Source organism: Cricetulus griseus, chromosome 2 (genome assembly GCF_003668045.3).
Source record: "Cricetulus griseus strain 17A/GY chromosome 2, alternate assembly CriGri-PICRH-1.0, whole genome shotgun sequence".
Taxonomy (NCBI): domain Eukaryota; kingdom Metazoa; phylum Chordata; class Mammalia; order Rodentia; family Cricetidae; genus Cricetulus; species Cricetulus griseus.
Window position 1 is genome coordinate 243,919,029 of NC_048595.1, and position 122,142 is coordinate 244,041,170.

General features: G+C 40.6%; 1 protein-coding gene across 1 annotated transcript; it reads right to left on the reverse strand.

Annotated features, from left to right (window-relative positions):
• Positions 1 to 24,853: 24,853 nt before the first annotated feature.
• Positions 24,854 to 98,031, reverse strand: Enpp3 (ectonucleotide pyrophosphatase/phosphodiesterase 3). Its single transcript, XM_027402912.2, has 25 exons — positions 97,909 to 98,031; positions 93,372 to 93,447; positions 86,487 to 86,609; positions 85,112 to 85,237; positions 81,024 to 81,084; positions 76,181 to 76,278; positions 68,195 to 68,274; positions 65,339 to 65,458; positions 64,736 to 64,845; positions 62,472 to 62,537; positions 60,831 to 60,903; positions 54,590 to 54,698; positions 53,415 to 53,543; positions 52,850 to 52,881; positions 49,038 to 49,165; positions 46,690 to 46,756; positions 44,865 to 44,952; positions 40,986 to 41,164; positions 39,649 to 39,700; positions 38,073 to 38,227; positions 31,564 to 31,699; positions 30,712 to 30,789; positions 29,160 to 29,292; positions 26,643 to 26,799; positions 24,854 to 25,046 (listed from the first exon to the last, which is right to left on the reverse strand). The coding sequence occupies exons 1-25, from the start codon at positions 97,984 to 97,986 to the stop codon at positions 24,876 to 24,878; spliced, it is 2,625 nt and encodes an 874-aa protein (XP_027258713.1). The 5' UTR covers positions 97,987 to 98,031; the 3' UTR covers positions 24,854 to 24,875.
• Between the last annotated feature and the right edge of the window lie 24,111 nt (positions 98,032 to 122,142).

Sequence of the window (122,142 nt, forward strand, 5' to 3'; positions counted from 1 at the left end):
GTGCCTTTAAAAAGCATGCTTACCTTCAAATTAGTTTTGGTTTATAGCAGCCTCAGAAGGCGTGTCCGGGAAGAAAGGAACCCTTTCAGAGAGACACAGAAAATATATGAAAAGATTCTTTGAAAGCTACAGAGTTGGAAACTGCCTTCCAATGAGCTGTTGCTGGCTGTGGCGATTGGTCTGAATGAATTGGATGGCTTAGCTTTATTTTTAGTTTTTTCATAGCTCACTTTTTCCTACTATTATCAAATAAACCAAATATCCTAATCTTTCTGGTGTTCCCTTTACAAGGAAACTAAGAGCATAAGAAGCAGCGTTCTTATTCTCTGGCCACTTTCCCAGCAGATTCTGCGTGTCACACGGGCTGTGGTGAAAGAGAGCCCACAGGCACACATTTAAGAAAATCAACGTCTAAACCATCACCTTCATTAAATGGTAGTGCTGTTAAAACACTGAGCTTTGGGGACAGGGAATGGGAAGGCCTCCTGTTTGCTAAAGAAGGAACTGCCTGCATGACTTGGTTTAGAACGAGATAGAGGAAGAGAATCACACTTTCCTACTCTATGAGAGAGTTTTGGCACCAGAAATATGTGAAAAGGTACAGAAAAAAAAAAAACTGCTGGCATGGTCTCTCCATGGTATGGTTAAAGGGAAGGTTTATATTACAGGTAAAACTGAAAAAATATCCAGAGGCATCTAGAAGGGTCCAGAGCAGAGAGAAAAGAAAGCTGACAGGATACGGCCAGGGCTATCTGAGAAAAGGGAAAATAGCAGGGGCAGGGAAGAAAGCCTTGTCCTATAAAGAGAGCAAGTGGGTATCTGGGAGAAGGGAAATATTGGCATTGGGCCAGGAGGCTGGAATGGGGTTTTATAGTGATGTATTATTATGATTTAGTAAAGCTTCACTGAGGATTCAGAAAGCAAAGTCAGCCACAGGCACACACCTTTAATCCCAGCAGCCAGAAGTTAGGAGGTGGTTGTACACACTTTTAATCCTAGGACTCGGGATTAAGAGACAGAAGGATCTCTGTAAATCCAAGCTCACCAGGATCTACACAAGAGTGAATCAGTCCAAAAGGGAATTATAGCTCACACCTTTCATCCCAACATTAGGGAAATATATATGACAGAAGCAAGGTCTCAGAGAGACCTTTTTGTTCTCCAGTCAGCCACACTGAGGAGAGGCAGCAGTTTGAGACTTGGTGAAAAGCTCATGTAAGGATCAGCCCTTTCAGCCTGAGCTAGAGATGAGAGCTAGTGGCCAGCTGCTTTGCTTTTCTGATATTCCGCTTGAAGTTTGAACCCCATTATGAGTCTCTGGGTCATTTATTTTTTTGTGTGTGTTACATGGTCTTTAAAATATATAACAAATATTTGTGAGTAGGGACTGAGGGAGCCTGGAGGCTGGCATGGGCTTTGATATGCAACCTTGGGTATATGTCAGGGGAACCAAAAGTCGTTTCTGCCAGGGAAGAAATGACTACTAGTGGCAGGTGGGAACTGGATTCACAATTCTGGGAAGAATGCTGGCTTTTGCCTAACTGCCAGAAACCCTCCCATAGTTCAGCGTGAGCGCGTTCTGGGTATTAGGGCTGCCTGAGACCTGACAACAACATGGTGGATTTTAGGCACAAACCATCTGATTCATCCTTCTGCAAGGGTGTTGCTTTGATCCACCACTTTGTCCCACTGAACTTCCACTTTGGGAGAGGAGAAAGTAGGCCCAGAGTCAATGACACAGACTCTGGGACACATGCCAGATGTAGCAAGCTCAGTTTATCGTAGGAAGGGGAAAGCCTTATACACCCCCATCCTTCCAGGGGAAGGAGAAGCTGCATCACTGGCATCAGGGTCTTCTTGTGGTGCCTGGAGACCGGTTCAGGGCATCTTGTCTCATGGCATGGTAGCTGTTGCCAGGGCCTCCCTTGGGACAGTTACTACTGCATGCTCAGAAAGCTGTTTTAGTTCAGTGGAGGCCAGCAAGGGCCTGTTGGCCCCTAGGCTATTTGAGGTTGGGCTAATATCTCCTCACACAAGGTTTCTAACCAGAATCCAGCCAGTTCCTCAATTCTCCAAAGTTTTCCATTGCTGATGTTGACTTCTGATAAGTAAATAAGCATTGTGTGAATACCTTAAGTTCACAAGCAAATTCAGTGCTCCCAGCAACCTCTTGAAATGAGTACCATTTCCCTCTCCTTTCTACAAGGGCAGAGACAGGCCGAGAGTTTCCGCTTAGACAATGACTGGTCAGTGGTGATGTGAGCTGACAGCCTGGCACTGTTATCGCTGCCCATGAGAAAATACAGCTCTCATTTCAAAGGGAGTAAGAGGTCATTCACTTTGGAGCCACATATGAATGACTATGCCCAGGAGCACAGACTCAGATTTTCCCAAATGTCATGTTGCAACACAGTAACATCTTCATAAAATTTTTGTACTAGCAGAATAGCGAAAACTATAAATTAAGGCATTTAAAAAAATACGTTAGTGGAAAGTCAATGCGGCTCCCATAGGCTCATATGCTTGAGTGGTTAGTCCTCAGTTTGTACAACTATTTGGGAAGGATTAGGAGGAGTGTCTTTGTGAGATGAGATGTGCCACTGGGGGTGGACTTTGAGGATTCAAAAGCCTACTCCATTCCTACATTCCCAGAATCCTCTCTTGTCCTCCTGTTTGCAGATCAAGCTGTTCCCACCTTTGCTCTGCCATCATGGACTCTCACCCTCTGAAACAGTAAGCTCAATTAAATGCTTTCATTTATAAGTTGCCTTAGTTGTGGTGTTTTGTCACGGTAATAAAAAAAAGTAGCTAAGATGTCTGGTAGGTGGATTACAGACAAGCCAGGAAGTCTCTGCTGTGGGTCCCAGATGTTACCTTTATGACATTCTTAGCCGTTGAGTTGGGAGAAGCAAAGGGGTCTGTTTGTATATTACATTACAATTTTCCTAATGTTTACAAGGATGTTAGATCATACACACCACCACGATAGGTGGTGGACAATAAGTATGTCAGGGTATAATATCATGGAAAAGGGGGCAGAAAAACTGTAAGAGCTAGAGGATGGGAGGGTATACTGTAAAATACTATCTTCTGGACATGACCTCTGCTCTACACATGAACTCAGCACCAGTGGCTACCCACACAGGATCTGCACAAAACTAGGCCCAACAATATGTCAGGATGGGTGGTGGAGGATCTTACAAGCCCCCACACCTTTCTCTAGAGCCATAGGCAGTAAATTGAAGAGCCCAGGAATATAAAAAAAATTATGCTTATAGCCTATATGCATATTTCTGAGTGTATTACAGCTAATAGCAGCTTTGACCCTTTGTCTTGACTTCTCCCAGATAAGGGAAAGGTAATTTAAAGGAACCCAGGACTATGTAAACATCTTGAATTAACACCCTGTAATCAGAGGTTGTAAATCCCAATTCTTGGAATGTACTCCCCAAGAAGTTGTAAACCCAAGGAGCTGCACTTTCCCAAGGTTATAAATCCCAGCTCCAGGCCCATACTTCCCACCTGTACGTGGTCCTTCTCTATAAAAGGGTGTTCAAGTCCCCTTCTCAGGGTCACAGAACCAAATGATATTTTGTGACCCTAACTAGTTAGAAGCCCCACCCTCACCCCCACCCCCGGGGGATTTTTTTAATGAAGTTGCCTCTGGTTAATAGACTTCGGTGTCTGCTTGCTATTAATTATGCAGTTCTAGGACCCAACATAAATGACTGATGAAAAAGTGGGAATCAAGAAACTTCTTTCAGGTGGTACTAGTAAGTTGCCCTTGCTCAAGTAAATAACCTCCCACTCATGCCTACACAGGCAACCCTTAAATATAATAGATACAATAGCAACAACCAAAGACTCCAAGATACAAACAAGAAGTGGGCTAGTGGGAGAAGGGAAGGGGTGATGGGAAGATAACAGGTGTAGACTCAAATAGTTTTTACATATGAATGTGAAATTGCTAAAAAAAATTTATGATCAAGATAATTTCATAATTAGATAATTTCTAAGCTTGCAACTGTTCTCCACCATTGGTGTTTTGTTTTGTTTTTTATCGCACTTGTAGAATGTTTGTTTTAACCCAGAAACTTCAACTCACTCATCCACATGGTTCTCTCAGCCAAGCGAGGTTCCTGCCTAAAGGAACCAACCGGCTGAAAGTCAGTTTGTGGAATTTTGAAGAAAGAGAAAATCCCCGGTGGGGAATGTGTGATTGGAACCTGGGATGTCTAGCCGCTGGAAATGAAGGGAGACCATGTTGGGAATCATACATAACAAGGCCCAGATGTGACATCGGGAAACCTGGGTGATTCATCGGCTGCCACGGCTGGAACCTCAGCTTGGAAGAACTCAGGCTGTGTCAATTTGTTGAATTGAGGACAGCACCCTTCCTGTTCCTTTTCTCTGGGCTTTGGAAATCTGCCAGAAATGCCAGAGACGAGCCTTAGGAGGCGCATTGGCAGCCGCCCTAGGAATCCTTAGCCAAAGCCTCCAAACTCTTGTGGGAATCACTGCGACTCATTTGTTGTGCCGTCCTCAAAGGTAGTCTTTCCACCAAGATAATTGGTTTAGCACAAAGGAGCTCTTGTGGGTTAGAGCTCACAATTGATTACTAGGTTACGATAAGTGTTGTTCTCTCCTTCTTTCCCCCAGAGGCCCCAGATAGTCCAGTACTTTTGACCTTGTGCAACCGATATCCTCTTTCACACTGAGAACGATAGGAGGAGGAAGGGGGGGGGGGGAAGATGTGAGCCTCCATTGTTCACTTTTCAGCACGTGTTTTCACCCCTCGCCTTCACACAAGCCACAGGCATCTCCCCGTCCCTGGAGAGTTGAGGACAATGTGATGAGCAAAGGCCCTCATAGTAAGTGAAAACTCTGTCCCTCAAAGTATTTGATGACCAAAGCTAGCCCAGCTAACGACATTCCTCTCCAAGCATTTTCTCCTTTCTTGTTCTTACGTATCTATTGATAATTATTACAGAAGATATAGGAAACACCTATAATCAAAATGGGAATGTTGAAATCAGAGACAATTGCTGTTTATAATGTTGTATATCCCTAAAGCTTTTATGTTTTAATTTTATTGAATTTATCATTTTTAATTTTGTACATATATATATATAATTTTGTATATATATAACATATTACGATTCTCTTGTCCCACCAGTCATTTCCAAGCCCTTTCTCACTCCCTCTCAAATTTGTAGCCACTTTTTCTTTAATTATATGTGTGTGTATACAGATATGCATATACCTATAAATATATAAATACAACCTGAAAGGTTCAGGCATTATGCTGGCCTGCCCCTGTTACCTGGTGGAATCCACTCAGGCAATACCCTGGTCAGCCCAAGGTTCCATGGGAAAGAAGTCTGCACACAGGTGCAGAGGACCCTTTAAAAGATAGGCCCCTGCACCTTTACGCTCTCTCTCTCTCTCTCTCTCTCTCTCTCTCTCTCTCTCTCTCTCTCTCTCTCCCTGTCTCTCTCTCTCTCTGTGTGCTCTCCCTTCTCTGTTTCCCCGCTCTGTCTCTCTATGGCGACCGGCCATGGCGGTCAGCCATTACCCTGTTCCTCTTCTTAGTCTCCCCATTCTGCATTATAATAAACTTATAGTCTTAAGTCTCATGTCTCAGCAATTTCTCTTTTCTTCTTTTTAAACAAAACAATAACACAACCCGCTGAGACCATTTACCATTGCTCACATGTGTATGTTTCCAGGGCTGACAACTTGATATTAGATATTCAACTGTTACTGGATAACCAACTAGGGGGCTCATTCCTGGGGGAAACTAACTCTTCTCTCAGTTCAATACCTGGAGCTCTTAATCTACTATTCAAACATAAACATTTAAATACATCTTTTTTTGGGGGAAAAAGGATCAAATTCTGTATGTGGCCCTTACTTAGCAATAGCACATTATGAAGGACTTTTCCATAGGAAAAGTTACACATTTTCTTGGGCTGCTCCCCTATGGCTGGCAGAATCTGGGCACCATCCGATGCCATCGGTTTCCTTGTTACTTTCGGGCACATCTGAACAACTAACATCCACACGGTATTGAGCATCTGCCAATTGTTTCCTCAAGATAAATTGCCAAAGCTCAAAATAAACACTAATTAAGGCTCTAGTGATACCTTTCATGAGAAAGATAGTATTCATCAGTGGTTTCACTAGCAATGCTGAAAGTGCCATGAAGACCTTCCAAAAGAACAGAACAAACTGAAGAGTCGCCACTAACTTCTAAGAGAGCCAGTGAGCCAAGGCTTCCCTGTCTCACTATAACCTGACCCCCAATGTACAGACATTGGAACTCCTAATAATTCCCATCAGATGATGTAAACAATTATCCTTCTGTTATCTCCATCTCCAAGTTATAAGACGAGACAGTGGTAAAGACAGTTATTATGTCAGAATAGTAGTGCCCTCAGGGCTGGTCTGAACAACATTGTTACTGTGTGAAACATAAGAAGAAAGCACAAGAAAAGCCATCGTGTGGGTAAAAGCCGATGCATCTGAGGTACAGACATACATGAATCCAATACTTATAAATCATCTCTTAAATGCCAGCCCCTCTCCAAGTGCTTTATAAATCTCAAACAACTTTCATTCCCATAATAATCTAATGATAAGGAAGATACTGTTTTGATCTTACTTTTCCCAGAAGAGGTTAACAACTTTGTTGGAGTTAGTGGGTCCCTGTGTCCAACCACAAAGCAGCTTTGCCCACTAGATGTCCCTGAACACACTAAAATTATTTTCAACAATGTCCACATCCAGGGATACTGAATAAATACTCCATTCGCCAGTGACCAGGAAGCACCAGCCCAATGGGAGGGCCACAGAAAACATGAAGAAAATAGAACGCTGCCTACAAAAAGCCACTTCATACCTCAAATAACTAACATAACTTTAGATAACAATGTATTCCCTGTATCGGACTTACCCTTGGTTTCATTTGCTATTCATCAACTTTAGTTATTCCATTTCCTGCAAAGATGCATTTTTTCCCCTCAATAAGTAGAATTGGGTGATTTAAAATCTTACAATTACCAAGGCACTTTGATATATGTCATGTCCATTAGTCTGCAAAGCAACCAGTTTGAAGGTCCTGGGTTTCAACAAATAGGTTCCAGGACCTGAGCAAAAATCATTTATATGACATCTCCTCTCTATTTTCAACTCCTTATTCACTTGCCATGGTAAACTTGCAACTGGCATGGAAATCATACAGCAAAAGTTTACAGGAACACACAGATATGGTAAAAGATATAGGTATGTAGGGAGATGGGTTGAACAGATTTGATAGATAATAGACTCACATATAATTAGGGAAAGGTCAGGGAGAGTCAGGAAGGGTCAGGGAGAGTAAGGGTTTTCTCAAAAAAACAAAACAAGGCAAACAAACAAACGAAAAACACCATATCCATGGGTTGGGGAAGGTCAGGTTCAAGGAAACAGCGCAACTCAGATCTCACAATAAATAGAAACTTACTTTTAAAAACACCGCATAATGGCTCCTCCCTTCAAAATGGGGTCAGGCAGGTTCCTCATTTCCCTTGACTGGTGTGTCTCTGGCAAATCTTTGATAGGGGTAATGTCTTAATAATGTCTTTAAGCAGCAATGATTCTATAGTCGTTTATGTGACAGGTGATCAAGTTAGTGACACGTTGGAGGGCACAGGGCCCAATTATGATACTTAGTAGAAATACTATTAGAGGGCCATTGAAGAGGGAGGACCACGTTAGCCATATTGGCCAGTCTAAATTTGTTTGATATTTTGTCTGTTTCTTTACCTAGATTATCAATCTGTTTGTCAATAGTGTGAGAGAAGTCAGAGCTATTAAAATAGCACATTCCAGTAAATTGCTGATAACCAAGATTGTAAGTACTGGGTAATCTGTAGTAGCTCTATTTTGAAAAGCAGTTGTTCTCACTTCTCGAATTCTTGATTAATTTCTGCTGATATTTTTTTGTTGTAATATTTGTGGTTTTTGAAATTACACAGGCTATTTTAAAACCTTTCTTTGTCACCCAGCAAGTCCTTGGCTAGGTAACAGAAAGGCGTCAGGAGCAGCAACTGGAGCAGATCTCATAGATGTAAGGAGTCATTACAATTTTCCGGAAGAGCTCTTGTAATTCTAATAACAGATTGTAAAGATTTATTGAGCAAAATAGTTGCAATGTGTCCTATTCCACATAAACCTTTATATCCCACTGGGAGCACAGAATAAGCATTATTTTCACAGAAAAAAGTCCATCCTAGCCGGGCATAGGTGGCTCACACCTTTAATCCCAGCACTCGGGAGGCAGAGGCAGGCGGATCTCTGTGAGTTCGAGGCCAGCCTGGTCTCCAGAGCGAGTGCCAGGATAGGCTCCAAAGCTACACAGAGAAACCCTGTCTCGAAAAAAAAAAAAAAAAAAAAAAAAGTCCATCCTAAGGGCAATTGTTTACCAAAGGGGAGGGTGTGGTAAGAAGTGGAATTGCAATAAGAAGGGACATTTTTGCAATCAAAACACAAACAGCGGAGGAAAAAGACATTGTCAAAGGGAACACCAGCCACAGCCTTTAAGACATTAGTGGGGGCATGGTGCATTTTGTCCCCCATTATCCTTGCATAATTTTCATAAGAAAGTCCAATTCCATTTAACTTTCTTTTTAAGTGCCCAAGAATAGAGGGATCTCTTCTAACAAGAGTTTTCTCATTGGCTTTTTAGTGCTAAAAGGACCCAGAGATTATATTCCACATTATTAGTTACAATCAGGGTTACTCTGGGTATGTTCAATTCATTAGTTATAATCAGGGTTACTCTGGGTATGTTAAATTCAATTGAAGTGATTAACAAGTCTTCCGTTTCCCTTCCCCTTCTTAATTTAGCACACCTGTAATTTCCATTATCTGTTTAAAGAGTGTTTGATTATGCTGAAGTCTGTGTTATTACATTGGGATTTGTCAGTTGGATGAATCCATCCCCAGTATCCTCCATCGTTTGCCTAAAGACAACGTGTTCCCCTTCTTTTGTACAAACTATGGGCCTTGGTGGATAAAGGCATCTTTTGCATGGCTAGACAATAGCAGGGTGTTTCCTATGATAGGGGAGCCTTTTATTTCTCCTGTCAAGATGCATTTAGGTTCTGTTTGCATAGGTTGGAAATAAAACAGCAAAACTGTTAGCCATAGGACAGTCCTATACAAATTCCAACAGCAAGAACACAGTTATGTTACACAGTGAAACCTTAGGAAGTCTGATTTTTAATAGTCTTTTTTCAGTCACTTTCCACCTCTGAGAGGTGGGCTCCTCTTCCATGGTTCCTTGATGCCTTCTTGAGGTATGAGTTATGAATCCATAGAGAAATACCAGTTACTTTATCAACAATAGTAGTCTGGAGAATCACAATGTAAGGTCCTTTCCATCTAGGTTCAAGCCGGTCAGTTTTGAAGTAGTGAACTAATTTAGTGGCTCTGGGCTGGAACAAGTGATCAGGTGGGTGGCACCCAATAGGTGGAGCAGCCTGGACCTGAGGGAGAATCTTATCCTAATTGTCATCCTTTTAAGGACTCAGCGATTGGAGTGGGGCAATCTGATAACAGTGCATGCAGCATGGGAGGTGGTCACCCATCCACAGACTATTTCACATGGGGTGAACTTTCTCAGTAAGGGGTACATTGGACTCCGAGAAGAGCATACGGCAAGAGGTCAACCTAGTTACTACAAGTTTCAAGAGTATTTTTAGTTAAACTCTCCTTTAAAGTTCTATTTATTCTCTCTTCTTTTCCTGGATTCTAGGGTGATACATATAATGAAGTTTCCAATTTATGTTATGAGCCCTAGAAAGCAACTGAGATAATTGGTCATGAAGGCCAGGACATTGTGAGACACCAGAGACATGGGAAGGCCAAATCTGGGGATAATTTCCATTAGTAATTTCTTAACTACCATTTGGGCCATCTCCATTCAGGATGGAAAAGCTTCTACTCAGCCTGTGACAGTACCAACAAAGATCAGAAGGTATTTGTAGTCATATAGTCCTGGTTTGATTTCAGTGAAGTCCATTTCCCCAAACTCACTGGGTACTGTGCCTTGACTCCGTTAGCATGTGGGAAGTATGTTCTTTGCACTTACCTGGGCATAGGTCAGGCAGTGGTCTGAAATGCTCGGAAATTTTTCCCAGTGTCTAGGTAAGCAGATGTGAGGGGAGATGAGTTCTGAGATCTTAGGTGACAAGTACATGGTGAAATGCAAGGCAGTTAGCTAATTGTAAGATCTTCTTAGGTGACAAGTGCATGGTGTGATGCAAGGCAGTTAGCCACTTCTGGGATCTTAGGTGACAAGTGCATGGGGTGATGCAAAGCAGTTAGCCAGCTTTGGCCCAGGACCTTTGGCATGCAGAGTCTTACGTCAGGCAAGATCCATCATCTGTTGTGGCTCTCCTGAGCCCCCAAGTCAGAATATGGCTTGATCTCTTCTGGGCCATACTCAGGATCATCTTCACCGAGGCAGAATGGGATCTTGGGACAGCAGATAGTTCCAGAACAGTCTGGGGCTTGGGTTCCCCTAGAGCAAACCCTTCAGCAACTTGATCTGCATGATTGTTAACTTGAGTTTGAGGGGGCTTTGTCATTTTGGTGTCCGGGCCAGTGAATAATGGCCAGTTCCATTGGTAGCCAGATGGCCTCTAGCAACTGGACAATTTCAAATTTAGTTGTATGACTCTTTCCCTGTGAGGTGAGTAAGCCCCTCTGTCTGTCCATGAACATAAGCCATGGCAAACACATATCAGCTTGTGTCAAAACAAGTATTTCTGCTGTCTGGGCAGATGTGCCCCTGAGCAAGGCTTGTGCCCAAATGACCTCCTTCTGGCCTGTGACCACAACCTTCCCTGCATACCTGGTTCCTTCTTGAGTGAAGTTGCTGCCATCCATGTAGAGATCAGGTAGTGAGACAGATGCCTGTCAGGGCAGGTGACATACCTTGGATGACGTCCAGCATCCCTAGGCAATCATGGATGGGCTCTTTGGGGTCGTCATCTGGCAGCAGGCTGGCAGGATTAATGGCCAAGGGTTTATCCAAAGTCAGTGGGTCCTTATGTAAAAGAAGGGCTTGAGTTTGGCAGGGGTGTGGGTGGGCTAGGAGGAGGGGTGGGGGTGGCTATCTGTTTCCAGCATGGGCATTCACTGTTCCAATAACCCGTTTCTTTGCAGTGGGCCAGATGGTCCTTTTGTAAAGGTCTCCTCTTTTAATCGCAGTGTGCCTGGGCAGAGCTGAGAGTGACTGGAGCTCGTAGTGCAGCCAAGGTGGCATGCCCCATCTTCTTTATCAGAACATTTTCTTTGCTGTCTCTGCCATCAGACACCTTCTGGACTATCTCTAATATCTCTGACCTTTTCCTTCCTGAAAACCCATCCATCTTTTCTATCATTCTACATCTGTCAGGGACTGGCTGAGTAACAAAGATTAATCACCTTGAGATTTTCCAGGTCCTCTGGATCTATGGGAGTGTATAACCAATAGGTAGGTGTCTAGGAGGCACTCCAGGAAAGCTGAAACTGATTCATCTGTGCCCTGTTTCACATCTGTTAATTAGATAGGTTACTGGACCTTCGGACTTTCATCTCTCCTAGCAGAGCCTGGCGGTACTCACTGAGTGACCTCCTACCTCTCTCTGTTCTGTAGTCCCACTGGGGTCTCCTTCTTGGCAGAGCACAGGCAACCACCTCTGCCCTCTGGTCATCAGCCATTGAAGCTCTTCCAGGGAGTGCTTCGGTTGCTTTCATGAGAATCCATTCCCTTTCTTTGGTAGTGAAGAGGGTATGGAGAATCTGCTGACAGTCATCCCGTGTGGGGAAACGATTGAAAAAGGGGCATACAGGTAACAATTGTCCGGAAATGGCCATGGGGAGTGAGGACAGAAGGAGGTGCCCCGAAAAACAGAATTGGAGAAGTCAGGCAGGTTCTTCAAAGACCCTGGTTTGTTTTTTTTTTCCCTCAATTTTAGTCAGCTTTTTATTCCATGAGCAATAGAATAATATATTATTATATGTCACCATAACCCAAGCTACCTGGCTTCTTGTCTCTCCACAGTTGATAGAGAAATTACACCCATTGTTGTGTTATTTATTTATGTGCCCACTCATATAAGTGAACCTGTGCAGGCTTCTACTCTGGGTACCGAAACAGCCTTGGGCTCTCTCAGCCTAAAAACACACACGTGCACGTGCATGCACACACATACTCCGACCTCCCACACACACCTGTGCACCTACGTACACAGCCACTGCCATCTGCAATCCTACATTCCTCTGGACTACAGATGACAAAACATCACCAGTCCTGCTCTTATTCTTTAGACTCACCGTGTGATTGTGTTTTTAGGATCTGAATGTTGAGTCCTACAAAATTCAGATGTTAAAATCCTAATCTCTGAGGTGATATTTGAAGATGGGGGCCTTTAAATGTGATTAGGAGGTGGGGCCTCACAAATGTGGGGTTAGTCCTCTTTTGGTTTTTCGAGGCAGTTTCTCTGTGTAGCTTTGGAGCCTGTCCTGAAGCTAGCTCTTGTAAACCAGGCTGATCTCGAACTCACAAAGATCCATCTGCCTCTGCCTCTGCCTCTGCCTCTGCCTCCCGAGTACTGGGATTAAAGGCATGTGCCGCCAATGCCCAGGGGTTATTCCTTTTTTATAAGAGAAGCTGAGACCACCTGTAGCTCCTTACACCATGTTTGCATGTACGGGAGAGTGAGAAGGTGTATTAATTAATGCTATTTTATCTTCCATACTCGTAAACCTTTTTCCAATAGCATCATTGTTAAACTTCATTTGTTAAAACTTTTATGGGACAGGTAAGTTAATATGGCCACATCACAGTAGGATGTCCTTGCATGTTCATATTGTTAGTATTTAGGCATTTGTATTGCTTGTCCTTGGGGTTCTGACAGGGCATGCCCTCAGCTGCAGACACTAAGAGCACTACCTGTTTCCTTTTAAAGGGCTCTGCCCACCTCCCATTCCTCTCTCTTCTTTCTCTCCTCTTTGTCTTTCTGTCTCTCTCTCTCTCTCTCTCTCTCTCTCTCTCTCTCTCTCTCTCTCTCTCTCTCTCCCCCGTGGCTCCTGTCCTTAGAGGCCAGTCTTCCCCTTAACCTCCCCCCCTTTACAATCTTTTTACCTAATTAAGAAAAAAAACTCCACTTGAATTCTGTCACATGACATCTTTTTGTCACATTTCATTCATACAGGTGCCCTAATCCTTTCTATTCTATTTATCTCTGTCTTCATTCCTTTCTGGGCCATCATCATTCCAAGTTCAAACCATCACACAGAAGCCCCTCAAAACTCACAGTGTAGGTCAGGCTGGCCTTGACCTAACTCACTGCATGCCTCTGCCTCCTAAGTGCTGGGATTAAAGATGGGTGTCACCGGGCCTGGCCTACAAATTTATCTTTGATGTTATCATCAATGAGAGCAAACAAAACTCCCCTTCCCAGTATGTTAGAAGTTTCCCCATTGGTCACAAGGTCACATTTAAGTTCTTTGTGATGGCATACAAAACCCTCTGGACCTGGCTAGTCTCACTTTTGCAGTCTTCCACATTTGCTGGACTCTAGCTACATAACTGCCGTTGGTCCTAGAGCACTTGGAGCTTATTCTGCCTTGACCTTGCTGGTCCCATCTAATCTGACCACTCTCCCATATGCACGTATGTCTGGCCATCCAACTCTTCATTCCTCAGCATTGACTGTCTCTCCTCTTCTGATAGACCTTCCCTGTGTTTTCTCTATAGGACCCCAGAATCTCTATCTTGTCCCTGTTTCTGCTCTTCATATCACTTCCATAATTTCTTGTACACCTTGCCTATTTGCATAACAGTTTATTACCTAAAGTTCCACTAAAAGGTCTGCTTATCTACTTAGCACCTTAACTGTTTCTGTTAGTGGTTGGTTGTTTTAAAAATGTTAGGACAAAAGAAAAGAAATGAATAAATGCTGGATCAATTGAATAAGCAAAGCCATGAGCAGTTCAGCCTACAGGCATGAATTAGAGCTCTTGCCTCTGCACTTTCTTATCTTGGCTACCACCACAAAACAACACAGACAGAGTAGCAAACTCAGCAGAAATATATTAGCCCCAAGTTCTGGAGGCTTAAAGTGCTATTCCAAGGTGCCAGCATGATCAGTTACTGATGAGGGTTCCCATCAATGTGCCAGAAATGGATCAATTTGTGTAAAGCTATTGAATGCCATCCCAAAGGTCAGGCTCTCAGAACTCCATCTAATTCTAACTATCTTTGAAGGGCCTATCTATAAATTCCATCCCCTGATGGTTGGGGCTTTAGTATAAGTTGGGGAAATTCAGTTATCCCTTTGTGGGCTCAAGAGTGATCATTTCTGTAAGCAGTTTTCAATTAAGTACTCACTTCTTCCTTTGGTCCTTGCTACCATCCTGTGTACTCATAATCTTTTGCAGCCACTAGTTTCTTACATGGATACCTCCACAATCAACACTATGGGGTCCCTGAGGACTGTAACTTCTCTTCATTGTGTTACATCTGGTACCATGACTACAGGTAGAGAGAGTTCAATAACTATACATTGATTGAATAAAAAAATTCTTGGATGAACTCCAGCACCTAAGAAGGCACTAAAATATGACTCCAGAAGCCCAGCAGCTAATATTCATGTTGCAAAGCATATAAGAACTACTCATAGGCAATTCATTCTTGAACTGTCCCACAAAGTCTGTTCACTATCATGCATTAAATTGCCATATGATTTCTAAGATGATTTGTATCAGTTATTTAGGACTATGATATTAAATCATCAAGGACTGAGTTGCCTATCTAATAGAATTTTATTTTCTCACAACTCTAAGAGGCAATTTGAGATAAGCTGTTGGCAGGGTTGATGCTTCCTGTGGCTATAAAACAAGACACTGTTTCAGATTTGGCTCGTCAGATTATACATGGCCAACTGCTGCCTTGCTCATCATTTCCCACTCCCATAACCATCTGTGTCCAACTTCTCCCCATAAGACAGTAGTTAAACTGGTTTGGGACCACCATAATGAGCTCATGGTCACTAATTACTCCTATAAAGATCTTGTAACTAAATATAGTCACCGGCTGGCGTCCTGTAGATAAAGACTTTAACGTAGGAAAATAGATGGGGGTAGTATTCAGCCTACAGCACAATGTTTCTTGTGAAAATGAGAAAAGCAAAAGGCAAGGGATATAAGCAGTCACACAAAAGCAAGGGAAGAAGAAAGATGCAAAAACCAGAAGTCAAAGGCAGAACACATGTGCAGGAGTGAAATATAAAAAAAAAAAAAAAGTATGCACAGGGGAGAAAACAAACAACAAAGTAGAAGGAGACTAAACAAAGGGCAGAATAAACTCATGTTAATGAGCAGGAGCTTTGGTAAATGCTTGGGTGTATTTAAGACAGCCAATTTGAAGGAGCAGGAAAGGCTATAATACATTTTATAGAAAGCAGTCCTTCAATTTTGGCCACGTGGTTTTCAAGATTGCTTCTTAGAAGGCAAGCCTCTAGGCACATGATAAACATTAGCTCCTTAAGAAGACTCAGCTTCCACTGGATGTGATGGTTTCTGAGGGCGTGTATTGCAAAGTGAACTACCTTCCATCCCAGAGCAGAAAACGAACACGATAGCCTGGGGAGTTCGAAAAATTCACAAAGTCACAGTAATTCTTTTTCATTCAACTTTTGCTCTTCCTCTTTGACCCTATCTTCTAGGGTATCCATGTGGCTCTCCAGAAAGAGTGAATCACTACTTACAAGAACCCCAGGGGAAGGGGATGGAGGTGGCTTAGGGGGAGAGTAAGAGGAAAGACTGGCTTCTTTGAAGGTGACTCACATTTCATAGACTGTTGCCAATAACGATTTTCCTTGGCAAAATCTCTCCTTACACTTCCTGAGTATACTGGATGTCTATCGATATTTAAATTAAGTAACTGTATTTTATAACGATAAAGAAGCACATAGTTCCTTAAAGCTGTGAGATTTACATATCAGTGTCCTTGGGTGTTCCTACAGTGAGAGAGCAGGAAGATGTGTGCTGCTGTGCTTTTGTGATATTATGAGTGCTTTTTTTTTAACTTATTTCTTATTTACGGTAATAATTTAAAATAAAAACAATGTTAGCTTTAGAGTTTAACATGATACTTTAAATTCAATCCAGGCCTCTAAATTCATGTCCTTTCAACTCCGATTTTTCCTCCTGGTAGTTGGATTATCCAACACACCCCATTTGTAATGTGTATCGTTTCCTCATAAGAAACTAAATGTGTTTGAAGTTTTGTTGGTGACATGGATTAAAACAGTGTGTGTGATAAAGAATAACTAGCAAAATAATCACCTCCCATTTGTTTTACTCCTAAAAATACAGAGAGGAAGTATGAAGGGCAGATAGCCAGATGATCATAGGACATTTTTAATTAATAAGAATTGGAATTCTGTCTTAACATCTTTGGACCTCCAATGTGCCTGAATTTCCCTGGTCATGAACCCATCCTAAAGTCAAACTCAGCATTTTGCTACATCTCTAAAACAACTCCACCATTCTGTGCATTTGTATGTAATACTAAGAACTCCTAGAGTTCTAGGAGAGAATGCAGGGAGGCAGATAAATCACATCATACAACACCCAGGAAAATTTCAGAAGAGCTAAGCTTCCTGGTCACCCCTAGCCCCTTTCTCTCTTCTGCCCATCACAAAAGAAAGTATCACCTTTGCCTAACTCAGGTCTAACTCAAGTGACTTCAATTCCGTTGCGTGGCTACCAGAAGGAAAGTCAAACAGAGCCAACAGTATCATTCACAAATATCCCCCATCAAAACTGCACCAAAAACAGTCAACCACAACTGATTAGTGACTGTCTTTTTGGTCAATCAAGTCTAACCCTGGAGTCTATGTAAAAATGAATAGGGATGACAACACAATGAAGTAAAAAAATATTTGCCATAAAAATACGTGTGTGTGTGTGTGTGTGTGTGTGTGTGTGTGTGTGTGTTCATGTGAGGACAAGTACACATGCGTTTGTGTGTGTATGTATGTAGTAGCATGTATATGTATGTGGTGTGTGTCTGTCTGTCTGTCTGTGTCTGTATATATGAGTGCGTAATGGTGGTGATGGTGAAATCCTGAAGTTAAAATTATTTTTACCGGCTGGATACAGATGCTCATATACCATGAACACATGTGGACAAAAGCCTAGGAGAGGCAAGACGAGACTCTTTCGGCCTGACCTTAGGCTACCCTTGCCCTGAACTTTAGAGCTGGCAACCCTGGAGCTCCAGGTGATGAGACTGGCAACTTTCTAAGTTAAGCCACTTCGGGGTGAGGATCTTCTGCCCTCCAGCCTCTGAACATTCAGGAATTTTGTAAAGGGGGAGACTTTAGATACTCCTGCCATGAGTGATGATGACCACGCTTTCTTGAAGATTTAACTATTTCTCTGTGTGTACATACATCAAAATATACCACAGAACTTAGTTACACAATGCCTTTAAAAGTAGATTGAAATCATGTTTCTTAGAACACGGGGAACCTTTCCAAACAACTATTTTTTTTTTCAAGAAAATCTGAATACCAAATCCTATACTACTATAAATTCATTCTGTTGATCCAGTTGAATTTTGGTTAGAAAGACAGAGACAGTTTCCTTTCGTCTGTGAACATTCTAGGCCCAAGCAGCATTTAAAACTATGTAGAGCAAAAGGGTAAAAAAGATTTACCTTGATGGCTGTCGTGAATCCAAATTCGAGCTTTTTTCCAACTGTTTACGCCATCACTCAGCAACTGTTTGGTAATTGCCCAGTTACTGTTTCCAAGCTTGTGGGCCATGGCTTGTAAAGTCAGGGTGGCAAAGGAGGAAAACCCAGCCTGCAAAGTTTCCATCAAATACGTCTAAGTGCAGACAGGGCATGAGTCACCCTGATTCTACTTGGTTACTGAAGTTATATGGAAACTTTCTTCTTCACCTTGGCACTGCTACCAGCTCTGACAACTGCTTCCAATTTTTGGGTGCTCCGTGCTGCCTCCCCCAAACTGGTCCCTGAAACATAAGTTAGCTTTACTCTTCTACCTCCATCCTTGCTGTTTTGGAATTTCAAGATATGTGCTTACAGGCTATCATCTCTGTTGTTCTTATTTTAAAATAAAGACATACTTCAGATTTTGATACTTAATGTCATTATTAGCCATTGCTTCTCAAAACCAACTCAGCTATTCAGTGTGAGTTGCCTACTTGGCTGCTTCAGACAGTCTTGATAAATACAACCATCCAGCCATGTTCCCTAAATAACCCTTTCCTGTTCTTCCCCCAAGTGTAACATCTCATCCTCACAGACTTCTCTGTGACTCTCAGGCAACTATCATCCATTCTGACCTGGGGTTTGGGGATAAGAGCTGAAGAAATTTGTTTCTTAAGGATATATGCATTTCCAAAATTAAAATTAATGTAGCAAACTTTATATGGGAACAGTTAAGAGTCCAAGGGAAAAAGCTTTCAGGACAATGGAATTAAGCTACTTGTTTAGACATCCCCACACTCAGCAGAGGGGGCTGCCCACTGAGGTGTGGTCACTTAGGGCAACTGTACTGTCTCTCAGGATTATGTAGAAAAACTAGACTGTATAAATGCTAAACTAGACTGTATAAATGTATAAAGCCTTCTGTGTGCATGTAACAGCCAATGGCATCTGAGCAAGGGTCATGGAACAGTTAACAGTACTGTGTCATTTCCTGGGCTTGATACTTTACTCTAAGCACATAAGATGTGAACAATGGGGAAACTAGGCAAAGGACAACCTGCGTTCTTCTATTTTTTTTTAACTTCTTGTCAATCTACAACAGTTTTAATAGTACATTTTGAAAATTCTAGAAGACATGTAAAAATCTTCCCAGAAGTGTACATCACACTAAAGAAAAAATATTAAAATTTAACTTGCCTCACTCCCAGTATATTTTTATGTCTCTTAAGTACTATGCCCATCATACTTTATTGAAAATAAATGTTTTCATATAATGTATTCTGATCACGGTTTTCCCTCCCCCAACACCTCCCAGGTCCTCCTAGCCTTCCAACTTTGGTCATTTAGATCCCCTATGGCCCAGAATACAAAAGATTAAATAAAGACTAAAAGAAGCAATAAATGCAGTGAACTCTTGACTAGGCTAGACATGGCCTGAGGGACTGAATGAGGCAGGGGCGCCAGACAGGAAGGGCAGAGAGGAAAACATCATAGAGTCTGGGGATGGATTTCCTCATGTCAGATGAAGATGTGAGTCTAAATTGCAGCTCTTGAGTTATGAAAGTCCTGTGTAAACACTATGAGAGACCAAAGGCAGAACCCCAGGGACAGTTGATGGACTCCTTGAAGAACAAGCATGTTTTCTGAGCTGTGGCCAGATCACCTGAAGCACTTACCTAAATTGACTGCAGTGTCCAGTTTGTCTGAGCCACTGTGCCCAATCTAGTGTAAACTTTCTGTTTTGTTTTTCATATGTTTGCGTAACAGGATTAGCCATGCCATGATATTTTCTATCTCTGAATGTGGGAAGATTAAATTATCCTTAGATTTTCAGGATATACCAGGGAGTAGGGATTGTCGTCGACACTGGCCTAAGCTAAAGCTGAAGGCAACCACAAACAGGATGGAGGATGCTTTTAATGTGACTGACTCATCCTGCAGGAAGTAAGGGAGTCAAACTTCCATATCGGAGGCAACAAGCAACAGGCATGGTCCACAGATCTACTAACACTGTGCAGAAGCAATTTCCTAGTTTCTTCCTGGAGCTTCAAAGGCCACCAACAGTACATAATGCTACCTTGTGGCACCTGCTCAGTATTTAGTAACTTATTCCCTGTGAAGTAAACACTAAGCAACCACCTTTCGTGGAAAGGGGAAAGCTTAGTTGTAGAATGTAAGGAGTCTACATGGGGCACACCAGCAGGGAGACAGAATTTAGCCCCATCCTACTGTCTACAACTTAAGGATGAAATCATGGCCTCTACATCACAAGTTCTCAACGTGTGGGTAGCCACCCCTTCACAGGTGTTGTCTAATACTTTTAGAAAGCACATATATTTACATTGCAATTCACAACAGTAGCAAAACTAGAGTTTTGAAGTAACAAGGGAAATAAATTCTATGGTTGGTGGTCTCCACAACACGAGGAACTGTATTACAGGGTGGCAGCAACCACTGCTCTGGACACCTCTGTCTTACCATACTCAAGTGAGTATTCAAGTCTTTAGGTGAATATCAACAACAAATACATCACAGATCATATTAAAGTGACAAATAGAAGAATTTATCGCAATAGTCAATAGGCAAATTTCCTTAACTTAAAAACAAACAAACAAAAAAACTAATTGCTTTAGAGTCCTTCATGGCTTCCACACATTGCTGTTATTGACAGTTCAGCAATGTACTAACTGGCCTCCCAGACCTCTAAACCTATGAACTTTAATTTGCACATTAAGAAATACAAAAATATCAGGATAAAGGAGTTCCTTTAAGTCCACATGCAGTGGCATACCTCACTAGTTGTTATTCCAGCTACGTTCATCCTGTGGGTTTGGGATGAGTCTAAATTGCCCTGATGCTCTGTCATTGAAGGGCTGAGGTTTGTTGCTGTCTGGGTGTTTATCCAAATCTTGGTTCCCTGATTGAGGGAGTGATTGTGGTCCACCAGGGACACAGTGTAAAAAGGAAGTCATTTCCTCCAAGAGCCTTGTTTGTGTTTTTGACAACTGTTTCAGTTTATAACCCACTTCCATTCCCATACCCTGCCCTCCAAAAGTAAACAGACAACAAGTCATGGTGATGGGGGGTGTGGGTGGAAGAGGAGGAAGGAAAGAGATTTCCCCAGAGCAAGAGCAGTTTTTAGTGAACCAAAATTTAATTTGGAAATAAACTCAAGTGCCCAAACCAGATGGAGTTGATGTGAAGATCGGCCCAGTTTCTAAGCATAAACAGCCTCCAGAAACTCCATTTGCTGGTACAAAATGATCAGACATGAATGGGTACTCTTACATTGGATCCCAATAACATTAGTGGCTGAAGATGAACTTTACCATGTGAACAGGCACGCCTCTTTAGTCCACCTGTCCTCATCTGTCTACTCAGCCAACACAGTGGGGAAGGTGGTCTCTACTGGGTCAGAAAATGGCAGTTATTTCTGATTCTTTGTGGGAGAACAGACTCTTTTTTCTTCCCAAACTATGACACTGAAAACCCTTCCTGGAAGCTCTTTGGTTTTGTTTTTCATTTTTGTTTTTTTAGGATACAATTTCACTAAGAAAATACATTTTCAAAACTAGAACTAAATTTGGAAAATAAGCCAACTTTTGGAGTTTCTCTTCCTTCCAACTCTGTTCCCAAGACCTTAGCTGGCCTCTACAGTGATAGTTCATTGTAATTCTTGATTCGCTAAAATAGGAGCTCACAGAAATATCCCTTTTATATATGCCTGTTTATCAAACTACATATAACCCAAACTATCAGTGCCACAAGGTCTTCCCATTCCATTGTAGGCATTTCAGCTGTTATATGTACCTATCTATATTAAAAGGCTCACAACCATCTTTGACTCCAATTCCAAGTGATTTGATGCCTTCTTCTGGCCACCACAGGTACCAGGCATGCAAGTGGTGCACTGATGCATGCACACCCAGGCAAATAAAAAATTGCAAAATAAAAATTTTAAGCCTTTTGAAATTGGTTTAATTACGTATTTTACTGGCAACAGGAAGAAAAAGGAAAGTTGCATTGTCTGAGATGACAGAATTCTATTATATAAAAGTAAAACACCAAAAAAAAAAAAAGTAAAACACCAAGTTTTAAAGACCAATGTATGATCATCCCGGATACTCAAATTATTCTTTCTCACCACACCCATGCCATTTACCATGAGCTATCAATCACACATGTCATTTATTGAAATGTCACACAGCAGTTACTTTGCTTGCTTCAGTAATTTCCATTTTGTGATAGAAAGGTCTTTCTTTTATTTTTCCTTGTTTTAAATGAGCATATATTGATTATATAGCCGACGTTGTTATGGAATTTTGTGCATGTCTACAGTGTATTTTGGGCATATTTTTGCCATTAAGCTCTTTTTCCCACCCTCTCTGGCTGATTTCTTCTTCCTACCAACCAGTCCTTTCTACTTCCATGTCTTTTTGTTGTTGTTGTTAAGAAATTGGTTTCTAAATCTTGAATACACATTTTCCTAAAAATAAGAAATTAATTGGGAAAAAATTGCCTCTGAGTCATAGTAACATGAATGGACATTTCTCCAAATCCCATATTTAAAAACCATGTTTCAAAAGAGAACCATGCCCAGGGTCAATAGGCTTTAATCATTATAAACATTGATTGAGATTACAGATGAGTTTAATGTTTAAACATGTAAATGTATAATTAATTGCTATTGAATATGTAATAGATATGTATATATTGTATGAGTAGTCTTATAATAAATAGATACTACTTGAAAAATAAAAATTTTCATTTTTCAAGGGTTGAAAACCATGCTTCATTGAACTCAGAACCAGAAAAAAAAAGACCTGATGATTAATCTGTAACAATATGCTCTAGTTTTATTTTAAAATGTAGACATACGGGATGGCTCAGTGGTTAAGAGCACTGGCTGTTCTTCCAGACATCCTGAGTTCAATTCCCAGCAACCATACGGTGGCTCAGAACCATCCACATTGAGACCTGGTGCCCTCTTCTGGAATGCAGGCATACATGCAGGCAGAACACTGTATATATAGTAAATAAATAAATCTCTTTAAAAATGTAGACTTACATATTACTCATTTTAAGGAACTTAGCTAGAAAATACACTTTCCCAAACATAAAACTTTATATTTGCAATGTTATTCATTGCTGTATCTTTGTAATTATGTTGGGAACAACCTCAACATAATATGTATAGGATCTCAATAGTCTCCACACATAATGGCATGTATTATAAAGGAAAAATACTGTGTTTACAGAGCAGATGTCTGTAACCGCCAGTTCAACCAAATGAGCCGTGTGGACTCAGTAACAACCACACAAATCAACACCGTGTCTTTCTGCCAAATATAAAGTACTGAGAACAAATGCTACCAGTGTAAGTGGAGAGCAGGAGTCTAATCATGAGGAAGTGTCACACAAATCTCATGGATAGGAGGTCAGGATTCTTCAAAACCATCAATGCTCCTTGTTAAAAGCTGAGAAATGAATGCATGTTCTTTTCCTTTTTTTTTGATACAGGTAACCTCAAACAGAAAAGAATGTTCAGTGCAGTGAATGTGTGTGCTTCAGATCCTGGGCCAAGAAAGAAAATACTATAAAGAACATCATCCAAATGTGAAATTTCATAGGTCAAAAAGTATTTGTCAGTTCAATCTTGACATTAAATTTCCTGGTTGATTGTGTTAGTGCCCTCGATCTTAGGAAAATACACTGAAGGATTGGGAATAAATGGGTCAGATGACTTCAATATACTTTCATAAGCTCTTTTAATGTATTTACATAATATATAATGTATATACATATATAAAATATATATACTTCTCTATAGTGCAGATGGTCACAATTGGTGAGGCTCAAACTCTACACAAGAGTTTTCATGTATTTGTCTTCCTAAATAATAGTTTTATTGGAGCTAACTTTTGTGTTTATATTTTTTAGATTTAAAAGGTAAAATCTTATTGTAGAATAAGGACTAAATATTGAAAAATAATCGTTGAAGTTGCCATTCCCATTAAGTCCATGGTCCTTTAAATGGTGGTATCCATCCTTTCAGAATAGTATTTCTCATATGTTTGCTTTTTCTGTATTTTTCACCTTTTCTATTTTTCTTCTTCTGGCAGTGCTGGAGACTGAACCCAGAACCTGGCATATGCTAGGAAAGCAAGCTCCCATCACAGAGTTACAGCTCAACTTCACATATTTCTGAGGTTTTTCTTTTGTTGCTAATGAGACAGGGTCTTACTATGTAGCCTTGGCAGGCTTCGGAACTTACTATACAGACCAGGACGGCCACAAAGTCACAGTGATTCTCCTGCCTCTGTATCCCAAGTACAGGTTAAAGGTAGGCACCACCATGCTGGCCTACATGTTTCTTTATGACAAATAATGAGGTACAGCTTTACATAATCTCTAGGGGAAACCAAGATTAACTAACTTTTCTCAGACTGGCCTTTTCATTTCTAGGTCAAGAACCCAATAGTTTAGCCATTGCCAGAGACTCTTGTAGGCAAACTGGGTTTCCGGGGATACACATAGTTTAGGGTTGTAAACATCCAGCAATTATCTCTGAATAGAGAGGGATCTCAAGCCCAGAAATTATGTCTATATTGGAGCCATGTTGGAACAATGGAGCATGGAAGGGATTGTATCTACACATAGAATATCATCACGTTGCTGGACGTAAGGAAGGAATTTCCCGTTTGAGCCTTGTCTTTCACTGTATAACACTGTATACTAGGGCAGGAAGACGGCTCAGGGTTTAAGAGCATAGAAGGCTCTTGAAGAAGACCCAGGATCCCTTCCTAGCACCCACACCAACAGCTCACAACCGTGTGTATCTTCAGCTCTAGGGGAGACAACACCCTCTTATGACCCTCTTGGGCTCAAGCACACATGTGTGTATACAGGACAAGAGTGGGGGAATAAATAAAATTATATTCAAAAGGATTTTCTAGTAATTGTTTATAGAAATGAAAAAGATAGATTATAATGAAAAAATGCAATAGGACTCAAAGGATTAAGGAAAATAGAAAATTTTATGATTTTTTTTTGACAGAGAATTTCCTCATTTTGTCAAATTGCTTTATACATTCATTCAAATAACAGTTTCAAATGTGGGTAAATATGTCTTCAGTTGCAAAATTTCCGAGACAGGCTGTGCTTTTTCCTGATAAAAGTCAAGGCCAGTAAGGAGTTCTACATCACGGACCCGGGCAATGTGTGCTTTAAACCTGTCTTCCACCCAAAGGTCTTCTGTTCTGTTTTCCTGAAAAATGAAACACAAAACTGTTTCCACACAATGTAACTTTTCATTATCATGAAGATATTTTATTACTTAGGTGTCCTTTTGTAATTTTTTGTAGCCTTGGTTCTTCACTGATACAACTAAATTTTGTTTAATTGAACTACTAGCCACCATAAACTCATCCACAGTGTACATGCTGCAGTCACACATATATGCTGTGTATATATGTGCATACATGATTATATGTGTGCATGTGTGCACATGCATGTGAAGACCAGATATTGATATTGTATTTCACCATCCGTTGTTGTCCCCATTACTTTTTAGGGTCACTCATTGAACCTGGAACTCACTGGTCTGGTTGTTCTGGCTGGCTAGCAAGCTCCAGGGATCTTCTTGTCCCCACCTTCCAGTGTTGGGATTGCATGTGTGCAACACAACTTCCAGCCTTTTAGGCAGGTGGTGAAGATCTGAACTCAGGTCTTCAAACTTGCCTGGAAAGTGCTTTATCAACTGAGCTATTTCCCTAGCCCCTAGATGCAATATTTTTAAAGAAATGTATTTTAAGTACTATTGTTAGGTTCAGAGCTAACATTACTAACTTACATAAGTCAGTGTGAGTCTAAACAGTTCTTTAACTGTTACTCCATATCATATATGGTACATAGCATTGGTTTGTGTTTTCAAATTTACACCAAGGGCACTGAACATGCTCTCTTCCAGTTATTTTTCATTTATGAAAAGGTTTATGATCTATCCATAATGTGGGATCCAGATCAGGATGGGCCATTTGTTTTAGCTGAAATCTCTGGTATGTCTTCATCATAATTTAATGCAGCTCTTCAAAATTACCAAGCTGATAGGAAAGGGTAATTTCACTATTATAAGTAATACTGTGGTGAATAACTTGGAATGCTCTCCTTGTGTTTTAGAGCATAGATATGAGGATATATATAAATGAAATTGTTAGATTATTGAACACATGTAATTTAACTCTACAAAATATTAAGCATAACATTCCTTAAATGTTTATGCCAAGTGACACTCTTGTAGTCAGTGGAAGATGATCCCCATGACATCATGCCTTTATCCAGTTGTGAGTATGGAACTGCAGTTAATTGGTTCATGGTTTGTTTGTTTTCACCCATCACATCAGTGTCTCATAATTACCATTATAAATATCTCATCTGTATTGCTATATACCAAATTCTAATTTCCTCCCCTTACCACCCTTTGTGCATGTGTGAGCTTAACACTTCATGCTTCAAGGTGCTGGAATTTTTATTTACATATTCACTCAGGGAAACATTAATTTAATGTCATCCACAGTGCAAAACTTCAATGCTTGTGTCCAGAGTAAAAAATTAGTTAAGGTACCCTAGTGAGTATCACAGACACACACAGACACACACACACACACACAGACACACACACACACACACACAGACCTTCATATATACATACTTGTTTATATATACTGATTCATGTTTGATATTAATTCTATAGATCATAAATCTATAGACAAGCAAAACTCTATCCACAGAAACTAAAACAGCCCAAGTGAGATAGAAGTGAGTAATTGTTTTCTGGCCCCCAGGCTCTCCCAGGTGTACTCACGGGACAGCTTTCCATGTTGGTGGGTCGATGAGGGATGATGAAAGGCAGGACATCCAACCACCCAGGGCAGCTGTCGGGTGTGTAGGCTTTGTCTTTACAACTTGTCAGCACCACAAAATAGTGTGTTGGGATAGGAACATCAGTGTTGGCTACATGTCTAAAAACATAAATTGAAATGAATTGACATCATTACGATTTTTTTTATAGCTTTAAGGAAATGCCGAGGGAAAGACCTGCCAAAAGGAGTAAGTGGAAAGCATGGATTGTATGGAAAGTGTAGTTTTATCGTGTGTGTCTCCCACTTCAGTGAGCCAGAAATTCCTAGTCGAATTCTAAGTATGGTCATTCTAGCATTATAGCAAAATCCTAGAATACAAGGAATTTCCCAAGTCTGTTGGCCCCAAGCTTCACAGGGTACCTTCTAAAGGGGTAGGTGCTAAGGAAAAAGGGTCCCAACCCCTGTGGCTGTGCTCTGCCCATCTCTGACTCTCACTTAACAACTTGAACATGGAGGTGTTCACAGGGTTTACCTGGAGGTGAATTCAGATAACTGATGGTGCATGGGTTTCCTCTCCAGTAACAAATATGAATGCATGTTTTAGAGTTTTGAGTGGAAAATAAAGGTAAGGTATTACTTGAGTCCACTAGAAGAAATGTGTGTAGTGGGTTAGACAGCAACATATTCCTGGTTCAGAGTCAGGCTGTCTGGGTTCCCATTCTGCCTTTTTCCGACTTATTGGGTGAAGAATATACTGCACAAGTACTTAATCTCTCTTAGCTCTGGCTTCCTCATTTCTGATGATGTGCTACAGGAACCTAACATCAAGTTGTTTTTGTTGATAAAGCAAAGCTTGTGTGTGTAAATGCTTAGAAAAATACCTCCTCTGTAGTAAAGCGCTCTCAAAATATCTGTTAGACTATTTTGATGAGAATATTTGATGTTAGCAAATGATGAGAACTAGAATCAACCAAACAATGAAACGCAAGTCAGGCACAGGCCCATACCTATAACTCAGCACCCGGGAGACAGAAGCAAGAGGATCAGGAGTTCAAGTACATCTTCAGTGCCATAGTGAGTTCAAGGTACATTTGACCTTGCCTCAAAATCAAACTAATAAAAAATAGTGAAATGAAAGACCAGGAAACAGCGTAAGGGCTGGCTCCATGCTTAGTCTGAGTTTTACTTTATCAGAAGGCATCAGTAGAAGCCGAGCTTTGCATGATCTGGGCTGGGCTGGGATGCTGAAGTCATTCAGTTTTTGTTTTTGTTTTGTTTTGTTTTGAGTTTTTTTTGGGGGGGGAAGTATTTATTTACTTATTTATTTTTGTTTTTTAGAGACAGGGTTTCTCTGTGTAACTGTTCTGGCTTTCCTGTAACTTTCTTTGTAGACCAGGCTGGCCCTGAAATCTCTGAGATCCGCCTGCCTCTGCCTCCCAAGTGCTGGGATTAAAGGTGTGTGCTACTACCACCCAGATGCAGTCCTTTGGTTTTATCTTTACGACATTTTGATGATAAAAGAAGCAATGGATGAGGCTTCTTTCTGAAATGGTCAAGTGGTAAAACACAGATGTTCAGTAGGAGCTCTATTGCAATCAGGGTCAGTATTAAGATGTATAGTTTGGTTCAGCTGCTTTTCTACTGAAATCTATTTACATCCTCTACTGAAAAATACTTTTGTGGACTCCCCACTGTATGTGTGAAATTTATTAAGGTAAACTAGTCATTACTTGATTTTTTCCCAATTATAGTTGGTTTAAATATACATTCATTGATACTACTCTGATTTACATCTGTTTCAGAAACTCTCATCCTGTCTTGGTCTACATGAAAGGTTTAGGCTCTAATGCTGATCGGCAATATCTCTTTAAGAGATAGACCCTGCCCCCTGACAACAGTCAGGGCGTGCACAGGGACGTGCCATCACCACATCACCCACCACGCATGCGCATGCGTGAGGACTCAGTGCGCATGCGCAGTCTTCCCTTTAAAAGTTCCAACTTCCCTGCTCCGCTCTCTACTCTCTCTGCCTCTTCTTCGCTCTCTGTCACCTGCACGTTCTCTCTGCCTCTCCATGGCAACCAGCCATGGCGGTCAGCCATTACCCCTGTTCCTCTTCTCTCTTAGTCTCCCTACTCTACTGGGCCTTATAATAAACGGCTTAATATGTCTAATAATAAACTAGTCTTATGTCTCATCCTCATCTTTTTCTACAAAAGCATTACACTACATTTAATAACTTTTCAAATAACTTTTCAAAAAAATTTATTAATCTTTGCCTGGAACCATTTGCAGTAGCAATTATTTTAAATTTTGGCCATATGTTTTTTTTGCCATATGTTTTTTTATTTTGTTTTTTTTATTTTTATTTTATTTCTTGATAATATTTAGGGAATTTAAGTTGAAAATTGGCAGCAATTATGTATAAAGTATGTAATACAGAGATTATACAGTACCTATAGTATTTTGATTTTTCCTTACAATACTCTAATGCTAAATCAAAAAGTCAGAGTACTTACTGTGTAATTTCATCTGGAGCATCAAAATGGCCATCATAATTATAATCAAATATTGGTCCACTAACCACATTGATTCCATTTCTTTCCACAGCATATTTTATAAGAAGAAACTCATGGAAGTAGTCCCACATTTCTAAAAAATGAAAGAATGAAGTCTTAGTTAGTATCCAGGCTTCTGTACTGGCCTGCCCTTGGGGTTCTGACGGGAGACACCCTCAGCTGCAGCCACTGAGACCACCACCTGTGCATAGTCTAAGTTTCCTTTTAAAAGCCTTGCCCACTTCCCATCCTCCCCTCTCTCCTTCTCTCTGCTACCCTTCTCTCCCACCGCCCTCCCTCTTCTCTCTCTCTCCTCCTCTTTTCTCTCTCTCCTTTCCTGAGGGCGGTCTCCCTCCTTCCCTTTCCCCCTTTTTATGATCCTTTTCCCTATTAAAAAGCCCCTCTGCTTGAACCCTGACACGTGGTGTCTTTCTCTCATGTGCCACTTTTCTTAAATTACAACATAAGGTATTTTAAAATAGCTGCTTCTCCTGAACGTTTGGAAGTATTTTCTCTTGTCGATGCATTTAAATAGCATCACATTCCACCTCAGTAACTGTCAGTGGTGATTGGATGACTCTACAAGGTAGTTCATGCAGCAAAAATAAGCAGCCATGTTGATGATAACTCTTTATTGCTTTAGTTTTAGACTTTAAATCAGAGCAAAATATGTCTTCAAATTCCTTCAACCATGAAACACACATGCTGTCTTATTAATCAATGTCCTGGGGTACATTTACACTACTTGTGTGAATATTAGCAAAATTCAGCTTTATAAACAGGTCTCAATAGTTAAGAGATTAAAAGCAAAATTTTTAAAATTATCAAATTCTATCAGCAAGTTGGGCTGGAGAGATGGCTCAGAAGTTAAGAGCACTGGCTGCCCTTCTAGAGGTCCTGAGTTCAATTCCCAACAACCACATGGTGGCTCACGACCATCCGTAATGAGATCTGGTGTCCTCTTGTGGTGTGCAGGCAGAACACTGTATACTTAATAATAAATAAATAAAATCCTAAAAAAAAAAAAAAGGGCCAGGCGGTGGCGGCGCACACCTTTAATCTATCAGCAAGTCAAAATCTCAGTTAGTTGAAAGGAAACTACATCAAGAGTTTTGCACCTGTATTTAAACTAACAGAATAAAATGATTAAAGATCAATAAGAAATTGTTATAATAAAACATAGGTTCAGTTTGGCAGTCCAAGGAATCACTTTATTAGCTTAAGGTTAATATGCATATACCACTAGGTCTGTAATCCCAGGTACTCTGTGGGATTAGGAAAAAAAAGATAACAAGGTCAAGGCCTGCCTGAACTACAAAGTGAGTTCAAGTGAGTTCAGCCTGGTCAAGTAATCCAGACTCTATTCCAAAATAAAGAATAACAATGGACTGAGCATATAGGTCCAGGTAATAGGTCAGGTAGAGTTATGAGTAAGGATGTCCCATGCTTGTCCAGCATATGTGAGACCCTGAGTTTAAAGGCCAGTGTGGGACTGGGGAGGATTGGCACTTACTTTTGAATTCTTCATACATTGGAACCAAATTACTTGTAATCAAAGCATCATACTGACTCTCAGAAGTTCCTTTGATTGCTGTAAAATAAATGTACATATACTTTACTGTAGGACTTCAGTTGACTCATTTTTTGCTTTCATTAAGCCTCTTTCTACTAGACGTCTCCAAATCTCTAAAGGAAGAATATTAGTCAACTGTCTTTGTTCATGACTTAAAAAACAAACAAAAAGCTAGAGTCACATACCAGGAGCAAACCCATTCCCAGAAACTGAAATAGTTGAAATTCTCATGAAAATATGAAAATGGCATTCCCTGACAAACAGAAAAAAAAAAAAAAAAAAGACTCGAGTTTTAGAAAAATCTCACTGGTTTTCATGTGACCCCAAGAGAGATCCTTTCTTAAAAAAACAAACAAACAAACAAATAAAACAACGGTTTGAGATTCATTTGGCTGCTTACAAAGGCCAAAGCTCTCGGACACAGAGCCAAGCTGACAGGCCAGGTTCCAGGCCCCTCTCTGCAAGGGCCTTAGCTCAGGCGGGATGCCAGAGATAATGTTGTCTTAGATGCTTGTGTCACTTTCCCGATACCCTTCAGTTGTAAAATTAAACTTAAACCTGCTGAACTCTCTAAACATCTGGGCCTGATTAGAGCTAATGTGTGGTTCCCACAGAACAATTTATTAATCTTTAAGGAAGCCGTTATACCACCGCTGGCCAGCCTGCGACTGCCAAAGCCTCTTAGGCAGCCCAAGCAGGTCATTTGGGTGGGGAATATATGTTTAACACACACGCCACATCCAGCTGATTGAGGGCTTTCTAGCTGTTGCTCTAAAAAAGAGTTTCACTAACCAGGAGGATAGAGGAAGCCATGGGTGATATTCTTGTCTGCTAAATAGAAGGAACATTTTTGGCTCTCCAAAGGAGCAACCCTGACATCAGCCCGCAGACAGTCTGAGACAGTGGGAGGAAGGGGTGATGTGTTTCCCTGTTGGAAGAGAGAAAAGGAGAAAAAAAATTACACCCACAGTTGTGGCTCACCCGTTGCCTTATTTGGTTTATGACTTCCCTAGACTGTTTTTCATTTACCCTCTTCCTATTTTCTTAGTGAATCAGGTCTACACCAGCAATGGGAATGGATGTATTCAGCTATGTTTTCTTGTGTGGTTCACCTTCTGGTTAGGGGACACTGGGAGGACAAATCAAATATGCCTTGGAAAAGAGCATTTGCAGAATCAAGCCTGAACTGGGAGCTATTGCTGAAAAACAAAATCTTTTTCAGGGTTGAACTTTTCTGTAGGGATATGTTGCACACGTAAATAAGAAGTGGTGGGAAGTGTTGGGGCAGGAGTTGACAACACTGGCTGTCCTTCCATTCAGTTCCCAGCATTCTCATGGCAGCTTACAACTGTCTGTAACTTCACTTCCAGGGAATTTGACACTCTCTTCTGGCCTTGTGGGTGACAGACAGACAGCTGGTGGACATATATGCATGTAGATAAGAATTAGATACATTGTCTCTAAACTGGGCAAGAAGTTATAATCAGTCTACAAATAGCTATAGTTATCTAAACATACAATATATATTTACATATTATACATACGAAACACACATGTTATAATACATATAATATATATATATATAGAGAGAGAGAGACAGAGAGAGAGAGGGGGGGGGTCTCAAGTATACCTGGTTGACCTTGAACCTGCTATATAGCCAAGGATGACTTTTAATTCTTGATCCACATACCTCCACCTTCCAAGGTATTACGGGCATATTCCACTAAGTCTTATTTATATGGTGGTGGAGAATGAAGCCAGAGTTTAACACCTGCTGTGCAAGCACTCTAACAACTGAACTTCATCCCCAGCCTCCAAACATCCTTATTTTTGACGTAAAAATAGGTATGTAAAAATAAATCATAAAATAGATTTAAAAGATAGCATTTCCTTTTTAATCACATTTAAAGACTAATACTGGGCCTCATGCACAGGATTATCCTGCCAATGTGACTGACGCCTGGGTGCCACATGCATGATGGCGATGTCTTATGTGGTCACCACATTTGATGAACACATACCCATAAATAAGTAAAAAGTATACTATTTGCTTCCATTTTCAGAGGTTTTGGTGTGTTTATTCTGTACTATACTTGATGAATATTTTCCTGAAAAAAAAAACTTGAAATAATGCATTTAAAAAAATATACTAAGCTTGTCCTGTTTCTTAGTGACTGTGCTGTGCTTACAGCAAATGTTAGCTACGGTGTCTTTGTAATACATGAGAGACCAAAGGCAGTGTTCTCTGAAGCAGAAGAGCAGGTGCCAAGGGTCTAGAGCAGGTAACAGTTGAAGGTACGGGAAGTCAGGAAGCCAGGCAGGCACTGGAAATGCTCACATACTACAGTGCTTCAGTAAGAAAGCACTTCCCAGGAGCTCAGTACAGTTCTCTTGAGTAAATATATACTTTTATCTTTGCTTTCTTCTAAAGCTCACGAAGAAACATTAATAATGAAGACACAGAAGATATTACAAGAAATATTCAGAAGTGGGATAAAAACAGGATGGAACTTCCTTTAAAAGGCAAACAACTAAAAACCTTATCTACCATATATGTAACTCTACTCCTAGGTGTTTTTACCTAAAGGCCTCCTAGCCAGCATGTCCCTGAGAGGGTTAAATGCCATGCTTACTGCAGTATGATTTACTAGAGCTGTGCAGAGACATAGAGAAAGAAAACATGCTATATATGCATTCTGCCATAAAGAAGAATAAAGTTATGCTGTTGCAAGAAAAGCAGATGCAACAAGTAAAAATGATCTGTAGAAAAAATAAAAAGTAAAAATAGTATGATCTAGAAGATGATGTTGAAGATGCATCTCAAAAAGTAAAACAAAGACAGATAGGTAGGGAAAAAGTAGGGAACTGCAACATTGGCCCACTAATATTCTATAAATTTAGAGAGGAAAAAATCCTCTAAAATTCAAAAGCCTGCTAAATCACCAACTAAGTATAAAGCCAGAATAAAAACCTTTTGAGATATGTATAGTGTCCAAAATGGATCACCTTGGGCTAGGGATATAATCCACTTAGCTGTGGAGTGTTTGCCTAGTGTGATGAGGCCCTGGGTTCAGTTACCACCATCTCACAAAACTGGATGTGTGAGCACATGCCTGTAATCCCAGCATTCAGGAAGTGAAGACAGACAGGAGGACAAGATGTTCGAGGTAATTCTGGGCTACATGAGACCCACTGTCAAAAGGGGGGGAGGGCTTTTATTCTTCCTTTCTAGGAAAGGAGAAAGAAGCAGACCAAGACGTAGGAAGATGTTTGGCTAAATGCAGTAGATTAACAATACCTTTTTTTTTTTTTTTAACCCTACTTTAAGATACAAGGTCTGGAAAGCTCATTTATTCAATTTGGAAAGCTTTCGTAGTGTTCCAAATGACCAGTTCCTCCACTTGGCAATAAAAAGGCACGTGGCTATGTTGTGAGCTGGGACAACCTTGATGACTGAGCCATTGTGAGATTTTAGATAGGTTACACATTTCATGATTTTATTATAACACCTCCCATGGTTAGTAAATTTTTCTCGAACAAAGCTGTCAGAATGCAATTCCCCACAATTGCAATCATGAAAATGTTAAGGAGGGAAGGCTGTTGTGATACAGAAGGCAACTGTAGCTGCAAATTTGGGCACCAGCGATTCAGTCAGCCCAAGTGTTTACTGTATTATCAAAGTGGGATACACCCTGGACTGAGGGAAATGGACAGGGTAGTCAAGGCTCAAAAGTACTAAAACATTGTCATACACTTGCTAACTGAAAAATTTCAGATTTATTTTTCATATATCAAACTTGAACCTACAAAGGCCCACGCATTAAGACTAGGAATAACAGGACACAGCCTGGTTTCTGAAGGTAGGATGAGGCAAGAGACAGCCCAGTCCTGGAAGGTTACAGAGAGGTTCAGTCATGTCCTCCTCCCTATATCTCATGAGAAGAGAGCCCTTCCTACCACTCACCATCTCCACCCCACCCCCACCCAGCACCCCTGCAAAGCTTCAACCTTACATCTATCAAGAGACTCTGAGATTTATGAACTCCAAAGAGAGGCAGGAAAAACAATAAAGAAAATGCTGTCAGAGACTCGGAGAAAATATGGACTTCCCACCTCTCAAAGTCCTTCAAGAGAAGGGAAAAGAACATGGACAACTAAGAGATGCTTTTCTTTCCACTCTGGTGTGGGGACCAAACAGATCTTGATCAGCAAGTAAAAATAGTTCCATTAAAGGGATAGATGCCCATTAACTGTGGGCTGCTCACAAAAGCCATAGTGTCTAAAGTCAACAACTGTACACAGCTGGTTACCTGACTGTATAATTTCTTTTTCTATGGGAAAAGGAATTGTAGTTCGAAAAGAGTCTGGGGCATGGATTGTTCCTAGTTACTTAAAAACTTAAAAGCATGATTAGGTCATAATTGATAGAACCTGTAGAACCCTAGAGGGCCTTTTACAATAGGTCCCACTCAGAGGCAGGGAGTTGGCTCAGCAGCAGGGACTTGCCCCAAGTGTGACGTCCTGAACGCTGATTCCGAGAACCCAAACAGAACCCAGCACTGTAGTGCATGTCTGCCACCCCGGGGCTCCTGCAGCAAGATGGGGCAGAGGCGGGAGAGACTCTGGAAGCTTGAGCTCCAGCTATCCTCAAAATAGGTCTCAAATAAGGCCAATTCCTGACCTCCACATGTGCTCCCACACTTACATATGGACATACAGACACAGACATGCACATGCACAGGAGAGAGATTTTGAAAGTTCCCAGTGATGTGGGCCATGTGTGTGTACGCTATGTAGTATATAGATATTGTCCATATTATGTATATAAAATATATGCATATTATAGAATAATAGGTATTTTTCAATTTTACTTTTTTAATCAGTAAAAGTTTCAGTTTCATACTAAATTAATGAAGTATCTCCTTTAAGCAACCACCACGATTCTTGTTTTATTCTCATCATTTTGTATCTAGTTAGACAAGAAACTCTGAGCTTACTACTGAGTAGGCCCAGAAGCAATATCCAAGTTAACTCTGACCAGATTTAATGCCCCAGAAATTGTTGTGGGAGGACCATGATTTCAAGTCACAACTCCACCCCCAGAACTCTTCTGAGATAGCAACCAAAATGACAGCATCCACCAAAACCACAGAAAAACAAAAACACCAAAAAACTTAAAGGCCAACCAATTGCACCCATGCTCCAAAAGCGCTTATTTGAAGCCTGATTTCTCAGACACAGAGCTGATCTTGGACATTTTATGTGAAGCTCCAAATGTCCTCCTGTGTAATTTTCTTGAACCACAACACACAGAGAGAGTAATTTCTGAATTAGAAAGCAGAAAATTGCTAGAATTCCATCCTGTCACGTGGAGGGAAAACACACAACCACCTCTGTGGGATGAGAGAATGGACAGGGTCTTTGAGTAACAAAGATTTCAGCTTTAGAATATACCAAAGACCTGCGCTAACCACCTAGCCTGAACCCAGTTACAATCTCTCTGCCTTTGGCATCCTCCACTGCTCTAGTAAATTCAGGAATGCCATATAGCAAGGGGAAGCATTGAAAACAGGAGCATCCCCCTTAACTCCAAGCAAGCCCTGCCTGTCTGGACTTTTCATGGTCACGGAGTGAATAAGGAGACGGACCTTGAACATGCTGGCCTTCTCAAAAGCAAACACAAACTAGAGATTATTTTAAGGAACATTGAAGAAAAACACAAACACCTGGATAGTGTGCCCATTAAGAGAGTAATGGGGACACTAGCCTACGTAGGAACTCGGGTAACAGTATAATATTTGCCACACTGGGAAACAAACATTAGCATCCTGTTAGCAATGGCCACAAATGTATCATTCATTGTTGGTTGTGAATCTGGCTTTCAGGACCCAGACAGCTTTAATTGGTAGTAGAAAAAAAAAATCTTATTTTCTGCAAACTTCCTTACTTGGACTAAAACGAGGAGATAAATTAGATGCAGCCAGTTACTTCCTCTCTATATAGGAAGTAGTACCCTTAGCAAGAGCAGGAATAGATTTTTTTTTCTACACACAGACACACACACAGAGAGAGAGAGAGAGAGAGAGAGAGAGAGAGAGAGAGAGACAGAGACAGAGACAGACAGAGACAGACAGAGACAGACAGAGACAGACAGAGACAGACAGAGACAGAGAGAGACTGCTTGGTGGTATAGCTTTGTCCTTAGAATGTTGAGGCTAATGCACCCAGTACATACCATTCGGAGAGCAGTTCCCAGACAATACTATTGTCCTGTAGACTTGAAACAGAACCCTTCCCTCCCCTGAAGGAGATTATGGATGAATTTGGGGCAGACTTTACTTTCCTCTACAGTTCCCCAATTGCTAATGGGATTGAATGACTGGAATCACTTTTTACAGTGCATTTACTAAGCCGCTCGCCAGTCTCTTGTCTATGTATAGGGGTTGATTATCTGTCTTAGACCCTAATTACTACTCGTGATACTCATAATGCCTTTTTATATCCAATGCAAATGTACTGTCCCATCTATGGTTTTTCCTTTCCACACACATTAGCATGAATATAGCCTAATGAAATTCCCTTATAACTTTGTTAGTATTATTCCCCAAATCCCCAAGCTCATAAAAATATAAATGAAAAGAATATGGATTTGGTATTCATATTTGGGCCTATAAGTCAGTCAGGAAGCTAACTTTGTATATACCCTGAGGCGGGGATCTAATATTTTAATGGGTACCCAACCATCCCAGCACCATCTGGAGTTTGCCAGATAGTGAATAGGGAAGGAGATTTATACAAGCAGGCTCTCAACTTCAGGCTGAAGACACCTGTGACTCAATACTTATGCACTTATAATGTTCTAGAGTTGTAGATCCTTCAAGGGATGGTTAGATAGCATTTACATTGTGCCTTTTACAGCTCACAGCACACAGGAAAATGCTTACTAAATAATTAGATAAGAGCCTTATATAAGTCTCCATCACCTCCAAGGTGCCTCTGGCACCTATTCCAGGAAGGGTGGGCAGATGGTATGACCCTTCTTTTGCTTCTGTTTGAAATGTCCTTCTCCCCCTCCTTACCAGTCAGCAAACTGGCCTAAATTGCTGTTTCTAATTTCTTCAGGCACAGCACAATGTCTTCCTTCTCTGTACCTACACACCACCTTTGGGTCTTTGCATGGTAACTACAGAATTTCCTTATAATCAACAGGGTGTCAGCACTCGCTTCCTAAACTCTTCAGCAAAACAGAATTCAGTCCTTATGGGTTCAGAGTCAGAATCTTTCCACCACACACTGCGTACCGGCTTGGGAAGTGTGTATGAGCTCCACATGGCCATCTTCATAGCTTTGCCGTATCCACTGATGTATTCCCTATGGTAAAGGAGACAGTGCTCTTTGTTCTTCTGTGTCACCCTGGGCCTTCCAAATGGCAAATTCACTTTCACTGTTGCTGAGACTAAAATAAAAATGATATAAAACATTTGTGATATCAACAAAACATCACACAGTCATTGCCACTCTCCAATTGTGGATTATATGTCAAGTAATTGGATTAATATTTTACAGCAACTGTATGAGATAGGTTATCATTTCATTATGCCTATCATAAAAGTAAAGTTCAGACAAGTAACTGGGCAAAGCCAGGGGCTCAGAAAAGAGCTGAAGCCTGTCTTCTTTAGCTCCTTGAGAGGAGCTCACAAGATAAAGCTTAAGAAGAAAAAAAGACTCAAAAACAAAAGGGCATATTTTACAGGGCAGATAATCTACCTCAATAATTGTCATACTCATGTTTGGATCTGAAGCCTTTAGGTGGTGATTCAGGTCACAAAGTGTAACCCTCATAAACAAGATTTGACCCTCAGGGGTGAGACCGTGAAGTGATTTATTACTCATTCCTGCTATGTGAGCTTAGGATGAGGAAGCAGGCTTGGGCTGGCATGGAATCTGCTGGCACCTTCACTTTGAATTTCATTTCCAGACCTTAGTGAAGCAAATTCCTGTTGTTAAGTAACCTTGTTTACAGTTTTTTAACATCCTGAAGAGCTGAAGAAAGTTTATTTTTATTGATTGATTGATTTGTGTTTGTGCTTATGTCCTGTTTTATAACTCAGCCATAACATCTTAACAATATCTAGAAAAATTATATTTGAACTGAACATAGATAAGTTTTTTCTTATCATTTACCCCCAGATAATATAACACAGTAACTATTCTCATAGCATTTTATATCATATTAGATAGTATAAGTCATTCAAAAATGGTTTAAAATTCATACAGGGATATGCAGAAGTCATGTGCACATACTGTACCATTTTCTGTAAGGGCTTCAGCATCCTCATATCCAGGGTACCCGCAAGGGGTCCAAGAACAACCCCCTATAGATATTAGGGATGGGTGTATCCCTATTTTATAAGTGATGTAACTGAGGTGCCATGACTTTAGTACTTACAAATAATACATAATGATGATATGAATGCAAAAGACACTTGTAAATTCTCTTCATGGGCTTTAAAAAATAATCTTTACAACATGAGGTAAGTACAACTACTGTACACAGAGGCACAACAAACATAAACTTGCCCCAGGTTAGACAATAGGAAAGCTACAAAGTTCAGATTCAGACTCAGCATTTTAGCCTGTTCACATCTTTGAAAGGGAATAAAAGGTATGGATGAAGTACAGCCACTTCAAGGATGCTCTTGGGTAACACTGTGGCTCCAGGCTAGCTACCCTATTATTAGAATTCTGTGTTTGTTTGCCTGCTCCTCTTGTACATTGTCCATAAAATCTACATTCAAAAGTCTTTGTGAGTTTATTTTGGAAAACCTTCAAAGAGTGTAGTGTTAGTTGTAAGTATCACAGTTCCCACTAACTTACTGTCTCCTTCGGTGAGATTTAGCATTTGATTGATTTGTTCTAGTTGAGAATTCTGCAAGATGAGAGAGAGATAGGGAGAAATAAGTCAGTGTTTTAAAGAATGACCAAGAATAATTCTTCAGCAATGGTGCAATGCGTCTTACTACTGAATAAAGAAGCCAGACTAACTTGTGATTACATTCCAATTATGTCACCACTCAGAAACACAGAAGTATTTCTGTCCCAGTGTGTGTGTGTGTGTGTGTGTGTGTGTGTGTGTGTGTGTGTGTGTTTGCAAAGATATTGTAAATGGGAAAAGCATCTTGATAACAGCTGAAATTAAGTTGGGACGACAGATGCATGAAGGACTTGTTAAAGTTCAGATTCTGATTCAGCAATCTTGGGGGATGGCCTGAGATCTCTCATGTCCTTCCAACTTAGAACAGATGCATAGGCTAGTTCTGAGGCCACAGTTTGAACAGCAAGAGGCATTCTTTACAGAGAGGGACTCTGAGGTTACAGTAGGATAGACCAGGCTTGCAAGATCTAAGTTCTCTTGGGCCCTGTTAATCTCTAAAATATGGAACAAATTACCCATTTATACTAATGATTTTTCATGGCAGTTCCCCTGAAGCTATCTGGAACGGGAAGTAGGGAATCACCATCTGAAGATATATACACAGAAAAGAAATTCACACATCTACTAGGATCTTTTCCTATGGACTTAATTATTTTGAGAAATTTTATTGGACTTCTATCCTTTAATGTCTTCACCCATAGCAACGAGGAACAAGTCCTACCTGTACCACTTATATTTTAGGTTACTCTTCTGATTCCTTGCCCTTGGGTCTCCGCCTACCAGGAAGCTTTACCTTATCAACAGTGTCCTGGGATCTGAAGCCTAACTTCTGGACTCAGTCCAGAGCCTTATCTATGAAAAAGACCATCTCAGTATATACTGCCAGTTTTCCCAGTGTTCAACTGCCTCCTAATAGATTCTACACCACTGTTCAAAAAATGCAACACCGCACACACCCTGCTGAGTGTGTCTAAAGCAGGATTATAATCCCTGCTCTCTCTGGTCTAAGTGTCTGAGGAGAGATCTGATTCTTAAACTGTAAGAAAATGGTTTGCAAGGGAACTCAAGAGAGTGCCTAGGGTTACTATTTTGGATGTCTAAGGTGAGTTAACATACAGTAAAATGACTCTGTCCAGTTCACAGAGCATACTCACATACCTAACCTTATAGTGCCTCCACTAAGATAAGGGTCAGAGAAACAGCAGACAGTTACCCGGGAAACAGTCAAGCCAGAATGCAAACTCAATGGCTCCTTTACAGTCATGATACTGTTACTTACAGGCTTCAGCACATCGCATACGCAGTCCAGCGTGTCTGTAGGCAATGGAGTAGTAAAGCCACAGGTAGAAGGTGTTGACAATTCTCCTGCATGAGATGGCTCATAAAATGGTGCCTTCAGAAGATGGTTTAGACTACCATGTGTACCATTGTTTGGTGCTGGCTGAATGTGTAGAAGATCTGTTTTTTAAAAGTAACAATAATAAGTTCAAATTACCTTGGACATAGGTAACAACTCCTTTATGGCTTGGGGGGGGCAACTTTGTGGGCTGGTGCACAAAAATTCATGTAGGCTCACATATATATACATAAAGAAAATTAATAAACTTTTTAAAAAAGCTATACTATTAATAAAAACACATTTCTGGAAGTTAATGTAAAATCTTACAGTTTATTTATATAATTACAAAAAATTCTCTAAGGATGAATATTTTTTTTAAAACTTACAAGGCCAGTGAAATGGATCAGTAGGTAAAGGCACTTGCTTCCTGGCCTTATGGCTTGAGTTGGATCCCCAGGACCCACGTGACAACTGTAAATTGTCCCTTAACTTCCACAGGTGCTCTGTGAGACACACACACACACACACACACACACACACACACACACACACACACGTGTGCACACACATACACACACGTACAGGCACACACACCTAGCATAATAAAAATATAAAACCAGCAAATTTTGTTCTTTAGTGAACTTTCTATTTTTCCTGTAAAAAATCGTATCAAATATATATATTGGTTTTTCGAGACAGGGTTTCTCTGTGTAGCTTTGGATCCTATCCTGGCATTCAGTCTGGAGACCAGGCTGGCCTTGAACTCACAGAGATCCGCCTGCCTCTGCCTCCCAAGTGATGGGATTAAAGGCGTGCGCCACCAACGCCTGGCTTCAGATCAAATATTTTATAGGTATCGTCATTTTAGAAGCTGAATGATAACCGGGTCGTTTGAAACTGGGCCTAACTAACCCTTTTTGCTGGCGAGGCTGTTCCTCAGGTCTAGTTAACTAGTTTTGGTGAGACAGATAGATATAGGCAAGCCACTTTTTCTCTTGCTGTCTTCCTGACTGCAGTGAAAGGACGCCTCCTCGCGGATGCTTTTATGCCCATACCAGTTATCCCAAACGCTTCACTGATGCCTTTCTGCCAAAGACGGTAGGGGATGTCCTCTGCTCCTGAGGGCAGAGCCGCAGCCGCGTTTCCAGTCCTTCCTAATGAACTTTGCATTATCACAGTCCACTACGAACTGTAGCTGATCCGGCGGTCATTCCCACCTGGGTCAGACAGAGAGGCACCACTTCTACTTAGCTGTGACTAGCACTACAATTGGTAAGAAACACAAGTCTCGAAAACTGTGATTGGTGCTAGGAGACAACGGTCTGATTGACCCAAACAAATGGCTGTGACTAGTCCAAACCGGTTGCAGTGCACCCAGTGAGTGGGCTGGAAGGTAATCTCCTGCACCGCCTCCCCTGAGGCTGCAGGATCAGCCCCCACAAACCCCCAAGGCTTGTCTTGCGGGGGCTGTCTTTGTGGCCTGTCGTCAGCATTGCAGACTGCGCTTGTAGCACAAGGAAAGCAACCACAGAGACAATGGTGGAGAAAGCAGAATACCAGGGGGCAACAGAGTAACAACGGCAGCCGATTCTGGGAGCAGTCCACAAACTAGACGGTGAAAGCCTCAAGGCAGGGGATTGCTTGAGAGCTGAAGAAGGCTGTGGCAGTGGTGTCCCAGCCTCCTGAGTGACCTGTCTCGATGCCCCAAACAGTCCTGGCAGAGGCAGCTACCCAGACTAGTCTGGCCCCAACCAAGCTGAGGAAGCAGCCAGGGCAGAGATTAAAGCCATGGGAAGAGAAAAAGATACACATGGTGAGAAAATGGACAGTCAATACTGACGAAGGATAAATAGCTATCTGGTGCCAGAGAAGAGAACATGTGGACCTTGGCCACCAAATGAGTACCAGAGGGCTGTCAAGTCTCTCAGTCTAGGGTCTCAAACCCCTGGCTGAGAGCTCTAAACACTCCTGCTGTCAAGGGCCAAGAGGCCTGATACGCGAGACCTGCAGGAGGACTGAACACTAGAGGGCGCCACGTGATTGTTGCAGTTGATGCTGCTGCCATTGCTCCCCAAGCTCTGGTAGAACTAAATAGAAGATGTGAGAATCCCGTGAGTGCTTGAAGGGCTCTCCTCTGCCTGCACAGGACTTCTATCTGGGTAGTGCGAAGGACCCATAGACAACTGAATCAGGGTGATGGCAAAACCGAAGTCCATTATGGGGCTCTCAGAACAAAAAGCACACGCTTCCTGTGTAAGATCACACCCAGCACACAGATTTCTGACCTGTGTTTCTCTGGCCTGCTCCTCTCCCTTCCTAAAAGCTCTCTGTACCCGAAAGTCTCACGTCTTTTTCAAAGCCAGTTTGAATGAGCATGCTCCCTTACACTAACTTCTTCAAGTTGTTTTTTTGTTTGTTTGTTTTTCCTGTAGGGCATTTGGTATGATGAACCTTAGATTCCTGTGTCATTCTACCACCTAACACCTCCTCAAGTCCTGTCCAGTTCCTTCTGATCACCCCAACAAGGTCAGCATCCCTGATCCAAGCCCAGCTATGGAAACCAAGAATTCAAGTTAAGGCTATAACAAATAAGGCTGTTTTAAGGTTGTTGACATTTATGTATGTTTATGTATGTATGCATTTGTCTACTTATTTAATTTATGTATTTATTGTGATGGGGAGGGCCATGCATGTGGGGATCAGAAGACAACTTGTAGGAATCAGTTCCCCCCTTCCACCATGCGTATTCCAGGACTGAACTCAGAAGGCACCTCTACCCACTGTACCACCTTGCCAGGTCCCACCTTGTGATTAAACAGAGACTTTTTGTCCTCCTAAGTCACATTCAATTATGACAAGCCAACAGCAAGATTAAGGAAAATAATAGTGAATCTGTCCGTGTCCACCTGACAGTGAAATCACAGCTCCTCCCTCCTCAGACCTTCCAAGCGAACGACCTGTTGATATGGTAGACGAAGGCAAGCAGGTAGATGATTTGGTTCCTGAAACACTAATTCTTCATGGATTTTTTAACACTTAGTGTAATAACAAGTGTCTTGCAAAATGAGTCTTTATTACCCCTTTTAGTTACAGAAGACTTCTCCTTGTAGCAATAGGAAAACATTTTTTAGCTGAGTTTTTGTGTATATGTATATACGTGTGTGTGTGTGTGTGTGTGTGTGTGTGTGTGTGTGTGTGTGTATGTATGTGTGTGTGATGTATGTGTGTGTGTGTGTTTGCATATGTGTATATGGATGCAGGTATGTATGTATGTGTGTGCATGTGGAGTCCAGAAACTGCTATCATGTTTCTCCTTCAACTTCTTTCAACCGTATTTCAGACATGGCTGAGTCAGTTGGCTAGACTGGCTGGCGAGTGAACCCCAGGGATCTGCCTGCATTTGTTCTATCAGTAACTGCCATGAACTGCTTTACCCCAGGTGCTGAGGATCTGAGCTCAGGTCCCCATGCTTATGCAGCAAGCAATTTACTGCCTGACATACCTCTGAGGACTCAGGTATATTTATCTTTTCAAAAATTAGAATTGTTATTTCACTCTTCTAATTTTTAAAAAATATCATTTAGTCACTAAAATGTTTAAGAAAAAAACTTGGCTTCCTAAGATACAAGATTTATCATTATTTGTAAAACAAAATGAGTCATTTATGTAACCACAAACACTTACTAAGAAACTTTTCTTATCTTTCTGCTTCCCATCTTCTTAATAAGGGCAGGTCACTTTCAATTTATTCCCAATTTAAAATCAGAAATATATTACAAACTCTGTACCCCTGCTGTGAGCTGACTTAAACATACTCACCACACAGTAGATTATAGACTTCAATATTTTCAAATGGTTCAATTTCAGTTTTCTCTTTAAAGCTGGGTCCGTGTGCCAAAAAGATTGCCTACATGGTAAGAGTTAAGTTATTACTAGATGACATTTAACTCACAAGCGTAGAAAGAGACATACATACATTTCTGTTGTGGAATATTTGTTTATGCTATGAAGACGTGTCTTTGCCAAGGTACCTTCTGATTGGTTTAATAAAGGTCTAAATGGCCAATGGCTAGGCAGGAAGAGGTTAGGCAGGACTTCCAGGGACAAAGAGGACTCTGGGAAGGAGAAAGGAGGAATGAACCTGACACAGAGAATGATAGACATAAAGCCACGAGGTAGAACATAGATTAATACAAATATGGGTTAATTTAAGTTATAAGAGCTAATTGAAAACAAGCCTCAGCTAAAGGCCAAGGTTTCAGAATTAATAAGTCTCCGTGTCATTGTTTGGGAGTTGGCTGTCAGGACAGAGAAAGACTCATTACCCATTTCCTTCTGGAACAACCCTCTATTTGTTCCTTAGGACTAGGTAAGAAATTCTTTTAGTGATGATACATTGTTTTAAAAACAGTTTCCACCTGTGATTTGTGCAATCACACTCAACTGTGATGAGAGCTGTATTTGCTCTCTCTTAACCTGCTTCCCCAGCTCCTCACATGCAACAGATTAGGAGGAATCCAGCAACAGCAGTAAGCTTATACCGTCATAACTCCTGGACATCTAGAAGGTACACATTAAAAATCCATCGTATCAAACTATTCACTCTTCTTGTTTTTTGCATGTCACTGCTCAAAGATTGTAATGCATGAGGGAAAACGCTGGTCCTTTCAGAGTTAAACATCTGCACAAATCCCTAAACTCTTCTTTAACACCTCTTCATGTACTTGTGGGGTAGAGTGACCTAAATATTTTTATTCTTATTTAACTAATTAAATAATTGACATTATTTAACAGATCTCATTATATAAGATTACAAACAAGTAAGGTGACAAACACAGAATTCTTTTTGGTCCATGGAATACCCCAAACAATTAACTTTTCAAAGGTAGGAGAATCAAATTGCAGGGACCACAAGTTCAGTGTGGTTTTGCTATGGAGGAGTGTGAGCTGTGCTTTCTGGGGCTCTTCTTCAGGACTCCTTCCCTGGGCATCAGACCTCTACAAACGCCTTCTTTTCTTCCTCACTGTCACCTACCTCAATCTCCTTTTCTTGTGATTGTTTCCTCCAAAGAGAGATGCCCTGCACTGTGTCTGTGCTTTCTCTGTGTTGAATTCAACCCCCAAGTGTATCACCTTGACCTCTATGTATTAAACAGTTTCTGTGCCTGAGACTTGAGTTTTTATTTCCAGCATAGACCGTTAACTGCTATTCAACATCCCTCGTTGTACATTTAATATACACTTCAGACTTGCATGCCCAGCTATTCCCTTGCCTCCTCCTTCAAAGTCAACAGCAGCCACAGTCAAACGCCTTTCCGGAGTTTGCCAAGGCTTCCTTGTCCCCAACAAATGAGGAATGCCCCAAAGTAGGGCTCCTGCACTGGTTAATTTTTCCGCAAGGGACACTCACTGGTCCCTCAATCCTGGAAAGAACTATGTCATCTTGGAGTCTCTACTCAAATGTCACCTGGGGATCTCCAACTCTCTCACACGAGTTAAAGTTGCATCCTGCCCTCAAAGACGCCGACCCCGAGCCTCACCCTGCTCTGCTTTATCTCCCGCCATACCAAACCACATCTGCCTTCTGTATTAGTCATTTCTCATCTCACTGTGGACTCGTTTCTATTAAAAGCTGCAGTGTTACCTCCATGCTCTTAAATTCGTTGTTGTAGCCATGTGTCCCTCCTCCACAGCTTGAACTGGATTTACTCCTGTGAAGAGGTAACATCATTATACACTGGTCAGTGTATTTGTTTTAAGTCAAGCTTTAATGGCTATTTGTATAGCATCTGTGTTCAAAGGAACTTTTCTGGCAACCAAATACCTATGTTTTCATGGTCAAATTCACAGCCATTGATAAACTGAGGAGTAGGGTAGAAAGAATGAGAATTCCAGCTATTACAAAGAGAATTCGGAAGGAGCTACGAGAATGAGAAGGGAAGAAGAGGAAGAATGCAGAGGTCATGAGGGAGCAGAAAGGTTGAGTCAGGTGTAGATTAGAAGAAAGGATATGTGATAGGTAGGGTTTTAGTTGGGGGGTGGTAGGGGAGGAAGGGAGGGAGAAGGGAACTGGGATTGTCATGTAATTCAATCTTGTTTGTAATTCTAATTAAAAAAAACAGCAAAAAAAAAAAAACAAATAGAATTCAAAGATTGCTAGTTCTAGGACATTGACAAAGGAGCAACACTAATAGCACAGATTCCAGGGTTTCAACCTCAGGGTGGGTGGAAAAGATTCAACAGATAAAGGTGATCACCATCAAGCCTGATTGAACTCTGACCAACCTCCTGGGCTAACATGGTGGAAAGTGAGAACCAACTCCTGGAAACTGTCTTCTATTTCCACACGAACACCTTGGCACCTGTGGCCATACATCCACACATGCTCACTCACATACATACACAAACAAAATAAGGAATATGAACCAAAATTTTGTAAGATTTTATGGTCAAACTCACTTTTGAACATCAAGCTCAATATGACTAAGAATTTAGTCATTTAGGAACAGAGTTTTTGAAACTTGGAGGAATACTGATTCCTGTTTCAAGGTGGAGATGTCTGGGAATAATATGACCTCACTGCTATTTTTTGAAAAGGATACAAAGCCCATCATTTGGAACTGGGCTTTGGCACATGGTGCCTAGAGGTATCTTGGTGGCCACACCCACCTTCTATAATCCTAGGTCGTTATGTACCGATGGCCTCCTAACTTTTCTTATTTCATACCCCAAAAGGTAACCTCCATTTAGATATATTAAATTACTAACATCTTATGTTTAATAGTTGTTTGATTTTGTTCACATATTTTAAAGAAATACTTTTAGAGAATGTGGTCTTGAACCAGGATCCACAAACAGAAGACACAAAGGGCTAAGAAACCCATTCTCAAGGAGAGGCTATTGCCATCTAGTGACAAAGTGAGGAACTGCATATGGTCTGATCAAACTGCGTTTCCAGGTTATCTTTGTTGTTGTTGTTGTTGTTGTTTGAGACAGGGTTTCTCTGTGAATCTTTGGATCCTATCCTGGCACTCGCTCTGGAGACCAGGCTGGCCTTGAACTCACAAAAATCCGCCTGCCTCTGCCTCCCGAGTGGTGGGTTTAAAGGCGTGCGCCACCAATGCCCGGCCGTTTCCAGGTTATCTTTACAGAATAAATTCAGCCAAGTGCCCCAGTTTCTCTTCCTGCATACACATATTGAGACCAATGACCCTGACTTCTTCCATCTTACCTTTCTTTGTCTAGCATGTATTTTAACCTCAGGATTAACCCCTTCGCCACCAGCATTATGCTGCACTGATAACCCTTAGGCCAGAAAGTAAAGAATGACACGGATTCTGTTTACAGTCACTCAAACATATAGAAAAAAAATGCTAACATATAGAAAAACATATAGAAAAAAAACTCAGAATCAAGCCAGGTGCGGTGGCATACACTTTTAATTCCAGCACTCAGGAGGCAGAGGCACGCTGCCTCTATATTAAGTTTCAGACCAGCCAGAGCTACAAAGGAAAAACCGTTCTCAAAAAAACAAAACAAAACAAAACAAAAAATTAGAATCACTTTGCGACTCGAAGGTAGATGTGCATTTGTTCTCTGGCTTATTTGCTCAGAGATAAGTGTCACCACCGATTAGTAACCCTGGCCTTCAAAAGACTACTATGGAAGCCAGGAAGACAAGAGTCTCAAAGAGCCATCTAGTCATTTTGATGGCCACTCTCAGCCTGGATGACGACAGAGCCTTTACTCTGTGTGTCAGGGTAAAAATGCACTGCCACTCGTGTCTTTGGAGCCCTTGTAAGCAGTTTCAATCTCCCTCCTTCTTTTGATCTGTATCATGACAATCAAGACCCTAAGAGCAATCCTGTAACAAAAGTCTCAGCAACCAGGAAGTGCTGGGCCTTGTGGGTGGCCAGAGAAGTTAACCCCTAACAGGAGAGGAGCTCTAAAGGAGTACTCGCCCAAAGGTTTCTGCTGGGAGTAGACACAAACCTCATAGCCAGCCACTGGCGATCCACCATGAGATGAGCTTTGTCAATTCTAACATTGTTGGCATAGTGCAGTCGTTTAGGCAAGTCAGGAGTCAAGTAGGGTTTGAAATGTTGATCAGGTTTCCGGCACTGAAAAAGGGGATGAACATTTATGTCTCTGTGACACGTCAAATCTGCAGACTTAACTTTTAAAACTTCAATTTAAGCTGGGTGGTGCACACCTTTAATCTCAGGCAAAGGCAAGCAGGTATCTGTGAGTTGTAGGCCAGCTTGGTCTACAAAGTGAGTTCCAGGTCAGAGAAACCCTGTCTAAACCCTGTTACACAGAGAAACCCTTTCTAAAACTTAAGGCAAGTTTTTACCAATTTCTAGAAGTGGCTTTGTTGCTGGAGCAATGGCTTAACAGCGAGAGCACTTGCTGCTTGCCAAAGACCTGGGTTCAGTTCCCAGCTCCCACATGGTGGCTCACAATCACCTATAACTCCAGTTCCCAGAACCCCATGCCCTCTCTGACTTCCTCAGGATTCTGTAAGCTCATGGACACATAAACTCATTCAGGCAAACATACACATAAATTTTTTAAAGATCTTTTTCAAGTGACTTTAAGATTAGCTAATTAAACTAGCTAATATTAACCCTATTATCCACAAGGCCAAATATAACAATCATGTTATATCATTAACACAATCTATATATTGAAATTTAACTTTTGACTGAAGGGACCAGCTTCCCTTTTGGCAGCCATAACAGCCGAACACGTGCTTCTATGACCTTGTCCTAGACACTAGAAAGTTAGATGCCTGCCTCGTGACAAGGAACCAATCAGAAGTTAGCTGGTGGCGCTATGCTTTACCACCCTGGGTGTGCTTTACAGACAAGCGCACAGCAATGACGCACAAAGTATAGCAACCACCCTGGGAGGGCCTATGGGCCATAACAACCAGTTGGCCAATCAACACAGGGCAAACCCTCCAAGCCTGGAGGCACACCAATCATGAGTCTGTGTGTACCCCTAGACACTCCCCTTACGCTGTCCTATAAGATCTCTCGGGAGCCCCAGGAGCCGTCTTTTGCGAGCCATCCGCCATGGCGGGTGGGTGAAAGACCCGAGCTAACATGGGGTTAGCTCGTTAAATTACAATAAAGCCTCGTGCAGTTTGCAGCAAGCTCTCGAATCTGCCTGGTGATTGGGGTTACCGCGAGCGTGGCCTGGGACCCCGGATACTTGAGTTTTCGGGGGTCTAACATGATTAAATGTTTGAAGTCTTGATTAAATTTGTATTCTTCAGTATTGATCTTATGATACCACAAATTTCTCCTCCCTTTTTTTGACAGAAAATTAATTATATATGTTAATAGATACAGACACAAATATACATGTTAATTTAACTGTATCAAAAAAATCCCATCAGAATTCACTCATCTGATCTTTTAAACAGCTGTTTCCTTAGCATTCAAGTCATTTAAATAGTTTTTCAAACTGAAGACACTCTCCTATTTGTGAAAACTTCATAGGTTCATCACAAATTTTATTAAAAAAAATTGTTCCATAATCACTACATTAAAACCTTAAAAATGAAAATTACATTAGTATCTTTTCATGCAAAGTAAAAATGAAGAATTGAGAAACAGAATTACAAAGAAACTTTCATAACCTGTATGAGAAACAAAATGGGAAAAAATAAGCATATAAGTAAGAATATGAGGAAATGAAATTTCCTTTCTTATTCTCATGTATTTTAAACCATAGTATCTCGTCTTAATTATCAAGCTTGTGTTAGTATTATTTTTTAGGCAATATACAGAAGAAAAATGAGGAACTAGGAGATATGACATAAAAACAAATTTAAAAGGAATATGGGAAGCAGTAGAGTATGGAGAAATTTTCAAACGAAAGAGGAAGTGAAGGGCTCTCTAACCGCCCCAAGCATCACAAACGTGGCGCCCACAGGTTTTTGACGTTCCCCTTCCCTTGCCTTTCCTTGCTGAATTTGTTAGGTTACATTCCAAAAGCTAGCCCCCAAGATCTATTCCCTCATTTGGCCACCAACTCATTCCTGAGACTGAACACCAAGGTCCAGCCATCAAAATTCATTGTTTGTTGCACTAGCTAACCCATTGGATCAGGAATTAATAAACTTACCCTAGCAAAGACTTCTTTTCTCCTTAAGAAACGACCAGACGCAGCCCCCTCCCCCCATTCCCCACTTGCCCTTGGGGTAATAAATCTCTTTGGAGCTGAGAATTTGGTGTCTGGGTGTGTTCTGTACCTACTTCGGGGCTCCCTTACAGAAAGAAAGCTTTTATTGAACAGTTCTGCCAGTTTTTTCATTTGTTTGTTCTGTTGTTTTAGTTTTGTTTGTTTGCCTGTTTCGATATCCTGTTAGACTTCTTACTCTCTACCTCATTATTTTTGTCACTTCCTGGGAGGCACACAATAATGCTGCTGCTGTTCCCCACAAGAAAACAGAGCAACTCCTCTGAGATCAGCAGGTAATTGACTGATCGATCACACATTTTCTCTGGATAAATCCAGAGAAAACTGGTTAGCCTAAGCCGGCTTCTAATGAAGCATCTGGTTATTCTTTTGAAGGGACCAGCTCCCCATTTCGGCAGCCATGACAGTAACACGTGTTCGCCATGACCTTGCCTTGGTCACTAAGAGGTCAGATGCCTGCCTCGTGGCAAGGAACCAATCAGAAGTTAGCTGATGGTGCTATGCTTTATGGCTCTGGGTGTGCTTTACGGACAAGTGCACAGCAATGACTCGAAGAGCATAGCAACCACCCTGGAAGGGCCTATGGGCCATAACAACCAATTGGTCGATCAACACAGGGCAAGCTCTCCAAGCCTGGAGACACACCAATCCTAAGCCTGCGTACCCCTAGACACTCCCTTTATGCTACCCTACAAGATCTCTCTGCAGCCGGTTCGAGCTGTCTTTGCTAGCCATCCACCATGGTGGATGGGTGAAAGACCCGAGCTAACATGGGGTTAGCTCGTTAAACAACAATAAAGACTCATGCTGTTTGCAGCAAGCTTTCGAATCCGCCTGGTGATTGGGGTGACCTCGGTGGTGGGCTAAGACCCTGGAAGCCTGAGTTTTCCAGGGGTCTAACACTTTGTGTTTGAGAATTTGGTGCATAGACAACAGATTCAAGGTTAAAATGTGTGTCCCATCATCACTGGCACATTGTGGAGGTTCCAGTTCAGGTCTGCTTGAGACTGCGAGACTACATTTTCCCAGGGTTAACAAACCTCTTGGAGAGCTGCAGCCCAGTTTCCCCAGGCTCCACACCCAACTTCAGAGCCTGAGTTCCTCAACCCTTTGTGCTTCTCGGATACTAGATATCCCTCTTCCCCAGCAGAACTTCAGCTAAATACAGATCACACTAAGTGATGGAACCCAAACAAAATAACGAGTGTACTTAGAGAGACCAGAAGAAACTTTGAAGCAGAAGGCCTTCTAGTTTGAGCACAGCATGTATGCAGTTCACCGGTAGGGGGCGAAGCTGTTTATCAATGCTGAAGGTTTCTGTGCTAGCATCGCTTTGAATTTGCAGAGGTTCCAGATGGCTTTAACCACTGGAATAGTGGTTGGAATAGTTTGTATTCCATCTTCCTGGTTTTGTTCTGACTGCTTGCCACGCAATTTAGCGTCATTCATAACAATAATAAACTTAATAAATTCCATACAATAGGAATATATCTGTGGCCAAATTTTAGCAACAGCAGCAACAACGATAATAATAATATACACTAATATATCTTAGACATAGAAACATATCATAAAAATTTCTAAAAGGGACTTACACTGAGGTTCCTGACAATTTCTTCAGAATTAACTGTTTCAAAACAAAAGGATAAATCACATTACACATAAGTCACTGCCAAAAACACACACAAGTATAGCAAACTTGATACATATATTTATTTACCAATAACTTTGATCTCGAAAAAATCAATTAAAAATTTCTTAAATCAGTCGGGCATTGGTGGTGCACACCTTTAAACCCAGCACTTGGGAGGCAGAGGCAGGGGGATTTCTGTGAGTTCGAGGCCAGCCTGGTCTACGAAGTAAGTTCCAGAACAACCTCCAAAGCAATACAGAGAAGCACTGTCTCAACCCCCCCCCCAAAAAAAAAAATCTTAAATCAAAGAATTACTTTAGACCTGAAGGCTGGAGTACAACCTATTTTGACCCAACTGTGTGAGTGAGCACCACAGATCATCTAGACTCACTACACTTAAACGTGGGGATTTCTCATGTGTTTCTATGTGGTTTTCTCAAAAAAGCTACAAAGGAGCCTATAGTCTTAACGCGCTGTCAGAACCTGGGTAACTATGGTTACTCCTTCAACATTTCCTTTATACTTACAGGAAAAAAAGTCCTGAGGAATATTACGAGACCTGATGCGAGGGGCAGGTCCTTGGTACATATAGAAGTTTATTTGAGGAAAATAATCTGTCATGTATTCCACCTTGTCACAGTATGTCTGGTCCATACCTAAAAAAATAAAAATAAAAATAAAAACCTCATTGGATGTATGTAAATGGTAACAATTATCTGTCTTTGGTAATGTCAAAAATATGTTTCAAACACAAGTAAGGTGAGAGTTTGTACAATTTATTCAATTACTATTCTGCCAATGGCAGTGGTTGAAAAGTGGGGCAGCAAATGGGAAGACTCATCATCGTGAATGGAGACTCCGTGAAAAAAAAAAAGAAGTAGATCATTTGTTTAGTACAGATGGATTAAAGAACTTGCTTTTGAAAGTACATTTGAAGTTCAGTTAAACACCATGTTCTCTAGAACCAGTTGTTAATGAATTCTTTCTTTATGGGCAGATTCTTAAGACTGCACACGAATTTTAATTTTAGCCTCTTCCTTTAATAAGATGCTCATGAAAAGTTCTTCTCGTAGTTTCAAGGCAAAGATACAGGAAACCACTTTAGAAGCTTTAAGTGCATATTACAGTGAGCGTCTGTGGGGCAAGGAGGTGGATTAACGGTGAAAGCATTGGCATGCAGGAAGGGGGTCTGCTTCCTTTCCTATTGAGCACAAGCAAACTCAAGAGTTAACCTAGAGCTGGGAAGCAAGACAAGACAGGGCTTTGGTAGACAAGAGCAATGCTTAGATACACACTGGCCATATAGTTTACGAAATATAAGGAGCTCAGTAAGACTTCCCTGTGCAGTAGAGTGCAGCAGCCATTAGCCAACTGCCAAAAGAAAACATGGCTAAAAGGCAGCCTGAAGCACTTCGTAGACTTGAGTAACAACTGGCCCACATCTCTGTTAACTACTAATAACGCTATTTGTCTTTACTTCTCAGAAAATAAAGCATACGGACAGATATCAAAACTATTAAATAATTAAGATAGAAATTTTAGACCTCTTTCCATGATCTACCACAAAATCCATTCTTTACTTTCTCAATAGCATCTACATCTGGAAATCCAGATTTAAAAATATCACCATCATTTTTTTATTATTGTTAGAGGGATAAAATATAATCAATGATAAAATATGATTTTAAGCAAAATGCCATACCATGATCAGCCAGAAGGATTATATTGACACAGTTGTGTAAATTCCTCTGCTTCAGACCCTCCATCAACATTCCGAAGGCCTCATCAACTAACTGCAAGGCTTGAATTACCTGAAAAAAGATGTTTTAGAGTTAAAGTTGCCAATTTATGTTGTTTCAGCAACTAAATAATTATCCATTCAAGGAAAAAAATTAAGCATATTTCCTTCTCTAAAATTGTTGGGATTTGAAAGACACCATCAAAGACAGCACCTATGTCACCACAGTTGCCAAATGCAAGTTCTCTCACTTTCTATAAGTAACAACAAAGTTGAATCACGTTTCCTATAAAGAAAGTCTGATTAAAGGCTTATAATATAGGAAAGAACATTGAATATCAATAAATACCATTCAACTACAGATGTTTTCATAAGAATGCCTGATGGCAAAAGTATGAATCTGTGTACTTCTAAAAGAGCCAAAGGGTTGCAAACATTCTGAAAGATCATATGACAGTGGTAACTTGACTGTTACACAGGCATGTCGTCCACAACAGAATAATTCTATTCCTATGCAAAAATTACATTCAAAGAAACCCATCATGTTATTGACTTGTAATTTTAATACTAGGAAAAATAAATTTTTTTCCTAGAATTTTATACACAAATTTTAAGATGCATATGCCACAGTCCTTAAGGGTGTGTGTTTGTGTGTGTGTGTGTGTGTGTGTGTGTGTGTGTGTATCAAGATCTGAAGATCAAGTTCACAGACACAAACATGCTAAGCAAGCTGAACCACTCTCCCTGCCCATGAAACACTTTTAAAGAGAACGAAGTCATATGAAAGTGCTCACGCCACCATATTAAACATTAACAAAAAAAATCAAATTGTAAACTTGGCCATTCATATTACATAACCCTGATTTTGTAAGTAAGTATCTCACCCTTTCTAAGTAAAAACAAATGAACAGAAAATAACAGAAGTGTATGAACACTTCTGTTAAAAAAAATAACAGAAGCCACATAAAAAAATGCTTGCCTCCGACTAGTGAATTGGGGTTCATTTTCATTTAACTGTTTATAGTCTTTGTGTTTTACAATTTTTATTTACTTTATCAAAATAGTACATTGAACTGGCCTAAAGTTTAGTGAAATTTCTAAGTTGTCATTTTTCAGTATTCTTTAGTGAAAAGGGAAGTATCATAGTAATGGATTGAGGAAATGTGTTTTATCTCTCATACAACAACTGTCTTTGTCTTCTTTACAGACAACATTTTACAAATCTGACAGAGCAAAAGACATTAGCTAATTCTCACATGAAATCCTTACAGAAAACACTCATGGATTTGGAATGCCCCCTACAGTTGCTAAGAGACAAAAAGACTGGAAGCAACCCATGGTCTGTCTTATATTAATCTATCACCAACTCCAAGATGCTCATCTGACTCTGAGTCTCAAGGTGTTTGCAGTCTACTTTGTCTGTCACTGTCCCAGATTCCAGTGTCCCTTTCCACATCACCATCCTATCCACGTCTCCGAAGCACACCAGGAGCTAGTTCTCATCCTTTGACCTCTCCAAGCATTTGCTACATTGCTGCCACTGGACTTTCCACAGTCTTGAAATCACTAGAGCCTGTAGCCTTCCTCTTCCAAGGTCAATATGAGCTCTTTCAGGGCAAGAGCCATATACTCTAACTCATCACATATCTGCTAACTCACCTTAGCATCTTTTAGGAATTTATACTCTGTATTAGGAAAAAGTAAGCAGCACTGGGAATACATGAATAAAAAGGAATAGAGTTATATAGCTGTGGTTTAGATGGTAGAAAGCTCGGCTTCTCTTTTGCATTGCATGCATACACAGGGTGCTGGGTCCCTAGCACCAGGAGGAGAAAATAAAATGAAAAGTCTGCTTTGCATATGATCATGACAGTTCACTTTCACAGTGGACATTGTTGGAATGGTACATGAAGTCCTGGTATAGCAGGTTAAACTGAAAGACCAAAGTGAGTGAGTATGCTTTGGATCTGCAGTTTCTGCCCTGTAAAACTGGATTCAAAGCTGCAGAAGATCCAGCTGGCTGGAAGCTCTACACAGCAATGCTCTCCCAAAGGCCCACCATCCTCCCAGACATAACCTCCATCCATATGTTTCTCAACAGTGGCCCTTGCCAGTACTCTGAAATTCTGCCATGTGTGTGAACATTAGCAATATTGAAGCTAGTCTGTCTCTAATTTTCTCTTTAGAACAACTTGTTCCTCCCAACTTTTCATCCTATTAAAGATGTAAAGATTCCTTCCTGGGTAATGAGTAGCAGGTGACTTTTATTGACTTAGGAAGACCGGTCTGTGAGCGTTTTTCATCTTCCATGCTAAATAACCATGACAACGAAGCAGCACTGAGGAGGCCGAGGCAAGAGGACGGAGAGTTCAGTGACAGCCTGAATCACATAGTATGACTCTGTGTGAAGGATATGGTGATATATTATTTATAGTTCATTAAAGCTTTCCTAAGGATTCAGAAAGCAAAGCCAGCCACAAGCCATACACCTTTAATCCCAGCAGCCAGGTGCTAGCATGATCGTACACACCTTTAATCCTAGGACTCAGGACTAAGAGGTAGACAGATCTCTGTGAGTCCAAGGCCACCCAGATCTACACAAGAGTGAATCGGTCTAAAAGATAATTATAGCTCACACCTTTAATCCTAGGACTCATGAGAGGTATATAACACAGGAACAAGGTCTCAGTATAGAGCATTCATTGTCCAGCCACACTGAATATAGGAAGTGATTCATTCTCCAGACACATTGAAGATGGGAAGACATTCAGTCTTAGGATTCTACGGCCACACACTGAGGAGAGGCAGCAGATGAGCCCATACAGTTAGTGGCCTGCTACTTTGGTTTTCTAATCTTCAGCTTGAAGTTTGAACCCCCATATCTGTCTCTGGGTCTTTTATTTTTCATTCAACAGAGGAAGGAAGGAGAGAGAGAGAGAGAGGAGGGGCAGGAGGAAGGGAAGAGGAAGAGTAACGAAGAGGAGATGGAGGAGGAAGAGGATGAAAAGAAAGAAGAGGAGGAAGAAAAAGAAGAGGAGGGAAGGGTGAGTGTGAAGAATAGAAAAGGCCTGAGGGGGAAAGCAGAGGGGAGCAGGATCAGGGAAGGAGAGGGAGAAAGGAAAAAGAAGTTTCTGGACTCCTATGGCTTCCTCACTATCAAAATCCCAGTGCCTTCTAAATCATCATTTCTTAAGCCCTCTCTTGTAACCTTTCCATTACACATCCTTTAAACTATCAAATTTTTAGTAATTTAAAAAAATATTAATCTTAAAGTCTTTTTAACAGCAAAAAACATCTTGTGGTATTAACTCATTACTTTCTTTATTCTTTCAAGATAGCTTTGTATACTAAGGCATTACCATCTCCACCCCAGTGCTGCCTAGCACAAGATTAGACCCACCAAACACTTCAGAGTAGCAGAGGAAGATGGGTTTTGATGAGTGAAAAATCTACAACAAATTAAGGAGCTTTCAACTCAGTGCATGGGCCAAAGCACACTAAAATAGTCCTTGTGTTTTTAATTCACAAGTTTTAGGAACTTTGAGTTAAAATGTGATTACAAATAATAATAATGATGATAACCTTAAAATTGCAAAGCCATAAGACTTTCTCCATCCGTTTTTCCTGTTTGTTGTGATCTTACATAGGTTTTGACTTAATCTCTATTCTATTGTCACTCTTCACTGCCTTCCTATGACATTTCCACTTCTGTGCATAACTGTATGCTACCAATTCCTGGCTCTTTATCTGCTTTCAGTTTCCAATACATATTTGATTGCCATTTGGAAACCTACATTCATTTAGACATCATAGTTACCTCAATTACATAATGAGCATCCCCTAAGCACCCCCTTGTGGTAGGCTTATAAATGTCAATGGGACCACTGTCACTCACCCATTTGCATGTGACATAAAGCAGAAATGCATCGTTGCTTACCCATCTCACACCAAGTCATGTCTCATCTATCCTTTAGCTGAATCTCAAACATACCTTCTTCCATCCTTGATGTGGGCCTCCTCCCTAGTCCAAGACTGTCCTTCTCTGTTCTAGACTATTGCAGAAACTAGCATGTTTCTTACTCCTTCTCTTGCATTCCTCTTGCCCAATAAAAGTGATCTCTAAATACACACGGAACTGGCCATTCACCTTTCTTAATAACAATGCCAAAGTGTTCCTGTTGAACACTTTTATGGCCTACAGGGATCAGCGTGATTGTGTGTTTGCCTCCTTCTCTAGGCTTCTTTATAGCCTTCTCTCTGATTCCCAGTGCCCTAGTCATGGATGCAAAGTACTAGTTACACTGCACTTTAAACAGTACTCAACACAGAGTGGCTCACCATAATGGTCACCTACTATGATCATTCTTTACCATTATGGTGCTGTCCACTTGTGGAAGGGGACCAGTAGTCTGTCTCCATGTGGCCCTTCCATGTGCTCCTACAGTATATAATCAGCTCCTTCTGTTGTGCCAGTTGCACGTTCTGTTTCCTTTTTTGGTTACTCAGGGGAAACTCTTTAATGTGGTTGGTTTTGATGTCATCTTGGCACAAATAAGAATTGTCTGGCCCACCTCAACAGTGGGCAGCTCTTGCAACCTGATTTGCCCTGTTGCTGCTTCTCACTTTCTAGGCTCTCAGTGCCTGATTGAGAACACTGAGGCATCTCGCTTTGTGGACTCAGAAGCTGATTGTTGTGGCTGCCAAGCAAGAAACAGCCATTCTGGGATGGTTACAGTTACTGAGGCACCCAGCTTCTAGAACAGCGTTAATCCCTGAGTTCTCCAGTGTGATTTGTTTGTCAGTACTATTGTAAACTCTCTCTCTCTCTGTCTCTCTCTCTGTCTCTCTCTGTCTCTCTCTGTCTCTCTCTGTCTCTCTCTGTCTCTGTCTCTGTCTCTCTCTCTCTCTCTCTCTCTCTCTCTCTCTCTCTGTGTGTGTGTGTGTGTGTGTGTGTGTGTGTGTGTGTGTGTGTGTGTGTGTTCATGGTTCTGTTCTTCTAGAGAACCCTGACTAAAACTCTCTTTCAGCAAGCCACAATCCCACCCGCATCTACTAGAACAGGGCTTCTGCACAGACACCTCTGAGAACCAGGTTTTCTTCATTTGCAGCTCTTTTCATGATTACTCATAAAGCTTAAAACTTGATACTTTTAAAACTAGAGCACAGAAAAGAAAAGAAACAGTTAATGGTACCTAATCTAAGTCAGATGAAGAGGCAGAAAAATGCAGGACAGTGTTCCTCCTCAAATGATTAATCTTATCAAACCTGTAGCAGCATGCATAGGTACCAGCTAAACTAGAGAATGAACAGAAGGAGGGTTTTGGATTTAGTGAGTTTTTCATCCTGAGATACACCAGAATAGGTGTAAAGTGCTGCATTCTTCAGGATGGTACTAGAAGGATAGAGGCTCCCAGGTGGTGAGAACTGAGCAGGGCCTTGCATTAGGAACAATTTTGGCTTAATAGGAGAAAAGAAAAAGGACTTCTCTGATAAATAGCAGAGGAGGAGGCCCAAGCAAACATGCTTACATTCCAGTGGAGGCAATTGTTAGATGAGTTTCCATAGGGTGTCTTACTCCTGGCAGCTTTGAAAGCTTCACATAATGGCCAAAACCACAGAGGTTCACTGGGGCTTAGAAAACAGAATGGCTTTGCTTGTTGAGAATACAATTTGAATACAATAGCCATGTGGAAAAGTTGTCTGAGAATGGTCTAGCTAACGAAGAAACTGGTATTAGCAGCCACTCCAGTGGTAATGAGGGCTCCAAGAGGAATCAGTCCCTGAGGTGCTTGTGAAGAACTGTGAGTTACAGGGCGTATGGTAGACAGCTAGGAAACACCACAAGAATCTGGCAAGTGACTCCACTTGAAATGTCCACAATACAGTGCTGAGTGGCCATACAGTATCTGGCCTTGAGTTCTCAGTATGTGAATTAACAGTGCCACATCAAAGTCTTCATCCCATTGCCAATAAAAAGAATTAAGATACAGTTAATGAGGCAGTTACCCTTCCCAGAATTTTACCTATTTCACTATTAAGCTATTGAACTAAAATGTTGGCTTTAGGCTTTTCAGTATTTTATCTCATATATTTCTTAAACATGTGCATTTGGTAGAGATTTTAAGAATTCGGTCTTATTTTGTAGGTTAGGGATGAATGATTCTCCATTTGTTTAGAATCAAAAAACAAACAAACAAAAACTTACTCCAGCACTGACTGGTCCACTCTTATGGCCTGCAGAATCAGGTTCTTCCACATATATGGTATAAAAACTGGGTCTAGGGATAAAAGTGGGAGAAAGGAAGACATTAACCATTTGGAACAAGCCTACAGATGGATTTGAGCATCTTGTAGTTCATGAGCATGCTGGCTCTTCCTGCCTCTTTCCTCTGTAAGGCCCTCAATCCAGATGAGTAGAAGCACTTGGCTTGAGCAGAGTTGAGTCTCCTAATGTAAGTAAATAATACTTTCCCAAAATAAGCACTGTTGTGGCTTAGCTGTGAAAACATACCTTGCTCTTGTAGGTAAGACCTCTCTCAATGTACCCATCCCTTTCTACTTCCTGGTGTCTGGCTTTGGGCTGACTCTGTTCTATGCCCAGTTCCTTTGTCAGCAGCTGGTTTCTGATGGGATGGTTTCTGTTTACCTGGTGCTCTCTTTCAGTATGCTCTTACTCTTGGTTGTGACCCGGGTCTTGCACCTGCTCTTCCAGCTCCTGAAGTCTGTCCTCAGAAATAGGTCGAGAGCCTCTAACATTTCTGCCTCAACTCCTTATCTTTGTGATATCTGCCTTTCTTCTTAGGTATTGACTTTATCTACCTTTATTGATAATGTCAACAAGCCCCCTCTCTGAGCACCTGTTCTCAGGAATAATCCTTGAAAACTGCTCATTAAAAAGCAATGCCAATAACTAGTCTAGTGACACATGCCTGGGTCAACTCAATATACATCTCTCACCTCAAAGAGTTGTAATAAAAGAGTTTAATGTGGAGCCAAATATATGTGACCATGGCCCCAGGGCACAGATTTAGTTTATCTCAAATTCTACATTCCAACATGGAAGCAGTCTCATGAAGTTAGTTAGTATGGTATCAGAATTGAGACAGTCATGGATCAAGACATTTTCAAACACATTGGTGAGAACACCAGAGAGGTGGATTACAGCAAAAATGGGGACAACTCTGATATCAATACTAGAAGCTATTGATCACATTCTTAGCCCTTCAATTGGTTAAAACTAGAGTTTTGCTAATATATTCCAAAAGAGTTTTTTTTTTTTTCATGTTAGTTGCAGGATGTTAGGTCTGACATAGAAATAAACAAGGAGTGGCTATTTATAGGGCTACATATAGCTTAAAACAAATTGTAATTTGGTTCTAGACATTTCCAAATCTTCACAATCATTGATGTGCTAATGCATTAGTCAGCCTTGGAGAAGGTTTCAGTTGGAAAGGGTAACTTCTTTCTAGAAACATCTCTTCATACCTGTAATCCCAGCCCTCAGTAGGCATAGGCAAGAGGATTGCAAGAAGTTCAAGACAACCTTGTCTATATAGTGTGTTTCAGGCTAGCATGTAACTAAACCTCTCAAAATACCAGAAGGGGTTGGAAGGAGAGAAAGAAGGGGGAGGCAGGAGGAGGAAGAGGGAAAAAGACAATGACAAGGAAAGAAGGGAGGGAGAGAAAGAGGAAGGGAGGATGGGAGGGAACAAAAAGAAGAAAAGGAGGAGCACAGAAAGACGGACAGGGGATTCCAAGGTTTCGAGAAATCATGAGTGATAGTACAGAAAGTTCTAGCTTCACCCATATGTACATCGCAATGGACCACTCTTCAACAGAGGAGTACCTTTCAGCTTTGGGCAGATCCAGCCATTTTAACAGTGTAGAGATCCTCCTTTCATATGGTACAGAACTGGAATAAAAAGTTTTGAAAATGTAATCAAATAATTCCAATGTATTCTTCCTTACGGAGGGGACTTAATACCTCCAGGCATTCATTCTGTAGAACACGTTAAGAACACTGAAAGTGGTGTTGCATACTCAAAGGGTTCTGTTGTCAGCGCTTGCTTCAGAATGACTTTCAACAAACTCTTTCTAATCAAGACTTGTTTCTTTCTTTCCTCCTTACTCATTTCTCCTTTAATTTTCCACAACTAAAATGAAAACTACCCATTATCAGCATTCATTCTATTAACCATTATTCCTTTATGCATCCACACTTATTGGTTATCCATTGGTAGACATTATACAGGCATTTATTCGATAGGGGATTGTCTTGATTGTGAATTTGAATTGGGCCCCTTGAATGTAAGAGAGCCCAGACACTGTAGATGGTACTATCTCTAGGCAGATGGACAACAAAGCATGAGTCTGTGGGCAAAGCAGCAAAACAGCATCCCTCCATGGCTTCTGTTTCAAAGCTCTTGCTTGAGTGCCTGCCCTGACTTCCTTCAATGGTGGACTGTGACCTGGAAGTATAAGGAAAACTAAACCTTTTCCTCCTGTAGGTTGGCTTTGGTCATAGGTTTATCACAGCAACAGAAAAGAAACTAGAACACATAGGAATCCATTGACACTGGTTCAAAATAATGTCTGTGGCTGCCTCTCTTCAATACTGCTCTTACCAGCTTTCCTAGAAAAGAGTAGCAAAAATATGCAGAGTGTACTTAGAAAGAAGGATCTGAAATGGATCTAAATGTTCTTCCTGTGAATGTCACATCAGTGGCTTTCTGGCTTCAACACTCAGTGCTACTTTTGCATGCTCCCTTCCAACAATACACATTCAAAGCTGTACACAGAGAGCGCATACTGAAAGCCATTGAAATTGTTGGTGCAAAACAGTGCTATTGTTGGACTTGTACTTTAAGGGAACCTTTCGACTGATGAATAAGAATAGATCCGAGGGGATAAGGATAAGAAGCAGAAGGGTGTCTAGAAAGGAGCTCCCGGGATGCAGGCAAGAAGTACAAAGCAGAGTGCTAAGAAATGATTCTCAGATTGCATCATCTGTGAAGTAGAGTCAATAGCATGGACTGAGTGACTGGATGAGGGGTATAAGAGAAACAACAGAAACAACAGCTTTAAGATCTTGGGCCTCAACAACTGCAAGTAGAGAATTATGTTCACAATTAAGACAAAATGAGGCTAGAGTGCAGCTCAGTGGTAAAGTGTAGGTTTAGCATGCGTGTGACCCAGGATTCGGTCACTAACACTGAAAAGAAAAAGGGGACAATGGGATGGAGCAAAGGTCGTTACTTTTAATTGTCAACCTAGAATCACCTGGAAAGAAAATATTAATGGATTGCCTACATCGTTAACTACATCATTGACATTAGTTGATGGGGGCGGCGGTGGGGAGAACCCAAACCAATGTGGATAGCATTGGCAGGAGATCCTGAACTCTGTAAGGATGGAGAAACTGAGCTCAGCACAAGCAAGGAGGTGAGCATGCATGCATACATCCTCTCCCGGCTCTTGACTATGGATATGACGTTACCAGCTGTCTCATGTTCCTGCCTCTATGGCATCCTTCAGTGACAGATTTATTTTAAAATAATTTATTTAACTTTATTTTATGTGCATTGGTAATGAAGGTATCAGATGCACTGGAACTGGAGTTACAGACAGTTGTGAGCTGCCATGTGGGTGCTGGGAATTGAACCTGGGCCCTCTAGAAGAGCAGCCAGTGCTCTTAACCACTGAGCCGTCTCTAACCTGGCAATGTGAGCTTAAGTAAACCCCTTTCTCCCATAATTTGCTTTCTGTCAGGGTAAGTAACAAAACAGCAAGAAAGGGGAAGCTACAACAGATAAGGTGCCTCCCACTGAGCCACATGACTGGGTTCAATCTCTGGAACCCATATGATAAAAGAAGATAACTGACTCTTGAAATATGTCCTCTGATGTCTACATATAGCACACTTGAACACAGCGTGTGTGAGCACACACACAGACACACACAGACACACAGACACACAGACACACACACACACACACACACACACACCAAACAAACAAGTGGAAAAAATCTTTAAGACAAATAAATAAATGAGAAAAGCGATCCTACAGATCTCTGCCTAGATAGATCTTTATCTGGAAACACTTTCACTACCTGTTGTAATTCTTGTATATGGTAGGGTAGGAGCCATTGACAGCCACATCTGATCCTGGCCAGTAGTAGGCAGCAGCTTTTAAACCTTGATATATTGCCGTTAGCCAAATCTATAAAGAGTAAAAGTCAACAGGACAACTATTTAGATACAAACACTATAATTTACTGCTAACAACAACTATGACCAACAATTTGTTCACAGTCATTAAATTTTTTCTCTACAGTAACTTAGAATTTATAATCAGTCAATTGACCTCAAAAATAAAACACAAAGTAAGGTAGTTAACAGTTCATTATTTCTCTCACACTGATAAGATTGCATAATTCCTCACCTCTGAAGGGATTGCAAAACAGCATGGAGGAAATAGGTATTTTTCTGAGGAAGTTGAGTTTGGTACATTGATGATACAATACCCAAATTTCAACATAAACAACCATAAATATTTTTTAATTCAAATGATAATTATCAATAGTAGTAAAACCTTCACATTTTCAGCCACCAGAAACTACATGGGTGATGAGAAACTCAGGGTAAACTGAGAAGACAGAGCCAGTCTCACGGGGAAAGAGAGGCTTGGAGACCACAAGGAGAATGGTACATACCGGCTGCCCACTCCACCAGGCAGGATTATTTTTCTCCGCTGAAGAAAGTGAAAAATTCTTGTTGAAGTACACATCATACATGTTATTGTCAATGATGCCATGTGATTCTGGATACAAGCCCTATATTATTTATTACAAAAATAAGATTATGAGGAATTATACTTTAGTAAAACACAGGCAGGCTGCAATAGCAACAGATCCGAACTCATATCTGGAAAGGATGTAATACTTTTCAATGTAAAAGATCCTTATCGTACAAGTCTATTTTTGGCTTCAGTAGCAAATGACTGACATTGATACCTGTTATGGTTTCACTGTTAAATGTTCCACAGAGGCTCAGTTGTCTTAACACGTAGTTCCTGGCTCATAGTACTATTCTGGAAGACTGTGAAACCTTTAAAAGGTACAGCCTTCATGGAAGAAGTGGGAAGTGGGTCGTTGGGTATGGGTCTGGAGGTGTGTGCTTATTTGTGTATTTATTCTCTCTCTCTCTCTCTCTCTCTCTCTCTCTCTCTCTCTCTCTCTCTCTCTCTCTCTGTGTATGTGTGTGTGTGTGTGCGCCGTGGGAGTATGAACTCACCACAGCAAGCATGAAGAAGTAAGAGGACAATTTGCAAGAGTCAATCTCTCCTTTCACTGGGGGGACCCATGCCCACCAGAAGGAAACTCTCTGATGGGCCAATGTTTTGTCAAGGTCACAGGACTGCAGACGCGGGAATGTCTTTTGCTTCTGCTGTGCCTTTACATGTTTGCTGCAGCTCTCTTTCTCTGGTATCTTTATGGTGTGAATAGATGTGGGGAGATCTCCATTACCTGTAATATAATGTGTTTATCTCTTGGAAACATCCCAGCCTACTGGACATTTTTAATCTGTGGATCATCAAGAAGATGGCCTTTCCCTAATCCATTCTGTTTAATTTGATAATAATAATAATAATAATAATAATAATAATGTAGCCTATACAGAGTTTTGATGAATAAAAACAAATACAAGGATATGTTTCACAACTAAGGCCTATGAGTTCCATCTTAGGAGCTGCTCAGGTTAATTATTAAAAAGAAAGTACTTAAGTTCAGGAGCCAGGCTCGCTCTAATTCCCTTAATTCTGAGAAAAGGCAGTCAGATACCACTAGTTAAAACAAAGCTTCAAAATAACTTCAAATTAGACAAGATGACTTGCTAATAGTTTTAAGATAAATGATCCCAGAAAACAAGCTAAAGTTCACAGAGAAACATAACTGAGCTTGTCTGGCTCATTAGGCTAGGGTCAAAAATACAAAATGGCCTGATTGTTGCTAGGTCTGGTTAATGAGCAAAGGTGATGATTAATTCTTTATACCCATTTCTTCCCTCAGCCTCCTCATATAAAAAACTATTGATGAGTGGGTATGCACCCTAAAGATTTAAAGTAGAGCTGACTGATTCTTTTTCATATACAAAGGTTTAGGTTTGTGATTCCTTTAAGGTTCCTTATAAGATTTCCTTTCAAGATAAGTAATAAAGTAATTGGCCCTTTCTTTGTAACTGCAAAATGCAGCCTGCCAGTAAAAGACCTGGCAAGACTAGCTTGCTTTCCCACACAGTTAATCTATAAAAAGTTGCTTGGGTATGAATGAATGTGTTTTCTTGGGATAATTTGTTTTTCACCTATAATATGTACAATGTTTAGTCATGTAAGGGAGATTAAAAAACATGATTTTACCTGTATTTATTACAATCATTCACTTGGAAAAGCAAAATGTAACCACATTGTAATTCCTATATTGCCTGAAAAACTTTATTGGGATATATAAGCTGAAGAAAAAAAAGTATACAGTAGAAAGAATAGAGAAAGAATAGAGAAGGAGGAATAAAGAAGGAAGTCTTCAAGAGAGAGTGTTTACTTTCCTATAACCTCCTCCAGACAGAAAAGTCTAGCTTATGCCAACTCCATTGAATTCCCTTCAAAGCCTGTGCTGCTGGAGGCTGTTCCTCCAGACAGCAGTAGGTCTGGGCATAGAACTCAAGTTGTCAGTCTTGGAGACAAGCACCTTTACCAGCTGAGCCATCTCACCAGGACTTGTAGCCCTGCCCTACTTTCTGTTCTCTCTCTCTCTCTCTCTCTCTCCTCTCTCTCTCTCTCTCTCTCTCTCTCTCTCTCTCTCTCTCCCTCCCTCCCTCCCTCCCTCCTTACTATTCATAAACTCAGCCAACTGGTCTCCCCCTCCTGGCACCATGCCTTCCACCATGGTGGACTGTATCCCCTCAAAATGTGCTTCAGAATAAGCCTTGTCTTGCTTGCTTCAATTGCATCAGGTATTCTGTCACAGCAATGAACAAAGTAACTAACACAAGTCTTGTGTGCTTAGTAACTCTTTGTTACCTTTTTTTCATTTACTGAGGAGAATCCATTTGCTTTGGTTGTTACTCTTTTTAAAAATGTCACTAGAATGAGTCCACTTATGAAACAAAATTCTATCAAGTAAAAATCATGAAAAAAAACGGAAGAGACTACATTTTTCCACATAGAAATGCCTGTCCTTATACATTGCCTACTGTTTCCAGCTGACCTTCAATTAAGTAAAGGGCAATCAAAAAGTCCAGGAGAATGGTATTTCTCACATGACAGAGGTTGCCATGATCTCACAAAGGTGAGTTAGCCTAATGCTAGGCAGTTTTGGTTGAGAATGCCTCATGGTGCTCTATTGACCTCACACTGAACCATGCCTTTCCAACCTGCATTCAGTCATGTACAATTACACGTGTTCTTATGAAGAACATGGCACAAGCTTGCCCAGTTCTTGCTCAATATTTTTGTGTAATATAGTCAGTTTCCTGCCTACGGCATCAACTTTCCACCAAGGCCAAGCACTTACCGTGACAATAGTATAGTGATTTGGGAAGGTTTTGGTAGGATACATTGCTCTCATGTATTTTGAGTGGATTCCACATGTTTCTGCAAGAAAATATAGTCAGAAGTTAGAAAGTTGTTTCTTCCTCAGAAATATTTTGGATAACTAAACACCAATATGTTTCCCATTAGACCAGAAAGCTGAAAGTGGGTGAAAAATGGAAAGAGGTTGGAATTCTTACCCCTAATCTTTGTCCATTACTAAAAGATGTCCATTTTTAGGAGATAAGTGGACTCTTTTGTGGGAGGAGCCAGGAGGCTTTGCAAGGCCATGTGGTTTCTGCTGCAGCAGCTCAACTCTGCTTTTGACACCATAGGTACTCCATACACAAGCGAGTATGGCCGAGGTACAATAAATGTTATCAGTGGACATCAAAATGTAAATTTCATATAATTTTATGTGCTGAAAGATTTTTTCTATTTCAAATCATTTTTTTAAAAAATTTAAAAAAGAAACTATTCTTAGCATATGTCAGATCAAATGAAGAAAAGCTCATTGACCACAATTTAGCCCAGGGTCCCCAGATTGCTGCCTTTTAAGTTACCCTAAACTACACACTGCTGGCATCACTTTCATTGGATTCCTCTCTTTATGTATCTGGTCATTACAGTAATGATTTCTACACAGCATTTAGCTCTCAGATGACAGTTTCCGTATTTATAATATTCATCATAACAAAGACCATCAGACCTGTCTACACACCTGAAAAGGCATTTGAAGTATATAGCTGCAAAAACCCATGCTACCAAGTCATGTCTGCCAAAAATGAGCACTCTGCTGCTTACTATTTTGGGTGCAGTTTCCACCAGATCTATGAAGTTTCCTTTAAGCTTTTTTTTCACTAAATATGGCATTAATTATGTTCCCATTGTTCTTCTGTTTCCAATGTGAGCAGTAACCCTGTGAGAGGGGGGTCAGCATTGAGGAAGTGCATTGCCATTTCCTTTACAGCAGTGTAGTCACATGGAATGTTTCCATACCAAGTGTTGTGACCTCTCCTGAAAGCCAGCAATCCTGTTATAGATTCAATTTAAGTTAAAACACAAAGTGAAATTGGTTGATGGCCAAAATGCCACATGCTCTGCAGCTGAAAACAATGTTCTTCCAAACAGAAACAAGCTTGGGCTACTTCCCAGCCTTTGTCTGGTGTTCTTTTTATTAGGATCCAGCAGTTCACCCCTTCAGAATCTCCTGGGGACCCACCCATATGGAGTCCACTGTGCAGAGCCCTTGATGGGAAGAGGTGAAGGTGTCACCTCCTTAGGATGTTACAAATTGGGTGGTTATGAAGTTCTATGATAAAATGAGATCTAGTCTACTTTCACCATTAAAAGATGACATGAGAGAAAAAATGTATACCATGGACAGAAAAGTAGACTTAGTTCCTGTTTTTACTTCCTTAGAACATGGGTAGGGCAGCTTGAGTTTCTAAATGCTTATAGATACCGGCTATAAATGAACTGTAGTTAAACTGCCACCACCCTGGTTATAATGTCCCAAACAGGACATATCTGTGACAACCTTCAGACCCAGGCTATGGCTTTACATCATGTTTTGTAACCAGGACACTAGAGGACAGGCTGCAAAAAGAATGACCTCCCAGCAGTGTTTCTTCTGAATGGAAATTACAATCCAATAGAATGCTTCTCAAAGGACATGATGGGTTGCTTCTATGGGGAAATAAAGGCTCTCGGGGCAAGATTTTGATTTGACTATGTACTTACTACTATTGCTTAAAAATATTACTTGTGCACATAATTTACAGAAACATTTTCATAGAAACCAAGTGTTAGGGATGGGGAGATGGCTCAGTTAGCTGCATGAGCATGCGGAACTGAGCCTGGACCTCCAGCACCGACATAAAAAGCTGGGTATGGCCGTGTACACCATTAACTCCAAGCCTGGAGAGGCAGAGACAGGTAGATCCTTGGAAGTCGCAGACCACCTAGTCTTGGCAAACTGACATGCTCCAGCTTCAGCTAGAGACCCCCCCCTCTCAGAAATTAAGATGGAATTCCATTAAGGAAAATGCCTGATATCAACTTCTTGCTTCTATATACACAAGCACACATTATACATGTGCATATACAAACACACAAACACATACACCATGCACAAGTGAGGAAAGGCAATTCTAAATAAAAACAATCCAAAAATGCAAACAGGGGCATTACCTGTAACCAGACTTACAGTGTTTACAACTATAAGGACAGAAAACTAAATGAGGAACAGACTAAGTCAAGGAATGGGCAAAGTGGAGCTTTAAAGCAGTCTTGATAAAATATTGTTTTTGTGGCATATATGTATGCCAGAAACTGATGGCACACAAACATCTCAGCAATATCCACAAACTTGAGACATGTGCCTTCCATTTTCCATGTTTCTTGTACCCTCTGGAGAGACTAGTCAAATGGGCTAACCTGTGCCTTATCCAGAACTCAGCGGACTCTTGTAAGCTCTGTAGGGAGTTGATCTCCCTGTGGTTGCAAGTATGTGTCCAAGGCCATAGCACAGGGATAAGAAAAGACTAAAGAGGGAGTGATGTTGGGAACTTGAAAGAGTAGGAAGCCCTGTTTCTCTTCATTGCACCACAGACCCAGCCATTCAGTAGCAACTAAATCAATCCCCTGAGCAAGAACTCCAAAACCATCTTCAGAGGCTCCTGAAGGGCAGGCAATAGCGAGCAGAGCCACCTTGTAACTGCTGTAATTTCTTCTCACTCAGCACAGTACCGGATCCCATATGACCCACTGGGGACTTCTAGGTTCCAGCTCCCCCCTGGGAGGAAGAGAATTAGGCCACACAAACTTCCCAGTTAAAACGCAAGTGGCAAGGTTCTATCTACAGTCTTGAAGAACTGGGGTGACCCAGTCTATAATATTTCTCCAGGGATCAAAGAGGACCAGAAGGATTGAGCTAGTATGTGCACATTCACCCCAGTTCCTCACTCTGCCTTAGCCCTGAGTAAGGAGTGCACCCCAGTTCAGAGCTTCCCCTGGATCATGTCCAGTCATCTATCTCTTTCATGGTGTCCTCAAAGGAATTGTTTCTGTTTTTCCTGACACTGAAATAGAATACCTGACCAAAGCAGCTTAAGGGAAAAGGGTTCACGTTGGCTCACAGTCTTTTGTTGTGGGGAGTTCAAACCAGCAAGAACTTGAGGTAGTTGGCCTCATTGCATCCAAAGTTAGGAAACACAACAGTGAATACTTGTGCTTGGCTCAGGTCTTTTTTGTTTATTTGTTTTGTCTTGTCTTTTCTCTTCATGCTACAATCCAGGATTCTACCTCAGAGAATGGTACTACCCCTTTTGTGTATGTCTTCCCATATCGACTCTCCTGCTCAAGAGAATCCCACAGGCCCATCTCCCACATGGTTCTAAAGCTCATCAAGGTGACAAGTGAGATTCATCATCAAACCTGCATTGGAACACTAATAGGAACCAGTCTATTTGCCTGGAAGCCAGTGAGAGCAAGGACAATGGATTCTTCTAGAACACTAATTAGCAAGCTGCCTCTCCCTTATCACAAGGTAAACAGGCAAAGAATCTAGGATTCCAACTTATTTTTCTGGGGTCAGAAAGCTAGAGGAATGACTGACGATGATGAAACTTTGCTTTAGTTCTGCTTGTTTTGATGAGAGCTCATATATATTTGATATCTGCACATCCCCTATGAACAAAGAAATAGTTGAAACTGACATGAGGGTTTGAGAAGCCTCTAGCTAGATGATCAGGCTAATTGTTAAGTTTCTCTTAACATGACTAAGAGAAGTGACTGTCTTATATAATTATAGACATGAATACAATCTATAATTAGTAAATAAAAACAATAAAGAAATGAGTCCAAAACAACAGAACAATACAAATTTTCAGAAGCTGACCATAATGAAACAGCAAAGTATGATTTGTCTAACAGATAGCTATTGCAAAGATGTTCATCATTGACACATGTACAAAAGCAGAATTTCATAAAAGGTATAGACATCATTCAGATTTACCAAACAGAAATATCAGCAACCAAAGAATGCAATAAAACTGAAAATTTCATACAGAACTACAAATTCAGACTAGATCAAGAAGAGATGGCCAGAAAAACGCAAGGGTTTCACTGGAAGTTATTCATACAGAAGAACAAAATTTAAAAATAATGCAAAGAGAAAATAATTATGAAGCATCTTACAACACACCAGTAAGAGGACCAATATACACACCATGGGATTTCCAGAAGAGGAAGAGGAAGAGAAGGAACTAAGAAGTTTATTCAAAGAAATAAAGTCTAACACACCCAGACCTGGGAAAGAGTACATACACCAATTCCAGAACACCTACAGAAATGCAAAAGACAGGAACCTAAAAGACCATACCATTATAAGTCACAATAAAATTATCCCAAGATAAGCAAATTGAAAGCATCAGAGGAAAAGTGACTTAGCATACTCCTAAGGAATCTCTAGAGGGATGTAAGTAGTTTTGTTTTATTTCAGATAAAAATCAGAAGTGAGTAGAAAAATGAATTCAAAGCACTAAAAGAAAAAGAGTAAAAACCTATTAAACAAGAACACTCTATCCAGAAAAGGTTCTCTGTGAAAAGATAAAGAAAAGAGGAAGTGAGAGAAGGAAGAAAAGACAGAGGGAGGAGGGAGAGAAAGAGAGACAAATAAAAACAGGTTTCCAGACAAAACTGAGTTCATTAGCACTAGACTTGCCTTGAAAAGGATGCTGAGCATGGGCAGAGGTAAGCATATAGACAAATACAGAATATCTTAATTCTATGCAAGTAGTAGGTAAATCATATTTAATTCCAACATAAAAAGTAAACAAAATACTATAATAACTATAACTGAATGATAAGATGATGACATATACTATGCATAGGTATACAATGTGAGATATATTGTATCTTGAGGGAAAAGTGTGGAGTTTGGACACAATTAAAATAGGTGGTTATAATAACATGATAAAAAATGGCTGGGTGGTGATATTGAATGCCTTTAATCCCAGCACTTGGGAGGTAGAGGCAGGATGATCTCAATAAGTCTAAGGCCAGCCTGGTCTACAAAGTGAGTTTTAGGACAGCCAGGACTGTTACACAGAGAAACCCTGTCTCAAAAAACAAAACACAAACAAACAAAAAAACCTTCAAAAATATGTAAAATTTTTCATGGTAACCAAAAAGAAAATGTGTACAGAAATTATACAAAGCAAAATGAAAAAATACCAGACTGTAAAAATAATACCAGACTGTAAAAATTAATCACAAAAGACAACAAAAGAGGGGAAAAAGAACAAAAGAACTAATGTCAGGCAGAAAGCAATGAGTAAAATGGAAACAAGGAATCTTTCCATATCAATAATCATGTGAAATGTATACACCCAATAAAAGATGGAATGTGGCTGAATATATTTTTTTAAACGCATATGTCAACTACAAAACTCAGTTTGATTTAAGAGCACAGACAGTATGGGAAAGGCTATCAAATTGTGAACCCATTTATACAAAATTTGTTATGTAAAACGAGTGCATTTTAGAGGTTCTCTGTGAACATCATCTCACAGTCACTATCTCATAGGTGGTAGACTAAGTCCCAACTGTTCTTATCAAAATACAGCAGAAAGCAGAGAGCGAATGGCCTGCCACAGAGAACTGAAGAGGCCTATTGTTCATAAATGCCAACCTTACCAACTTGAGTTCCCCAAAAATTCAACAAAAGGAAACTACTGAATTGTTACATCTACCAGATACTTGTAGTGTTATTTTAGCTTTAGTTTCCCACCCAACTTTCCAGAGAGGCAGCTTCCAACCCAAGGCAGACCCATTCCAACTCATGGAAAAGTTCCCTGTCTTGTCTCTAGCCTTTCTATGTCTACAGCCTTTCACACTAATATGAAATAATGTCATAAGCCCATTACAGGATGAGTCTTAGAGGCATATCCTCATCCACCTAGTAGCTATTAATATGACTCACTGCTGTGTGGTTTGAGTCCATGCTCAGTTTCTACAAGGATTGTAGTTCAGCTCTGCAGCTTGATGGGATCCTAGAGAGCGGGACTTGAACTTCCTTAAGAGTGATGCCTATTTCACCTCAAGGCCACCATAATGTTGACCCTATTTCATAATATCTGCTCTTAATCCATAGTTGGCTAAATCCATAGTTGGTCAGTGTGACCAAAACCTAGCTAAACAACAACAACAACAACAACAAAAGCCGGATTTAGTTTGGGTTATGTTCTCCAGAGGATTCAGTGTACAGCCCTTGGCTCCTGGGTTCTGTGAGTTGAGCAGAACACACAAGAATGTGTACTGAGGAAATCCTCTTTCTCCTGTCAGGAAGAGAGTGGCAAGGAAGAGGCGAGAAGAAGCCAGGAACAATACTCCAAGGACCTGCTGACTTACTTCTTCCAGCTAGAATCCAAACTTTTTGCAAAAGTTTCCAAACATCTTGCAACAAAGCCATCAGCTGAGATCCAAGTATTCAAAACACAGGCCTGTGGGGGAGGGGTACTTCAGATCCAAACCATAACACTCCAGTTCCCTAGAAACTAACGAGGTAGTGGTGTTGGCAGACTTAAGAAGTAAGATCTTGATGCATTGGCTATCAAGATGGAACAAATATGTGACAAAATGTATTTAAAACAGGAACCAGAAAACCGATTGAAAAAATTGTTACACACACACACACACACACACACACACACACACACACGTCATTTCCAATTCTCAGAGGGATGAGAAAATCAACTAACTCCACTTGAAAACAGTTTCTGTTCAGCCTTCTATTAATTCCCTTTTGAACAAAAGATTTCACGTCCATGTTATCAAATAAATTTAGATAATGAGGTAAAAACTGAGAGGCGTCTGTTCAAACTTTCCAGACTCAAGAAGCTCAGCAGAGAGTGGCAAGCTCTGCACTTGGAAAATTCTCAGTCTCTTTGCCAAAGATCTGTCTGAGTGTGGGGAAGCTGAAGGCATGGGGCCGCTGTGTTGCAGAGAGAAGTAGGCTGCCTCTCCATGTCATCTTGGCATGGGGTTAACTGAAGAAACCATCAGCTCTTGTCTTCTCAATTTACCAGCAAGGAAACTTAGGCAAGGAAAATCCAATACACTTACTCAGGCTTAGAGAGCCATTTCCTAATAATTTTAAGGAAAAACCAAAACAAGAAACCAACAAAATTGTGACTGTATTTGAGAATTTTGGAGATAAAAGAGGGACTGGGGAAAAGAAAAGAAAGACAGGAATTGCAGATCAGTGAATGCTATGAGCCCTGGAGTTTGCTCTCAGGCTGTGACCTCCGGCACTTAGTTTTTATTTATTGTTATTGTGTTGAGTTTCACGAAGGCCAAGTGCCCTAACTCAGAAGCATAGTGCTGTGATAATAAGAACTTAAAACCCTGCAGTGAGCTGACAGCAATCCTCCATGCTAGAAAATGACCATCTAACAGACAAACACACTAGTGTTGCAAGGGAGAGATGGATCTGTCTGAGGTTTCTTAGCTGTGAATGGCAGAGCTGGTTTCTACCCAGTCTGGTACCAAAAGTGGAGATGGAGCCTGAACATTGGAAGCCCTGGTAGAGTATTAATAGATGCCAGGTCTACCCAGCAACCCTTCAAGCTTTCGTCTTCCCGAGTCACAGCCATTGAGACTTGTAACCCAGTTCTGACAAATGCCGCGTTTGAGTTGGTATACATAATTGGTTTCCATAGTTCAGAAGTTACCTTCAAACATGGAACACACCAAAATAAACAAAATGATGACATGCTACTTAAGAAAAAGGTGAGGAAAACTAACATGTAGGAAAAGATTTCCCTAGTGAAAATATATAGACCATGGGGGTAAATCCTTGAGATCTTGAGAGAACCTGGACCTAAGACAAACCACCGATGCTGCCAAAGGGGAAGGATGAGTGGGTTGCTTTGTCATCTGCACTCAGTAGGCTCTCAGGACTTACTCAGTTTGTTGATATTCGGCACGAGGGTACTCCATGTTTGTAGATACTCAGCTCTGAAGCCGTCCATGGAAAACAAGATAACCGGTGGCAAGTCAAACCTGAAAATGAAAAACAGAAACTCTTCAGATGATCTTGTACTACTTACCATTCTCTGCATTAGAAAAAAAAAACTTAGAAAATAAATAAAAAAAGAGTTCTGGGTCAAGCAACAGTCGCTGAATTTCAACCACCTTTTGGATGTTGCCATGACATAAATTTGGCAACTAGTTTGTGATAAGTTTCTCACATTAAAGCTTCATTCTTTGACTTTGTGCTCTTATCTTAGGATATCAACATGTAACCCCAAATTTTAAAGCTCTTCTAGACTGGTATTTCACATAAAAGGATCAACATCAATTTTGGAGTTACAGCCATAAACTATATTTTTTAAATTTGTTATTTATCTTCACTTTTTGACTTTTGCTTGCATGTCTGGTGTGACAGATGCATAGCTTCATAAATTTTTACTAGCCAAACTTTGCCATGTAGCCATCACTGAGATCAAGAAACAGAACATGAATAATGCCCCAGATTCCTTCCCGAGTTACTGACCTCAGCAAAGCCCATCTCCAACCAGGCTAAGCAACATCTTCACTTTTAGGAACAGTTGTTCTCACTTCAATATTGAATTTATATATAAATTGAATCATATAGTATACGTTGTGACCTTTTGCTTGGCATTCATCATATTTTAATTAATCTATCTTGAGGCTTAAAATTATAAATCATCCCTTGTAACATTTGTTTAGTTTCCATGCATGAATGAATCACAGCTCATTCCTCTCTCTGTTGACAGGCATTTGGATGCTTTCAATGTGGGTTTGTCATGAACAGCAACTATGAACACAGTAGATTTGTTTTTCATTATAGCACTTGAAAAATGAGTATGATGCCAGGCTTGGTGGTACATGCCACCACCAAGTAATCCCAGCACTTGGGAAGCAGAGGCAGGAGGATCTTTTGAGTTCAAGGCCAGCCTGCAAAGTGAGTGCCAGGACAGCCAAGGCTATAGAAGAGAAACCTTGTCTCAAAAGCCAGAGGGTATGGCAAAGCAATTTTCACCTCTGTGTCAAGCAGTTATATATTCCATTGCTTTTAGCAAAAACATACTTTTAAAAGAAATTTGGTTAGAGTAAATCCTTGACATTCTAATAAGCTACCCAAATATGACTGAAAACGAAAGTCTGAATGTTGGTGCCAGGTAAAATAACAAAATGTCTTCCACCTCCTCCATATGACTGAGTCAAGCTAAAATGTTACTAGTGTGGTCGTCACTTTCATATGTAGAACAAACTATGAAGGGGAATCTAGAAAACCAGTTTGTTGGGTTGCTTAGAATGTTTATTTCTTGCAGAGTAATTAACAGATTTTTGAGTAATCCATTGTGCTAGATGTTGAGTCTGAAGGTATAAAGGAGTCCCAGGAAATGAAGCTGAGAGGTGGCTTGCAATGGCCAAGGGCTGATTCCCAGTACAGAGTCAAACACACAGAAGAACACCATATTAAGTCTCTTCAAGGTGAGAACAGGCTTGCTAGGAGGTGCCACTGCTAAATGGCCAATAGAAATTACACAAGAGAATGGGACAAAAGTCCAACCAGGGCAGTACCCTGAACATGTGCCCAGAGAGAGTTGGTACCTACAAACACGTTTGGGTCTCAAAAACATTGTGCTAAGCCTGAAGAGCCAACTATGGGAGGATATACAGCATGGTTCCATTGGTGGGAAAGTCTAAATCAGGGTTCCCTGGGGAAAGAGGTCAGAAGCCTTTAGAGAGCAGAGGCTGAGAAGGGACACGAGGCATCTTACTGAGGTGGGGAAAATATCCTGTGTCTTATAAATGTTCTGACTGCTAGTTACTGAAGATTGTGAGTGTTCAAGTCTTATTGTATCATATGCTTAAAATAGGTGTGGATATGAAGCTTATGTTGATTTATAAATAAAAGTGAAAAAACTGGGACTGTCAGAACTGCAACATGTAGAAAATACATACATCAAAATAAAAACAAAGTGTTGGTGGTGGCCAGCACTCGGGGGCAGAGGCAGGCAGAGCTCTGTGAGCTCAGGGCCAGCCTGGTCTACAGAACTAGTTCCAGGAGAGCCAGGGCTACACAGAGAAACTCTGTCTCAAAAACAAACAAACAAAAATAAGGGCTAGAGGGATGGCTCAGCAGTTAAGAGTGCAAACTCCTCTTCAGAGGGTCTGAATTCAGTTCCCAGCATCCATGTCACATGAATCACAAGTAATCCCAGCTGCAGGAAAGCCAGTATCATCCTCCAGCTTTTGTAGCCACTGCAGTCATGTGCATGTACCTGCACACAGCACACACTCATACACATGATTACAAATTAAAAATAAGCAACTTTAAAAAATAAAGTGACATGGTGCAGCTTATATTAGAAAATATCTGGGCACCAAACTTGGGTGTTCTAGGAGGGCAGCAAGCACTGTTGGCCACTGAGCCATCTCTCCAGCCCCATATTGTTTAATATTCATCTTCACGGATAAAACTCCTACAAGAAGTGCCTAGTGCAAAGCCCCATGGGCAAAAAACAGCCCTTGAGCTTTGTCTTACATCCTTGCTGATCTTCTAGAGGCTGCTAAAGAGGGCTGGTGAATCTAAGAGTTGGCACAAGCCGAATAGCATGTCATAGAGACAGACATGTTATCCCTCAACGAGGGTTTCCCTAAATTTCACCAAGAGAAGGGAGATTAGTCAGTCACATGGCCAAAGCAAAAGGATGATTTGTCTTTCTGAATGTAGAGAAGTTGTCGTTTGGTAGATGGACATGCTGTGTCTATCAAATTGTCTTCTAAGTTGCTACATTTATGTTGTTTATACAACAGCACAGTAATCAGTTTGGGTCCGAGAACCATCTGTTGAAGTGGTCAGCAGTTAATTCTTCACAAAATCTCCACATGACTGGACTTGTCAACACTCTGGCGTGGAAGGGGCGCTGTTCAAGGGGCCTCATTCCTTCCCCGAGGAAGGAACGCAAATAATGGTCAATGGGGAAGGAGAGATTTTCCTGAGTGATGTAGACACGTTGAGGTGCACATGCTCTTGTAAACCAACTCCCACCCACACCCTCACAAATAGCCCTACTCAAACTCCCTGGGTCACATCCATGCACACAAAAGACCTGAAAGTGGCTTGAGGGAAGCCAGTTGGGAAGAAAAAAGGAATTAACAGGAGTGAAAGAGACTAGAGGGGATGAAGGTGAATACTGAGGGAGACCCTGAAAATGTCCAGGCAGGGAAGCGAACCCCAAAGAGGTCAACCTGTCAGTCAACCTGCATCAGACTTGGGGAGTCTGATACCAAGCAATTCATTGTCAGCATATTTAAGACACAGTACAATTTAGAACAAAGGTTTCCAGGTAACAAGAGTCCCACCCAATTCCAGATACACAACAAAGTTTAAAGTGACAACTTAGAATCTCCTTTACAAAGTACATGTGACCACAGGGTGGGTCCTATAGCTAAAAGGCCTAGACTCTAGTGTGATCTCTGACTGACAGCATATAGAGGTCAGCAGGCCATGAAGAGCATGTGACATCTCCACTAAGTATGGGTTCTATTAACTGGGAATTAGGGAGGCACAGAGGCCCCTCTGTGCTTAACATTCCTGTTTCCCTAGTGATTACAGTCAAAAAGAGCTTTGTGCCCCCAACAGAATACAATCCAAATACATTATGTATACGAATGAAAATGTCAAAGTGGAATCCATTATTACGGATAATTAACATACTTGATAAATATTGTATAAACTTAACTCAGAAACCATCCTTGTCTCCTCCATGTTTCTGGGTTGTTTATGTACATATAAATTAAAAAAAACACTCTGCTCTCTCCTCTGGGCCAGTGAATCCTTTCAAACTTCTACCTTATTTCTTCTGCTAAAAGTTGTGGGTTCTTATCCAAGTGTCTGCTCTTTTCAGGCTAATATCTATCACCTCAGACCTTTTATTTCCAAGATCTCTGTTTCAAGAGCTGTGATTCAAGACGGTGCAGTTTTCTAGAGAAAGACATCACTCTCTAGGTTGCTCCAACTAATACTAGAGTAATGCCCTTGCCTCAGTCTCCCAAGTAAGTGGGACTCCTCATGCTGGCATACTACCATGTCGGGCTCCTCACATATTTTTGTAAAAAATAAAATGGCACTATTATAAAATGCTTATTCTTCATAAAGCCAAGTATTCCTTTCATCTTTTGCCACCCCACTGCCATCCCTAACTGCTGGGCCCTGGCAAGTGAGGGCAAGGGACAAAGGAGGGGAGGGAAGTTCACCCTGGGGGGAGGTGACAAGGGGCAGCACCAAAGTCCTGGGAGCAATGGTCATGCCCACGGGAGGAGAAGCATGGTGGGTGGACATTACTTGAGAAAGGTCCTCCTGTCATGGTGAACCTTTCTTTCCATGAGGCCCTTCCCCTCCCTTCATTTGGAAGATAGTTTATTGTAAGGATGTTAACTGACTGAAAACAAGAGTAATTTAGTCAAGAGTAAATTTAGTCTGAATTCCATTCTTGCCTGTAGGACCCCCGGAATGTGGGTATATGCCAACAAATACATTTAAGTTATTGTGAGGTATTAACAATAAAATAATTATTATATTATAATAAAACAATACAGGAAAGTGATTTGTTAACAGCAAAGCAAGCAAATGTGTGCTGAGTGTGAATCCACAAGGAGTCCAAACTTCTGTTAACGATTCTACTTTGAGAGGAACGTGTGGAAATTCTACTTGGCCTCTCCCTCCAGCATCATGTGCCTATTATTAAAGGAAGATGAAGTACCATGCTTACCCTTCTGGACATTGGGGCTCTTGGGGTGTGTCACAGGCTTCTGTCACCCATGGGCTTTCTCCTGCAAAGCAGATCATATTGTTTAAGATAGCTGTGCCACATACAAACAGAAAAAGGCAGGGATTTGCTGGGCGTATCTTCTCCAACTGCTTGACCGTTGTCACTCAGATGACTAACTTCTTCCAGAACTCAGTATGCTCTATCTCATGTGGTGACAAGGGTAGTGGTCTCTAAAGACTTGACATCAGTGGTCTACATTGCTGAGTGTCGGGAAGGGAAGCCTCTCCATCCAGAAAAAAACAAAGGAGAGTCCTTAAATGGAAAGAATATTTCTTCATTAATGGATTTGTTTTTCTCACACCTCACCTGAAGGATATTTCCACAATGGCTGTGATGATAACACATTTAATAAATACTGACACAAAACCTAAAGAAGAGAGGAGAAAACCATGAAGAAAAGAAATAGCTAACTGAAATAGTTGGCATCAAATAGAAAATACTGAGAATTCTTAACATCAAATGTTTGCAGCATGAATGCTTGCTTTTATAGAACATTCCAGCTAACAAAGTGGAAATGACAGAAGATCTATGTGACCTTGAGCAATTCCTCATGACAACTCCCACAGAAGACACAAGCAGATGTAATGTACATCATGATAGAGGCAACACCATTTTTTACAAAATGTAGTTTGCAATAAATCAATAAATACCAGCGTTTCAGCTGTTCTCTGGCTCTAACTACTAAGTTTCTGCAACTAAATGGAGTGAGAAATTACTTAAGTCAGAAGGCATCCAATCAACAAAACCTAGACTAGAACATCTCTACAACAAATAACCCCACTTCTGCAGTATTATAAAATGTCAGAGGCACACAAAGGGGAAGCATAGATTTTTTTTCCTATAAGACTTGAAATATATCAGTCACTTGCAGTAGCAAGAACCTATTTGGATTTTGTTTCAATCTTTTGAAAGACTATTATGAAACAGAGAGTAAATTTTGAACATAGATTAGATATTTGATGGATAAAAGTATATATTTGGGTGGTATTATAATGTTATTTAATCTTTCTTTATCTTTTTTAGACACATGCAGAGCAGTGATGCTAGTGCCAGCCTTGAAACAATCTAAACTTTTGAGAGAGAGGGAGAAACAGAGACAGAGATGAACAAAGACAAAGATAGACAAAGAGGCAGAGATAGAGGGGAGGAGGGTGGCAAGAAAATGATGCGTACGCTTTTGTTTTAAAAAATTAAAATAAACACAAGGCTGGAGAGATAGTTCATCAGTTAATACCACTGGCTGCTCTTGCAGAGGATTGGACTTCAATTCCCAGACCCACATGGAGGTTCACACTTTCTTTAACTTCAGTCTCAGAAGATCTGACAACTCCTTCTGAACTCCACTGAAAACAGGCACAGACATGGTACACAGACAGACACAAGCAAACACTCATACATGTAAAACTATTTCAGAAAGCAAAAGAAAAGGAAATACAAGGTTTGGAGATGTACAGATCATGGTCCTAGACTCCATGCTAATGTCACACTGGGAACCATCTAAAAGGCCAGTCTATGCATCACTAAGTTACCTACATAAATATGAATCTTTATTTAGATTACTCCTTTGGCAACTCATAGTAACATTTAACTAGTAGTGAACAAGAAAAAATATACAGTGAAGAATTCTTATGTAATATCAAATAAACCCCAAATTGCCCTGTAAGAGGACAAGTACTTTCAACCCCACCAAAGGCTACAGATTCAGTGATTTTATTTCAGTGGCCTTCCCATTCTTTCTATGCTCTTCCCTCTGAAGCATACAATCCAATTGCTTATCTTGCTAAATCACTAAACCTTTGCCTTGCTCACTGTGCCTTTATCTGCAAGCCATGCTACCTTTAGAAAAATAATGCTTTGTCAGCATGAGATGGGATTGGCTCTGAAATGATAAATGCTGAAGATAGGTGGTTGACAGATATAAGGAAAACACCCTCTCTACTTGTGTTTGATAGAAATTAATCATAGTTTCTAAAGTTTTCTAAATTTGCCAAAATATAAAAGCTATTAACAGATTCTTGCTCCAAAATGGTTCTGATTCTCTTCAAATACTCTTTAAAGCTATTTATTTAAATCTAAAAAATTATATCTTTAGAGTGAGAACACACTGAATTTAATCTGAAAATAAACAGGGTAAACTCCTGCCCTGTTTATAACAACCTTGTCTCCTGTAAAAGACAAATAATGCTGCTCAAGGAACTCGGATGGAAATTTATGTGATCTCAGTACAAGCCTTCAGATAAAACATTAAAGTTACAAAATTGGGACAAGAGAAGGGAGACTATAAGGACAAGAAATATTACAGTCAGTGAGATTAGAAAACTAAGCTAACCAGAAACCATACTTGCCTTTCCAGATACTCCGAAAAAATTTCATGACTCAATATTTACCACTAAGTATTTGGAAAATGTTACCACTTTCAGGCTCTTTTCCAGTAAGCCTGGTTTTCATTATTTGTTTTATTATTTTTCATATAAAATGACTCATATATCTAAAACATACCTTCTACTCTTGACTACAGTAATGTTTCTAAGACAGTTAAGGGTCACTGAAATGATTGACAAAATGAAAACTTGCTAAGAGGGGGCCCAAGGCTCACATCCATTTTGTGCAGTCACAGAATAGTGATAAACAAGGAATTAAGTAAGGGCCCAGGGCATGCCCCCATCCCTTGTGTTAAAAACATGGCAGTTGAAAATACACCCTACTCATGGAGAAGCAGAATATGCCTCTTGGAACCTGCCTTGCCCTAGTAGTCACTGCTAACCAATAAACTCAGACATGGGCCAGTAGGGGCTAGACACTCTACCAGCTGAAATTCCTTGTTTGCACAAAAGATCTAGATGGGAACTTCTCTGGTGGTGGTGCTTTTTCTGTCTTGCAATTTGTCAGAACTATATATCTTATCTAAGTTAAAGAGTTGTCCTAATTTAAAAAACAAAGATGTGCTGCCTGAAAGTCTCTTGGTCTGGGCTTGTATGTTAGTTTCTCTGTCTGCGTCTGTGGTCAGACATCGAGACCAAGACAACTTATAGAAGAATTTATTTGAGCTTACAGTTCCAGAGGGATATGAATGTGTTGTAGACCAAGTGGCATAGTGGCCTGAGGAAGAAAAGCTGAGAGCTCACATCCTTAACCAAAATACAAAGCAGAGAGAGCAAACTGGAAGTGGTAAGGCGACTTTAACTCTGAAAGTGCACCCACAGTGACACACTTCCTCCAGCAAGGCCATACCTCCCAAACCTCCCCAAATAGCACCACAAACTGGGGGAACCAAACATTCCAATTCCAAAGACTATGGGAAACATTTCTCATTCAAACTGCCATAGCTTCTTTCTACCGTTTCTACAGTGTATAGAACCCAGCTCTAGCAACATTTGCATTGTCTCTTGCTTCAAAACTTAAAATTCAATTTAATCTTTCTATTTTATGTAAAGACATTAATTCAGTAGAGTGTAGAGTCACAGGAACAGGATTTTTAGTGTGCAGAGTTTAGTGTCTGTGCAATGTACAGTTTTCATAACTCATCAGGTGTTCTGAAGCATTAGTGAGCTTGCAACAATTTCAAATCTCTATGAAGCGAGCTGGTGTGGCCAGGGGTCAAGACGCTTGCTTTGGGGTCTTGCATTGGCAATAATTCTTTAAGGGCTCTTAGTCCTTAGATCACTCAGGGCACAGATTATTCAACACATGTGTTATAGCTATGTTGTACAACCATCTCCACATACTTTAACTTTGGAATGTGCCATTCAATATCTCAAACCACAAGTGAACAAACGGCATGGTTACTGGACTGGAAACTCCTTGCTTTCTACATGAAAACTACAAGATCTTTTATCCATCTGTGAAATAGACTTTCTTTCTAAACCCCATTTGATCTCACAGTAAACACATTCCATCTTTTCTTGGATGTGGAGTAATAGCTAAATATTCTCTCTCTCTTTTTAAAAATCTTCGTAGCTCAGGATAGCCTTAAGAAATTGAGTTCTAGTGAACCTACTGAGAAAAACATGCCAACATCCTCTGCTTACCTTGGCAAACAGTCTTGTAGTCAGCACAGCAGTCCTTCCTCTGCAAACAGTCATCTGCACAGGAGCAGAGACTCATCTCCAGTCTGCTCTCCCCACAGCGAAATGAATTGCACGTCCATATTTGAGCTGGGAAAGCATACAAGTCAGTCCTTTGCACTTAAACGCACAAAACAGAGAAGACAAATGCCATGCATTCCTCCCTGTGTGCTTACAACACAGTCAAACTTTAGACTTATCTGCTTTAATAAATGAAAATACATCCTAAAAAGCAAAAAGAAGCCATGACTCCAGTGTCCTTGCTTGGGTAACAGAGAGAAATAAGGCTTCATAAATTGGCCTTGTGTTCTGAGTTTGCAGATGTTCTGGACCTGGTCCTATACCCACTCGAGAGTGTAGGAATTCCCCATGGTGAAGCATCATGAGCACTGATGCAATATAAATATACCCACGAGCAGCCTTGCCTGGCCTTGTCTGGCCTTGTCTAAGGACAGCACATAAGGAAAGAAAAGTAGTGACAGAAGTAATAGGAACATTTAGAATTCCATGGAAACCCAGGTCATTATGTATCATTTGCTTTTTGTATGGCTATCACTCAAATGCAATCAAAGAAAGGGCTTCTGTGTTTGGCACTGAGATGGGAAAATGACAATAATTAACCTTGTATAGATATCCAGAACAGATGCTGTGTGTTGAACTGTGCAGTCTTAAGAGATAGTGAAGGCCTATCCCCATTATCTGTAAATATGATCCTATTTGCAAATATGTGCAAATTATTTGCAAAGTTCAAGTAAAGTGAAGTCAATATGGTAATCCTCAATGCAACACCTGGCTCTTTTGCCTTCCTTTTCTCTCCTCTTCTCCCTCTTTCTGTTTTGCTGCTGTTTTCTTTTGATATGCCTTCACTAGAGAGCTCAGTCTGGCCTCATCTTCATAGAAACCCCTCTTGCTTCACCTCCTGAGTACTGAGATTATAGGTATGGACCACCATGCCCTGATTTGGTTTATGTATAAAAAGGGGAAAGTTGGATACAAGGACACACAGAGGAAGGCTATGTGAAGAGACATAGATCGTGTGACAGTGACAGCAGAGTTTGAAGCTGTGATACTGCCAGTCAAAGAATGTCAATGCTTGCCAATGACCTACAAGACCCTAGAAAGGGGGCACAAAACCCATCTCCCTCACAAACAATGCCTCCAACATCTGGATTTTGGATTTCTAACGTCCAGGATGGACAGAAAGGACTTCAGTTTTTTAAACTACCTAGACTGTGGTACTTTGTTACGGTAGTCCTAGAAACAAACTCATGGTGGAATTGTATGATGCCAGATGATGGCAGCGCTAATATGTTGGCAGACAGACTGTCAAAGCCCATACTTGACTTCACACAGGTGTCTTCGAAGTCCCAGCAGCAGTCCCCTCGGTCTGTACATCCTGAGTCACACCGGCAGCCTTCCAATCCTCTATGCGATGCGTCAAAGCATTTTTTTCTGCAGCTGCCTGTCAAATGAAAGGCAAAGGACAACAACATTTAGAAGTGGGCCATTGTTCCATCCCTAGATGGTGAAAAGACACAAACATGCTTAGCACAGACTAAGTAGTAGATTGATGATGCTATGGTAAAGGATGATGACTCTGCTGATAAAAGAAATGGGTATATACAAGCCATATAAGGGAGGACACAGCGTAGGGAGTTAGCAAGGGGAAGGATGACTCCACTGAGTCTCAGGAAAGGGGAGGGGCTTTTAGCAAAGCCTATAAGGTCAATGTGTAGTTCAGAATAGCTGACATAGATTTCAAAAGAAAAGACAGACTGGTGCAGGGAGAGGAAAGCTGCTCATGCCAGGCTAAGAAGCTTGAAGCCCAACTGTGCTAATGGAAAGTCACTAAGGAGAGAGAGAGAGAGAGAGAGAGAGAGAGAGAGAGAGAGAGAGAGAGAGAGAGAGAGAGAGACTCCGATTTGCATTTTAGACAATAAGTGACAGGGAGTGAGAGGATGAAAACTCTCAGTCAAACCCAGTAGGGGATTTTAACCCAAACTAACAAGCAGGAAGATAAGAGTCTAAAGGAAGGTAATGACAGTGCACACAGTCTAGAAAAAGTACAGTGCACTCGAGAGAAACCTTATAAGTAGAACAACGAGAAAAGAAAAGAAAAGAAAAGAAAAGAAAAGAAAAGAGAAATAAGTTAAGAAGGACTCCTGACAGGCTGAATAAAGTTTTTTCCTCTAATTAGTTACACTAGTACTTAGCATGACTACAAGTGTAGTTCTGAACATATTAAAGCTTAATCATCTTCAACAGTTTATAATAAAAAATAACAGTATTTAGGAAAAAAGCAATAACAACAACAACAACAACACACACACACACACACACACACACACACACACACACACACACACACACACACACACACAAGAAGGACTCCTGACATGCAGGGCAAGGGTTTCAAACAATGTAAGCTCATTGCTCCTGTATGCTTGAGCAAATAGATACCTACTAGGGAGTGTGGCTAATGAGTCTGAAGCTCAAGAAAGGGAGAGATAAACTAATGATGCTCATTTTTGGAATCCTCAGCATATCCATGGTTACACAAGAAGAATGTTACAGTTATTTTCAGTATACTATTTTATTGGTTTTTTAAAGAATTCCATACATGAACACGATGTATTTTGATCATATTAACCTCGTGTTTTATCCCTGACTAACTCCAGATCCAGATCCACCTCCCAACTTTCTGTCCTTTTTTTTATGGTTCACTGAATCCAATTTATGTTAACCATACACACACAAAAAAGTATGGGGCCATCCAAGAGATTATAGTATTCCTAACAACAGTCAAAACCTTATAGAAAATTGATTCTTCCTCCCCAGCAACTTCCCAACCAACAATAAAGGACTTCTTAAACAAATGATGTTAACAAAATGACAATGAGGTTCATTATATTAGGACAGCTGATGAGTTGCAAGGGGAGAGATGGAATCTCTTCATAGTCTTGCTTCATATACAAAAACCAGTAGCTACAGAGGCCAAACAAATTATCACGTCTTGGGAGTTAAGGAGCATATTCTAGACCATCCATCTCAAAATGCATAAAAGCTAGTTTAATAGGGAGAGAGAGTAAGAAGGCAAGATGAAGACAGTGGGAAAAGGCATGAAAATTAATGTTTCTCAGAGTGGCAGACCTCTCAAACTCACCTACTCTATTTTTGGCCCTAAACGTACAAAACAGAGTATTCTGATTATTTTCAAAGTATTATTACAAAAGGGTGGTGAATATATGAAAAACACGGTGATATTTTTACAATAATCAAGTCAATAGGGCATATTGTTATTGGTATAAATAGGTAAAACATCTGGAAAAGTTATAGAACAACATGAAACAAAGGGCTCAAGTGTTAATTTTAAAAAGGTGGGAGAAGAAAGGAAAAGTTAAGGAAGGGGGAGAGAAGTTGGTTGAGTGTGTGCAAAATTATTACATATATATTATGTAATTAATATAATAATATTGCTTAACATATTATTCATGCATAGTAAATAATATAGAGACATAAAATTCCTATAATAATATAATTATTATCATCTCAGAGGAGGGAACACAATAGTTGTGCAAAGATGGCAGAAAAAAATCATTGTGAATAAATTATGGGATTATATTATCCAGTCAAAGCAATGGCTTTTAAATTCCATTAAAATGGGACAATTTTCTGTTTCAGAATATTTATATCTAAAATTACAGTGCTTTTTTTGAGACAGGGTTTCACTGTGTAGCTTTGGAGCCTCTCCTGTCACTCACTCTGTAGACCAGGATGGCCTCGAACTCACAGAGATCCGCCTACCTCTGCCTCCTGAGTGCTGGGATTAAAGGTGTGCACCAGCACTACCCAGCCTAATTATCGTGCTTTTTAAAGAAAAGTTCTTATATTTTAGATATACAATCTGAAATATTTTTGGAAATAAAATTATGTCATGCTTTTGTTTCAAGATAATATTAAAGGGAGGCAGTAGATTAGATATAAAAGTAAAACAAGATTGGTCATGAAGTATTAGTGGCTGATGTTATATAGACATTTAAATTAGAATTTATACTTGTGTATATGCTTAAAATTTACATCAATTTTTAAAAATATTTTCATGCTTTTTTTTTGGTTTTTGGTTTTTTTTTTCTGAGACAGGGTTTCTCTGTATATTCCTGGCTTTCCTGAAACTTCCGTCTTAGACCAGACAGAAACAGGAGAAAAACTAGAAAGAGAAATAACAGAAAGAAGGAATCAACAACTGTACTCAAGAGGAGGACATCTAGGCAGAGGCCAGGTGTTTGCCCCAGAACCCTAAAAATGGAGGTGCCAACGATGGAAGGCCTAGCACCATCAGGTGAAAGTGGAGTGGCAAGAACAAGGGTAAATACAGGAGAACGGGTAAAAAAGAATTCTGAAGGTGGATCAGGGATTCACCACACTACTGCCATTTCAGATTCCAAGGCTCAGACTCTGATGGAATTTTAAGAGCAGTGGCTGTTACAGAGGGACAGCACAGAAAATAGCTGATAGGGGAAACAAACAGTAGTACTCTATAATATGAACAGATGGTCACAGGCCACTAGAGGATGGCAGGGTAGCATAGGCTAAGAGAGGCTAAGCCTGTGGCTAAAATGGAGATGGAGAAAGAAGAAAAACTTGGTTTAAAGGAAAACAATGAAGGCAACCAGTATTCACACACACACACACACACACACACACACACACACACACACACTCACTCACTCACACACACTACTCACACAATGTTCTAATTGTCTAGGACACAGGTGTTTTCTCCCACAATCATTGCTACTCCTCCCTAGACGTCTGGGATTTCTTACATCTCCCAGTTGTTCAAGGTTCATTTACTCGAGTCACGTGACTTGGAATCCCACACAGGATGCTGATAATCACCACAGTGTATGTCCAGCTAAAACCTCCTCCACAAGCCAATCTCAGATAACAGCTTTCTTCATGATTTCACTACTCAGACATCTAAATGGCATTTCAATTTTAACATGTTCAAAACTGAGCAATGGTATCTTTTTTATCTAAACTAGTGTTACCCAAAGCACCACCTCCCCTCTATGTCCAAGTATGAAAGCTTTTGTGTCCAGATGCTCATGCAAACAAAAACAAATGCAAAAAACACTCATAGGGCCATTCTTGAGCCATCTCATTTTCACTTTATACCCAACTTGTTAATATTTGAGCTATAGCTCATACAATTGGTTCCAGAATCTAAATATTTATTGCCACTAGCTTCAAGACAAGGCTCATGTGGTTGATTGTCCCAGTCCCCTAATTGTCTTCTCTTCTTCTGTTCTTACTCTTCCATGTTTGGAACACAGCAGCCTTAGTTCATTCAACAGTTGGAAATGAACCAGATTACATCATTCCTCAGCTCAAACCTTCCAGTCAATTCCCATTGTACTCAGAATGAAAATCCAAGACCAAGCTTTGATATCCCAACCCCTACGGATTAGCTCCTCTATATGGCTGAACCTATAGTGTGACTGCCTCCCTCTGTTATGTCCTGTTATGTCTAGCTCATGACTTCCCTATTACCCTTTCAGTGGAACCCACCAGGCATTCTCCCGGATTAGGCATTTGCATTTGCTGTTTCTAGCTAGCTAGAGTGGTCTTCTGTTGGAATACATTGATGGCTGGTTAGAGGTCGCCATAGCCTGGCAGCTTTTCTAAGCTCGGCAATACGGAAACTCCCTCCCTCCCCAGCAAGGCTTCTTGCTCTCTACCTGCCCTTCTCTATTTGGAGAAAGTCCCTGGGCCTGGCAGGCTGACCCTATCTAAAAGCTGTCTCTAAACCAGATGCCGGATTCATCTTTAGCTTGAGTCTTGGCACAGATCCCTGCTAAGAAGACTTGTGCTAGGAGCTCTGCTATAGGATCTTACTGCCACATATTAAGCCTTGTGATGGGAGCAAGCCACTTGATGAAAATTAGTGTCTGTCTCTGGCTCCCCAATCCTATATATCCTTTATACTATGGAATAAAGTTGAGCTGATTCACCAAAGTCTGTCTCAGAGGCCTCCCTCCCTCCGTTTGTGCTCATGAGCCATATACAAAGCTTTCTGTCACCCCTTTTGCCTCTTTCCCCTCTCAGATCGATGGCCAACCGGCTGAAAAGAGAAGAACACGCCCACACTCTTCCGTGGAGAGTATCCTCACTTCTTCACCTCCTTGAGCTCATCATTCAGAAGTTCCTTCACACCCACACCCATTCCCACACACCAGCCTGGCCTGACGTTTCATTTTCTTGATTTTGGTTTCACTCATCATTCCCTGGAAACTGTCCCCCTCCTCCTCCATTCTATGAGGCTAAAGATTACCTTCAACGTCTGATCCCCTGCTTACTTCCCTCATCCAGTTTATGTAGTCCTGAACCCCAACCCCTGGGCTTCATGCATGCTAGGACTAGACCAACTGTATAAACATCTTCAGCCTAGAAATGTACACTCTTGAAAGGACTTTTGTCTGTTCTCCTCACCATTATGTCCTAAGTAGAAAAACACAGAGCACAAGACAACGTCCCCTTTTTAGTGCGTAGGTAAGAGATAATGTGCATACATGACAATAAGTTTGTAAGAACACTCACATGTTTTTTTTAAAATCTACACAAGGAACAATTTACACTGCAAATGAGGAAGAGCTGCATGGAGTGGAAAATGGCTAAATCGTTCCACATTCAGGCTGAAGGGATCAGGCCCTGGGTGAATGAATAATAACGGGCTGACTCTGCTAAATGTCAATGAATATTGAAAAGGATGAGCAAGGTGGAAAGAGTCCTGTGTGGGAGAGGAAGAAAGATGGAGATGCTGGTAGGAGGGCTGAGAACCTGAGATGAAGGGGAGAAGCTAAAGGAGAACCATGCTGGGAAGCCAGCCAGGAGTGTAAGGAAGTAAGGAATGGGGGAGTAGATAAGATACAGGGGGAAGAGCTGAGGCAATAGGGGATTTTGTTCAGAGATTAGTATATGCCTTTTGCAGCCAACTTATGCGATTTGGAGGATAAAATAGACAAGAAATGATGCCCATTTGTTCATCAACACTGGAATGATACCGCTGAAACAGCTTGCCAACATTCATTCCAGCCAGGAACAGCAGCACCCCTCCAAGACACAGCAGTCCAGTGACCACAAGATGGCAGGAATTTTCCAGCTAATGGTCACTGTTTTTTGTCAATCTCTGCTGTGTTCCTGTGTTGCATGGAAGAACTGTGTGTACATTCTTAAATGATGGCATGGCTGGAGGATTGTCAGCTAACTTCTCCAAGAGCCTGCTTGATAAAGAGATGCTAAGATTTTTCTCAGTGGAGCCAAATGGAATATATTAGTCATATTGAAAGGGTCATCAGATGAACTAAACACAGACTTGTATTTCACCTTAGTGAAAACACCAACACAATCTATTAAAAATATAGACTACCGGCTAGTAAAATGGCTGGGAAAGTTAAGGAACTTCTCAAACCAGCCTTACCACTTGTAAGAATGAAAACCCCAGAATGAATGAGAGAATAAACTGCCCAGATGCTTGTCTTCTGATCTCCACACACGTACACATAATTCTTATTTTTCTTTGCTTCTTACCAAAAAAATGACATTTTATTATGTTCTATTTTTAAGAATTTCGCATTGATTAACCACACAGTGGGATTTGAACAATGTGACAATACTAACATTGCTATCAAGGCACAGAGGAGGTAGACAGAGAAATAAAGACTTCAAACGGTCAAGAGGCTGATACGGTGAATGGCAAAGGCTGTAGAAAGCAGAGGTCAAGGGGTTGGACACAGTGGAGGTCAAGAAGCTGACACGGTGAAGGCCAGGGGATTGGACACAGTGGAGGTCAAGAAGCTGACACAGTGAAGGCCAGGGGACACAGTGGAGGTCAAGAAGCTGACACGGTGAAGGCCAGGGGACACAGTGGAGGTCAAGAGGTTGGATGTGGTCATCAGGAATTTATAATTACAGTAGGAACTGAGACAGACTGTAATTAGTTACTGGAGTTCTTTTGACTTTGTTTTCCATTTTGTATGTGAGGTGAAAGAGTAAAGTCCAGAAAGAACAATGAGTAATGTTGATTATGAAGGAGGTATGGGTGGGGGGCAGCAAAACAACCTGGGAAAAGACAAGTTTGAATGAATTAAAGCCAGAAGAATGAAGACACTGTTTATTTTGTTTGGTTGGTTTTGATTTTTGCAAAAATGGTAGGAGATATTACCTTGCTGTTCAGGTTTCCTGAGCCCAAGTCCCAGGCCTAATCCAAGCGACACAATCACCAACAAAGCAAGAAGAACCTATTACAAAAAGAAGGAGAAGTCATCTCTATCTTTTTAAAAATATAGACAAAATGACAGACAGGTACTTTTCTTTTATAGGTCAATACTATGTACACTCAGCTTAAAAAATTAAAATATCTGGCACCTGATCACAAAAGATACCAGATGCAACAGATGATGAAAGCATGTTATTTTATTCAATATCTGATTTAAAGAAAGGATTTGGAGAAAAATTCCTTATTTTTATTTGTGTCTGCTTTTGAAAGAAGTTCTTATGTAACCTAGGTTCATGGTGTAGCCAAGCATGCTTGGCTTCACTTAACTACTTGTGGGATTACAGGTTTGTGTCACGATGCCTGCCTCTATGCAGTGATGGGGAGCAATCCCAGGACTTCGAACATGGTAGACCAGTACTCTAGTAACATGGTCTAGTAACTCTAGTAAGATACATCCTAATCCCGTGAGAAAATGTTTTGTACACTGTTTATTATAAATGTCCAAATTCAACCACTTTCATAATTCAAATATATGTTTGACTCCAGATTGAGTGAAAGCAGAAATTCAAATCACAGGAGTGATTTACCTCCCCCTTCCCCACTTGTCTTTCTAAGTAGGCTTTTCCTTGGAGAAGAGTTATAGGAAATGATTCTGGCATCCAGTAGAACTATGAGATCCTTAAGTGCCTCCTTACTAATTAGCCACATCTTTCATTCTGTCTATCACAGGACCAGGGAAATAATTAACATGTGTCAACATACAGAGTGCAAGTCATTAACTGGAAGGATCTGCTTTGCTCTTCAATTCATACAACAGTTTCATATGATTTGGAAACTTCTTAACCATAGACTGGTTAGGTCATTGTGATAACTACTGCTGACAAAGCTATGCAGTATAGGAAACTCCCTGCTTCCATCAGTTAAATGTGATGTGATGTGATTCTTTTACCTAAACTATGAATTCAAATGATAAGAGTACTGGCCGGTAGGGCTGGACATGCTGTACTTGGCTACAAAGAATGGTAACAGGGTCCAGTGAGATGGCTCAGTGGGTAAAGGTGATTGCTGCCAACCCTGCTGAACTGAGTTTCGTCTCTGGATCCCACAGAGTGGAAGGAGAAAACAAAACCCCAAAAGTGTGTTGTCTTTAGACTTCTGCACATGTGCTATGGTATATGTATGTGCCTCCCTCAATAATTGGAAATTTTTTAAAATTTAAAACAATGGTAATAGACACAAGTTCAAATTACTTTTGAAAACAAAATAATTTTGATTATAATTTAAAAGCAAACAATAAACCTTGCAAAAGAACAAGTGTAGAATCAAAATTGTTCACACAATAAAGAACTGTATAAACTATTGGCTTTGAGGAATTTGCATTTTGAAAATCAACTGAAAATTAGAATATTAACTTGTACCATAAAAGTTAATACAGTGACCAAGAAAACACATTAATATATTAAAACAATTCTTCTCCCATGAAGTCTCAAACTGTACCCCAAGTATCAGTGAGAGATCTTTGAATGTGTATTTGCTCAATGAGGCAGTGAGTGCAAATAACTACTTAAGAACAATGTTAGTGGGTGATGATGGCACATACCTTTGATCCCAGCACTTACGATGCAGAGGAGGCAGATCTCTGATTTCAAGGCCAGCCTGATCTACAGAGTAAGTTCTAGGACAGCCAGGGCTACACTTGGAACCCTGTCTCATAAAACCAAAAGGAAAAAAATACAGGAACATTAGTAGTTAATTCCTAGTCATAGTGCCCAGGAACCACAGATGGCCCTACTAGAATTATTAGAAAGCCTAAGGCCAACTTTGGTCAACTCCTTATAGTAAACCTAGTACGTTACAAATTTACAGATTAATACCTTTTGGCCTACATCTTTTCTCTTGTGTTTTCTTCACTTAAACTTAGAAAAACAAAAAAACAGTGTCCGGCCGGGCAGTGGTGGCACACACCTTTAATCCCAGCACTTGGGAGGCAGAGGCAGGCAGATCTCTGTGAGTTGGAGACCAGCATGGTCTACAAGACCTAGTTCCAGGACAGCCTCCAAAGCCACAGAGAAACCCTGTCTCTGAACTCCCCCACACACACACACAAAACAGTGTCTGTCTACCCTTACTATGCTTTAAAATTTTGTAATGCTAAAATTTATATTTTTCATGATTTTGTATTTACTCCATGTATCTATGGTTTCCTTTCTTTTTTCTTTCTAATTCTATAAGTTCCTTGGCAGCCTAAGATTCATAATCACTTTCGGTGTGTAATTTATTTAAATCTTCTTGGTTTTTGGAGTACTTGTGCATTTTAAGCTGCCTTATGCTGAGCATAAAGTAGAAAAAAGGTTCTGGACTCTAAAACTTAACAGAGAACTCAACACTTGGCTTCAGCTTGACAGAATAATGTATAAGAGGAATGTGTAGAAACCTTTAAATGTGTTATATTTTTAGTTTAGTTTTGTTTTATGATTTCAGGCATCATACCCCATGAAACCTTAAGAGGGAGAGCAAGCCATTAGAGTCACTTTTAAGGTATGATTTAAAAATAGTGAACTTTTTAATACATAAGGGTAAAAAAAAAAAGCCAGAAAGATTTAAAAAGAAATTCCCAGGTTAGAGAGATAGTTTAGTCAGTAAACTGTGTACCTTATAAACACAAGGAACTGAGTTCAATACCCAGAACCCAAATCAAAAGAGTGTGGCCTGGTGGTGTGCTCTGCTTGGGAGAAGACACAGGAGTATCCCTGTGGCTCCATGGCCACCCAGACTCTCCTAATCAGCAAGCCCAAGTCTCAGTGAAAAAGAAGTGGAAGTCAGCCGGGCGGTGGTGGCGCACGCCTTTAATCCCAGCACTTGGGAGGCAGAGGCAGGCGGATCTCTGTGAGTTGGAGACCAGCATGGTCTACAAGACCTAGTTCCAGGGCAGCCTCCAAAGCCACAGAGAAACCCTGTCTTGAAAAACCAAAAAAAAAAAAAAAAAAGACAGAGAGAGAGAAGTGGAAGTCTCCTGAGAGATGAGACCTATGCTTGTGCCTCAGCAAGAAAAGGAAAAGAGGGTGTTGGTGGCACATGCCTAATCCCAGCACTCAGGAGGCAGAGGCAGGCGGATCGATGTGAGTTTGAGGTCAGTCTAGTCTCCAGATCTAGTGCCAGGATAGGCTCCAAAGCTACACAGAGAAACCCTGTCTCGAAAAAGAAAAAAAAAAAAGAAAGAAAGAAAGAAAAGAAAAATACAGGAAGCACCAAGTTTTGTTCCCAAGGGTTTTTTGATTCTTTGAGTTGATAGGATAGGATAAAGATAATAATGTAAAAGCTACAAGGAGTGTTCTGTAATTCCTAGAAAAATGAAACACTGAGAATTTACTGAGGGTTTCATTTATTGCTCTCACTGGGTTCAATGTCCATGCATCGTTCACTTACACTAGAGAAAAGACTGGTGACATATACTAGCTCTGAGATGTCAGAGGAAAGCCACAGCAAGACAGACATGATGCTGAGGAGGGGACTTGTGAAGTCAAGGGAGCAAGACCTGGCAAGAAGTCAGAGATCATGGCTTATGATTTAGGAGGAAGTCTTGGGCTGGGGGCAGGTGTGACTCAGTGTCACAACCCAGAGATTGCCTAAAGCAAAGATCATCAGATAAGATGAGGGGGAGATGTTTGTGCATAACATTTATAAAGATAAAAGTAAATCAGCCAAAAAAAAAAGAGTAAGTTCTAAGCATGAGCATTTCAATATTGTCAAGGAAGCATGGAGAGAGAACATTAAAAAAGAACTCAACAACAGCCATGTATTGTTAGGGCCAGAGCCATTCAAATTGGAAATGGGGTGGGGCGGGGGTATGGATCATCCAACTGCTAAGGAAGCATTTCATTGTAGGGAAAGAAAGCCAGAGCAGGCATTTGAATGAACCATGAGAAACCGGAGTGCTGGGCAGGGTCCCCCACTTCTCCCAGAGTTCGATGATGAAGGACAAAAACAGACTGATAAAACCAAAGGGCTTTTTAACATGTTTTGGGACAGGGTAGATAGTAGATAAACCATATATAAAAAGATGAAAGAGCAGAAGGGGACAAAAGAAACCATCTCTACATGGAAGTTAAATAGAATAAAGTATTGATAAAATCCACAGTTCCTCAAAAGGTATAATGATTTCGTTCACTATAGCCTTGCTCTGACAATGTTCTTGTCATTCAAAACTGGCTTGAGCTCTAACTACAAACATGTGGAAAAAAATCAGTGCAAAGTGTTTGCAGAGTTTCTGTCTTCTAGCGGAATACACTAACCAGCTGTAATTCAACGTTCTGGTAGAATGTAATTAATAATGCTAACTTGCATTACAGTCAGAAGGGAAAAAGCTGGGCACAGTTGCTTAACATTGTAACCTAAATAGCAGCACAAACAAACACAAGCGGAGAGGCATGCACCTCACATCTGCCACCAAGCTTGTAAGGCTAAAATTAACAGCTGTACTTACCACACAAAGGATTTTGTATTTCCTGACACTGCCTTTCTTAACAGACTCCTCCGTAACTAAGGTTAGCCTGGAGTCCATTGTTCCTGTAGCCCTGTAAACCTGTTTAGCCAGAAAACAATAAAGTTCTTTCTTCCCTCTAGTCAGGGAAAAAGAAACTGTCCTGAGTGCCACAGCTGTGACTGCCTTTTAAATACCGGAGAAAAACAGAGCTCTGTAGTGATTGGGTAATCCAAGAGGGGAAAGCCGTAGTCTAGAAGGATTGCCCACAGAGTAAAGTCCATTTCTCCGACATTATAGACAGCTGTTCTTTACAGCCTGAAATGTTATAGTCGATAGTAAACAGGATATGTAAGTAGCATGGATAATGTGTCAATCAATTTTTTAAAACGCTAATCATTTGTTTTGGTTTTGTTTGCTTGTGACAGGGTCTCATGTCACCTCTACCTCCCGAGTGCTAGGATTATACAGCATGAGCCACCATGCTCAGTTTAACAAAGTGCTGGGAATAGAACCCAGGGCTTCATACAAGCTATCAAGCACTCTACCCACTTCTTGATTATTTTCTCGGTTTTGATTTTGTTTTCCTTTTGAGGCAGGATCTTATACAATAGCCTGGGTGGCCTCAAGTTTTCCAGGCCCTCATCTCTCAGTCTCCCCAGTGATGACATTAGAGGCATGAGAAACTGGTCATTTATTTTCCTTAAAGTGACCTCAAAGAAGCTCTGTGACAGGGAGTTTATGCATTTATATAGCCATCATGTTGCATTTAATAAGGCATTTGGGGGCTGGAGAGATGGCTTGGCAGTTATGAGCATATTCTGTTTTTGCAGAGAAAGAGTTTAGAACCCAGCCCCCATGTCAGGCTGCTCACGACTGCCAGCAATGCCAGCTCCAAGGGATCTGATGCCCTCCTCTGGCTCCCAAGAGTGCTAACACACAGACACAAACCGTACTCCAAGAGCACTACCTCACCTCATGCACACCCATGTGCGCTCAGGCTTGACACACACTGTTATGTTTTTGAAGAAAAAGAGGAAAAGAGGCAGATGAGACATGTTAACCAGTTTATTATAGGACATATTAATCAGTTTATTATAAGGCCCGGCAGAGTAGGGAGACTAAGAGAGAAGAGGAACAGGGGTAATGGCTGACCGCCATAGCTGGTCACCATAGACAGAGAGAGAAAGCACGTATATGGGAGAAGAGATAGAGAACAGGAGCAGAGAGAGAGTAGAGAGAGATCAGCAGGGAAGTTAGAACTTTTAAAGGAAATACTGCGCATGCGCACTGAGGATCCAATCATGCCCAGGGTCCTCAGCAGGCCGTAATGCGTGGTGGTCATGTGGTGATGACACAGCATGTTTTCCTGTGTGTGCCCTGACTGTTGTCAGGGGCAGAGTATGTCTCTTAAAGAGTTAGAGCCCATCAGCATTAAAGCCTGAACCTTTCACACACACACACACACACACACACACACACACATAAAAGTAATTATTTGAGAAATACAGGAGCTGATGAGAGGACTCAGCAATTAAGAGTGTATCTTGCTCTTGCAGAGGCCTCATCTTGGATTTCAAGCTTGAAATCCCTCCATCACAAGGCTCACAACTGCCTATAACTCCAGCTTCTGGGGGATTCTCAGCTTCTGACCTTCAAGGGCACCTGCACTCATGAACACATAACAACCCCCCCAACACACACACATAATTAAGTAAATGAATTGATTAAAATAAAATAGAAATGTCTTTGACTCTAAGGGAAATTTTGAAACTACCATAAAGTCTTACAATTCTGTGAAGATTGTGTCTTACATTTCATAATTTCCACAATTTAACAATTATTTTAAAGCAAACAACAAAATAGTATGTGTGGTGATCTGAGTAAGAATGGCCCCTATGGGCTTATATATTTGAATGCATACTCACCAGGAATTTGTGTTATTTGAAAGGATTGGAGGTGTGGTCTTGTTGGAAGAAGCATGTTCCTGGGGCTGGGCTTTGAGGTTTCAAAAGCCCACACCAGATTCCCCGCCCCTCCTCCCCTCCACCCTCTCTGCCTATGGATTCAGATATAGAACTCTAAACTATATTCTCCAGTAGTGCCCCCTGTCATGATGATAATAGACTAACCTCTGAAACTGCAAGCAAGCCCACAATTAAATGTTTTCTTTTATAAGAAAGTGTCCTTGTCATCATGGTGTCTCTGCACAACAATAGAACACTAAGACTGTGTTTTCTTTCTTTCCTTCTTTCTTTCTTTCTTTTTTTTTTTTTTTTTTTTTTTCAAGACAGGGTTTCTCTGTGTAGCTTTGGAGCCTATCCTGGCACCCACCCCCCCTGGAGACCAGGCTGGCCTTGAACTCACAGAGATCCGCCTGCCTCTGCCTCCTGAGTGCTGGGATTAAAGGCGTGTGCCACCAACGCCAGGAAGACAGTGTGTTTTCACTGCTTACTGCATGATATGGTATTCAGCAGCTTTCTAAGTTCGAGGAAGTTGGACTGAACCACATTTTATTTCCACCGGGATACTGTGAATTTGGATGAGAATGTGCCAAAAACTTGCTTGAAGACTCTAAGGCTGGACCTAGCAACTGATGGTCGTCAAACTCGAGTCTGATGTTTTCTTCCCTTCTCTGTCTCCTTCCACGTCATTGGGCCCTATAGTGTCATTGGCATCTTTATAGTCCGATTATTGGCTTCCTTAGGTTTCCAGGCAAAAGGAGCTCCCTGGTTCCAAGTAGAAGATAGTTCCTTCACTCTGCAAGCTGGCCTGATTGATAAAAGAGTGCCCATTCCTGGTCATTGGAGGTTGCTCAGACCTGTTTGAATGCATACAGTCCTTCACGGCAGGAAGGGCTTGATGGCTCTGTGGTGACTGCATTCGCACATTTTATTCAAATAAAAAAATCTGAAAATATAAATAAAAGAGACAAAATGGAAAAAACATTTTGTCTCTTTTATTTATATTTTCAGATTTTTTTATTTGAATTAGAAACAAGATTGTTTTACATGACAATCCCAGTTCCCTTCTCCCTCCCATCCTCCCCCACCCCCCCCAACACTAAAACCGTAGGGTTTATCACATATCCTTTCTGCGCCCACTGAATGGTGAGGCCTTCCATAGGGTGTCATCAGAATCTATCGTATCCTTTGGGATAGGGCCTAGGCCCACCCCCATGTGTCTTGGCTCAGGGAGTATTCCTCTATGTGGCTGCGTTCTTACATTTTAAGAAATGTTTTGTCGGGCATTGGTGACACACGCCTTTAATCCCAGCACTCGAGAGGCAGAGGAAGGCAGATCTCTGTGAGTTCGAGGCCAGCCTGGTCTCCAGAGCAAGTGCCAGAATGAGCTCCAAAGCTATACAGAGAAACGCCGTCTCGAAAAACCAAACCCCCCCCCCCCCCCGAGAGAGAGAGAGAGAGAGAGAGAGAGAGAGAGAGAGAGAGAGAGAGAGAAATGTTTTGATATCTCTAGGGATGTTTGCTCAATGGTGAAGTGCTTGTCCTAGGTTCAGTTTAACTACTTAAAATGGACACAAGTGTCCCTTATAATGATTTTATTCTTGTCTTTTAAGTCTCCAGTTGTTTAAATTATGTGACTTACTCTCCCAGTATTACATATTTACTAAACACCAGAACTAGACTCCAGGTTTCTAATTCCCCAATCCAAGTCTATTTTAATCAGTCAACCAAAGGGTCTTTGTAGTGATTTGACTAAAAATAGCCCACATAGGCTCATAAGTTAGAGTGCTTGGTCATCAGGGAGCGGCATTGCTTGAGGGGGGGAGGTATGACCTTGTTAGGTAGGTGTGGCTTTGTTGGAGGAAGTATGCCTTGGGAGCCGGCTCTGGGTTTCAAAAGCTCAACCCAGACTCAGTGTCTCTCTCTTCCTGCTGCCTGTAGATCCAGATGTAGAACTTCCAGCTCCTTCTCCAGTTCTATGTCTGCCAGGATGCTGCCATGCTTCCTACCATACTGATAAAAGACTAAACCACTGAAACTATAAGCCAGGCTCAATTAAATGCTTTTCTTTTATATAAAAAAATTAGGCACTGAGTAAGATAGTTCTGTTTTCCAATATGTATAGAATGAAGCTTTATAGTGTGTTTGCTCTGTGCTGAGATGAAGGTTCAGGTTGATAGGAAAGCTCAATTAATTAAGTGGGATCAAAAGTCATAGCACACTCTACAAGTTTTGATGACACTGAGCCAGTGATTCTCAAAGTGTGGTGTTGTGAAATACTAGTCCTATCTATAATCACTGCCATGCCAAACAAACCATGAGAACTCCTCTCTAGAATTAAGATTATTTAAAACCTGTCAGGCTCATAAATATGGCTCTGCTTCATCTTGCCTCAAGGTCATAGAGTACAAAACTGTCCTTAGTAAGTCAAGTCTAAGGCTTGGCTACTGCAGGACATCTTGGTGGAGCATATCTTATCTAAATAACAACGGACTTGATCTGAGGTGTGGTTACTCTTGACCCACAAGGCCAGATAACAGGTGTGGTTACCAAATGCTTGGAGGACTAAGAGAAGAAAGTCTGTTTGCTCCTTAAAGTCTTCTGCCATGCCCCCCTTTTGGTTGGGGTACTTAAGAATATTGAAGAATAAACTTGGAGCATTTAGTATTCACTGGGTTGCCCTCCTGACTCTATCCTGTGTCTCTGTCTCTTTCTTAGCATCTTTACCAGCCATTTCGAAATCCATACTCCCCCTCTCAGGTATGAACCAGGCAAGTTGGGTGGTTCTGATGGAAGCCCCACAAAGACAGGTTTCCACAAAACCCTTAAAGATGGAGTAAGTCCTATGGAAAACACTGCTCTAGGTAAACCTGTCCAACTATGACACAGTGGAAGATAAATATGAAAAGAATATGCTTTGCCATACAAATACTCAGAAATGCTAAAATAGCTCCAAGAACCATGTCAGACCACTTCTTCCATTATTAAAGCCACCCTCTCAAGCAAAACATCTGAGGCACAAAGCCAGTTTCTTGTGACGGCTTTGTAGTTTTGTCTAATTCTTTTCCATCATTTCCTTAGCTTATCATGTGTCTTCTACTCAAGCCTGATCTGTAGAAGCAGGTTCATTTGAAGGGACCAGCTCCCCATTTCGGCCGCCATGATGTAGCATGTGCTTGCCATGACCTTGTCCTAGTCACTAAAAGTCAGATGCCTGCCTCGTGGCAAGGAACCAATCAGAAGTTAGCTGGTGGCGCTATGCTTTACGGCTCTGGGTGTGCTTTATGGACAAGTGCACAACAATGACACACAGAGCATAGCAACCACCCTGGGAGGGCCTATGGGCCATAACAACCAATTGGCCAATCAACACAGGGCAAGCCCTCCAAGCCTGGAGGCACACCAATCCTGAGCATGTGCATACCCCTAGACACTCCCCTTATGCTGCCCTACAAGAACTCTATGCAGCCAGTTCCAACTGTCTTTGCTAGCCATCCACCATGGCAGGTGGGCAAAAGACCCGAGCTAACATGGGGTTAGCTCGTTAAACAACAATAAAGTCTCATGCAGCTTGCAGCAAGTTTTTGAATCCACCTGGTGATTGGGGTGACTGTGGTCCTGGGCTGGGACCCCGGAGGCCTGAGTTTTCCAGGGGTCTAGCACATTAACTGTTAAAACAAAAGAAACGCTTTTCAGGATCAGAACATTCCACTGAGATCATCAAATCCAGGGTTTGCATACATTTTAAATTAATAAATTCAGTTCCTTGATTATTTTACACATGCACATAATGCATTTTGGTTATTTTCCTCCTGATACACTCTCTTTTACCTCCATTTCATTCCATTACTCTCTCTTATTCCCCACAAGTCTCTTTTTTTCCATACTTATGACATTTTGTCTTGTTTTACATCCCAGAGTTTAACAAGATCTGTCTGTATGACCATGGGTTTGGAACTATCCATTAGAGCCTGGTGGGCTCATTGATAAGTATACAGATAGATACTATTCCTTTCTTCCTCTCCCAGAATGTATTAGTTGCTCACGGTTTATTATTAAAGGGTAGAGCCCTGTGGCTCCTTTCCCCACCCTTGCTGACTGTTTCCTGGGCCTGATTTGTGTGCTGTCAATGAGCACACCTACTCTGAGCTCCTGATTGCCATAGCCATGGGATGCTTAGAAGATGACACTTCACATCCCTTCTCTCTGACTTCTGGCTTGTTCTTTCTGCCTTCACTTTTTCAATGTTCCCTGAGCCTTAAAGAGGTGGCATAAATGGTATAAATGGGCTGCCACAAATCTCTATCCTCACCTCCTTCCATTCACTGCAATCAGAAGCTTCTCTGGTTAAGGCTGAGAATACCCTTTGCTTGCATGTATTAATGCAGATATTTTTAAGGAAAGATGATGCTGTGCCAACTTAGCTAAGCACCACTAGTTTATTTTACCCTCTTTAGTCATGAGTTCTTGACTGGGTTTACATTCTGTGCGTGGATTCCCTGTCGTAGGGTGGGTCACAAATTCATAATACTGTACCACGATTGCACTAAAGCACACATTTGCCTGGAAGTATGTTATTATATTTCAGTGTTCAGAGCTGAATCATATAGTTTACGCCTTTCCCTCCCTGACAGGCCATGATATCATCTGACACTCTGAAAGCCATCTAACAGAAAGGCCGTGGCCATCTCAATTACAGCTTGGTTTACTTATATTTTGTATTCAAGATGTCTGGCTATCTCTTGACAATAGGATCCTCTTATCTATTTCTGGTGGACAATCAAGTGAAATTACAAAACCTTACATTTGGGGGAGGGGCATTTGGAGCTTCCCTGACCAACAGTTCCCATGGACAAATTCCATACCTGGCATTGGAGTTTTCCATTAGTGACCAACTAATTATAGGATTAATATTATTTAGCCTCTGCCATCAAACTCTATTTTATATTTTAACTAGATAGTAGTATAACTATAAGTCTTTCTGCCACAGCTACCCAAGCCCTGCTCCCACATGGGCGCTTTCTGCCAGGCCGCCCAAGTTCTGCCTGCTGCCACATTAAGGCCCCAAGTAACACACAGAGATTTATATTAGGTACAAATGCTGCTTGGCCAATGACTAGGATTTCTCATCTGCTAGCTCAGTCTTAATTATAAAATATAAATCTATATATTTTATAAGACTTATCTTATTAGACACCAGTGGAAGTGTCTTGTCTTCCCGGGCTCACATGGTGACTCTGCAGCAGAGACCAGGATGAAGAGAGAAGGGGCCAACTTCCTTCTTGCCTTTGTTATATATGAGTCTCCCTGCTATGTTACTTCCTGCCTGGATCACTTCTTCACTACATTTCCCAGAATCCTCCTTGACTCCTAGTGCCACCTAACTTGCTGCCTCATTGGCCAAACAGTACTTTATCATCCAACAAGACAAACACATACAAAGAAGCACTTCCTCCATCATAATAGGTGCCCTAATTTTGCTTTCTAGCATTGTGATTACCCACCATAATCAAAAACAATTTGGGGAAGAAAGAGTTAATTTAACCTTAAAATTTACAACCAATCCTTAATGGAAATCATGGCAGGAGCTCAAGGCAGGAACTGAAGCAGAGGCCATGGAGGAGTGCTGCTTACTGGCTTGCTCCTCCTGGCTTGTTCACCCTGCTTCCTTAAACATCCAAGGTCACCTGCCCAGATATGGCACTACCAACAGTGACTTGGACCCTCCCACACCAATCATTAATAAAGAAAATGCTTCACAAACTTGCCTACAGGCCAAATCCTTTTGAGATTCTCTCTTCCCAGGTATATCTAGGTTTTGTCAAGTTGACAAAAAAACAAAAACAAAAACAAAAACAAAAACAACCAATGAGCACAGTAGGTTTGCATATTGGGTTTTGACAGTCCCCTTCATATTAACTTACACTCTCTTCACATTGTAGTCCAGAGGGGGTCAAGAAGGCATCCCAAGCTAGCAGAATTTGATAATGTGTCCTTGCTTTAGTCACATCAGAGGTGTAAGATTCAAGGGTATAAGAGCATCTGAAGGTGGTGGTGACACACACCTTTAATTCTAACATTTGCAGGTGGATCTCTGAGTTCTAGACAAGCCTGGTCTAGAGATTGAGTTCCAGGACAGCCAGGACTACACAGAGAAACCCTGTCTCAGAAAAAACAAACAGACAAACAAAAGAGCATCTGAGGTTAGGCACTGTGAGAGTCTGGCAAAGGCCATAGACTGGGGAGGGTACAGCCTTAATCACAGTGGAGATCTTGGGATTGAAGGGGTCATGGAGAGAAAGGCTTGGAACCATGTGGTGGAGTCAGAGTGCTTGAAGGGAAACCAGAGGTCATTGGTGTGTGTGTAGCTTGTAGAGATTTCTACATATCAGAGTTGCCAGGACTGTGGGATGACCACCATGGAGAGCAGGCGTTGTGGAGCAGAACTGACCTATAAGATAAGCTGTGTGATCTATGAATGGCCGAGCAGGAGAAGTGGAGCCATCCAGGCCTTGGGAGTTCAGAAAACTGTGAGTCAGCCCCAGACATCAGACACTCAGCTATTTTCTCTGTTGGATTTTGGTTTTTCTTGGACTTAATTTTAACTGTGCCCTGGTTCTTCCCTCTTGTAATAAGAAAATATTTAACTTGCCCTTTTATTTTACAGGAGCCTACAGTTGAAAGACTTTGGACTCTTTTTTTTTTTTTTTTTTTTTTTTTTTTGGTTTTTTGAGACAGGGTTTCTCTGTAGCTTTGGAAGCTGTCCTGGAACTAGCTCTTGTAGACCAGGCTGGTCTCGAACTCACAGAGATCCGTCTGCCTCTGCCTCCTGAGTGCTGGGATTAAAGGCTTTGGACTCTTAAAGAGACCTTCAACTTTTTATTTAAATAATTTCTTTTCAGTTATTTTACACACCAACCAATTCCCCCTCCCTCCTCTCCTCTTGTCCCCTCCCCTTTCCTATCTACTCCCCTCCCCATCCACTCCTCCTCCATCTCCATTCAGAAAGAGATACTTTTAAGTCATTGGAATTTTTAAAGGCTGTGGGACTTTTAAAAATTGGTCTGTGTTTTATATTGTGATATTAATATTAATGAGATCTTTCTGACAAACAAGAAAGGAAAGCTTATAGTTTAGCAGTGTCAAGTTGACAGGAAGCCAATTGTGCTGTTTTGCTTTTTCTCAACTTGACACAAACTAGAGTCACCTAAGAAAACAAAAACCCATTGAGAAAATGTTTCCATCAGATTGTCTCTATATAGACAGGACTGTGAGGCATTTTTTTGGTTAATGATTGATGACAAACTCACTGTGGGCAGTGTCACTCCTGGACAAGCAGTCTTTAGTTGTATAAGAAAGTAGACTGAACAAACCATGAGGTACAAAACAGTGAGCGTATTTCTCCAAGGCCTCTGTTTCAGTTCCTGCCTACAGGTTCTTACACTGCTTGAGTCCCTGCCCTAGCTTCTCTTCATGATAGACTACAACTGTGAGATGAAATAAACCCCCTTCTCCCCAAGTTGCTTTTTATCACAGTGCTTATCACAGTAAATAGAAACCTAACTAATACAACATCCATGGATGTATCTTGGTTTGTTTTTATGTTTTTCCATTGTTACTGTTGTTCTAAATTTTGAAATTCAGGTTCCTTTAGTAGAATCTTCTAGAATTTTGCTAAGTCAGTAGTATTTTCTAATATGCCATCGGGATTTTACATATAGCCAATGCCAGTTTAAATGATATTTTTAAATTATGGATTCATTTTCAAATTCCCTGCAGCAAACATCCTCTCTATGTAATCAAACCAGCAAATATTCTCAGATAAAGTCAGAAAGGTTCAGTACCTGTATAAGATCTCCTGGCTAGTGATGTCTCAGAAATAAGATACAATTTATAACTGTTACATGAATTTAGGAAAGATTAAACCTGTATCTAAGGTACCTTGAAAACTGGGAACAACTGAGCTTTAAAACATAAGCATTTGTGGGTCTGGAGAGATGGCTCAGGGGTTAAGAGCACTGACTGTTCTTCCAGAGATTCTGAGTTCAATTGCCAGCAACCACATGGTGGCTCACAGCCATCTGTAATGTGATCTGGTGCCCTCTTCTGCACGCACTGTATACATGATAACTAAATAAATAAATCTTTAAAAAAATAAGCATTTGTGATATAACTTGAGCTCTTGCTGGCTTCTGGGTTCTGAAAACCTCTGCCACTTGTGATGTGCTTGAAGCTCCTACTTGCATCTCTAACGGTTGACTTTAATTGTCAACTTGGAGAAGCTATAATGTTGTTATTGAATCTAGCCCTATTCTAGGGTGTTATTGTGATGATATTTTGTAGATATGATAATAACTATAATAGTTGATTTAAAAAAAATACCTTCAATAATGTAAGTAAAGGCTGCAGAGGTGGCTAAGTGGCTAAGAGTGGTTGATGCTCTTCCAGAAGATGATGGGGGTGTAAGTGGTCCTTCTTCAATTGCTCAGAAGTGGTCAGAGTAAAACCTGGAATCTGAGCCTTGCCTTGCCTCATTTGGTTGAGTGCTTTCCTTGCCTCATTTTGTAGAGTTCATTCTTCAGCATCACATGACACCAGGTGTCATCACGACAAGCACTTGTAAAAAAAAATAATAACACTTAAGTTATAAGAGCTAGTAGGAAAAAGCCTAAGCTAAGGCCAACCTTTCATTATTAATAGTAAGTCTCTAGGTCATTATTTGCAGGCTGGCAGTCTGATAAGAAAACTTGCTACAGGGTGTGGTCCCTGTGGGTGTCTGACACAAAAGTGAACCTGTGAAGAAATGAAAATGAAAACCCAGTTCAGATTAACTTCATCAACCTGGATCTAGGTGGGTGAGGTCTGCCTCCATAGATATCATACAGGTCCTTAAAATAATCCACTCTCAGCCTTCTAGGTGGGAAAACAGGTATTTTAAATATGTTTAACATTCCTGGTTTCCCTAGTGATCTGTGGGAACAAGGATCTTTGTGCCCCCAACATCTCCTTGCTTCTAATATTTTTAAAGGAAAGAATAGTGGCCATAATAGAGGCCAAGATTGAATGCATTACCTCCACAGCTATTCTAGTTAATACAGGCAAGCATATGAAAATTATAAGAATAACTAAAAAAGGATGATGGAAAGAGGAAAGTCATCTTCAGTTCATCCATCTCTTGATTAATTTCTGCTAATATTTTTGCTGTGAGTGAAATGTGTGTAATATGACCTATTCCACATCAACCTTTATAAACAGTCCTTAGCATGGCAAAACAATATCATACTGCCTCCTATTACACGTATGTCTTTTATCTTCCCTGATAAAAGGCATTTGCATTCTGCATGGACAAAAATGAACATGCAATATAGTCATTAAGCATAACAGTATCATTTGGGGGGTTAGTCCTTATTGTTTCCCCAAAGTCTCAGCTTAATGAGTTAAAGTCCTGATGGATGGCTCCCCAAGTTATCCACTTACTCTTTGAGGACATCTCTTCTTGATGGATTTGTCATCTGCCTCCAGATATTTCATTTGCCTGTGGTCTCTGGATGTCCTGGTAGGATGCCATCTGGGGCATTGTTCATTTTGGGGGAAGATATAAGCACAACCTCACCTCAACCTTAGAACATCAGGCTCTTTGCTTTTATTTAGCATTTACTTCAGGTTTGTTTCCTTCAGGGCAAATACCTTTGGACAGCAGAAAAAGTATCATCCTTTAAAATGAAATTGTTTTTAAAATTTAAAGGTAGCATAGCTAAATAATATGTGAGGATTTAGGTGGGTGTAAATACCCCCTCTTTATTTATTTATCTTAATCGACCAATTAAGTATCTGATGGTGTCTTTCCACAATAGCTTGACCCTGTGGATAATAAAGGATTTTTAGTAACATGAATAATATTAATATTTCACAAATTGTTTGCTAGCATAAGCAAGACCATTGTTAGTTTCTAACTATGAGAGAACTAGAAATGAAGTATATAAAGAGCTATTTGACAAAGTTAAGTTTCAGATATGATACAGTGGTGTTTCTCTAGCATTTTCAGGGCCCCTTGCCATGCCTGAGACTGTTCTCTGTAACTGACTCATTACGGAAAGGCACTGTGCAAGCCTGTAGTGTTCTCTGAGCACAGGTCTCTCCAGACCTGACAGCTGAGAGTGTCCAAGACACTGTCAGCTGTATTTAGATGTTTAGCTAATTAGACTATTCATTATTAATTATACATTAGAAATTTGGAATACTCTATCAAATTTGTCTTTATGCTGTATAAAACAATGTCTTTAATAGAGGATAGGCTCATGCACACAAGTTTATACAGGAGAAATAAGTAAATTGTATGCATTACCAGACATCCAAGCAATGATGTGTAATAGAGTAGAATCAATGACTGACCCAAGATAACAGTGTTTAGTGTATCTGTGTAGCAAAATACGTGTTAGTACTTAGGCATTTGTACTGGCCTGTCTTTAGAGTTCTGACAGGATACTCCCTCAGCTGGTGCCACTAAGAGCACCACCTGTGCCTATTCACTATGTTCCCTTTTAAAAGGGCCCTGACCACTTCCCATCTCTCTCTCTCTGTCTCTCTCCCTCTGTCTGTCTGTCTCTCCCTCTCACTTTTTCCCTTTCCCTCTCCTTCTCTCCCTCTCTTTTCTTTCTTCTTTCCCAATGCTCCTGTCCCCAGAGGCCGGTATCCTCCCTTCCCTTTCCCTTTTTTACAATTCTTTTTGCTTAATTAAAAACCCCTCCGATTGAACTCTGTTGCATGGTGTCTTTCTTGAGCTGCTTTTTAAAACTACAACAATATGAGAACATGAAATGTATAATCAGTCAATCATTCAATCAGTTTCTGTCTTCTCTCCTTTCTCTGCTCCCCCACCCCTTCAAAACAGGGTTTCTGTATGTAACAGCCTTAGCTGTCCTGGAACTTACTTTGTAGACCAGACTGACCTCAAACTCACAGAGATCCACCTGCCTCTGTCTCTGGAGTGCTGGGATTAAAGACATGAAGCAGTATGCTCAGCTCAAAATGCACAATTTATTTATGGGTCAGTATATATGGATGACCCCCAGATCACTGTTCTTACTCTGTGGAGCAGTCAACACCTCTGACATATTCATTCTCTGGGCCCAGAAATACTGTGTCCTACTTTGGCTCAAGTGCAGAAGCTCAACCTATCTTCAATAAAGTTTTTGAAAACATTTCTGTTCATCTAAAATTTCTTTTCTTTTACTTTCTTTCTGTCTTTCTTTCTTTCTTTCTTCCTTTCTTTCTTTCTTTCTTTCTTTTTGAGGCAGAGATTCTCTGTGTAACAGCTCTGGCTGTCCTGGAACTTGCTCTGTAGAACAAGCTGGCCTTAAACTCACAGAGATCTGCCTCCTCTGCCTCCCTAGTGGTGGGATTGAAGGTGTGTGCCACCACCACCTGGCCATCTGAAGTTTCAGAAGTAATTTGATTTCTAAGAACATCTCAGGCTTCCATGGACTCCTCTTGTTTTAGTGTCCTTGTGAGGGAATCACAAACGACAAATTCTAGAAAAGTCCCCTAGAGAGATAGCCTAAAGTCACAATGTTGACCAAGTGCTCCACAAACCTGGAGAACAGTCCCAGTGCAGCCCACACATTGGTGTATGGTATGGCCCACATAAATTCACTTCTGTGAAACCTGGAATGAGCTGAGTTGTTTTCTTCAATTCTAGAACTCCTTTCTGGTATATCCACTCTTTGGTGACAGGAATTAAATTACTTCTGATTTTTATTTATGGAGATGTCTGTCACCTATTATAAAACATTCAAGGAAGATTTATTAAATAACTTATTTAATACTTTTAGCAACAACACAGAGATCTAATCTCCTGCACATAAATTTCTAGTGAAGGAAATTGCAATACATTTTGTGTATGCAAACTTTTCTGTCTGGATTGCTGATCAGCTCTGTCCCACCAACCACTCCCAAATAACCAATAGCCCAGGCTTGTTACTAATTAACTCCTGTTACCCAGGTCAACCCATAATTTTTATCTAACTTCTGCCCATTGTTTGTTATCTCATTTTGTATGCATCCTGCATTCTCTCTGCATCTGACTGGTTCTTCCTGGCATTCTCTCTGCCCTGAAAATCCTGGCTCGATATCTGTCAATTAACTTTTTATTAACAATGAGAGCAACGTATGTTCACAGTGCACAGAAGGTTTATTCCACAGCATTTCCCCCTTCTTGCTTAATTAAAAAATAAAGGTTTCAACTCTAACATAACAAAACTACAGAAAATAAGAACAATTATCAGGTAAAATTGCATTTACAGTTTTTAAATGAACTGCATAAGCACAATACCCCAAACAAGAGTAGAAACATACATATAGTATAGCAAAAATAACTTTAAATTTGTATCAATAAACCAAAATCCATACTAATGTAAAATATTTTGAGATTAATAGTTGCTTTTAGGATTAAAATAGATTCAATAATCTACCCCTTTTTCCTATCATTTCTATATCATATTCCCCTTTTCCCTTTAGAAACAGATCTTTGAATTTAACTCCTTTAGTAGATTTTCCTGACTATGACCAATAACAAGTTGTGACCAACGCCCATTAAATTGTAACAAATGTCCATAACCCATCTTTTGGGAATGTGCACATTGTTTTTATTTTTCTAGACTACTTCCTGTTGTTGGGCAGCACTGGCATCTTTGGGAGAACCTGAGAAAATTTAGGATAATGGTTAAGTTCTGGCTTCAGTAGTTTGTGAGTCTAGATCATCTCAGCCAGCATCCTTGAAGCTGTTTTGGATGCAGAACTCTGAGGAATACAACAGAGGCATTTTGAGATGCTGGGTTACCTGGGCCACTGATCTTTATTGGTGTCTGGTCCCTTTGTTATGAAAATATATAAATTTTTAATAGTAAGACATTATGCATTAATACAAGTAAAAACAGAATTCTACACAAGTCAGCCAAAAATGGCTTTTTATTTTATGTTTGAACAGGTAAAATATACATTTCATGTCTTATACTTCTTCTGCTTACTTCTTTATGTTTGTAAGTCAGGATTTTCAGGTCTTCCTCGATCAAACCTGATCATCTTTAACCTTGAACCCACAGCCTTACGTTTTCTGTGGGAACAAAAGCAGAACCTCTTTCCCAAAGCAACATATCTTTTGAATTCCATTTTGAAGTCAAGATATTTTTAAAATATATAGGTTGGTTTAATCTAGTAGCTTTCATAATCCAATATGTCTTAGCATCTATGTCTCATTTATCAGCAGTCAAAAATTTAAAGACAGCATAATAACAGACGGGATCAAGACTCCCTATGTATTTCCCATCTTTATGTGGCTTATTTTTATTACTTTATTCCTTTTAATGGATTTATTATTTTTAAACTATTTATTATTTTTAAATCTATGACTGTATATATTCTTTTTTCTTCTAATTCTATGTATATTTTTTAAACATACTGCCACTGGTTTAGAGGTTTCTTTCATTTGTATGTCTTAATTGAGCATCTGTATTGTTTTTTTGATCACATGAGGTGAATCTTAAATTGTTAAGGCAGCTGCCAGCCCTGCTCAGCTTAGCACATGGCAGTAGCGCACCATGGCTGGCAGCTGATCCTGCAGGCAGCTGTCAGGAGATGTGTCTCTGTACTGTGATCTGCATGAGACTGTGAAACTAGGTAGCCATGCTTGGCTCTGTGTTGGTATGTTTGAAGCCTTTTTAAATTAAGTTTTCTTAGATTTTATGTGGAAGTAGGTGCTGAACATTTGGGTGCCATTTGTTGGCAGAAGTTTCTATATTTTGTCGATCAGCTCTGTCCCACCAGCTGCTCCCAAATAACCAAACAGAGACTTCATATTAATTATAAATGATTAGCCAACAGCTTAGGCTTGTATTTCCACAGCTCTTATAACTTAAATTAATTCATTTCTATTATTCTGTGTGCTTCACCAAGGCTCACTGACCTCATCTATGTACTTCCCCTGTTGCTTCTTCAGTGTCTCATGGTGTCTCCTCAGACTCTGACCTTCTTCTTCCCAGCATCTGTCCTTTTCATTCAATCTCTTCCTGCCCATCCATAAGCCAGTCAGTTCTTTATGAACCAATGAGAGGAATACATATTTACAGTGTCCAAAGATTGTTCCACAGCAATTTTGAAAACCTTAGTATGCATAATTTTGTTGGGGATCCAATCTTTCTCAACACCCAGAATTCTAGAACTAGCTATTACCTCAGAGGAAGCTATGTTCAAGAAATGAAGGGACTTTGAAGGCTTTTATGTCATCTAGGCTAATGAATAATAAATGTGAACCACCAAGCCACAAACTGTGTGCTGGGTCCTAGCAGGTGTAAGCATGTTGAGCTTCTTAACTTACTTTGGAGAGTTTTAATCTGAAAAAACATAGTAGGCCATAGTATAGTGTGGTGCATGCTGTATAAATTGTGTTGATGTACCAAGGGAACAATGGCATGGGTTTCTAAAGAGAAGGGTTCATAGAAATAATTAAGTTCCTTTTCAGTCTGCCAAGATATAAAAACAGTATCTATCTATCTATGATCTATCTATCTATCTATCTATCTATCTATCTATCTATCTATCTATGATCTATCTATCTATCTATGTGTATACATACATATATATTACATATAAACAGGTTGGTAGAGGTTTGGCACACATTGAAAGCTGAAAACACAGACCTCTTGTTCCATTTGGAAGCAGAGATTTGGTAGCCTGCTGACTCAGACCTGCCAAAGAGGGAAAACTAGTATGTTCAACTTTAGGAATTTCCCTCAAGCCATCTGACATTGGTGTTTAAAGTCAGCCCACCCATCAGCGCAGTTTCCAGGAAGGTCTTTCTATCTCTACTTTCAATCGTGGACATACAGGAAGAACTTCTAGGCAGCTGAAGAAAGGCAATGACAATAAAAATAAGGCAACAAGGAGTATGCAAGGAGTGGAGGGACTTAAAAAAACCGGGACTTAAAAAAACCACTACTAAAGTGTGGCACGTACCTGTAATTCCAGCACTTTGGGAAATGAAGCAGGAGGATCTTGTTTGAGGCCAGCTCAAGATACATAGTGATATCTGTCTATCTATCTATCTATCTATCTATCTATCTATCTATCTATCTATCTACCTACCTACCTATCTATCATTTATCTAGAGAGTAATAAAATAAAAGTTTAAAATCGCACTAATGGTTGACAAATTTAGTAAACATATGAAGAATTGATATAGTGCTTGCCTAGCATGCACTTAGCCCTGAGTTCAATGCTCAATACAACATAAACAGGGTGTGGTATTGCAAACCACAATCTATCACTAGGAATGTAAAAGCAAGACAGCCAAGGTTTCAAGATAATCTTCAACTACGTACTTAGTTTGAGGCTAGCTTTGGCTACATGACACCTTACCAAGAAAAAAAAAACAAAGAAAGGAGGGAAAAAGGAAGGAAGAAAAAGAGAGTATAAAAGAGGCACAAGGAGAGTTTTTAGAGAAAAACAAACTTAATGTATTTTAGATACTTGGTACACTAATTTGCTTTTTTACTGCTGTGATAAAACACTGACCAGAAGCAATTTCATGAAGAAATATTTTTTTCTCTTACTGTTTATGATCCATCATTGAGGAACTCCAAGGCAGCACCTCAAGCAAGAGCTTGAAGTAGAAACAACAGAGAATCACAGCTCACTTGGCTTACTTTCTTATACAACCCAGGCCCACTTGCTTGGGGGTGGCACTGCACACAATGGGCTGGGCTCTCCTTTATCAATCCTTAATCAAGAAAATGTCCCCACTCATATGCATAGGATAAACTGATGGGTGTGACCCTTGAATTGAGTGTCCCTCATCCTTAGTGACTCAAGTTTGTGTCTAATTAATGAAAACTAATACGAGGTAACAGATATTTAAATTTTAACATGGAGATATTTAAATTTTTTAACATAGCTGTCTTCTATCAAACAATAAAAGTTGAAGTGAGACAGAAGTAAAAGGGGGAAGGGAAAATCACCCACAAAATAGTTGAGGAAATTGTTCTAGAGCCAAAGGAAATGAGTTTTATGGCTTAGGAGGCCATTGCATGCCCAGTTAATGAATAAAATACAGACATCTACCAAAACTCTTTGTAGTGATGGTTGGATTCTAAGCTTCAGGCAAGAGAAAAGTGGGTATCTGTAACATCTCTAGAATGAAAAGAGTTTAAGATTTCCCAACAGCTGTGATGAAAGAGAGAGGATAGTGGAGTCACACCTTCTGAGAAAATGATCTTCAATCTGTAATTCCACAGAGCCCACACTCTTGTTCAAGAGGAAAACACAAGAAGAACATTTTAAGGCATGCATTTTTTTTTTTTTTTGTTCTACGCCTTCATCTGCAACAAAACAAGATAGTACACTATAGAACAAGGAGGCACTGCTTACTGGAAACTGGTATTCTGACATTAGATCAAAGCAGAACAGCCCAGAAATTAAACAAAAAGACAACAAAGGAAAATACAGCACAACAGATGTTCAGGGACAAAGAAAGAAACCAGTTCAGACCGGTAGACGGTGACCCAAGAGTCTGGTGGTGTGGCCAGCTGTCCAGGGAGACTGCACTTGGTGCTTTGAGTAACCGTGTTTAGCCAGGTTCTTAGGAAACTTTCCCTCATCTATGGTGGCCTCACTGCTTAAGTAAGGAAAATACAAGAAGGGAAGGACAGTCATCGCATTTCATTGCACAGGAAAATTGCCTGTGAGATCTAAAGGCAACTACGTACGATTAGAAACTGGGAAACATATAATAGCTCACTCCAATGGCTGTATTCACACTAACTATTCAATAGGCATTGGGGGACACTCAGAGTGCTGTGTACTCTGTGTGTTTCCCAAGTCTCTCTCTCTCTCTCTCTCTCTCTCTCTCTCTCTCTCTCTCTCTCTCTCTCTCTCTCTCTCTCTCCAGAAAGGAAATCACCATTACAAATTGGAAACTAAAGCTAGACTCTGGCTGAGCCACCTTGCCCAGCTTATGTTCTCCGGGGAGATTTTATTAGCAATAGTCAAATAGTCCTTACTTTACACCTTATTTTCCCTTGCTACTCACCTTTGGCAAATGAAGACACATATGTTATTGAAGGAAAATATAAATACAGTGGGGGCAATGACCAGCCTCCTCTAAGAGTCAGGACAGTGTTGCCTCTAGGAGGAGAAAAAGAGGTGCTACTAAGAAGTGGGACACTAGGGTGTTGGCAATGCCCCTCCCTTCACCCAGTCCCAAAACATTTTATTCCCAAATAATTGCTTTATTATTACTACTGCTATCTTTACTTGTTTTTTTTGTTTTTGTTGTTGTTTTTTTTACAGAGACAGGGTCTCATGTTACCCAGGCTATTGATTTTATTGATGAAGATATAATAATCCTAAAAGACAATGTTCACACCTAAAGCTAAGACATAAAATCACAAATCTGAGTACTTTAGAAGTCCCCCTGAAAGAAGTCAGACCCTACTTTTAGCTGAATGAGACAAACTTCACCACCTTGTTTTTGAGTATTTATTAAGATACTCTATCACTGTGTAGCCCAGCTAGCCTTAACCTTGCCATCCTCCTATCTCTGCCTCCTGAGGGCCAGAATCATAGACTATGTAGGGTGAAGAAAGCTAGTGAGCAAACGAGGATCCATGAATGTACTTTCTCTGTCCTTGACTGTGATGCTTTCGGTTCCTACCTTGTCTTCCATGTAATAATTGACTGTAACATGGAACTGTAAGCCAAATAAACACTTTCTTCCCCTAAGTTGCTTGTGGTCAGGGTATTTGTCATAGCAACAGAAATGAAGCCAGGGCAGGACTTCCTTACATAGACACCATTTAACAGCTTGTGTAGCTCATCTCAGCTTTCAGTTTCTCGAGAGGTTGAAATGGTACTTCAACATCTACCCTTGACTCATATTGTTAGACCAACTAACATGCCCATGACCAACCCATGCCCCTAGAGAAGCCAAATTACTTCTACCAGACTTTACCTTCCAAGGTCATGGTCTCCTAGAAGTCAAGGTGAAGGCCAGGTCTCTTTTTGGTTAAAACCAAATTCTTTCTATTTTTTAAGATTTTATTTATTTATTATATATACAACATTCTGCTTCCATGTATATCTGCACACCAGAAGAGGGCACCAGATCTCATAACAGATGGTTGTGAGCCACCATGTGGTTGCTGGGAATTGAACTCAGGACCTCGGGAAGAGCAGTCGGCGCTCTTAACCTCTGAGCCATCTCTCCAGCCCTAAAACCAAATTCTTTACAAGGTCCCTTAATACTACTGTGCAACCTTCCTTGCCTCAACCTACATTGTTTATCACAAACACAGACACTGAACTGGTTACATGATGTTCCTATACAAGGTTACACAGAATGGTTCTCCAGTAATGTTTTTACTCCACAACTGTCGTTGTGTGTTTGTGCATGTGCATTTGTGTGTGATTCTATGTACACGTATTTACGGATGTGTGTGTACGCATATACCTGTATGTGAATAGTTTGCTCCGGTCATTCAGCAAGCTTGGCCCAGGTGCATATGAGACTTTCGCATATTTTTGTGCCATTTCAATTTATTTACTAATCCCACCACTAGCTCTTACCTCGATATAAATATTTTAAAGTTAGTTAACTTAGCTTCCCACTCCAAATCCCAGAAATAATTTGCTTCCAGTGTTTCCGATTGGTAGTGAAGAAAGGTCCACATTCCACTGTCCACTTCTCTATCCTTTGTGTGGTTCACTTCTCAGTACTAGGTCCCAGTTACTGTAGCAGTGAGTGGATTAAGGAATGTCCAGAGAGCTGGTAAAATGTTATTTCTAGTTGTGTTTGGTAGACAGAGTTTCTTGTTTAAATTCGATGGTTCACCTTCCTGAGAGTCAGAAAAGGATGTAAATAAAGAAAAAATTTCAAATATCTGGGAAGTTTCTGGACTTGAAGATGGAGGAAGGAAGCTATTAGCTAAAGAATGTGTGTGGCTTCCAATAAAGCCAGAAAAGCCATGATACAAATTCTTTCTTAGCAAGTCCGGAGAGAAGTCCAGGCATTTTGATAACTGGACTTTTGCCTGGAGTGATTAAGACTGGACCTATAATCAACAGAACTATAAAGTCATAAATTTGTGTTGTTTAGATATATCGATGGCAATTTGCAATATCAGTTGCAGAAAATTGTTTTTGTTAAACATGTTGTTTAGATACATCAATGGCAATTTGCAATATCAGTAGCAGAAAATTGTTTTTTTTTTTTTAAGCTTAGTCTATGCTGTGTGCTCAGTTTCTCTACCTCCTAGAAAGGATGCCATCCTATAAATTTGTCATATTGAATTGAGATTGTAGAGACATATAGGCATATTAAAATCATATCAGAGAGACCAAGCGCAATAACTTATCTGACATGCTGGACCAAGGAAAGGGTGTAACTCCCTCATCTGGGCACCATAAAGTGATGGACAACTAGCAAGGTAATCCAATGGCCCCGCACCCACCTGTTGTCTGATATGAGGTGTGTGTCAGGCACCAACAGAGAACTCTCAGGTATTCTGAGGTTTCAGCTCAGGTCTGCCCCTCTTTTGACAGACTAGAAGTCTGTCTGCTGCTTATCTGCTCACCCATTAGGACCCTGCAAGTTCTGTTCTGGACCCAATTCTTCCCTATTGTCTCTGCAGCAACAGCTTCTTCCTGCTGCTGGTTAGGGTTCATTTTCTTATCAATACAGACAACATACGTATTCCTCTTAAACTCTGTTGTAGTCTCCTTAACTTGTATTCATTGCACAACTCACATTAATTAATTCACATATATCCATCTATACATATTTACTTGTGATATGTGATACGAGTGCTGATATTACTGATTGAGATTGGAGTAAAAGAAACTGCATTGCCTTGGACAGAATACCAAGGTAAAGAGGATCATTTGGCAAACTGCTACCATTAAACCACAGCACCTTGTTAATATATTGTTTTTCAACAAATTCTGATATTGGTGTGTGTGTGTGTGTGTGTGTGTGTGTGTGTGTGTGTGTGTGTGTGTGTGTGTGTGTTTGCATACATGCCACAGCACACATGTCATGGTATAGAGCACTTGGCAGAAGTCAGTTTTCTCTTTCTGCCTCACGGGCTCTGGAGGGGGTGTTCAGGTGCCAAGGTTAGAGCTCAGTTGCCTTAATGTTTGTGTTTAGATTTTTTTCTCTTCCTCATGTTCTCCCATCCTTTACCCTGCTATTTCTCCTGTAGGACCTCCCTCCCTCCTTCTTCATCTCCTCTCTCCTCCTACCTTTATCTACAAAATAAAAGAGAGTATTTGTTTAACTATGCATCTTACTTTTACACAGATTTTCTGCTCTCTCTCTCTCTCTCTCTCTCTCTCTCTCTCTCTCTCTCTCTGTCTCTCTCTGTGTGTGTGTGTGTGTAACATATACTACTATACATGGTGACTGGTGTTATGGCCATAATTTTATTAGAAACTGTCCTAGAATCCATTTGCATTTAAACCTCTATTGCCTTTTGTGACAAAAATTCACTGGCTTCACTGAATATTTCTATTTATTATAAAATTGCATACTTCATGTCCTATACCACCACATGTGTGCTGGGGCATGTATGCAAACACACACACACACACACACACACACACACACACACACACACACACACAATGTCAGAATTTGTTGAATAACTATATGTTACAGAATTTGTTGAATAACTATATGTTGCAGTGGTTATAATGATGGCAGTTTGCCACTTTTACATGCTGAGCCATTTTGCCTGCCTACAACATTATATATGAGGGACCTGAACATCTGTGGGTTTGGATATTTCCATACTGGGGGTGGGGTGACTGTATTTGTCAAGTCAGAAACAATGACAGAATATGCATCACATTTCTTCAAAACATTTTGGATGTTCACACTTTGTTATAGTCCTGACAGATTTGTTCTTTACATCTTAGTTGCTTTCTCCCTGTTGTGATAAAATTCTTTAACAAGAATCTGTGTTCGGTCCCCAAGCCCCACATGGTGGAAGGATAGAAACAACTCCTGTAAGGTGTCCTCTGACTTCCACACAGGTACCATGGCATGCATGTGCACACATATACACATGTAAATAAATGTACCAAAAGTTGTAATACATGGACAAAAGAAACTTCAGGGAGAAATGGTTTGTTTTGGCTCACAGTAACTGGCCATCATGGCAAGAAAGATACAGCAGTAGGAGTAGGAAGCCACCAGCCACATTGCATTTAAACTCAGGAACAGAAAGTGAGTATGAAGTGAGACACGCTGGGCTAACAAGAGTCCAGGCCCATCAACAGTGACCCACTTTCTCCAGAAAAGGGTAGGGCAGAGTTCCCACACAGAGGTATATGGCCAACATTCCACATTTAAACTATAACAACCCTCTTCTGTTTTGACTGGTTCCCAAAAAATCTTCTGACACAACTTCGGCACTGAGTTGCCACAAGTTGCCAACCTTTTCTTAGAAATCTCTGCACTGTTTACTATGTATTCATTCTAAAAATAAGGGCACTTTTCTGTATTGCCACAACTATCAAAACCAGGGACTAACATTGGTCTTCATCTCCCGTCTACTCTTCAGTCGTCCTTTAAGTTTTGTCAACTTTCCTGTCGTGTAAGAGAACTTCCATGAGAGTCGTGTTTTGTGTTTAACTGTTGTTGAATAGTTCTTTCATTCTTGAAGCCATTTATTAACTCTCTTAACTCTGATTCTTTAAATATTACAGACCAGTTAGTTTGTAGAATACCCATTAATCTTAGCTTTATATTTCTCCATGAAGTATACAGTTGCTTTGGAGAATGTCCCTAAGTATTCGGTTTCCTATTTCTTTGTGAAGGAGGTTAACAATGTGCAATGCTGGCAGAAAAGAAAAGAATGAGCAATGTTCTCATGACATCCTATCAGTCTGGTGCATGATTCACGTTTTCTCATTGCTGATAATGTTTGATCACCTGGTTAAGTGGTGACAGCTAGACTTCTCTGCTGTGATCTCTCTCTCTCCTTTTTTCTTTCCCTTTTTTTTAAATTTTTCTTGTCTTTTCTGAACGCATCGGTGATTGAACCTAGAACCTTGAGTATACTTGACAAATGCTCAACCACTGAGCTGTATCCTCAGCCTTGAAGTTTAGTTTTGTTCTTTTGTATTAAGAAGTACTGTGTGAGTATTATGCTGCCAGACATGGCCAGGACAACATTCCTGGGTGGCTAAATCTCTGTTATGTGACCTACTAGCAGTAGGCTAC

Coding starts and splice junctions, on each gene's coding strand:
- Enpp3 (XM_027402912.2), bottom strand. CDS start 97,986: ATGGACTCCAGGCTAACCTTAGTTACGGAGGAGTCTGTTAAGAAAGGC. Junction 39,701..40,985: donor TATGCGATGTGCTGAAGCCT/GTAAGTAACAGT, acceptor CTCATCTTGCAG/AATTCTCAACTAGAACAAAT. Junction 30,790..31,563: donor TGGCTTCCTCTATCCTCCTG/GTTAGTGAAACT, acceptor TTTATTTTACAG/CAATCAAAGGAACTTCTGAG.